At 45.6% G+C, this 144179-nt stretch overlaps 2 protein-coding genes and 1 long non-coding RNA gene across 4 annotated transcripts; 2 read left to right on the top strand and 1 right to left on the bottom strand.

The window, feature by feature from the left end:
• The first annotated feature begins 12106 nt into the window (after positions 1-12106).
• On the top strand, positions 12107-18690 carry LOC137562373 (protein FAM186A-like). The gene is made up of 7 exons (XM_068273711.1): positions 12107-12175; positions 12404-12716; positions 13564-13833; positions 15624-16269; positions 16572-16949; positions 17041-17388; positions 17691-18690. The coding sequence occupies exons 1-7, from the start codon at positions 12107-12109 to the stop codon at positions 18688-18690; spliced, it is 3024 nt and encodes a 1007-aa protein (XP_068129812.1).
• Positions 18691-62265: 43575 nt separating this feature from the next.
• On the bottom strand, positions 62266-143416 carry LOC137561633 (uncharacterized). Of its 2 annotated transcripts, none has more exons than XR_011030077.1 (4): positions 143292-143416; positions 135697-135817; positions 74200-74430; positions 62266-62382 (listed from the first exon to the last, which is right to left on the bottom strand). It is a non-coding gene; the product is annotated as an uncharacterized lncRNA (long non-coding RNA). The 2 variants fall into 2 exon arrangements; XR_011030076.1 differs by having other exon boundaries at positions 135703-135817.
• Positions 109129-118999, top strand: BHLHE41 (basic helix-loop-helix family member e41). Its single transcript, XM_068277590.1, has 5 exons — positions 109129-109318; positions 109408-109471; positions 110801-110908; positions 111168-111279; positions 113063-118999. Exons 1-5 carry the CDS (start codon positions 109263-109265, stop codon positions 113980-113982), a joined length of 1260 nt encoding a protein of 419 aa, XP_068133691.1. The 5' UTR covers positions 109129-109262; the 3' UTR covers positions 113983-118999.
• Positions 143417-144179: the final 763 nt, after the last annotated feature.

The raw sequence follows: 144179 nt of genomic DNA, 5'->3' as shown, positions 1-144179 counted from the left end.
GAGGCCCCCAACAAGACAAATTCAGCGATCTTGAGGCCCCCAACAAATCATGAGGCCCCCAACAAGACAAATTCAGTAACCATGAGGCCCCCAACAAGACAAATTCAGCAGTCATGAGTCACATAAATAGACAGCATTTCACATAAATAGGTAGAATGCCCCCTTAATATGGTAGACACCTCTCACCTGGCAGCAGTTCTCCAAAATACACTCAATCTGACGTGGTTCCCCAAAAATAGGTAGCCCCAGGTCTATAGTTGTCCCCAGAATAGGTGGCCAGCAGTATAGATGTCCCCAGAATAGGTGGCCAGCGGTATAGATGTCCCCAGAATAGGTGGCCAGCGGTATAGATGTCCCCAGAACAGGTAGCCAGGGGTAGAGATGTCCACAGAACAGGTAGCCAGGGGTATATGTGCCCAGTATATGTAGGCAGGGATATGTGTGCCCAGTATATGTAGCCAGAGGTATATGTGCCCAGTATATGTAGCCAGGGGTATATATGCCCAGTATATGTAGCCAGGAGAATAATATGTGCCCAGTATATATAGTCAGGCGTATATGTGCCCAGTATATGTAGCCAGGGGTATATATGCCCAGTCCATGTAGCCAGGGGGTATATATGCCCAGTATATGTAGCCAGGGGGTATATAGGCCCAGTATATGTAGCCAGGGGGTATATATGCCCAGTATATGTAGCCAGGGGGTATATATGCCCAGTATATGTAGCCAGGGGTATATATGCCCAGAGTAGGTAGCCAGGGGTATATATGCCCAGTATATGTAGCCAGGGGGTATATATGCCCAGTATATGTAGCCAGGGGGTATATATGCCCAGTATATGTAGCCAGGGGGTATATATGCCCAGTATATGTAGCCAGGGGTATATATGCCCAGTATATGTAGCCAGGGGGTATATATGCCCAGTCCATGTAGCCAGGGGGTATATATGCCCAGTATATGTAGCCAGGGGTATATATGCCCAGTATATGTAGCCAGGGGGTATATATGCCCAGTCCATGTAGCCAGGGGGTATATATGCCCAGTATATGTAGCATGGGGTATATATGCCCAGTATATGTAGCCAGGGGTATATATGCCCAGAGTAGGTAGCCAGGGGTATATATGCCCAGTATATGTAGCCAGGGGGTATATATGCCCAGTCCATGTAGCCAGGGGGTATATATGCCCAGTCCATGTAGCCAGGGGGTATATATGCCCAGTATATGTAGCCAGGGGTATATATGCCCAGTATATGTAGCCAGGGGGTATATGTGCCCAGTCCATGTAGCCAGGGGGTATATATGCCCAGTCCATGTAGCCAGGGGGTATATATGCCCAGTATATGTAGCCAGGGGGTATATATATGCCCAGCATATGTAGCCAGGGGGTATATATGCCCAGTATATGTAGCCAGGGGGTATATATGCCCAGTATATGTAGCCAGGGGGTATATATGCCCAGTAGATGTAGCCAGGGGGTATATATGCCCAGTAGATGTAGCCAGGGGTATATATGCCCAGTAGATGTAGCCAGGGGTATATATGCCCAGTAGATGTAGCCAGGGGTATATATGCCCAGTAGATGTAGCCAGGGGGTATATATGCCCAGTATATGTAGCCAGGGGGTATATATGCCCAGTATATGTAGCCAGGGGGTATATATGCCCAGTATATGTAGCCAGGGGGTATATATGCCCAGTATATGTAGCCAGGGGGTATATATGCCCAGTAGATGTAGCCAGGGGTATATATGCCCAGTAGATGTAGCCAGGGGTATATATGCCCAGTAGATGTAGCCAGGGGTATATATGCCCAGTAGATGTAGCCAGGGGGTATATATGCCCAGTAGATGTAGCCAGGGGGTATATATGCCCAGTAGATGTAGCCAGGGGTATATATGCCCAGTAGATGTAGCCAGGGGTATATATGCCCAGTAGATGTAGCCAGGGGTATATATGCCCAGTAGATGTAGCCAGGGGTATATATGCCCAGTAGATGTAGCCAGGGGTATATATGCCCAGTAGATGTAGCCAGGGGTATATATGCCCAGTAGATGTAGCCAGGGGGTATATATGCCCAGTATATGTAGCCAGGGGTATATATGCCCAGTAGATGTAGCCAGGGGTATATATGCCCAGTAGATGTAGCCAGGGGTATATATGCCCAGTATGTGGAGCCAGGGGTATATGTGCCCAGTAGATGTAGCCAGGGGTATATGTGCCCAGTAGATGTAGCCAGGGGTATATATGCCCAGTAGATGTAGCCAGGGGTATATATGCCCAGTAGATGTAGCCAGGGGGTATATATGCCCAGTAGATGTAGCCAGGGGTATATATGCCCAGAGTAGGTAGCCAGGTGTCCCCCTCCCTGCCTCCCCAGCAGGAGGGGAGCAGCGCAGAGAAGAGGGAGAGCTGCTCTCTCTCCCTCGCTGTCCCCTCCATTAATGTCCGGGTGCTGGCAGCGGCGGCGGGCGGAACTTACCTCCGTCTCGTCGCAGCGCGGATGGATCTGCCGCTACTCTGGTCTAGTCCAGACCAGAGCAGCGGCTGCGGGATTCGAACTTCCGGCCGGCGCTGGAGCGAGACGGAGGTGAGTCCCGCCCGCTGCGCCAGCACCCGGACAATAACGGAGGGGACAGCGATGGAGGGAGGGAGAGCCCTAAGGTGAGAGAAGGGGGGGAGATGGCCCCCTTCTCCACCGTCCGCATAGCTCTCCCTCTTCTCTTCTCTGCGCTGCTCCCCTCCGCAGAAAAAAAAAAAAATCAGCTCAGCTGGGCGCCCTTAGGGACCCGGCGCCCGGGGGCACTTGACCTACCCCGACCCCCCCTAGCTCCGCGCCTGGTTCCCAGGTGTTGAGACCAAGGACCTCACACTTAAGACTAGGAGATTGCTGTGTTACTACTGTTATTCTCTAGACTAGTTCCCAGATGTTGAGACCAAGGACCTCACACCTCAGACTAGGATTGTGCTATACTGTTACCTGTTATGATCTCTGGCTTTGTTGACCACTCTCCTGCTTACTGATTCGGTACCGTGCCTATCTGTCTACCCGTTGCCAACTTCGCCTGTACCGTATCAGTCTTCTGTCTTTGTACTTTATCTGCTCGTGTGTTGCCGACCTGGCCTGTATGACACTTCTGGCTGTCACTCGTCCCTTGGGTGAACAGCCTCACTGTACTCCTTGTGACACCAACTCTCTAGGTGTCCATTAGCTGTAAAGGCTGCCTGCTCCGCAGGAAGATCTTCTTACAGTCCAGTCAGGGGACTTTACCCCATAGGAGTCCACTGGCTGCAGTACAGTCTGATTCCCAGCCCATCAGGGAATCCTTGGCTGCAATACAGTCTGATTCCCGATCCATCAGGGAATCCCTGGCTGCAGTACAATCTCCACCTCCTCCTCTTAAGGAGGTTCGTGTCTACACAGTCAGAGGCCACCTGCACCTCAGGTGTCCACTGGCTGCAGTGCAGTCCAATTCCCTGCTCTTCAGGGAATCCTTGGCTGCAGTAGTGTCTGTATCTCTCGCTCCTCGGGAGATAACCTTTTTACTGTTGCACCAAACACTCACACTACATTAGGTGTCCTGTGTCAAGCTATACTTGCATTATTGGTGATTCTGCAGATCACCATATAATCAGGTATAACATCTGTATTATTGGTGATACTGCAGATCATCAATAATCAGATACACTCTGTGTGCTGACACCATTCGTTACAGTTTATCTCTAATTTAGCCAATAAATTGTATCATCCTGGTTGAAAACGACTTGCTTTTACTGATGGCTAACATGTTACAACACTCTACTGCTTCATGAATTAGCAAGAGACCACATGTTAGTTTATCCCGGGCAGATGGCTGAACCTTCAGATTGCAGGATCCCGCAGTCACTTGAATTCATTTACATGAGAAGGTGGAGCATTATACAAAATCATCACGTGATACAAGAATTACAACCGGAGTTAAAGAGGTACTTTAACCAAGGATTGAACTTCCTTCCAATTAGTAGCTAATACACCCTTTTTCCACAAGAAATCTTTATGTTTCTTGAATAGATCATTAGGGGTGTGTATATGGCTGAGATTGTGGTGAAACCCCTCCCACAGTGTGATGTCATGGCCATGGTCCTGACAGTTTCCTGTATGTGATCATTGTTGCATTGTGGGAAATAATGGCTTTTTCCAACTGCCAAGCAAGCAATAGCTCCCTCTGTGCATAGAACTCTCAGTAATGAACATTCCACACAGATCACCTGGATAAACTAAAAACGTCACCAGCAGTGATACATTTCAGAATGTAAAGCCTGGCACACACTGACCAATTTTATCACCTCCATGTAGTATGAGGGTCAACAGATATTGAATACTATGAGCAGCTTGTGCAGGTGGTAAAATTGGTCAGTGACTGGCCAATCATAATTGAAAGTGTGTACCAGGCTTAAATCATTAACCCTCCTGGCGGTAAGCCACGCAGGAGTATTTCTCAGGCCCCGCTGGGCCGATTTGCAGATTTTTTTTTTTTTGCTACACGCAGCTAGCACTTTGCTAGCTGCGTGTGCACACCGATCGCCGCCGCTCCGCGCCGATTCGCCGCTGCCCGCGGCAGCGCTGAGGGGTGGATCGGGACTCCCTTTGACGTCACGATGTCGATGACGTCATCCCACCCGTCACCATGGCGACGGGGGAAGCCCTCCAGGAAATCCCGTTCTTTGAACGGGATTTCCTGATCGCAGATTGCCGGGGGCGATCGAAGCGGGTGTGGGGGTGCCGCTGCACAGCGGCTATCATGTAGCGAGCCCCAGGCTCGCTACATGATTTAAAAAAAAAACAAAAAAAACTGCTGCGTTGCCCCCTGGCGGTTATTAATAGACCGCCAGGAGGGTTAAAGGGAAATATTTTACAATGAGCAAACACTGGCTAAATAATCTATGAATGAATAATGTAAAAATAGGCAATTGTATTCATTGTTAATGTTACTACATTTTGCAAAAAGGGTGTGTGCATCAACCAAGTGAACCCTTATATACCTAGCTTAGCAGATGAAGCCTAATTAGCTTATTCATGAGGCACTGCTCAAGCAAATCTGCATTCGCTTTCGCATGCCAGGATATGCAGGGTTTTGCCAACTAATGCACCGCAACATTTTTGCCCTGTGGGGGATTAGTTTGCGCAGCATTTAGCACTTATCCAGGATCGCCACTTGGAGGCCGCCCCTGGATTCCAGGAAAAGGGGGGCCAACAGAGCACTCCAAGCACTTCACTGCTCAGAGACCCTGTAGCCGCCCCCCCAAGCACTGCCACCGCCAGAGAGAGCTGCCCCCACCCACCTCCTAAAGGATAGGACCTACCTTATTTTGTATTGCGTCCAAGTGCATTATTAGGCCAGGCCAAATGTGCGCAACTTGAGAGCAATACGAAAGGGGGGGGGGGTGGAACAGAGGTCACCCCAAGCCTGATAAAGCCCAAGGGTGACTCTACAGCTCCACAGCCTGGGGAAACAGGCTGCAGACAGCCCATATAGAGGGTCATCCACCACCTGCTTCCAGAATTTTACTACAGTTCCTCTTTAAGCCACATATTTTTAATGTGTATTAGAACATTATTTTAAATTAAGTACGCGTTAAAAGTTTTGTAAAAAGACTATAGTTTTGGAAAAATAAGAAAAATAAAATTTGTTTGGACTTGCTTGTAGATCATCAGCGCCCTTTAGCTGCCTGAATACAGCCAATCAGTCTAAAGGTAGCCATGCATACATGCCAACCTTACACTGATTGGCTGTATTCATTCAAATCAATCAATTTTGCGCTTATTTCAAGAAAGACAAATTATTGTATAAGAAATAGATTTTTTTGTTGATTGAGAAAAAATGATTTTTTATTATTTTTTTCGATTGTATGTGTTGGAAAAAATCATAGAAAAATATAAAAACTGAGATTTTGATTATTAACCACTTCAGGACTGCAGTCTTAAAACCCCTTAATGACCAGACACTTTTTTCCATTCAGATCACTGCAGCTTTAACGGTTTATTGCTCGGTCATACAACCTACCACCTAAATGAATTTTACCTCCTTTTGTTGTCACTAATACAGATTTCTTTTGGCGCTATTTGATTGCTGCTGTGATTTTTAGTTTTTATTATATTCATCAAAAAAGACATGAATTTTGTCAAAAAAATTATTTTTTTTAACTTTCTGTGCTGACATTTTTCAAATAAAGTAAAATTTCTATATACATTTTTGTCCATATTTATTGTGCTACATGTCTTTGATAAAAAAAAATCCAATAAGTGTATATGGGTAAAAGTTATAGCATTTACAAACTATGGGGCAAAAAGTGAATTTTCCCATTTTGAAGCATCTCTGACTTTTCTGAGCACCTGTCATATTTCACGAGGTGCTAGAATCCCAGGATAGTATAAATACCCCCCAAATTACCCCATTTTGGAAAGAAGATATCCTAAAGTATTTTTTGTCACAAGTTAGCGGAAAACGACACTACAAAAAAGTTTCCCTTTCTGCTAACTTGTGACAAATAAAAAAAATGAAATCTGCCACGGACTCACCATGCCTCTCTCTGAATACTTCGTGGTGTCTTATTTCCAAAATGGGGTCATTTGTGGGGTGTGTTTACTGTCCTGGCATTTTGAGGGTGCTAAATTGTAAGCACCCCTGTAAAGCCTAAAGGTGCTCATAGGACTTGGGGCCCCTTAGCACACCTAGGCTGCAAAAAAGTGTCACACATGTGGTATCGCCGTACTCAGAAGAAATAGTATAATGTGTTTTGGGGTGTATTTTTACACATACCCATGCTGGGTGGGAGAAAAATCTCTGTAAATGAGATTTTTTTGATTTTCTTTACACACAATTGTCCATTTACAGAGATATTTCTCCCACCCAGCATGGGTATGTGTAAAAATACACCCCAAAACACATTATACTACTTCTCCTGAGTACGGCGATACGACATGTGTGACACTTTTTGCAGCCTAGGTGCGCTAAGGGGCCCAACGTCCTATTCACAGGTCATTTTGAGGCATTTGTTTTCTAGACTACTCCTCACAGTTTAGGGCCCCCTAAAATGCCAGGGCAGTATAGGAACCCCACAAGTGACCCCATTTTAGAAAGAAGACACCCCAAGGTATTTCGTTAGGTGTATGGTGAGTTCATAGAAGATTTTATTTTTTGTCACAAGTTAGTGAAAAATTAAACTTTGTGAAAAAACAATAAAAATCAATTTCCGCTAACTTGTGACACAAAATAAAATCTTCTATGAAGTCTTCATACACCTAACAGAATACCTTGGGGTGTCTTCTTTCTAAAAAGGGGTCACTTGTGGAGTTCCTATACTGCCCAGGCATCAAATGCCTCAAAATGACTGTTCAGGGGTATAAGCACCTGCAAATTTTGATGACAGGTGGTCTATGAGGGGCCGAATTTTGTGGAACCGGTCATAAGCAGGGTGGCCTCTTGGATGGCAGGTTGTATTGGCATTGAAGTGCAGGAAGCATAGGATGTTCTCAAATCGTGACCTGGACATGGCAGCAGAGAACATGGGCATATGATGTATTGGGTGCGTAGACCAATAAGACCGCAATACATTCTTGTTGACTAGACCCATGTTAAGGAGAAGGCCCCAAAAAATGTTACGTTCGGTAACTTGGAGTGGTTTCCACCAAATAGGCTGGACATGGTAGCTTTTTGGATTTGCGGTTGCGTATTGTGTGGCATAACAGTTGGTCTCAGCCACAATTCAGTCGTAGAGACCAGCAGTGATCAGAGAAAAAAAATTCTGTCACTGCGGTGGGGCGGGTGAGGGTTTGGCCAGGTGATCAGAAGCCCGCAGGGGGCAGATTAGGGCCTGATCTGATGGATAGAAGTGCTAGGGGGTGACAGGTGATGACAGGAGGTGATTGATGGGTGTCTCAGGAAATGATTAGAGGGGAGAATAGAGGCACTCAATGCACTGGGGAGGTGATCAGAAGGGGGTTTGAGGGGGATCTGAGGGTTTGGCCGAGTGATCAGCAACCCACACGGGGCAAATTAGGGCCTAATCTGATGGGTAGGTGTGCTAGTGGGTGACAGGTGGTGACAGAAGGTGATTGATGGGTGTCTCAGGGTGTGATTAGAGGGGGAAATAGATGCAATCAATGCACTGGGGAGATGATCAGGGGGGGTCTGAGGGTGATCTGAGGGTGTGGGCGGTTGATTGGGTGCCCGCAAGGGGCAGATGAGGGTCTGATCTGATGGGTATGATGGGTAGCAGTGACAGGGGGTGATTGATGGGTGATCAGTGGGTGATTAGAGGGGAGAACAGATGTAAATAATGCACTGGGGAGGTGATCAGGGGGGGTTTGAGGGCGATCTGAGGGTGTGGGCGGGTGTTTGGGTGCCTACAAGGGGCAGATTAGGGTCTGATCTGATGGGTAGCAGTGACAGGGGGTGACGGGGTGATTGATAGGTGATCAGGGTGTGATTAGAGGGGAGAATAGATGCAAGCAATGCACTGGCGAGGTGATCGGGGGGGTCTGAGGGTGGTCTGAGGGTGTGGGCGGGTGATTGGGTGCCCGCAAGGGGCAGATGAGGGTCTGATCTGATGGGTATGATGGGTAGCAGGCAGTGACAGGTGGTGACAGAGGGTGATTGATGGGTGATCAGTGGGTGATTAGAGGGGAGAACAGAAGTAAATAATGAATTGAGGTGATCAGGGGGGTCTGAGGGTGATCTGAGGGTGTAGGTGGGTGTTTGTGTGCCTGCAAGGGACAGATTAGGGTCTGATCTGATGGGTAACAGTGACAGGTGGTGACAGGGTGATTGATAGGTGATCAGGGTGTGATTAGATGGGAGAATAGATGCAAGCAATGCACTGGCAAGGTGATCAGGGGGGTTCTGCGGGCGATCTGAGGGTGTGGGTGGGTGTTTGGGCAGATTAGGGTCTGATCTGATTTGCTGCATGCTTGTTTCAGCTTTACTGCTGGACAGAAAGCACAACATCTAAAAATCCGCATCTGCGTATATCGCACCGCACACTTGCCAAAAATTCAGCACAATAATGTGCGCATTACCATTGACTTCCATTGTTACTGGTGCTGCGCATGGTGCACGATAGCGCTCTGCAGATTCTGCATCAGCTAGCGTACATCCGGCACATTGCAGGAAGTGTAACAAGTTCCATTGACTTTAATAGCCATTGCAATGAGACTTGCAGTAGGTGGAAGCAACGCAACATGGTAAGTTCCCTCTCTTTAGATAAGTAACTGATTTTGTGTACCCGAGCTTCGGCTCGGATACACTGTAAGCGGCCAACCTGGGACATCTGAAGACCCACCTGGAACATTGACAGGGACATATTTGTGCCTGGGATAGGGGACCCTAATTCTAGGACGTCTCAGGTAAACTTGGACATCTGGTCACTGTAATTAAGGCCCCTTTTATTCTCGGGATACACAGCTCGATTTTGCCGCTCGATCATTTTGCCGCTCGATTCCACAGGCAATTCTCTTATCTTCCTCTCGTTTTTTAAAATCGAGCCATGTATGCCCAGCATTACAATTACTGTGTTGCATCACTTCCATTGTGTAAAGCTGAATTCAAAGCACACCTAAATTACCGTAAGTTAAAAAAAGACACCTCAGTAGCTAGAATCCTCTGGATAGATCCTCCCGGATTCCATCATTTCAGTGCATCGTCCCCCCCCCCCCCCCCCATTGCAGTGACAGTATTGTAGGAAACACAAAAGTTACATTATCCAGAGATAAATTACTGCTACATACAAGCTGTCTAGTGCAAGCATTGCTATTTGCATTGACTGTGTGTAAAATTCAAGACTTGGGACTAGGGCGATTAACGCAAATCGACCAAGTGAGAACGGGCCCTAAGGCCAAGAGTGTGGGAAGTTGCCTCCGGAGGGTCTCATCAAGTTTCAGCAAATAACAATGAAATGCCCTCAGTGCAGGGTCCATTTTTTGGAGCATGAAACTTAGGTACCTGCAGCTAATAGACAATTTGGGCCCCCTAGGCGGTAATACAAATATCAGCTGTAAGGCGCATGTAGCAGAAAATTGGGCGTGTGATAATTATCGTTTTGAAAATTACAACCTTATAGTTTTTGAAATGTTTTATTGTTTTAAAAAAAAAAATCGAGCATTATAGCTTTTGACACTTTTAATGTTTAGTATTTAAAAAGTATTCATTTTTGAAAGTTATTGTTTTGAAATTTATCGTTATTAGAAGGATAGGAAGGGGGGTTTTAGAGTTAGGCATGAGGAAGGGGGGTTTTAGGGTTAGGCAAGAGGAAGGTGGGTTTAAAAAAAAACTGTACCTGTACTGGGATGTAAATATTTACCTTCCTGGTTCCAGCACAGGCGCAGTATCGGCTCTCCGCTGGGTGATGGGCGGAAATAGCTGATCTCTGTCGGCCCGCTCGACTGTGCAGGCGCAAGTCTACTGCGCCTGCACAGTAGAGAGGACCCGACAGAGATCGTCTATTTTCGCCCATCTCCATGCACAACAGCGCCCACACTGGAGCCAGGAAAGAAAATCAGCCCAGGATCAAAGCACACTGGAAATATCTAAGGGTCTGAGCACTAACACCAAGTACTCGCAACAGCAGACAAGTTGCGAGTGATTCAGCTAGGCTTATGAAGCAGAGGAGACCCCTCTGGCACGCCCACTCCTATCAGCCAATGAGGAGCGGCGAGCGTCTCCTCTGACGTCAGCCGACCGGCCGGTCAGCTGACGCGCCTCCTCCCCGCATAAAGGTCCTGTCTGTGCGCACGCGCACACGACAAAGCAACCCTATGTGCAGCTGACAGACCCGTCCTCGGCGTGCTAGACGCCTGAGACACGGAAATATTTCTAGACAGGGAGCTGGAGGCAGCTGCGGTGGTAGTGCTGTTCACCGCAGCTGCCTCTCCAACGTTTGTTACACTGTGCTGTTTGTCTCTATAATTGTTGATTTTAATGATTTTCTGTATATGTTTATTATTTATATTGCATTTAATAAACGATGCTAACGTCATTTGTTTGTTCAGCTACCTTGCTATTCAGCCGCACAAACTGAACCCTGACTTCTGAAGAGTCGCTACTATTGTTGCTAGCTAGACAGAATAGAGTGTGTTTAACCGTTTTTATTTGCAGGTCTAGAATTAGCCAGTCAGTGGGCTCCTCTGTTCCATGGTAACAGAGGTGGTGGCAGTTATACCCTGAAATAGTGTGTAATATGTAATTACCGTAACTCACAGGCTCCCTTCTAGTCGGTCTGCTGCCAAAATTCCAGTGGTTTCTGCGCACCGATTGCGACCACAGCTTGCATGGTCTGTGTGCTGAAACCGATTGGAAAGCATTGTGCGGTCCTAGGGGTCCTGTGACAGTGTTTGGCAGCGTTTGGGATCTGTGTTGTGCTGAAAGTATCTAAGATAGCGCTATCAAATTAGCCCTATCGAGAAACGAACTAATTCGTTGGTAGTAACTGAATGCAATATATTTTTTATATATACAGAGAGACTGTGTAGCTAGTACCCTCCCCAAAAGTTTTATTTTATTTGGCTTGGAAATGTCCGTGAACTACAAGCTCATGTGCTTAGCAGACCCGCAAAATCTTTGTGAAGCGAGAGGCATTGACATCCGCCGCACAACAGGACCTGATAACGGACTTGTATCAATGGGATATCCAGCAACTGCGGGAGCGGGATGTGTCTGCTGAGGTGGACGCCAGCCCATCTGACTCAAGTCAAGGGGAACCAGAGACTGAGGATCCTATGCGTACAGAGGTTGAGCATCCTGCAGGCCCTGCTGCAACAATTACGCAAGAGACTGTCAGTGTGGACCCCGATCTCAGAGTTTCTCTGAGTACTCACCTGGAACCGGCCAGTACTGGACTGTCCATTTGTGCTGATCCGCTACCGATCTCAGAGTTTCTCCGAGTACTCGCCTGGAACCGGCCAGTACTGGACGGTCCATTTGTGCTGATCCGCTAATGCAGCAGGCATTACAAAAGCTGATGGACACTGACCTGGAAAAGTACCTGCAGTACATGGCAGAGCAAAAGCGGGAAGAACGCTAGGCTGCTGCTGCTGCTACAGAACGGGAGCGCCCACGACAGCATGAACTGAACATGGCCAAGGTTCAACAGGCCAACCGGAGTTCACCGCCCAGCCTCCCTGCTGAAGGAGCCGCATCACCTGTAGGTGCAAACTTTAAATTTGCTACTATTGAAAAAGACACTGACATTGACTTGTTTTTGCGGTCTTTTGAAAAAGCATGCCTTCAGTATCGTCTGTCCCAAGACCAGTGGGCCAAACATTTGACACCTTTGCTGCGCTACAAAGCGCTTGATGCTTTCGCAGAGTTACCTGCGGAAAAAGATAATGATTATGCAGCTATAAAAGACGCTATCATTACTAAATACCAGGTGACGCCGGAAGCCTATCGCAAAAAGTTCAGGTCCTGGCAGAAAAAATCTTCTGACTCTTATCGAGATGTGGTCAACAGTCTACTCACCACACTTCGCCAGTGGACTCTAGGCCTCACCAAAGGGTCTTATGATGTCCTGGAAGACTTGATAGTCCTCGAACAGTTTTTGAACATTTGCTCTGCTGATGTACGACAGTTTGTGCTGGAGAGCAAGCCTGCGTTAGCAACTGTCGCTGCAGACCTCGCTGAAACCTTTGTGACTACCCGGGTGTCTGATACACACAGAACTGTCCCATCCAGCTGGAGAGGAGGTCAGCCCAATACCCTGGCAGACTCTGCTGCCCCTGTGAGCCGTCCGCTACAGAGGCCACCCAGCGCCGCTGCTGCGCCCCGGCCTGCAGCACCTGAGGGGGTCACCTGTCACTACTGCTGCCAGCCTGGACACATGAAATTCGACTGTCCGGAGCGGAGGCAGACACCACCATCACCCGTATCACCTGTACCTCACCCACAGCAGATGCAACCAGCCAGCGAACCACAGCCTGGATCATCAGATTTTGTTCTGTTTGCCCGCGGGAAGGAAATCCGCGACAGACCAGCAGCAGTCTGTTAGAGTGAACGACAAGGTTGTCACCGGATTCTGAGATACCGGAACCGACATCACGTTAGTTCACTCACACCTGGTTCCAAAGGAGAGCATCAGCTCCAGCCGATCTCTTGCCCTTACTGGAGTAGAGGGCACCCTTTTACACATAGCCCAAGCGAGAGTAAAGCTCGACTGGGGGGTGGGGGTTCAAGAAAGGGTTGTTGGGGTTGTGAATGATCTCCCAGTCCCTGTGTTGCTGGGGACTGATTTGGGCAAGCTTGTGTCCTATTACGAACCTGCCACAACCGCCTTGTCGCTCATGGAAGGAGACGGACTCTCCGCCCACCACCAAGTACTTTACACATTTGGGGGAGCACCAGGGGGAGGTGGGTTGAATGTGCCCAGTTCAAGGGTACCGGGTTCAATAGTGCCTGCTTCAAAGGTACCTGTGTTTGATGTACAAACTGTCTGTAGTGAAAATGTTTCTGTACCTGTCACTGTCATTAATGCATGTGTCAATGATGTGAAGAATGTCAATTATTGTAATGCTAATGCTGTGCCTGTACTATCAGTCACCCAGGGTGCTGCAAGGGTTGTGGGCTCAGTGCCGGACTCTTCATTCAGTGCTGACCCCAGAAGTGAGAACCGTCAGCAGCTGACTTCATGTGACATGAGCCAGCTGGCTGGAACTGACAGCGCTGGATTCACAGCAGCGCTACAAAGTGACCCAAGCCTGGAGGCGCTCAGGCAGCAAGCCTCTGAGCCCCTCGCAGACAGGGCCGATTTCAATCTGTACTGGGAAGGTGGGAGACTCTACAGCAAGACTGTGCAGCCCACTACAGGTAGATCACACGCCCACAATCATGGCAAGAAGAAACTGACTGGCATGAGTCAAATAAGTATGGAGGGACCCAGCGCTGGAACGATGGGCTGTAGGAGGATTTGTGGACTATCCAGAGGCTTCACACTACTAAGTTCCAGTTATATAGCAGACAGAAGCAGAACGCTGGAAGGAGCCCAGGGGATTAGGATAGGGCCTCGTCCCTCATCCTAATCAGTAGTTGAAGATGAAGGCTGGTATACTACATGGAGTTTGAGGTGTTTTGACCCAGCCTGGTGTTAATGATGCTGCCCTGTACTTGCACGTTACTCGCATGAATAACTCGGAGGAGGGGTGGAGGCAGCGGGGAGCACTCTGCAGAGACTGCTAATGCCTTCTCATTCCCAACACAGACTCCATGAGCTTGCATGGGAGTGTATAGTCCTCTTACCTGGCCATCGGGTGCTTGTGGTGGGGCTGGCTATCAGCATTACAAGTGTGCTATAACTGGTTTCAGAGGTCCTTTAGCACCCTGATCTTTTTTCATCTCACATAACTAGCATGGGTACAGGCGCCGGATTACACGAATGACATTTGTCGAGGCGCATTGACAACGATCGGTTCTTTAAGATCCCCGACAACTCCCACGCAAAGTACCGTGATCGCTTGAACTCTCGTTTATGGCCGTCACATCTACTCATCAGCAGGAGGATGGATCAGGGAATGCTCGTTGTCATGGGGGCGTTGCTGTGACCCATCCTCCTGCATCGTTAGGTGAGTATCCAGAATAAGCCTTCATTCTATTCTGAAATTGTGAGCGTCAGGTTGCTGTGAGAGTGTGCGCTCTCCTCCTGCATGACATCGGTTACTGCTCTTGCCCACAGCCCATGTACAGAATGCAGACGGAGTCTCGGGTTATGTAACCACTTTCTGTAATATATAAGATCTGCCAGTGATGTTTTCTGTCAGGTGTCTCAGCTCCTCTGCTTCCTGTCCAATGATATCAGAGAACAGAGCTCTTATTACATGTACCCGTACACACGTGTCGCCTCCTCCCGCCCCCGTGATTCAGGTGGTTTTACTTCATGGAATAAACGAAAGCCAATTACTCTTCAGTAACAGTGATTATGTCATAAAACTCCACTGTGCTTCTCTGTGCAATGACATGCTATACACATAGGATTATCGCGCTACAAGCTCACAGTCCCAAATGGATGCAACACAGCTCACTTGAAGAGAACGATATGTTCAATCCAAACACCACCAGGAACAAATTCTTAAAAAGAAGAGAAAAACTTCATGGGGTAATATTGTAGGTTTCAATGATCCCTTCACCATATCCACGTGTGGGGCTTATAACCTTCTCCCGCAATTCCACACAACACCTAGTGAGTGACAGGCACCCCCCCCCCCACACACACACACACACTCAGCTCACACTCACCCAGGCGTCCTCTAGGACAAGAGGTATATGAATCGCTTTTGGGGGGCTGTATAGTCACAGACAGCACAAGTTTCCCAGTTTCTTGTCAGCAGCACATAGATCACCTCACGGACCTCAGATCACCCAAACACAAGGACTCAAAGTGAGCGACCATAGTGAGTACTATTTATTAACAAGTATTAAATACAGATATTGCACTCACAATGTTCCAGAAGTTACAAGCGTGTGGTATATGGTGTTCCCGGGACACCGCTCTCACCGCATCAGCCTCTGAAACCATAAGAGACGCCAGTCCGCACCGCCATTTAAAACCCTGTCGCTTGCACCGCCGTAGCGACTCAGACTCTGGGTGCCTCCATCACTCACAGCCAGCAGACTGGGTGCCTCCATCACTCACAGCCAGCAGACTCTGGGTGCCTCAATCACTCACAGCCAGCAGACTCAGACTCTGTGTGCCTCCATCACTCACAGCCAGGAGACTCAGACTCTGGGTGCCTCCATTACTCACAACCAGCAGACTCAGACTCTGGGTGGCTTCATCACTCACATCCAGCAGACTCAGACTCTGGGTGGCTTCATCACTCACATCCAACAGACTCAGACTCTGGGTGGCTCAATCACTCACAGCCAGGAGACTCAGACTCTGGGTGCCTCCATCACTCACAGCCAGCAGACTCAGACTCTGGGTGCCTCCATCACTCACAGCCAGCAGACTCAGACTCTGGGTGCCTCCATCACTCACAACCAGCAGACTCAGACTCTGGGTGCTTCCATCACTCACAGCCAGGAGACTCAGACTCTGGGTGCTTCCATCACTCACAGCCAGCAGACTCTGACTCTGTGTGGCTCCATCACTCACAGCCAGCAGACTCCAGGTGCCTCCATCACTCACAGCCAGCAGACTCAGATTCTGGGTGTTTCCATCACTCACAGCCAGGAGACTCAGACTCTGGGTGCCTCCATCACTCACAGCCAGCAGATTCAGACTCTGGGTGGCTCCATCACTCATAGCCGGTACCCAGGAAACTCAGACTGTGTGGCTCCATCACTCACAGCCAGCAGACTCAGACTCTGTGTGCCTCCATTACTCACAGCCAGCAGACTCCAGGTGCCTCCATCACTCACAGCCAGGAGACTCAGGCTCTGGGTGCCTCCATCACTCACAGCCAGCAGACTCAGACTCTGGGTGCCTCCATCACTCACAGCCAGCAAACTCAGACTCTGGGTGCTTCCATTACTCACAGCCAGTAGACTCCAGGCGCCTCCATCACTCACAGCCAGCAGACTCAGACTGTGGGTGCTTCCATCACTCACAGCCAGGAGACTCAGACTCTGGGTGCCTCCATTACTCACAACCAGCAGACTCAGACTCTGGGTGGCTTCATCACTCACATCCAGCAGACTCAGACTCTGGGTGGCTTCATCACTCACATCCAACAGACTCAGACTCTGGGTGGCTCAATCACTCACAGCCAGGAGACTCAGACTCTGGGTGCCTCCACTACTCACAGCCAGCAGATTCAGACTCTGGGTAACTCCATCACTCATAGCCAGTACCCAGGAGACTCAGACTCTGTGTGGCTCCATCACTCACAGCCAGCAGACTCAGACTCTGTGTGGCTCCATCACTCACAGCCAGCAGACTCAGACTCTGTGTGCCTCCATTACTCACAGCCAGCAGACTCAGACTCTGGGTGCTTCCATTACTCACAGCCAGTAGACTCCAGGCGCCTCCATCACTCACAGCCAGGAGACTCAGACTCTGGGTGCCTCCATCACTCACAGCCAGCAGACTCAGACTCTGGGTGCCTCCATCACTCACAGCCAGCAGACTCAGACTCTGGGTGCCTCCATCACTCACAACCAGCAGACTCAGACTCTGGGTGCTTCCATCACTCACAGCCAGGAAACTCAGACTCTGGGTGCTTCCATCACTCACAGCCAGCAGACTCTGACTCTGTGTGGCTCCATCACTCACAGCCAGCAGACTCCAGGTGCCTCCATCACTCACAGCCAGCAGACTCAGATTCTGGGTGTTTCCATCACTCACAGCCAGGAGACTCAGACTCTGGGTGCCTCCATCACTCACAGCCAGCAGATTCAGACTCTGGGTGGCTCCATCACTCATAGCCGGTACCCAGGAAACTCAGACTGTGTGGCTCCATCACTCACAGCCAGCAGACTCAGACTCTGTGTGCCTCCATTACTCACAGCCAGCAGACTCCAGGTGCCTCCATCACTCACAGCCAGGAGACTCAGGCTCTGGGTGCCTCCATCACTCACAGCCAGCAGACTCAGACTCTGGGTGCCTCCATCACTCACAGCCAGCAAACTCAGACTCTGGGTGCTTCCATTACTCACAGCCAGTAGACTCCAGGCGCCTCCATCACTCACAGCCAGCAGACTCAGACTGTGGGTGCTTCCATCACTCACAGCCAGGAGACTCAGACTCTGGGTGCCTCCATCACTCACAGCCGGCAGACTCAGACTCTGGGTGCTTCCATCACTCACAGCCAGGAGACTCAGACTCTGGGTGCCTCCATCACTCACAACCAGCAGACTCAGACTCTGGGTGCTTCAATCACTCACAGCCAGGAGACTCAGACTCTGGATGCCTCCATCACTCACAACCAGCAGACTCAGACTCTGGGTGCCTCCATCACTCACAGCCAGGAGACTCAGACTCTGGGTGCCTCCATCACTCACAGGCAGCATACTCAGACTCTGTGTGGCTCCATCACTCACAGCCAGCAGACTCAGACTCTGTGTGCCTCCATTACTCACAGCCAGCAGACTCCAGGTGCCTCCATCACTCACAGCCAGCAGACTCAGACTCTGGGTGCCTCCATCACTCACAGCCAGCAGACTCAGACTCTGGGTGCTTCCATCACTCACAGCCAGGAGACTCAGACTCTGGGTGCCTCCATCACTCACAACCAGCAGACTCAGACTCTGGGTGCTTCCATCACTCACAGCCAGCAGACTCAGACTCTGGGTGCTTCTATCACTCACAGCCAGGAGACTCAGACTCTGGGTGCCTCCATCATTTACAGCCAGCAGAATCAGACTCTGGGTGCTTCCATCACTCACAGCCAGCAGAATCAGACTCTGGGTGCTTCCATCACTCACAGCCAGGAGTCTCAGACTCTGGGTGCTTCTATCACTCACAGCCAGGAGACTCAGACTCTGGGTGCCTCCATCACTCACAGCCAGCAGAATCAGACTCTGGGTGCCTCCATCACTCACAGCCAGGAGACTCAGACTCTGGGTGCCTCCATAACTCACAGCCAGCAGAATCAGACTCTGGGTGCCTCCATCACTCACAGCCAGGAGACTCAGACTCTGGGTGCCACCATCACTCACAGCCAGCAGACTCAGAATGCTTCCATCACTCACAGCCAGCAGACTCAGACTCTGGGGCCCAAATGCAATTAACTTTTTCTCCTGAGTTTTCTCCTCGGAGATACATTTTCATCTTCTATTTAGAATAAATATATAGAATAAAAAGTAGGTAAAAAAGTACTATCAAAACTATTTTAAGTATTTTCTTGCTTGGGTTAGCATCCCAGCCAGGCCAACATCTGCACGGAGTATGTATGTTCTCCCCGTGTCTGTGTGGGTTTCCTCCGGGCACCCTGCTTTCCTCTCACATCCCAAAAACATTGGCTTCCCCCTAAAATTGTCTCTAGACAATGGGCTCTATTCACAAAACTTCTCATAAATTACTTATTTATCACCTAATTGATAAAATAACCTTTCAGCACATTTACAAGCAAAATAATCACTCAAAGTAAGTTGTTCCTGATTAACTTCCTGTCAATATGACTTTTTTTTTTACCTTAATTATATTATATTTTTTCTCTTTGGGAGTTTAAAAATGTAATGTAGATAAGGTGAAAACAGGTGAAAACCTTTGTGAATCATGCCCTATGATAAATACATTACACAATATAGACATATGACTATGGTAGGGACTACATTGTGAGCCCCTCTGAGGGAGAGTTAGTGACAAGACTCTGTACAGCACTACGTAATATGTTGGCGCTATATAAATACATAAAGGCTGTTATATAAATACATAAAGGCGCTATATAAATACATAAAGGCTGTTATATAAAGCCACAAGGCTGTTAACGAGCCAACCCCGCCATTGCCACATAACACCAACCCTGTGCTCACTCCACTGGCTACCGATAAAATGGAGAACTCTGTTTAACCCATTCGCGTTCCGTCGTTTTCAAGTGAGAAATGTTCACCTCCCATTCATTATCCTATTACTTTATCACTACTTATCACAATGCACTGATCTATATATTGTTTTTTCCGCCACCAATTAGGCTTTCTTTGGGGGGTACATTTTGCTAAGAGCCACTTTACTGTAAATGCATTTTAACAGGAAGAATAAGAAAAAAATGGAAAAAGTCATTATTTCTCAGTTTTCAGCCATTATAGTTTTAAAATAATACATGCCTCCATAATTAAAACTCACGTATTGTATTTGCCCATATGTCCCGGTTATTTCACCGTTAAAATTATGTCCCTATCACAATGTATGGCGACAATATTTTATTTGGAAATAAAGGTGCATTTTTTCCATTTTGCATCTATCACTATTTACAAGTTTAGAATAAAAAAAATATAGAAATATTTCATCTTTACATTGATATTTAAAAAGTTTAGACCCTTGGGTAAATATTTACATGTTTTTTTTTTTTTATTGTAATGTTTTTTTTTTTTTTTATAGTAAACATTTTATTTGGGTAGTTTTGGGAGGGTGGGAGGTAAACAATAGATTTATAATGTAAATGTGTGTTAATTATTTTTTTTTCAGGTGTAGTATTACTTTTTGGCCACAAGATGGCGGCCATGAGTTTGTTTACATGACGTCACTCTAAGCGTAGCACACGCTTAGAGTGACGCATCGGGGAGGGAACAGCCAGAAAAAGCACAGCTTCCGAGAGAAGCTGTCGCTTTTTCAGCGGGGGAGAGGAATCAGTGATCGGGCACCATAGCCCGATACATTGATTCCGTGGCTACCGAATCCGCGGCCGGGAGTGCGCGTGCACGCGCGCCATCGGCCGCAGGAGCGCGTGGTAGCGCGCATGGTTCCTGGACGTAGAAACTACGTCCAGGAACCAAAATAGGTTAAGATTGGCTTACTGACATTCAAATCCTTGCACAATCTGGGCCCTGGATACCTGAAGGACTTGCTGCAACTGCATCACACCCCCCACAATCTTAGATCAAAAGGACGTAACACCTTGGTCACCCCCAGAGTCCACCTCAAAACCTTTGCAGACAAAGCCTTTTGTCATGCTGCCCCTACACTTTGGAACTCCCTGCCACACCCAATCAGGACAGCTCCATCCCTAGAAGCATTTAAAGGGACACTTAAGTCATCCCAAAAAAAAAATTAGTTTTACTCACCTGGGGCTTCCAGCAGCCACCTGCAGCTGTCCGGTGCCCACGCAGTCTCCATCAGATCCTTCCGGCCCCGCCAGCAGCCACTTCCGGTTTCGGCGGCAGGAGCTGACAGGCAGGGAACGCGAGTGATTCTTCGCGTTCCTGGCCACAATAGCGCCATCTATGCTGCTATATGATATATACTCTATGCTATAGCAGCATAGAAGGCACTATTGTGGCTGGGAACGCGAAGAATAACTCGCCTTCCCTGCCTGTCGGCTCCTGTCGCCGAAACCAGAAGTGGCTGCCAGCGGGGACAGGAGGCTCAGAGGTAGTCTGCGTGGGCACAATACAGCTGCAGGGGGCTGCTGGAAGCCCCAGGTGAGTAAAACTCATTTTTTGGGGGGATGACCTAAGTGTCCCTTTAAGTCTAAACTGAAAACCTACCTCTTCAGTCTGGCATTCATGAACATCTGACTATCTCCTCGGTAACACAACCCAGCCTGCAAGTTGCTGTAACCCTGTATTAATCTGAGACACAACTATGCACTTTGAGTCCTATGGGAGAAAAGCTCTTTACAAATGTTATTTTATTGTATTATTGTAAATAAATAAAAACATTGATACATTTGAAAATATCTCCTAGGAGAAATCTCAGGAGAAAAAGTGAATTGCATATGGGCCTGGGTGTCTCCACCACTCACAGCCAGGAGACTCAGACTTAAAAATGCAAAAACAAAATGCAATTTGAAATACCCCTTTTATAATTGCATTTCTGTGAGGTCTAGTTATAAAACATGATGCTGAACTTTAGCTTTCATGCCCAAGTCCAGGGATTTAGGGAGAGTATGTTTAAAATATGCTTTCATTTGCTCATCATATTAAATTACATGCTAAAAAAGTATTAAAGAATAAAAAAAGGAAATGACTGCTGAGCCCAGTTCATACTGTAGATCCTCATTTATTCCTCAGCACCCTACAGCTGCCTGCTTATTGCCATTCAGCCCGAATCACTCCCCTCTATGCCACACTTCTTTAAGATATGCACATACATACCTTTTCTCTGTCACTCGGAATAACCCATCAAGCCATCGCTGAGGTGAAGATTTTTGGAATGAGTGCTGTGCCGACAAGCTGAACTGTTGCATCCAGTTCTATGTAGAGAGGAGAAGGGCCAACAAGCAAGCAGCAGGCAAGCAAGAGGCACATCCAGTTCTGTACTATGTAGAGGCAAGCAAGAGGCGCATCCAGTTCTGTACTATGTAGAGGCAAGCAAGAGGCGCATCCAGTTCTGTACTATGTAGAGGCAAGCAAGAGGCGCATCCAGTTCTGTACTATGTAGAGGCAAGCAAGAGGCGCATCCAGTTCTGTACTATGTAGAGGCAAGCAAGAGGCGCATCCAGTTCTGTACTATGTAGAGGCAAGCAAGAGGCGCATCCAGTTCTGTACTATGTAGAGGCAAGCAAGAGGCGCATCCAGTTCTGTACTATGTAGAGGCAAGCAAGAGGCGCATCCAGTTCTGTACTATGTAGAGGCAAGCAAGAGGCGCATCCAGTTCTGTACTATGTAGAGGCAAGCAAGAGGCGCATCCAGTTCTGTACTATGTAGAGGCAAGCAAGAGGCGCATCCAGTTCTGTACTATGTAGAGGCAAGCAAGAGGCGCATCCAGTTCTGTACTATGTAGAGGCAAGCAAGAGGCGCATCCAGTTCTGTACTATGTAGAGGCAAGCAAGAGGCGCATGCAGTTCTGTACTATGTAGAGAGAAAAAAATCCAACAAGCAAGCAGCAGGCAAGCAAGAGGCACATCCAGTTCTGTACTATGGAGAGAGGAGAAAAGCCAACAAGCAAGCAGCAGGCAAGCAAGAGGCACATCCAGTTCTGTACTATGTAAAGGCAAGCAAGAGGCGCATCCAGTTCTGTACTATGGAGAGAGGAGAAGGGCCAACAAGCAAGCAGCAGGCAAGCAAGAGGCACTTGTTTGTTAGCGCTCATTTAGTGATCTGGGAGCGATTGCTAATTGCCACTGTGGGCCAATTGTACTGGCACTAGCATTAATTTTAGGTGAACAGCCATTTCTAAAATCAAAATCATGGGTCATACTGCATGACCATAAGGCAGGAGTCACACTTGAGTCTGGGAAACTGCTGCATTTTTCCACAGAGGATTCATCCCAGTTTGGCACACTTGGCTGACAGACAGCTGACTGTTGACAAAAGGGGATTACTCTTGTGTACAATAAAAAGAAACCAAGTGTCTGTGTGTCTTCCCATTGTGGGAAAATGCATGAACCCTGCCTTATGGTGTGTCCATTCACAATCCAATTTCTGAATGATCGACCCCTGCAATCAATGGGAAACAATTGTTTGGGCCCAGAAACGGAGGGGAACATGATATGTAATCCAATCAAACTAAAAGAAAATGAAATTCGGATAGTAGTTCGTGTCAATCAGTACCATTAACGGCACCAGAATCGATCGATCGTACGTTCGGAGATTGATTAGTTAGTGGGTACCTTAAAGCACACTGGAGCTGACAGGGATATGAAGGCTGACCTATTTATTTCCTTATAAACAATGCAAATTACCTGGCTATCCTGCTGGCCCTCTACTAATACATTTAGCCATAGACCCTGAACAAGCATGCAAATCATGTATTGGACTGGATTAACCACACGCTTGTTTTAGGTGTGTGTTTCAGACATTACTGCAGCCAAAGATCAGCAGGACAGCCAGGCAACTAGTATAGTTTAAAAGAAAATATATAGGACAGCCTCCATATCCCTCTCACTTCAGGTATACTTTAAGTGTATTGCCATCTGCTACTGGCAACTGTCTGGCAGTGAACCGGCTCTAGGTTTCTAGTGGAGAGGCGAAACTTCATGCCGACCAGGGAAGGGGGAGATATCTGTGTGTAGCGGGAAGGGAGGAGGCAGGGCGATAGGTGTGGGGGCAGAAAAAGCATGTTGGAGGATTTTTTTTTATGAGAAAGAATTCTTTAATTAATTTGAAATAATATTTTATTAAATGCATGTAAATGAACAGTGACTGAACCAAAGTCATTCCAGATTTTGAATGCCATCAAGCCAGGAGTTGGTCCTGGACATATGGAGAGGTCCTATAAGGATGGCCCGGAAACATGTCTGATTCATTGTTTGCTTATACTTGGGCAACCCACAGATGGCCTAATATAGCATTCCCACTTGTGAGAGGTCCCATCCCTGACCTGCCAGCAGGAGATGAGTCATGATTCACAGAAAACTGAGGCACGCTGGTGGGTGGGTGACCATGAGATAACGAGCACATGGACTGTGTGTCCCATGATCATGAAGGATTCACCGCAGTCACAGCAAACCTATTACCCTGCACAGACAACAATGTATCCTATTTAGTCTATCTGACACTAAGTTTACAATTATTACAATTACAATTTATACAATGCTGACATTTCCTGTAGCTCTATACAGAGAATGTAAAGCAATCAATGACGCTGACTTTTCGCCAGTGAGGCTCAACACCTCAAGTCTCTACCACACACTAGGCCAGGGTGTATTTTGGGGGAGCCATTTAAGCTACCAATATGTTTTGGGTCGTGGGAGGAAAACAGAGTACATGGAGGAAACCCACACAAAACAAGGGGAACTTACAAACTCCATGCAGATAATGCCCTGGTGATTCTCACTGATGGCAGATTTACCAGCCAGATCGATTATTTCCAACATGTCCAATCTGAATCTCGATCGATCCGTCGATCATTTTTTAATCGTTTTTTTTTAATGATTATCGTTCAGTTCTATGAAAATCTATAAACAACTAGATCGAAAAAACGAATCAGATCGATCATGTTGTAAATAAATCGATCTGGCAAGTAAAGGTATCTATCACTCTATATATGGTGGGATGCGAAAACTTGGGCAACTTTGTTAATCGTCATGATTTTCCTGTATAAATCGTTGGTTGTTACGATAAAAAATGTCAGTTAAATATATTATATAGGAGACACACACAGTGATATTTGAGAAGTGAAATGAAGTTTATTGGATTTACAAAAAGTGTGCAAGAACTGTTTAAACAAAATTAGGCAGGTGCATAAATTTGGTCACCACAAAAATAAATGAAATCAATATTTAGTAGATCCTCCTTTTGCAGAAATTACAGCCACAAAACGCTTCCTGTAGGTTCCAAGGAGATGAGAGTCTGGATTCTGGTTGAAGGTATTTTGGACCATTCCTCTTTACAAAACATCTCTAGTTCATTCAGGTTTGATGGCTTCAGAGCATGGGCAGCTCTCTTTAACTCACACCACAGATTTGTAATGATATTCAGGTCTGGGGACTGAGATGGCCATTCCAGAATGTTGTACTTTTTCCTAGGCCTGAATGGATTTTGAGCAGTGTTTAGGGCAGTTGTCTTGTTCAAAGATCCAGCCCCGGCGCAGCTTCAGCTTTGTCACTGATTCCTGGACATTGGTCTCCAGAACCTGCTGATACTGAGTGGAATCCATGTGTCCCTCAACTTTGACAATTGTAAAACAATATAACAGAGGAGCCAACAAGAGTAAAAAGGATTAAAAGCAGTTTGAAAAGAAGGAAGTTGGTGGACTCACCGCCCTCGTACAAAAACGGACAATGGGACGTTACTCACATACAAAGTAACTTTTAATAAAAGCTCCAAGATTTGCGCGTTTCACGGGTCATTATCCCGCTTCATCAGGCAATAGTTTGGAGGGTACACAGTCGGGTCACTATCCTTGCTAAGCACCTCTGTCTGTCTCAAAGGCACTTAGCCAGGATATTGGCTATTGCCTGATGAAGCGGGATAGTGACCCATGAACCGCGTTGCAAATCTTCCATGAACCACGTTGCAAATCTTGGAGCTTTTAATAAAAGTTACTTTGTATGTGAGTAACGTCCCATTGTCCGTTTTTTTTCCTACGAGGGAAGCGAGTCCACCAACTTCCCTCTTTTCAAACGGCTTTTAATCGTTTTTACTCTTGTTGGCGCCTCTGTTATATTGTTTTACAAATCTACGAGTCCACCCTTGGTGGAGGGGTGTATTTCCTTTTCTTCCTATCTACAAAGAGCGACTTCTTATACCTGAGTGGGGTCAGGTTATAATTCTCCCCACCTGCCTATCCAGTGGTTGCATTTTGTGGCATCCTACACTTGTGAGTATAACCTTTGCTTTGTTGTGCACTATACCATCTGCTACTAAGATACTACACTATATTGGGCTCTCGATTTTGTTTTTCAATCCTCAACTTTGACAAGATGCCCAATCCTTGCACTGGCCACACAGCATGATGGAACCACCACTATATTTTACTGTAGGTAGCAGGTGTTTTTCTTGGAATGCTGTGTTTTTCCTCCTTGCATAATGCCCCTTGTTATGCTCAAATAATTCAATTTTAGTTTCATCAGTCCACAGCACCTTATTCTAAAATGAAGCTGGCTTGTCTAAATGTGCTTTAGCATACTTCCAGTGGCTCTGTTTGTGCGGTGGGCGGAGAAAAGGCTTCCTCTGCATCACTCTCGCACAGGGGCATCTCTAGCCCTATTTTAGGGGGGCCCGTGCCCCCCATGTCCTGGGGTGCCCCCAATCTACTTCTAGTGATGCCCTGCTGTCTACCCTGGCCGCCCGCTGCCAGACAGCCAGCAGCGGCAGACCTCGATCAGCGGGCGACCACTAGTGCGGGCGCTAGGACCTAGCGGACACTGCACTGATATGCGGCACTCGGCCTCAAAAAGGTTCGCCACCACTGTCCTAATCTAATGTCCCACCATTGCTAAGTTCATGTGAATTTGTCACCACCTGTGACCACACCAACATTCTGGTCCATGGCCACAGCTGCAGTGTGCTGATCTCTGCTGCCTACAGTATGTACAGTATAAGCTGTTCTCTAGTGCCTGCACTGTGTGCTTATCTACCTCCAGTGTGTACTGTGCCTTTACTGATTGCAAACCAGCTGCATTGTATGCTGATCCCTGCTACTTTTAGTACGTACAGTATTAGCTGTAAAGCCTGGTACACACATACAATTTTGATTAGCCAATTTTAGCTCTGTACATCAAATTCATTGTCTGTTCGCCCACTTACTGCATGGGGTGGTAAAATTGGTCAGTGATTGACCAATAAAAATTGTATGTGTGTATACATCTTTGATCTATGCCTATACTGATTGTAAATTATCTAAAAGGACAGGGGTCTCCATCCAATATTTCGATGGGCAGGCCTGTTATCTGTAGCTTACACCGCTGCTAAGTTCATGTACATTTGGCCCCACCCATGGCCATGCCCACTCACTGCATGGCTATGCCCATTTTTGCCGCGGTGCGCCACGCGCGCCGTATATACCCCCCACCTAGTGCCCACAGGTGCCCCCAAACACCAAGGACCCTAGGAACGCCCCTGCTCTCGCATACAGCATCTCCTTGTGTAACGTGTGGCGAATGGTTGAACGATGCACAGTGACTCCATCTGCAGCAAGATAATATTGTAAGTCTTTGGTGCTGGTCTTTGGGTTGACTCTGACTGTTCTCACCATTCGTCGCTTCTGTTTATCCGAGATTTTTCTTGGTCTGCCATTTCAAGGCTTAACTTGAACCGAGCCTGTGATCTTCCATTTCCTCAATATGTTCCTACCTGTGGAAACAGACAGCTGAAATGTCTGAGACAGCTTTCTGTATCCTTCCCCTAAACCATGATGGTGAACAATCTTTGTCTTCAGGTCATTTGAGACCCCATGTTGCTACTCTTCAGAGAAAATTAAAAGGGAGGGAAACTTACAATTGACCCGCTTAAATAGTTTTTCTCATAATTGCATTCGCCTGAGTATGTAGGTCAGGGGTCACTGAGCTTACCAAACCAATTTGAGTTCCAATAATTAAGCAGGCCATACACTGGCTCGATTCACGGCCGTTTCGACAGCAGATCCGATCCTGGGATCGGATCTGCTGCCAATCGCTTGCGCTAAACGCACCCGCCGATCCGATTCCCTCCCGAAATCGGATCGGACCGTCGATCGCGCCGTGCGGGAAATTACCCTCGATCGCCCGGCGGTAGGAGCGCGTCGCTTGCGGCGTACGATTCGGGCCCGATCCGAGCATGTATACATTACCTGAAGCTGGCTCCGGGGTCCTCTTCTCCTCGCTGCACCGCATTTCCGCATGTCCCAGTGTACGCTTATACTTCCTGTGTCACTCCGGTGACCAGGAAGTTGAAATAGAGGGCGCTCTATTTGAACTTCCTGGTCACGGAGTAACACAGGAAGCGCCGGGATGGAGCAAGAACAGCGGTGCGGTGCAGTGCGGAGAAGATGCCCGGGAGCCAGCCTCAGGTAATGTATACGGGGGGGGGGGGACAGGCGGCAGGAGCAGCTGAACAGATTGTGATCGGTTTCAGGCTGAAATCGATTCACAATCTGTTTGCAGTAAAGGCAGCCATACGATCCCTATCTGATCAGATTCGATCAGATAGGGATCTGTCAGCTGGTCGATCTAATGGCACATCGACCAGTGTATGGCCACCTTTAGTTCTAAAGGTTTTGGAATCAATAAGATGACAACAGCGCCCACATTTATGCACCTGCCTAATTTTATTTAAACAATTATTGCACACTTTCTGTAAATCCAATAAACTTAATTTCACTTCTCAAATATCACTGAGTGTATCTCCTATATGATATATTTAACTGACATTTTTTATCATAACAACCATCGTTTATTCCCCTCCGCCCCCTCCCCCCATTTTCTATATGCTACTCCTCCTACAGTTTTAGGGGTAAAACTTAAAGTTAAAGTGTAATTTTCATGTGCAAATGTATGTTACTGTCATGACTAAAATCCAATAAAAATTTTGAAACAAAAACAAACATTCAAGAAAATACTCTAGATTCCCTATGCAATAATTTTAAAATAAAAATTTTAACAAGACTCCTTTAACCACTTGCCGACCGCCCACAGCCTATGGGCAGCGGCAAAGTGGACGCCGAAAGGATCGCAATACGCCCAAGGGCGTTGCGTCCTTTCGGCATGCCGGGGGAGCGATTGCGTCATTGATGACGCGCGCTTCCCCCGGCAACTGGCTCCGCCCACCCGCGACGACAACCCGCCGGCCGTTCGGAAGCGCCGGCGGGTTGTTAACCCCACGATCGCCGCATACAAAGTGTATAATACACTTTGTAATGTATACAAAGTGTATTATACAGGCTGCCTCCTGCCCTGGTGGTCCCAGTGTCCGAGGGACCACCAGGGCAGGCTGCAGCCACCCTAGTCTGCACCCAAACACACTGATCTGCCCCCTGATCGCCCACAGCACCCCTCAGACCCCCACCCTGCCTACCCCCCAGACCACTGTTTGCACACAATCACCCCCCTAATCACCCATCAATCACTCCATCACTATCTGTCAACGCTATTTTTTTTAACCCTAAACTGACCCTGGGGACTCCTGATCACCCCCCCCCACCCCTCAGATTCTCCCCAGACCCCCCCCCCCCCCTGTGTACTGTATGCATCTATCCCCCCTGATCACCTGTCAATCACCCATTAATCACCCCCTGTCACTGCCACCCATCAATCAGCCCCTAACCTGCCCTTGGCGGGCAATCTGATCACCCACCCACACCATCAGATCGCCCGCAAACCCACCGTCAGATCTCCTCCCAAGTGCATTGTTTACATCTGTTCTCTCCTCTAAACGGGTCTACATGAAAGGGGCGCCGGTAAAAAAGGGCGCCTGGTGGAGCCCATATATATACGAACTTCGGCTACAACAAAGGCGCCTGGTGTAGCCCATATAAACTTCGGCTACAAAAAAGACGCTTGGTGTAGCCCATATAAAAACTTCGGCTACAAAAAAAAAAGGCGCCTGGTGTAGCCCATATAAAAACTTCGGCTACAAAAAAACTCCGGGATGTGTTAATTACTATTCCCCCTCCAGGCCGCCATGGATAGTGGGGGAATGAAATAATTCGGCTTCCAGCGCTTGTAGCCCATATACAAACTTCGGCTAGAAAAAAACTCCGGGATGTGTTAATTACTATTCCCCCTCCAGGCCGCCATGGATAGTGGGGTAATGAAATAATTCGGCTTACAGTGCTTGTAGCCCATATAAAAACTTCGGCTACAAAAAAAAAGTCAATAATATGGGCTACAGAGGGGCACCTTACTGTAGCCGAAAAAATATGGGCTACAAAGGGGAGCCCGCTTGTAGCCGAAAACCTTGTAGCCAAAAAAATATGGGCTACAAAGGGGAGCCCGCTTGTAGCCTATATCAAAACTCGGGCGCCCTTTTCTACACCTTGTAGCCCATATTTCCAGAAATAACATTGATGTCTATGGCGGCGCCCTTTTCATACAGGCAGCTCGGGCGCCCTTTTCAACCGATCCCCTCTAAACACCCACTAATTACCCATCAATCACCCCCTATCACCACCTGTCACTTTTACCTATCAGATCAGACCCTAATCTGCCCCTTGCGGGCACTCAATCACCCGCCCACACGCTCAGATAGCCCTCAGATTTCCCCCCCCCCCTTATCAATTCGCCAGTGCATTATTTACATCTGTTCTTCCCTGTAATAACCCACTGATCACCTGTCAATCACCTATCAGCCATCAATCACCCCCTGTCACTGCCACCCATCAATCAGCCCCTAACCTGCCCCTTGCGGGCAATCTGATCACCCACCCACACCTTCAGATCGCCCACAGACCTGCCGTCAGATCACCTCCCAAGTGCATTGTTTACATCTGTTCTCTCCTCTAAACACCCACTAATTACCCATCAATCATGTCAGGAACCGGCCCGCGGCACGCCTGCGTATACGGTTCCCAACTGCGGGTTTGATCAGATTAAGCGGGGAACAGCCTTATTTAAGCTACAAACAAGGCTGGAACCCCTCAAACACTTCCCACTGCCACCACTAGCATTGCTAGACACGTCCCCTCAGCTGTCGAGGGCTAAACACGCAATCTGCATTTTCGTATTTGGGTCAGCTTTGCGCTTAGGCCGAATACGAGAACGCCACGCACCCACACACACAGTACAGTTGTACAGTAGCACAGCACAATCAGACAATGATTTGTAATGCAAGTTACACTGTCGTGCAGCAAAACCACTAACAGTCGTTCCGAACGATACTGTTAGACTTCCCACTCGGAGCGCAGAAGTGCCCCATACACACAATGCAATTACAATTTCATATGGTAGTGTTGCTCAAACATATAATTAGGCACGGACTTATACACAGCTACACTGCAGTCTCCTCTAGGCTGTGAGTGTTAGTTTAGTACGGCAGAAGTCAAGCTTATTAAATAATAATTTAATATTCCAAAAAAACATAGAACAATGCAGAACAGAATATATACAAAAGATTACAAAAAAATAAAGTAAAAAAGTTACAAAATTAAGAGTTACAAAGATACACACAAAAGCGATTTTGCTTACCAAAATAAACAGGGATCCAGATAGAAGAATCTTGGACTTTTTTGGATGGACACAGTTCTGGCTTTGACCAGGAGTCCACTAGCTTGGGCCAGGAGACCGGCTGCCACTACCGTCAGAAGAGAACTGATTTGAGGTAGCTGTCCCCTGGTTTTTATAATGAAATATTCGCCTCGAGGCTGTACGCCTGTGTGGACGGGGGGGACCTAGATTTAATTACATCCTCAGTCATAATTGGATTTCCAGAGATCTAACATCCACATACATGAAAAGATTTCCCTAGTCCAAGTTACAGGTGACAACCCCATTGTTGACAGTATTTCCTAGCTGATCAAAGATAAGGATATAGTTTGCACCTCCACCAATAATTCAATTTCCACAGGTAGAAAATGGTATCAAAAGGACTTCACCCCTTCAATAATTTCCAGTAGGCTGTGAAATACATTTCAAACATTCAGGTGTCAGCTTCCCCCTGCCCCCAAGACTCTAGCAGGCTTGCCTTGTATAATGGGACAATGGCTGACACCAGACTCAAAAGCCATGCCGACCAGCCTATTCTTCCTCAATTGGCAGCTAATTAGCAGTCCACACAGTTTCCCCTGCTGGACAATGGGGCAGAGGTAATGGACATCTACATACAGAATTACATTAGACTTCAGTTTACTCTGGCCAGGTGACCAATTACTCCCAAGCCCAATACACATCTGAGGTTTTACCCAGTAGACAGAAACAGGAGAGAAATATGTTCTGTTATCATTAACAGCATCAGCACCCCAATATATCACCACAAATCACCCCCTGTCACCACCTGTCACCCATCAGATTGGACCCTAATCTGCCCCTTGCAGGCCCCCAATCAACCGCCCACACGCTCAGATTGCCCTCAGACCCCCCCTTATCAATTCGCCAGTGCATTATTTACATCTGTTCTTCCCTGAAATAACCCATTTATCACCTGTTAATCACCTATCACCCATCAATCACCCCCTGTCACTGCCACCCATCAATCAGCCCCTAACCTGCCCCTTGCGGGCAATCTGATCACCCACCCACACCTTCAGATCGCCCACAGACCTGCTGTCAGATCACCTCCCAAGTGCATTGTTTACATCTGTTCTCTCCTCTAAACACCCACTAATCACCCATCAATCACCCCCTATCACCACCAGTCACTGTTACCCATCAGATTAGACCCTCATCTGCCCCTTGCGGGCACCCAATCAGCCGCACACACACTCAGATTGCCCTCAGACCCCCCCCCCCCCTTATCAATTCGCCAGTGCATTATTTACATCTGTTCTTCCCTGTAATAACCCACTGATCACCTGTCAATCACCCATCAATTACCCCGTCACTGCCACCCATCAATCAGCTCCTAACCTGCCCCTTGCGGGCAATCTGATCACCCACCCACACCATCAGATCGCCCGCAAACCCGCCGTCAGATCACCTCCCAAGTGCATTGTTTACATCTGTTCTCTCCTCTAAACACCCACTAATTACCTATCAATCACCCCCTGTCACTGCTACCCATCAGATCAGACCCCTATCTGCCCCTAGGGCACCCAATCACCTGCCCACACCCTCAGAACGCCCTCAGACCCTAGCCCTGATCACCGTGGCAGTGCATTGCTTGCATCTACCCCCCCCTCGATTCACACCTTGAGACACCCATCAATCACCTCCTGTCACCACCTCGCACACCTACTCATCAGATCAGGCCCTAATTTGCCCCGTGTGGGCTCATGATCACTCGGCCAAACCCTCAGATCACCTCCCCAGTGCATTGATTGCATCTATTGTCCCCTCTAATCACCCCCTGAGACACCCATCAATCACCTCCTGTCACTCCTATCCATCAGATCAGGCCCAATACAACCTGTCATCTAAGAGGCCACCCTGCTTATGACCGGTTCCACAAAATTCGCCCCCTCATAGACCACCTGTCATCAAAATTTGCAGATGCTTATACCCCTGAAGTCATTTTGAGACATTTGGTTTCCAGACTACTCACGGTTTTGGGCCCGTAAAATGCCAGGGCAGTATAGGAACCCCACAAGTGACCCCATTTTAGAAAAAAAAGACACCCCAAGGTATTCCGTTAGGTGTTTTGGGGTGTATTTTTACACATACCCATGGTGGGTGGGAGAAATATCTCTGTAAATGACAATTTTTTTAATTGTTTTACACACAATTGTCCATTTACAGAGATATTTCTCCCACCTAGCATGGGTATGTGTAAAAATACACCCCAAAACACATTATACTACTTCTCCTGAGTACGGCGATACCACATGTGTGACACTTTTTTGCAGTCTAGGTGCGCTAAGGGGCCCAACGTTCTATTCACAGGTCATTTTGAGGCATTTGCTTTCCAGACTACTCCTCACGTTTAGGGCCCCTAAAATGCCAGGGCAGTGTAGGAACCCCACAAGTGACCCCATTTTAGAAAGAAGACACCCCAAGGTATTCCATTAGTAGTATGGTGAGTTCATAGAAGATTTTATTTTTTGGCACAAGTTAGTGGAAAATGACACTTTGTGAAAAAAAGAAAATCAATTTCCGCTAACTTGTGACAAAAAATAAAATCTTCTATAAACTCACCATACTACTAATGGAATACCTTGGGGTGTCTTCTTTCTAAAATGGGGTCACTTGTGGGGTTCCTATACTGCCCTGGCATTTTAGGGGCCCTAAACCGTGAGGAGTAGTCTAGAAACCAAATGCCTCAAAATGACCTGTGAAATCCTAAAGGTACTCATAGGATGTTGGGCCCCTTAGCGCAGTTAGGGTGCAAAAAAGTGCCACACATGTGGTATCGCCGTACTCAGGAGAAGTAGTATAATGTGTTTTGTGGTGTATTTTTACACATACCCATGCTGGGTGGGAGAAATATCTCTGTAAATAGACAATTGTGTGTAAAAAAAAATCAAAAAATTGTCATTTACAGAGATATTTCTCCCATCCAGCATGGGTATGTGTAAAAATACACCCCGAAACACATTATACTACTTCTCCTTAGTATGGCAATACCACATGTGTGGCACTTTTTTGCAGCCTAACTGCGCTAAGGGGCCCAAAGTCCAAAGTCCAACCTTTAGGCTTTACAGGGGTGTGTAATGATCTGCTCAGCTGCCTGTGCAGGCAGGCAGCTTTTTGACCATTGTTTAGGTTTGCATGCTGCAGGACTCTGGAAAGAAGAGCTTCTGTCAGTTTTGCAGCTTGTGCTTGCTGAGGAATTTGCATACGTTGTCATGCAAATTGCCTGGCCACATTCATTGGAGGCGTGTACTATAAGTACTATGTGTTTCCCACAATGCTTGGCTGGTCATAAGGATTCCTTCCTGTGAAACACTCCTGGAGGAGTGTCAGCCTACTCTTTGTTTGAAGTTCAGCTTAGAGTAATTTCTGAAACTGCGCTAGGCAGGTTCCCCTAGTGCAGTTAGGATTGCTTATCTGTTTTGTTTGTTCTGTTGCGATTGTCCTGTCCCAGCGGTGGTCGACAGAAAATCGTTCTGATCTCTGTTCTTGGAGTATAGCTGGTGCAGCGGTTGCTACCAGCTATCTCTTCTGATCTGTCTCACTTGGATTGCACTAGCATCTTGCGCTAGCGCTGTGGATCCTTCTGTTCTGTCTCCTTGGATCGTGCTAGCCACTTTCCGCTAGTGCTGTGGATCCTTCTGTTCTGCTACTCTGTCTGCCTGGATCGCACTCGCCTAGCGCTAGTGCTGTGGATTCTTCTGTTCTGCTACTCTGTACCTGGATCGCACTAGCATCCTGCGCTAGTACTGTGGATCCTTCTGTTCTGTCTTCCTGGATCGCGCTAGCCACTTTCGCTAGTGCTGTGGATCCTATCTCTCGCTTGTCCCTGTTTTCGTGTGTCTGTCTTGTCTGCTACGAACGCTTTCTGGAGGCTCGGTGAGGTAACCGTTAAGCAAGTGCTCGCGTCCTCTGTTACATGTTTGTCTGTCGATGGTTAGTTAGGCGCGCTTGTCTCTATTGTGCTTAACACGTGGAGACCGCGCATGAACGCCTGCACTGTTGCGAATGAGTGCGGTGTTCGCGTTCAGTTAGCGTTTGTTATTTTCCGTATCTCCTCATTGTATGATTTGCTGTGCCTTTGCTACCCTCGTATTCTGTTCTGATCTGCCTTGTGTCACTTTTGGCAATCGCCTTTCTTGCGGTTGCATTTCTGTTTCATATCTGCTGTTGTGTGTGCGCTGTCGTGGAGTGGCGACTAGATTGGCGCACACACCTACAACCTGTCCCTTTGCTCGTTCTCATTCGCAATCGCTTCTCTTGCGATTGCGTTCTGCGCTTCGTACAATTCCTGTCTGGCATTTGTGGAGGTACAGAGGATTGGTTCCTCTGCACTCCTCAGCGCCATCTGCCGACAGGGATTTCCCTCTACAGGTGCGTAGCACCTTTTGCTGGGTTCCTGCAATTATACGCTTGTGGAGGATTTCCGCCGTGTCAGCGCACGCGTTGTGCGCTGATCACGGAGAAAGTTCCACAATCGTTACAGTATGACCACCCCAACCAAAATTCCCAGTGTAGAGGGAATTTCCGATTTGTACGATTTTGTCGAGTATGGCTCTTGTACCTTTAAGAGGTTTAAAAATCTTGAACCTGAATCAGCAGACGAGTTTTTGTCTGAGTGCACTAAAATTTTAGTGAACCCTGAATTCCAATGCACCCCAGTGTCTACCTGGGCCTCCCAAATGGTCTACATGCTGTTGGGGGGCGAAATGTCAATGTGGGCTTATGATGTGTTAGATCAGGGGTCTCAAACTCAATTTACCTGGGGGCCGCAGGAGGCAAAGTCAGGATGAGGCTGGGCCGCATAAGGAATTTCACAATCGCGGCGCATCGCCGCCTCTGCCCGCCCCTCTCACTCTTCCTTCACAGAGAGGGGCAGGGAGAGGCGGCGATCCGTGCGGCGACTGACGTCAGGAGGGGCAGAGCTGAAGCTGAAAGCTCTGCCCCTTCCAGGAAATGCCAGCGGATTGCCCCCCGGGCGATTTGGGGGCTCTGCAGCCCTCGTTTAGTGGCGGGGATGCGGCGGATTACTTAGGAGCACTGTAGCGCACTATAAGGTAGCTTTTGCCGGCGAGGGCCACAAAATATTGTATCGAGGGCCGCAAATGGCCCGCAGGCCGCGAGTTTGAGACCCCTGTGTTAGATCATACCACCCTGAGTCAAAGACCCCTGGAATTCTTGGCCTTTTTAATTCACAATTGGCTGAGATTACCTCAATTACCATACCCCCTTAATGAGTTGTTGTCAGCAGCTCAATCAGCTGTTCCATCTACTCTTTCATCCAAAAAGCAGCCATCCAGAGCTGCTAAGTCTAAACGTAAAAGATCTAGGAAGACTTCCCAGCGGAAAAATCCGTTGCCCATAGCAACTACAAATAGAGAAATTAGTTCTGTAAACTCTGAAGTAGGGGAAGCACTTAAATGTGATGATTTCAGAGAGACTTCTCAGTCTCAGGTTTCGTTGCCCCAATCCAAAGCTTATGTGGATCCTATTATAGGTAGGATCGCACACTATATTACAGCAGTTAAAAAATCTGTTCTTGTTCCTGAACTCCACCCATATGGAGATTACCTGGATACTGGCCTGTTTGAACCCCCATTTGCTTCCTGGGATGTTGGGGCCTTGCTGGAGGAATTTGATTTTGATTGGAAAGCCTTTTGCGATTTTTACATCGCAAAAAGCGAAGATATCTTGAATGCTTGTCTTGATTCTATGTACCTTCTGATTGATTCCGATGAATGTGACAAGGATGATGTGGATCTGGTAATCTATGTATGGCAAACCATTTTGGATGAGTTGCACACACACCAACCGATTGATTCCAATAAAAAGACATCGTTCTCGGATGATTGTTCCTGCCTTTCTGGGGTAAAGCATGTGAGTCTTGACTTTGTGCAATCTGAAATGAATGAGTGTGCCGCTGTGGTTGATTCCTGTGCGAATCCTGAAGGATTCGTTCCTGACAGTGTGCAGTTTGAATCTGTGCGATCTGATGCCTGTTTCTCGGATGTTCCTGCAGATTGTGATCGGCATGAGTCTGCCGGTTTCCTCAAGGATGTATGGGATCCTTTGTCCTTCTTGGCCTTGTTCAGAGACGCTTTCTTTGAACCTGCCCTGTACCATGAATGAAAACATGTTTTCCTTTCACACTGACGTTTGTGAGCCCCTTTCTTGCTCTGAGGGAAGTGCTGATTCTGCACCCTGTACTCTGGATGAGTCAATGTGGCCTTGCTTAGAATCCCCTGCAGTGTCCCTAGAAGCTCGTCTAGGTATTGCCACTATACTCACCTGTTTTTCTGCAGTTTTGGAGTTACAAGCTAGTTTGGCTGCCACACAGAATTCTGAGTATAGTGAGAATGAAGTTAGGGAGTCAGTGTGTGTTCCAGTAAATATTCCTGTACATCCCGCTAATTATGATGAAGTTCAGTCTCAGGTTATGGTGGAACCATTCCTGGGACATCTGCCCTGCCTGCAGGAGGTATTTAATGTTCAGCCCTGTAACATGGATAGTTCAGAATCCTTCTTAGAAAACCTGGAAAATGATGTTCTTGAGGTCTTGTTTGATGTTCTGAAGGTCTCCGAGTTCCTCCCAAAGGGTGCAGAACTGGTAGGAGATGTCTCCTGCCCCCCAAGTCCTTCTGAGGTGTTGCCCTCTTCCGTGGGCATTGCTGCCTTGCTGGCTACCTTTTCAGCTCTGGTGGAGCTTCAGTCATGGGTAGTCAATGATGAATTTCTGTCAGATACCATTACAGTCATGGAGATCTCTAAGCCTGAGACCGAGTCTTCTTTTGAAATACCAGTACCTGTGACCTCTACTCGTGATGATTTTCTGCCCGGTCCTGGTTTTGGTCTGGTCATGCCGGACTCTGAGGTTAGCAGTTCCCCGACATGTCCTGAGGTTTCTCCTGTGCTGGTGTACCCCAGTGTGCTCTGTGAGCCAGAAAGCCCAAGTGTGCCTCGGTTACCAGCGTACTCAGATGCTTCCTCGGTGGAGACATGTTCTGATTTAGCCTGCCTACTTGCATGCCCAGAAGTGGTCCCTGAAAGTCCTGATCTTGATGGGTGTCCTGCTAATTCTGAATCTGGAACTGTCATAGGTTCCATGGGGGTGCTTGGTAGCTCTCCATGTGAGCCTGGTGAGCGTTCTGGCTTCTTGGAATCTCTGCGGAGCTTCAAGGCGTTCTGGGAGATTCCGAGAGAAGTTTTGCTTGGTACCCTGAATACGATCAACAGCGGCTTTTGTTTTGAAAGAGACACTTCGAACAGGTTTTCGGACGCTCCTTGGAAGGTGGTGGGTATTGTCTGGAGTGTGTCGATGGCTTCTTCTCTGGTATCCACGGTCCTGATGGGTGTTACGCTGAGACTTGTAATGCTGACAGGCATGTTTCAGTGGCTTCTGTTTCCGATGAGGTCGGTTTCGGGTGGACTGACTCTGGAATTGGACCTTGTCGGGCTGTCCCGACCTTCATGAGTCTTCGGTTGGAGTCTTTTGCTAATAGCAGTTTTGAGGGTCGTCTGGAATTCGACCCTGGAGGGGGGGGGGGGGGGGGGGTACTGTAATGATCTGCTCAGCTGCCTATGCAGGCAGGCAGCTTTTTGACCATTGTTTAGGTTTGCATGCTGCAGGACTCTGGAAAGAAGAGCTTCTGTCAGTTTTGCAGCTTGTGCTTGCTGAGGAATTTGCATACGTTATCATGCAAATTGCCTGGCCACATTCATTGGAGGCGTGTACTATAAGTACTATGTGTTTCCCACAATGCTTGGCTGGTCATAAGGATTCCTTCCTGTGAAACACTCCTGGAGGAGTGTCAGCCTACTCTTTGTTTGAAGTTCAGCTTAGAGTAATTTCTGAAACTGCGCTAGGCAGGTTCCCCTAGTGCAGTTAGGATTGCTTATCTGTTTTGTTTGTTCTGTTGTGATTGTCCTGTCCCAGCGGTGGTCGACAGGAAATCGTTCTGATCTCTGTTCTTGGAGTATAGCTGGTGCAGCGGTTGCTACCAGCTATCTCTTCTGATCTGTCTCACTTGGATCGCACTAGCATCTTGCGCTAGCGCTGTGGATCCTTCTGTTCTGTCTCCTTGGATCGCGCTAGCCACTTTCCGCTAGTGCTGTGGATCCTTCTGTTCTGCCTTCCTGGATCGCACTAGCATCCTGCGTTAGTGCTGTGGATCCTTCTGTTCTGCTACTCTGTCTGCCTGGATCGCACTCGCCTAGCGCTAGTGCTGTGGATCCTTCTGTTCTGCTACTCTGTACCTGGATCGCACTAGCATCCTGCGCTAGTACTGTGGATCCTTCTGTTCTGTCTTCCTGGATCGCGCTAGCCACTTTCGCTAGTGCTGTGGATACTATCTCTCGCTTGTCCCTGTTTTCGTGTGTCTGTCTTGTCTGCTACGAACCCTTGCTGGAGGCTCGGTGAGGTAACCGTTAAGCAAGCGCTCGCGTCCTCTGTTACATGTTTGTCTGTCGATGGTTAGTTAGGCGCGCTTGTCTCTATTGTGCTTATCACGTGGAGACCGCGCATGAACGCGTGCACTGTTGCGAATGAGTGCGGTGTTCGCGTTCAGTTAGAGTTTGTTATTTTCCGTATCTCCTCATTGTATGATTTGCTGTGCCTTTGCTACCCTCGTATTCTGTTCTGATCTGCCTTGTGTCACTTTTGGCAATCGCCTTTCTTGCGGTTGCGTTTCTGTTTCGTATCTGCTGTTGTGTGTGCGCTGTCGCGGGGTGGCGACTAGATTGGCGCACACACCTACAACCTGTCCCTTTGCTCGTTCTCATTCACAATAGCTTCTCTTGCGATTGCGTTCTGCGCTTCGTACAATTCCTGTCTGGCATTTGTGGAGGTACAGAGGATTGGTTCCTCTGCACTCCTCAGCGCCATCTGCCGACAGGGATTTCCCTCTACGGGTGCGTAGCACCTTTTGCTGGGTTCCTGCAATTATACGCTTGTGGAGGATTTCCGCCGTGTCAGCGCATGCGTTGTGTGCTGATCACGGAGAAAGTTCCACAATTGTTACAGGGTGCTTACAATTTAGCACCCCCTAAAATGCCAGGACAGTAAACACACCCCACAAATGACCCCATTTTGGAAAGTAGACACTTCAAGGTATTCAGAGAGGGGCATGGTGAGTCCGTGGCAGATTTCATTTTTTTTGTCACAAGTTAGCAGAAATGGAAACTTTTTTTTTGTTTTATTTTTGTTTCAAAGTGTCATTTTCTGCTAACTTGTGACAAAAAATAAAATCTTCTATGAACTCACCATGCCTCTCGGTGAATACTTTGGGATTTCTTCTTTCCAAAATGAGGTCATTTGGGGGGTATTTATACTATCCTGGAATTTTAGCACCTCATGAAACCTGACAGGTGGTCAGAAAAGTCGGAGATGCTTCAAAATGGGAAAATTCACTTTTGACACCATAGTTTGTAAACGCTATAACTTTTACCCAAACCAATAAATATACGCTGAATGGTTTTTATCAAAGACATGTAGCACAATAAATTTGGACAAAAATGTACGCAGAAATTTTACTTTATTTGACAAATTTTATCAGAGAAAATTAAAAAAAAAATCTTTTTTTTTTTTTACAAAATTCATGTCTTTTTTGATGAATATAATAAAAACTAAAAATCGCAGCAGCAATCAAATAGCACCAAAAGAAAGCTGTATTAGTGACAAGAAAAGGAGGGAAAATTAATTTAGATAGTAGATTGCATAACCGAGCAATAAACCGTGAAAGTTGCAGTGGTCTGAATGGAAAAAAAGGCTCTGGTCCTTAAAGAGAATCTGTACTCTAATATTCTTACACTAAAAAGCATACCATTCTATTCCTTATTTTCTCCTGTGCCCCTCTGTGCTGTTTCTGCCACTCTCTGCTGCAATCCTGGCTTGTAATTAACAGTTTTAGGCAATGTTTATAAACAAACTAACCAGCTTCTAATAGGCTCAGCTAAGCATAGTGTGTGAGTATGCAGGGGGCCTGCAGAGGGTGTGTATCGCTTCTACCAATCACAAGCAGCCCTGCACATTCCACACAATCAAAGCCTTAGCCCGACAAACAGGACAGAGGAAAGATACATTGATTTATTACAGAGACAGTGCAGTTAGGAAAGACTGCAGTAAGCCAGAGCAGATTAGAACAGGCATAGGAACTTATAGGATAGAAGAACTAAGGCTGAAAAATTTGTTACAGAGTCTCTTTAAGGGGTAGAAAGACTGTGGTCCTCAAGTGGTTAAAATCTATACGTGCACCCCCCCCTCTCTGCATTTGTAACTTATAACGGCTCTCAAAAACTATGTGTAAAGCAATGTAATACTACAAATGAAACTTTTTTGCAGTTTGTACAGCACGGCACATCAATGAAAGGAGAGCGGTAACTGATCGTTATCTCACTTTGAACATTTTTTTTTTAGGGTGAATCCATTTTCTATCCAGTCTCATTGAGCCCCCCTCATGCGAGTCTCTCTGGAAGGCGGCCGGAGTCTATCCAGGCACTCAGCGGGCAGCCTGATGCTACATCAGCTGGATAATGAAGCAGATCCTCTGTAATAGTACCATCCACATGCATGGATAGACTCTATCCTTCTGTCCTCTATTCAGTGCTGCTGAGGACTGGCTTTGTGGGGCAGATTAAAGCATTACATTTCGGGCACATAAAGGAAGACATCAATCCACTCCCCACCTCTGGACTCTGAGTGATACCATCATTAAAGCAGCAGACACTGTTGTGAGGGAAGCGTGCTGATTGCTGTAGCTCTGACCAGAGCCATAATGTCAGCTAATCAGCTACTGGAAACAGGACAGCAAGGGACATGATCTGTTTCTAGGAAAAGAAGAAGCTGATTGGCTAGGCATTTGCAGAAATGACACAACAGAGAGGTTCTGACATTTTCCTGTGTGTGTGGGCACTGTATCAGAGACGGCTATAATTAAAGGTTTTATACTTACCCGGGGCTTGCTCCAGCCCCTTAAGTACGTCTGAGTCCCACGCCGTGCTCCCTGTTATAAATCACCTTTTTGCTTCGACACCAGCCACTTCCTAGAGTGGCACCTCACAGACTGTGAGATAACTTGACTCTCCACCCAGCAAGCGTTATTAGAGATAGACCGTTCTCAGGCTTCTTCAATGTATAAGTTATTTATTCAGGAAACAGATATACAGATACAGTTCGTCATATCTTAGCCAAGCAGATTATTGCCTTGCGTTACAGCTGTGTGATTACCTTCCTGTTGAAGATAATCAGGTCATCTTCTATCCTATGTTACATCTAGACTACCTATGTACAGCATACACTATATCAGATTACATAAATGAAGGAAAATAATTAGGTTCCAGTCAGCAGATAGAAGAGCATGAAAGTAGGAATCAGAGTGAGCTCCGTCAGCCCATCCGGCCCTTTAATACTGACTAGGAAAGAGTTAAATGTGACCTCATCTTAGCCATCCCCCAGACCCGACTATTGGCTTAGACCCATCGTGGTGTCATAATACCCACCTACTCGATTAATATTTAACCACCTGAGCGGTCTGGACGAGCTCAGCTCGTCCAACACCGCCGGAGGCTGCCGCTCAGGCCCTGCTGGGCCGATTTACATCAAATAAAAAGCAGCACACGCAGCCGGCACTTTGCCAGCCGCGTGTGCTGCCTGATCACCGCCGCTCTGCGGCGAGCAGCGGCGAAAGAGGGTCCCCCCAGCCGCCTGAGCCCAGCGTAGCCGGAACAAAAAGTTCCGGCCAGCGCTAAGGGCTGGATCGGAGGCGGCTGACGTCAGGACGTCGGCTGACGTCGATGACGTCACTCCGCTCGTCGCTATGGCGACGATATAAGCAAAACAAGGAAGGCCGCTCATTGCGGCCTTCCTTGTTTATTCTGGGCGCCGGAGGCGATCGGAAGATCGCCTCCGGAGCGCCCTCTAGTGGGCTTTCATGCAGCCAACTTTCAGTTGGCTGCATGAAATAGGTTTTTTTTTATTTAAAAAAAACCCTCCCGCAGCCACCCTGGCGATTTAATCAGAACGCCAGGGTGGTTAATGACCACTTTTCACTTACTTACAAGAATGTGATATTTTGTAAACATGGCCTATGTTGATTGTTCTCGTAGTCCATTTGTCTGGGACAGTGTAGGCCTGTGGCCTTCCTTCAGGAACATGTTCTCAGTATCTGCTTGTTATTCATCTGCTTCAAGCAGACACTGAGATGCTTCTGCCTGCATCACAAGAAACTCTATTTTAAAGGGATACTGTAGGGGGGTCGGGGGAAAATGAGCTGAACTTACCCGGGGCTTCTAATGGTCCCCCGCAGACATCCTGTGCCAGTGCAGCCGCTCACCGATGCTCCGGCCCCGCCTCCAGTTCACTTCTGGAATTTCTGACTTTAAAGTCAGAAAACCACTGCGCCCGCGTTGCCGTGTCCTCGATCCCGCTGATGTCATCAAGAGCGCACAGCGCAGGCCCAGTATGGTCTGTGTCTGCGCAGTACACTCCTGGTGACATCAGGACAAGGCAACGCAGGCGCAGTGGTTTTCTGACTTTAAAGTCAGAAATTCCAGAAGTGAACCGGAGGCGGGGCCGGAGCATTGGGGAGTAGCTGCGCCAACACAGGATGTCTGCGGGGGACCATTAGAAGCCCCGGGTAAGTTCAGCTCATTTTCCCCCGACCCCCCTACAGTATCCCTTTAAAAAGGTATATTCTGCGAACAAGCCTTTTACCTAAACTCAGTCCAAATTACTGAGGCCTACTTAAATTATAACACTCCCGCGGTCTGCTGTTCAGCCATGATCAGCCCCGGTAACTGGCTCGCGTCAGTGACAACAATATAGCATGTCTTTGTAACATAAGGCAAAGCAAAATGTAACACAAGGTATTTGCAAAAATTCATCTTTAACCACTTCACCCCAAGGCGGTTTTTACCCTAACGGACAAGAGCGATTTTCACCTTTCAGTGCTCATCCCTTTAATTTGCCAATAGCTTAATCACTACTAATCACAATGAAATGATCTATATCTTGTTTTATTCACCACAAATTGGGCTTTTTGGGGTTGATATTTGTTTTCAGTAATTACTTTATTTTCTATGCATTTTAAAGGGAAATACAAGGAAAAAATAAAAAAGAGTACTATTTCTCCAATTTCATCCCCTATGGATTCAATATAAACACTGCTACTGTACATAAACCCCACACATTTTATCTGCCCATTTGTCCTGGTTATCACAAGATTTTAATTTTGTCCCTAGTACAAAATATGGCGACAATATATCGTTTGAAAATAAAGGTGTAATTTTTTTTTGGTGTTTTTTTTTCCCCACAATTTTCACGTGCATGGGGATGCACATGCACCCGCGGGAGCAAGCACGCGCACAGTGGCAGCAGCACTGTCTGACTTATAAAAACGTCCTGGAGCCATTAAGAGGCTCTAGCAGGACGTTTTTATAAGTCAGCATGTCATTAAGTGGTTAAGTGAGCAACGGTGGTTTCCCATGATGCATCACTCCTGAATATGCAAATTATCTCTTTATTAGAGATGGCCCGAACCGTTCGCCGGGCAAACATCTCTGGGCCTTCTACTACTTTTGGGTCGCTATGACCCGGAGTAGTACGCCTGTGCTGCCCGGCGGAGCGCGTCCTAGATCGCGCTCCTGTTGCCGGGCACTCTCTGCGCATGAGCGTGACGTCGTTCATGACGTCACGCACATGTGCAGAAAGTGCCCGGCAACAGGAGCGCGATCTAGGACGCGCTCCGCCGGGCAGCGCAGGCGTACTACTCCGGGTCATAGCGACCCGGAAGTAGTAGAAGGCCCAGGGATGCAGAGATGTTCGCCGGCGAACGGTTCGACAACCGTTTGCGACATCTCTGCTCTTTATGCCTCTGAAAGCCAGTCATACATCCAGAACCGCTGGTGTATAGTGAGCCTGTAGCTAACAAATTTTACACAGCTAAACCGAGCGGACATGTATACGGCCAGTTACAGACTTCTGGTCATCATCAGTGCATGGTATAGATCAATAGGACCATAGGTCACCATGAGTTGTCTGAGTATTCCTTAGTACTGAAGCCCTATCCCATAGTGTCATATTAATCCATGCCATGCACTGATAGAGACCAAAAGTCTGACCAAACGCTCACTATATACACTAGCAGTTCTGGATGTGCATCTTGCTTTCAGAAGCATAAAGAGATGATTTGGATATTCAGGAGTGATGCATCATGGGAAACCTCAGTTGCTCACAAAAATATCACAAATACCTTCTGTTTCAAGAAGGCAAAATTACATTTAACATAAGGTCGCTGTACATATGTACAAAGCAGGCTGAAAAAAACCTGTGAAGACAAGACAAAACAAGACAAATAACATGAGTGAACCCTGCTCTGTGCAGACATCGCCAGCTCATCGACATCGCCAGCTCTCATGCAAAATAAAAAAATAAAATAAAAAAAAAACACACAACAGGCAGAAAAGACAAGTATTGGAAATACAGTACCTCACAAAAGTAAGTACACCTCACATATTCGCAAATATTGTATAATATCTTTTCACGGGACAATACTGAAGATATGACACTGATACAATGTACAGTAGTCTGTAGCCAGTGTACATTTGTGGTGGCTGTAATGGTTAAGGGCTCTGCCTCTGACACAGGAGACCTGGGTTCGAATCTCGGCTCTGCCTGTTCAGTAAGCCAGCACCTATTCAGTAGGAGACCTTTGGCAAGTCTCCCTAACACTGCTACTGCCTAGGAAGCGCGTCCTAGTGGCTGCAGCTCTGGCGCTTTGAGTCCGCTAGGAGAAAATCTATTAAATGTTATCGGTCTTGTCTTATTTGTCTACATTTGCTGTCCCATGAACTCAGTCATTAATGTCTAAATCGATGGTTACAAAAGTGAGTACACCCCTGTGACGGATTCACCTGCGCCGAATGCGTGCCTCGCATGAAAGTATACGCACAAAGGCGTGTTGCAAAATTACCTTTTATGTTTTAGTTTTGCTCAAAAAGAAAAATGTGTGTAGAAGGTGTTTACACTTTCCATAGGCAGGGGTGTAAAACTCCCCTCACAGGGGAAAGCTGTAAAACCATTACTTCTTCCTAGCAGGCCTGTTCTCCCCACATAATGACTCCTCAGACATTCTCTGATACCTACTACACAAGACTATTGATAAGAAAGTCAGGGAACCAGAAACCAGATTCCCCCATGTCCTGTCAGGGGGAGATGACATCAAATGTCCTATAATTAACCTAGTAATACATAATATTAATTTTTACTATATTCTTACCTTTTTATAAATGCCAGTCATATAAAAATTAGCTAGATGTTCGCTGGGGACAACCTGAAGGTGTCCAAGCAAGAAGCGTTTGTCTAACACCTTCTGTCACAAATATATGGTTTTCTCTGAAACGCAACAGAATAATGAACTCATGTTTGATATCTGTAAAAACCAGAGAACATAAGGAATCCACAGTTCAATCCTCTGTATGATCTGATGAATTGCCACAGAGATATAATTTCAGATATTTCATAATGCTTTCCACCCCCAGCAGAGAAAGGGTTAAATTGTTGGACACACACACAGACTGTCTGGGTCCTTCAATGCCAATCCATATCATCATGGATTTCTAGCCCAACTGGAATTTCTACCAACATTCTTGGTAATTTTATTGACTGCGCAGACTGTATCCAGTTATTTTACCACGTTTTATTCCTATTATTTTACTATATCAATCTGTTCAATGTTACATAAATTTTGTCATTTTTGTGTGATCTTTTATGCATTTATTTTATTATAAAATAAAATTAAAAATGTTTGTCGAAGTGCTTGTTCTGATTATCCTCTGCAAAGAATCCTGCCTTTCAGAGATAATGTTACCATAACTGTTTTATTAATATAGTGTACATTGTTATATCCTAGCGAGGTTGTTGAACTAACCCTTTTTACCCACAGAACTAGATAGGGTTAGAATTGCGTGTCCGCACGCTAATGCGACTTGGTGGCAGCTTACCTAATCTTTAAATGAGATCGCAGATTGTATCGATTGTACATACAATCAAAATTGTATTGTGTGTGGACTCACCAACCAATCCAAAAGGTTACTTTGCCTGCAGTGCTGAATGCCTTCAAAATTGACTCAAAATTCACTCAGTGTCTGAAGGCTGAAAGGTATCTGCGGCAAAGGGAACAGGAATCGGAGGGCGACATCACAACCCCTAAGTGAAAAATGACAAAATTCTGCCCATTAGACATTTTCCCTCCCCGGGGTCATGTTACTCATTAGCGTTACAATGTCTCAAGTGTGAATTTGGAGCAGGTGTGTTAAATTTGGCATTATCGCTTTCACACTCTCTCATACCGGTCACTGGAAGTTCAACTGGAAGTGCCATACCTCATGGCAGAGAACTCTCTGAGAGTCTTACAAAAAGAATAGTTGCTGTACATAAAGCTAGCCTAGGCTATAATAAGATTGCCAACACCCTGAAACTGAGCTGCAGCACAGTGGCCAAGACCAAAGAGCCATTTAACAGGACAGGTTTCACTCAGAAACTGGCCTTGCCATGGGCGGCCAAAGTTGAATACACGGGCTCAGTGTCATATCCAGAGGTTGTGTTTTGAAAATAAACGTATTAGTAGTATAAGATAGCGATAAAATCAGTATACAAGTATATGGATTAGAGCCTCATTTTAGCTACTGTTAATTATAAGTATTTATTTATTTTAAGTATTTGTATAGCGCCGACATATTACACAGCGCTGTACAGAGTATATTGTCTTATCACCAACTGTCCCTAGGGGGCTCACAATCTAGTCCCTACCATAGTCATATGTCTATGTATGTATCGTGTGGTGCATGTATCATAGTCTAGGGCCAATTTAGGGGGAAGCAAATTAACTTATCTGTATGGGTTTTTTGAGAGAATGTGAGAGGAAACCGGAGTGCCCAGAGGAAACTCACGCAGACACAGGGAGAACATACAAACTCCTTGCAGATACTGGCTGGGATTCTAACCGGGGACCCAGCGCTGCAAGGCGAGAGCGCTAACCACACCACCGTGCTGCTAAGTACACTAAAGATGCCCATACATAAGGCGATGGATGTGCAGATCGACCATGAGATAGATATCTCTCGATTGAATCTGATCAGAGAGGATCTGTTGCCTGCCCGTACACCGCAGACTGATCAGCAATAGATTTCAGCATGAAATCTATCAGAAATTGCCCGAGCACCTCCATGCCTGCCTGGCCGACCCCCAAGTTTAAAAATGTTCCCTTGGTGCCTGTTCCCCCTAATATGTCACTTGTCCGTCTCTGTGATTCCCGGCCTTCACTGGCGTTTCCACTGTCACCACGATAGCCTGTACCATGTGGCATGTGTGTGTGTGGATATGGCGGATGCGGTGGTGGGGTCGGGAATCGCGTTAGCAGACAGGTGATGTTTTAAAACACTGCACATTTTACACTTGGGGGGACACCGACCGGGGTCTGTCGGGTAAGCTGGTCTTTGCGATATTGAAAACTGTGCACCCAATCAAGCACTTGCAGCCAGGATTTTCCAGCATGTTCCGATTTTGTTTAAAACATTCATTGGTGGCAGCAGCGATTTTCCTACGATTCGATAAAATTATCAAATCGGAAGGTCGATTGGCTGCAAAATTGCCTGATGTATAATAGGCACTTTAACTCTGTAATTATTACGTCTGGCGTAAGATTTATTTTTATTAGATGCATAGTTGGGCTTTGCTTGCTGATCACATGGAAAACATGGAAACAATGCTAGATTTCCTCCAGTAGTACTGAACACAGGCAGGCTCTTATCTGCACTCAGGTATCAGGTGTAAATAGCCGCTAGGGATGTTTCTCTGCAGTGAAGGCCAGAGCCACACAAAACACCTCGGCTGCACGCTGTAAATACGTGAACTATTAAAGAAGAGATTTTGTTTGCAAAACTGAGGCTGTAGCACGTGTCCTTGCTGGTGAGACGGACCATGTCAGATCACATTGCCGGCCCTGTGCTGCCTTCTCCAGTTTGAACAGGGATTAGAAGGAGGTGTAAGGTGACAAGGCGCAGGAACGTGTCTGCAAACACTGGCTGCATTCATTATCAGACATCGAGTGAAATCACGTTCTGCCAAAACGGGAGGATTTACTGACCGGGAGGGTACTGATTAGCAGAAGACGTCTTCCAGGCCTGGTCACGGCAGGGGGGCCCGGCTGCTGGTGTTCGCCAATCATTATCCCGGGGAGAAAAAAAATCAGCGTAGATGGCTGGAGATGACGGAACATTCATTTGCAGAAGTGTGCCTCTGTAAATCGACGTTTCCACAGCGGCGATCTGGGGTCTCAAAAACAACGGTGATATTGCTTGTTAAAGCTGAAGTTGGACTCAGCAAGAGGTCTGGGGTGTAGTAGACAAAATGTCTCAATTCAGCATCGTTCATTTACGTGCCAGCTACTGCATAGCCAATGCCAGCGAATGGGGGATTATCAGCCGTGAGCGTTACCTTAAATACACATAAAGTTAAAGAGGAGCTGTCAGCCATACTATCTCAGGAAAAAAAAAATGTATAAGTAGATAAATACTTGCTCTACTTACATAACATATGTATTGCACTGCCCACCTTATGATTCCTGTGAATTTTATAAAGGAAAAGCCAGAAAATTTGTACTTACCTCTGTAATTTTCCTTTCCTGATACAACTCCATGTCGTCATACTTAATGGGTTAGCTCCGCCCCCCTGACCGCTATAGGACCCGGTACAAGATTATAAATAAGGTCATGACCCCTAACCCCCCATTCTCGTTACCAGTACTCAGACACTAGCAACAAGAGGGTGGGTCGTATGACGACATGGAGTTGTATCAGGAAAGGAAAATTACAGAGGTAAGTACAAATTTTCTGGCTTTCCTGATACCTCCATGTCGTCATACTTAATGGGATATAACTAGCAAAAAAGACAAGACGGGTGGGAATTAAATGCAAAAAAACCTTATTTATGTTTAGCCTTAAGTACACTCTTTCCAAAATTTACAGAAGTTAATACTGCAGGATCAATTCTATAATGTTTAATAAATGTGTTTGGAGTGGACCAGTTTGCTGCTTTACATATGGTTGATAGTGAAACCCCAGCAGAAGCTGCCCAGGATGCGGACATACTTCTTGTAGAATGTGCTGAGGATGAGGAAGGTTGATCTGTTCCACTGGAATTATAGGCAGCCTTGATTAACCTAACTATCCAGGTTGCAATTGTCCTTGATGAAACTCCATTACCCTTCCTGGGACCAGAAGGACAAATAAATAGATTTTCAGAATTCCGAAAGGAATCTGTCATTGCCAGGTAATGTCTAAGGATTCTTGCAATGTCCAATGGATGAACTGTCTCTGACTCTGGATCTTCAGTGAAGCATGGTAAAGTCCATTCCTGGTTTAAGTGCTTAACCGATACCACTTTTGGTAGAAAACCAGCCCTTGGTCTTAACACTACTCTGTCTGGGAAAAAGGTGATGTAGGGTTCTGAGTGACCTAATGCCTGTATTTCTGAAACTCTTCTACCTGAAGAGATGGCCACCAGGAATGTAGCTTTTAGAGTGATGTTCCAGATCGAGGCCGAGTCTATAGGTTCAAATGGTGATGAGGAAAGATATTCCAAAACTAATGGCAAATCCCAACTAGGTAAGATCTTCTTTATTGGTGGCCTTATTTTTAAGAGCGCTTGGAAGAATTGTTGTACCGTTCTCTCCGAAGCAAACTGCCTTCCCGTTAATGCTGATACTGCCGATATTTGAACCCTAAGGGTGCCCACACTTAGACCTAAGTCGACTCCTGTCTGAATGAAGTCCAATACTTGGGGAATGGAAGGATTTAGGAAATCCAGATTTCTAAGCGTTGAGAATTCAATAAACTTTTTCCATGTTCGGTGGTAAGTTTTATTTGTGGATATCTTTCTTGCTTTTAACAAGGTTTCCACCACTGGATCAGAGAATCCCGCGTTCTTTAAGATATTTCTTTCAACCTCCATGCCGTTAATGAGAGAATCTGTGGATTCTGATGTTTTATGCTGTTCTGTGACAGTAAGTTCTCTGAGAGGGGTAATCTGATTGGAGGCGACGTTGACATTTTCATCAGAAGAGGAAACCAAGGCCTCTTGGGCCAAAATGGTGCGATTACTATCGCTTCCACCTTCTCCATCTGTAGTCTCTTTAGAAATCTCAACAGGAGTGGTACTGGTGGGAAAGCGTATACTAGTGAAGCCTGCCATGGAATCATAAGAGCATCTACACCCGCTGCCCCCTGAGTCGGGTGTCTGGAGAAAAATCTCGGTACTTGGTTGTTTCTGTTGGAGGCAAATAAGTCTACCTGAGGAAGACCCCACAGGTGTACCAGTTGTTTGAAAACTGATCGATTCAGCATCCATTCGTTGTTCCGTATCTTCATTCGGGAGAGTACATCTGCTTGGACATTCTGTATTCCTGGAATATATGTTGCTCTGATTGCTGTCAGATTCCTTTCTGCCCAAGACATCAATGGAAGCAATTCCTCCATCAAGGCTAAACTTCTTGTACCTCCCTGCTTCTGGATATAGGCCACAGCTGCTCTGTTGTCCATCTGTATACATACAGCTGATCCCTTGATCATCGGGGCAAAGGCCTGCGTGGCCTTGTAAGCTGCTCTCAATTCCAGTATATTTGATACCTGATTCCTCTGTGATGGATGCCATACTCCTTGTGCCCATGCTTGGTGGTAATGGGCTCCCCATCCCATCTGACTGGCATCTGAAGTAATCATGTTCCATGAATATGGCATCAATGAATGTCCCTGCTGTAGGTTTTCCTCGTTTGTCCACCATCTGAGCGAAAGTCTGGTTTTGATTGATAATTTGATCGTCTGTCTCATGGACCAGTGATTCCACTGCTTGAGGAACTCCATCTGTAATGGTCTCATGTGCCACCTGCTCCATTTTACCATAGGGATTACTGATGACATTGTTCCCAGAACCTGCAGGCATTGTCTGGACTGAATCCTCTGGCATTGTAATAATGTTGACATGATCCTTGTTACATAGGAGACCTTTTCCTGTGGTAATGATACTATATTCCTGTAAGTGTTGAATTGGGCCCCCAGGTAGATGAGAGTTCTTGAGGGTTCCAATTGGCTCTTTCTCCAATTGATCAACCAGCCTAAATCTGTCAGGAAACTGATCGCTTGATTTCTGTGTAATATTAATTTTTCTCTCGAGTCTGCCAAGATCAGTATATCGTCCAAGTAATGGTGGATTCGTATTCCTTGTACTCTGAGTATTGCTATTGCAGATACGAGAACTTTCGTAAAGGTACGTGGTGCTGTAGAAAGCCCGAAGGGCAGTGAACAGAACTGGAGATGTTTGTTGTCGACACAAAACCTGAGGAACTTTTGGAACTTTGGGTGGATTGGTATGTGTAGGTATGCATCTTGGAGGTCTATTGAGAGTAGCCAGTCGTTTGGCAGTATGGCTAAAATTATGGATTGCAAGGACTCCATCTTGAATTTTGGTAATCGAATTGTCTTGTTCAGAAATTTTAAGTCTATTACAGGCCTGTAGTCTCCTGTTTTTTTCTGCACCAGGAAAAGTTGAGAATACATTCCTTGTCCCTTCTCTGCTGGAGGAACAAACGTTACTGCCCGTTGCGTGATCAAAGATTGTACATATTCCCTCAAGGCTGTCTTTTTCACCGAGTTTCTTGATAACCTGGTCCTTAGGAATCTGTTTCCTGGTTGTCTCTTGAATTGCCACCTGTGTCCCTTGGATACTGTTGATTTGACCCAAGGTTCGTCTATCTTCTCCACCCAAACGTCCTTGAATGCCTGAAGTCTGGCTCCTACCATGGTCGCTTGGGTGGACGTAACTTCAAAAGGACTGCTTCTGTTGTCCTGACGTTTGGGTGTTAGATTTTATTGATCTTGCTAATGTAGACTGTGAACTCTTCCAGTTCCTTTTAAACTGTTTTCCTGGACGGTACGATCTTGCGTCTCTATATCTGTTAGGTTGGGATGGTTTGTAGTTTGTGAAGTTCCTTCTCTGCGGTCTATCCTGGGGTATAAGCCCTGATCTTCCACCAGTGACTCTTGCAATGGCTTTGTCCATCTCTGGCCCGAATAGATTGGTACCGTCAAAAGGAATCTTTATCCAGTTTTGTTTAGAACTGATGTCCGCCTTCCAAGGCCTTAGCCACATGGCTCTCTTTGCAGTAACTGAGCTTGACATGGTTCTCGCGGATGTTCTCAGAATGTCCATTGACGCTTCTCCTACAAAATCCGCGGTCACTTTTATATCTTCTAGTGCTGAAATGATCTCTCCTGTGTCAGTTCCGCTGAGTATCGCTTGCTCTATGTTTGCAGTCCATACTCTTAGAGCCTTTGCGACTGAAGTAAGAGCTATAGCTGGTTTACAGGTCGCTCCTGCAGAGAGGTACATCTTTCTAAGCTCATTATCTACTTTTCTCTCTAGGACATCTTTGAATATTACCGCATTGTCAGTTGGTAGAGTGACGTGTTTAACTAGTCTGGACAAAGATGCATCTACCGCTGGCGGATTCTGAAGAAAAGGAATTTCCTCCTCCTTCAAAGGATAAAGTTTAGCGAATCGATTTTGAATTGAGGATTTGCTTTCGATCTTCTTCCACTCCTCCATTAATATATTTTTTATTTCGCTCATTAAAGGGAATGTGGGAGACTTTTTATTAAGATGCGCATAATATTCTTTATTCTGTCCTTGATCCTCTACTGGATCCGACCAATCCAGAGCTTCCTTTACAGCTGTTATGAAAGGTGCAGTGAGCTTGAAATCAAATAGTCCTGGTATTTCATCAATTTCTTCTGCTGCAGGAGCGTCTGAATCCTGCTCCTGTGGTTGAGATGTACTAGGAGCGTTAGCCAGCACCTCCTCTCTTACAACTCTTCGGATAACATCCTCAATATCCTCTGATTTTTCTCCTTGTCCTTTCGCTAGTTGTGAGAAACATGATTCGCACACAGTCTTGCCCGGTATTGCCTGACTGGGGCATGCCCAACATTGTCCATCCACCGGCATCTGTTTGCGTCGCGGTGATCTTGATCTGCGTCGATCTCTCGATCTGCTGCGCCTGCTGCGCTTAGATGAATGCTTTCTCCTTGATCTGGATCTAGACCTTGATGAAGATTTATGATGTCGCTTTTTTTGACTTCGACTTTCGTTTCCTGGTCTTTGACCTGGATCTTGATCGGCTGTCACGCTGCTGTGAGCTACAAGACATAACACAATAATTTATATTGTTTAGTCTTTTATGCAAAAAACTTTTTTTTTTTTTTTTTTTTTTTTCAGTCCCCTTTAAATAATAACCTTACCCCGAGGGACCACTTTCGGCTGCCCGCTCGGCTCCCTGGTTCGCTGTGGGAACATGAATAGAAAGATTCTTATTTAGAATCCTACCTCTGGATATACAGCTGCATATAAGCACTTATAGAAAATAACCATTATTTTGCAAAGATTGACCTACCATCTACTACTACAACTGTGCTTTCCATGCTTGAGCGGCTTGAGAGGCGTCCTTCCAGCAAGACAGAGATCGTATACTGATCCCTGCTCGCTTTAAGTAGCGTGTCTCTGCGTCCCTACGCCTCCTATGACAAAAGGGCACGCTTGCCCTAAATCAAGATGGCCGCCGCGACCACGGAGGAGAGCAGACGAGGTCGCGCATGCGCAGACCTTACTTCCGGACGCCGTCTCCGCCGGAGCGGAAGTCGGTGCGATGCCACCATCAATGCTCCTTCCCGGAGGATAGGGTACCGCCTCTTTTTGCCCGGAGCTTGCCTCCGCATAGCTCACCTGAGAAACCGGACTCTAGGCCTTCCAGGATTCCTCTTCTGCCGTCAGGGCCGGATTTCCGCACAGGCCACCTAGGCCGGTTCCTAGGGCGGAAACCAGCCGACAGGAGAGCTGGGGCGGCTGTCGCACACTGTACACAAGGCTGCAGATCAGCTGTCCCGTCTCTGCTATGAACAGCACGGAGGAAAGCGCCCCTCCCCTCCTTTCCTCTCCACTCTGACACTGAGGGAGGAGGGGCTGAGCAGAGAAGCCAAGCCGGGAGATTCAGTTTCAGGAAGAAGACGGGCGGCTACTCAGCACAGCAAAGGTATCTGTGCATGGTGGCAGCGCTGCTGTGAGAGGGAAGGGAGGGAGTAGAAGTGTCTGCAGGACATTAGATTAGAATCACGATGTGCCTGCCTGATCCTGGGGAATGAGTGACCAGCTGGGATCCCTCTCTCTCCCCCCTCCCTCCCTCTTCCCGGGAGCCTGTGACTTCCGAAGCTACTAACACAGGGCTGCCTGGTGGTCCCCTCTGTCCTGTAGCCTGGCTTTATCTCTTCTCTCCATGCCGCCGTCATTCCTTTTATCATTTTCATCAGGTAGAATTGTTTCCCTTCTCCTCCCCCCACAGTCATTTGTTTTTGCATTCCCTAGCACAGCTATTCACACTTGCTCCTTTTTTTATTGCACTTTTAGTCTTCTGAGATCACTGGTTCACCCTATTTTTTAAAGGATATTGGAGGTTGATTCATGACATGTTAGTGCGCTAAGCCACATGGGTTAAATCGGTGAGCGCACGCTATCAGCGTAGCGAGCGCTCTTGGCTAAGCGTGCTTCTTTGAAGTACAGTGCGATGGTGTGTAGCACGACCGTCATACTTTACTAACGCAGCTGCTGTTACATTTAATGTAGCAGCGGCCGCACTAGTAAAGTATGACGGTGGTGCTACAAACCATCGCACTGTACTTCAAAGAAGCACGCTTAGCCAAGAGCGCTCGCTACGCTGATAGCGTGCGCTCACCGGTTTAACCCATGCGGCTTAGTGCACTAACGTCATGAATCAACCTAATTAGATCTATGTTTGAGCACCAGCACTTTCTCCCTGCAGCTACATTATATGGTTAACAGCACTTTTGAAAGTTGACTACAAATGTATTACACTTGTTTTTATCTAATTGAACCTGCCTGATTAGTTTGTACCACTCTTAGTACTTATGGGTCGTTGTTAAGGTGCGTACACACCTGCGACTGATGTCACTTGTCCGGGATAAAGACCCAATCCCCTTGGGTGACAATGCTGGACTGTACAGATGTGTCTCAGCTGTGTGAGGCCCAGTGCACACCAAAACCGCTAGTAGATTGTCAAAACGCTAGCGGTTTTGGGTGCACACCGAGCGGATTTTGTATGTGATCCGCCGGCCGCATCCGCATCAGCATCTGCGCGGCTAATGTATCTCTATGGGCTGGTGCACACCGGCGATTTGAGGTTTTAAGCAAACCGCAAGCGTGCAGCAGGAGGCACGTTTGCGGCTTGCTAAAAACCTCAAACCGCCGGTGTGCACGAGCCCATAGAGATACATTAGCCATGCGAATTTTCAAGCGGATGCGGCCGGCGGATCCACCCAGTGTGCACTGGGCCTAACTGACAAGGCATTCTGTTGTTATGCTGGGAGGGAGAGGGACGTCACGCTGCAGGTGGGGAAGTGGCATACATATAATCCTACCATAGTCGTAGTCTAATGTCCTACATTATTATTATTATTATTATTATTATTATTATGTATTTATATAGCACTGGTATCTTCTGCAGCACTTTACAGAGTACATAGTCATGTCACTGACTGTCCTCAGAGGAGCTCACACTCTAATCCTAACATAGTCATAGACTAATGTCCTACCATATTATTATTATGTATTTATATAGCACTGGTATCTTCTGCAGCACTGTACAGAGTACATAGTCATGCCACTGACTGTCCCCAGAGGAGCTCACACTCTAATCCTACCATAGTCATAGTCTAATGACCTACATTATTATTATTATTATGTATTTATATAGTGCTAACATCTTCTGCAGCACTTTAAAGGACCGCTATCGTGAAAAAAGTAGGCAGTTAATATCTGACTGAACAACAGGTTTTGGGCCAGTCCATCTCCTCGTGGGGGATTCTCAGCGTTTTCTATGTTTTCAACAGCATTTCCTGAACAGCAGTTGCAAAGTGTAACTGACAAAATAGGGTGCAAGTGAGTAGGGAGGCTGGCTGGTAGATTACTATTTTGGCAGTTAAACTGCTGTTCAGGAAATACTGTTGAAAACAAAGAAAACCCTGAGAATACTCCATGTGGAGATGGACTGGCCCAAAACCTGTCAGATTGTAACTGCCTACTTTTTTCGCGATAGTGGTCCTTTATTCACCTTAGTATTGTGATCAGCAAAGGTCCCCATACACACACATTACATTTCTAATTGGATTCCCTGCAGATTCGTTCACTCTGATCAAATCAAATGGAAATCAATTCCTTTATATTTCATTGATTTTGACCAAAAATGTATCTAAAGTATCGATCAAACAAGACGTCTTGGTCAATTGGGGGTGGAGCAGGAGTGGTAGATGATTGATAGGCCATAGCGTTGCATTATATCAAACAGTGCAACGTTGGGGTTCGATCAGTTTTCAATAGATTCCCTGCTGGAATCTATTAAAAATGAATGTGCTGTGTGTGGTAGGAATCAATTCCTTCTGAACAGATTCCTTTCAGAAAGGGGCCGATCGCTTTGGAAAATTGGGTAGAAATCTATAATTGTATGGCCAGCTGCATTTTAACCTGATACTCAATTTTAATCCTTTTCCCATAATGCTATTCTCAAATTCCTAGCCTCAACCTAAATTGCCAAAAGCCCTATTTTTTAATCTTTCCTAAGCCCTTTTTTTTTTTTTTTTGTTTTTTTGTTTTGTAAGTACTTAAACCTAATAACCTGATCTATTAGTATTTCTAACCTCCCCCCCTTTTCTATGACCGATAACCCTATCCTAACCACGTTGTTGTCATGGGGTGGCTGGAGGTAATGGGCCTAGGGCGGTAAAAAGTACAAATCCGGCCCTGTCTGCCGTTAAGCGAAAAATAAAGGCAAAGGATAGATCTCCCAACGGGAACCACAGCGAACCTCTAAGGTATTTAACCTTTTTAGCCAGTGCGGGTATGCTATAGTGTCCTTATGTGGCACATTTAGTAGCCTAAGGAACACTATGGGTACAGGAAAAGATATGTTTAGAAAAACCTGTACCCGGGTAAGGTGCTCAATGAGCCATTATAAATTACAGGAATAGAAATAGGAATATAAGAAGAATGTAAGAATAAGACCTGACTAATAAGCCCTCACTACCTAGGATCCTATAGTGTCTGAGGACAAAAAAGAGAATGGGGGGTTAGGGGTCATGACCTTATTTATAATCTTGTACCGGGTCCTATAGGGGTCAGGGGGGCGGAGCTAACCCATTAAGTATGACGACATGGAGGTATCAGGAAAGTAGATAATTCTATTCTAGACAGTTTCCATATTTACTGTGGCTATTTTGAAGCCAGTCGTGATGTAATATCCGCCCTTAGTCTCCTCTGCCTGATTTGCCCGCCCTTCACTATAGAAAGTGCATTGTTTCAGCCTGAGAAATGTTGGCCAATCAGAGAGAAACAGAGGTGTGGGAGGGGAAAACAGGAGGGAAAGAGGCTTTAACCAATCAGGCTGCATTAGTTAAGTCTGAGGGGAAGTAGGAAAGCAAAAAAAGACAACCCAGCATGCCCTGCAACTTCTCTTTTGTGTACCAAATTTTCTGTGTACTAAATAAGAGTCATGTAAACTGGGGAATGATAATTTATCAACAAGAAAAGTAAAAGTGATTTTAACTTTTGGATTGCCTGATTAGCATTCTTATTACTTGTTTTACAGATAAAAATAAAGAATTGATTTTTGATTTTATGCCCGACAGTTACTCTTTAAAGGACCACTATCAAGGCAGGTGATGTGTCTGATCGCGCTGCCTGTAAATTTGCGCTGCCCCGCATGCGCAGTAGGAGCCTGTGCTGCCACATTACCTGTTTTATTGTGCTCCTGGCAGTAAACACATCAAATATCACCGCTTCCATACCACCTACACTACCCAAATTTTCAGGGTAGGGAGGGCCAAATTGCAGGCCCGAGCTGCGCTGGTTACCAAGATGGATAACAGAAACCTATCTCAGAAATTAGTGGGGCTCGGGGGGCTGCAATTAGGCACAGAGGTAGTTTGTGGGGTCCACTCCCTACCCTGAACATTTGGAGAGTGTAGGAGTTGTGGAAGCATAGATATTTCAGGGGCATTATACTTCACTTTCCACTGAGCATGCATGATACTCAGTGTGGAAGGGAGCTTCCGGGCAGCACAATCAGACATAACACCGGATTTATACCTTTTGTGCCCAAGTATGTTGTGGCTCCCCTTTCTAGTTCAGCAGTGCCCCTCCCATTCCATGTGCAGCCCCCTCTTCCATGTGCATCATCCATGTACAGCACCCTCTTTCTTTCATGAACAGCTCCCTTCAGCATCAGTTTCCCCTTTTTTTTAAAATATATATTGCTCTCCATTTTCAGCCACCTCTTTCATACGTAGAAACCAGCCTTTCATGTCCATGTGTCCCCTTGGGCAGCTGCCCAAGGCCCGGGCCTTTGTGGCCTTTCCAGAAATCTGGCCCTGACCGCTATTTAAATTGTAAAATACATACATATAATATGCACCTTTCTCCCAGAGTAAAATGCACAATAATTACTTCAATGTTGCCCACAGTAGGCAGTAAAAATCTGACAGATTTGACTAGTCTTGGCCTAGTCCATCTCCTCATGAGGGATTCTGAGGGTTTTCTTTATTTTTAAGGGGATTTACTGAATGACAATTGCTCAGTCCAACTGTAAAATAGTGTGCACGCTGTGACGGATTCGCCTGCGCCAGATGCACGCCTCACATGAAAGTACTCGCCGCAGTGTGGAATTCCCCTTTTACATTTTAGTCCAGACCCTTTCAATAGGAAGTAACTGTTTACTAGAGGGGCAGCTCTAATTAACAAAGATGTGTTTACACTTCCGTTGTATAGTGGTGCTATATACCATCCTCTCCAGCAGAACTACCTTTCTAGAGACATACTTCACAAGAATACTGATAAGGAAGTCAGGGAACCAGAAACCACATTCCTGTCATAAACCACTAATTGTCAAACCAACATTCCCCCATGTCCTGTCAGGGGGCGATGGAATCAAATGTCCTCTAATTCAGCGGTCCCCAACCTGAGGTCCGCGGCCAGTTTTCTGGGGGGCGCGGCGGATCTGGCCTTTCTCCCTCTTCCCCTCCCGCGGCCGCCGCTCCTTATGAGCGGGCAGCCGCTTCCTTATATTCCCCATAGCCGCTCTCCTTTTTGCAGCAGCTTCAACAGCATTGCGTCACTCGGCTGCTGAAAGGAGGAAGGAAACGGCAGCGGTTCCCATGGTAACGGCGATGCCTATCACCGCTACAGGAACCGGCTGCCCTGCTTCCTTCCTCCTTGCAGCAGCCGTGTGACGCGCTGCTGTAATAGGAGATGCGGCTAAGAGGAGAGCGGATACGGACAAGCGGCCGGCAGCCCATAAGGTAACCGGGACGGCGGCCGTCGGTGGTGGGTGGGCACTACCTACCCATACTAGGGCGTATTACTGGGTACTATACTAGCTATATATTGGGCGCTATACTGGGCACTATACTAGCTATATACTGGGCACTATACTGGTTATATACTGGCCACTATACTAGCTATATACTGGGCACTATACTGGCTATATACTGGCATTATACTAGCTATACTGGGCACTATACTGGCTATATACTGGGCACTATACTGGTTATATACTGGGCACTATACTAGCTATATACTGGGCACTATACTGGTGATATACTGGCCACTATACTAGCTATATACTGGGCACTATACTGGCTATATACTGGCATTATACTAGCTATACTGGGCACTATACTGGCTATATACTGGGCACTATACTAGCTCTATACTGGGCACTATACTAGCTCTATACTGGGCACTATACTAGCTCTATACTGGGCACTATACTAGCTATACTGGGCACTATACTAGCTATATACTGGGCACTATACTAGCTATATACTGGGCACTATACTGGCTATATACTGGCCACTATACTAGCTATATATGGGCACTATACTGGCTATATACTGGGCACTATACTGGCTATATACTGGGCACTATACTAGCTATATACTGGGCACTATACTAGCTATATACTGGGCACTATACTAAATATACTAGGGAACTAAACTCCCTATACTGGGGCAACTATGCTAGCTATGCCGCCGCACCCCTGTCCCCTCCCCCCCTCCGGTCCCCGGGTTCCCCGGGGGAAAATTGGGTCGAAAGTGGTCCCCGGGCCGGAAAAGGTTGGGGACCCCTGCTCTAATTCGCTTAAAAATATATACAATTCATTTTTTCTATATTTCCATCTTTCTATAAATGCCAGTCATATCAAAATTAGCTAGATGGTCGCTGGACACAACCTGAAGGTGTCCAAGCAAGAATTGTCCATTTCCCACGTTCTCTCACAAAGAAAGGGTTTTCTCTGAAATGAAACATAATAATTAACCCATGTTTGATATCTATGAACACCAGAGAACATGAGTAATCCACAGTTATCATGATCTTATAAATTGACGCAGAGATATGATAATTCCAGATATTTCATATTGCTTTCCCCGCTAACCAGAGGGGTGGGACTGGATCATATGGCAGAGTCTGCCCATCTTTCATTACAATCTCCACCCTCAGCAGAGAGAAAGTTAAATTGCTGGACACGCAGACCATCAGGATCATTAAATGCTAATCCATCATGGGTTTGCTAGCCCAAGTGGACCTGGGCTTTTATCTTTGGACTATTACCCATGGAACTTTCTATCTTCTTTTTGGACTTACAATTCCCAAAGGAACTGACAATTTTACAGACTATTCAGACTGTGTCCAGTTATCATTTTCACTTTTTTAAATCCTATTATTTTACTATATCAATCTGTTCAATGTTACATACATTTTGTAATTTCTAAAAATTGTATGTCTAAGTGCTTGTTCTGATTATCCTCAGCAAAGAATTCTGCCTTTCGGAGATATAACTGTTTTATTAATATACATTGTTATATTTAGAGAGGTTGTCGAACTAACCACTTTTCCCACAGGACTAGCTAGGGTTAGAATTGCGTATTTGCACCCTAATGCAAATTGGTGGCATCTTACCTTATCTCTACACGAGATTGCAGATTGTATTGTGCGAGGACTCACCAACCAATCCAAAAGGTTATTTTGCCTGCAGTCCTGAATGCCTTCAGAATTTCCTCTGTCTGAGGGCTGAATAGTAATCTGTGACAAAGGGAACAGGAATCGGAGGGTGATGTCACACATACCATTAGGGAGGCTAGCCAGTACCCTTGTATTGTCAGGGAGTGCTTATGTGAAGAATAGATGGAATACAGAAGTGTGTCAACTGTAAACACTGAATTTTCCTCAACAAAACTGTAAATGGTGGCTGGATGGTGTGATGGTTAAGGGCTCTGCCTCTGACGCAGGAGACCAGGGTTCGAATCTCGGCTCTGCCTGTTCAGTAAGCCAGCACCTATTCAGTAGGAGACCTTAGGCAAGTCTCCCTAACACTGCTACTGCCTATAGAGTGCGTCCTAGTGGCTGCAGCTCTGGCGCTTTGAGTCCGCCAGGAGAAAAGCGCGATATAAATGTTATTTGTCTTGTCTTGTAAATCCCCTGTGAAGCAATTCTGAAGTGGGAAAAAACTATAAGGCCTGGAACCCAGTTGGGATTGCAAAACACCCTTAAAAATGCAGAGCAATTTCTGGAGCGATTTCATGGAGAGCGATTTTGGACCGTGCTTTGCCCTAAGAAATGACTCAGAAAACGTTGCAGGCACCGGGATTGCGACTTCACCAAAATTACATTCGCTCCCGTAGGATCACCCCCACTGACTTTTATTAGCCTAGCACCTTTGGATTCGGCAACAATTCCAATGTGTGGCTAAAAGCGCTCTAGTGGGTCTCAGGCCTTACAGTTGCCTCATTAGTAGGAAGCCACTGGATAGTCCAGAAGTTTCCAAGATCCTTCTACACCCCACAAATCTGGCGCTGGGTCCCTCTTCATCTTCTGGCCAGAAGCGTGGCCATGAATGAGCGTCTGCACTAGACACCACTGAGTAAGGCTTGCGCATACCCAGTAGAAGGAAGTGCTTGTGAACAGGTTTTTTGCCTCACAGGTAGACAGCTCTGCAACCACCAGGTAATAACAAATGAATTATGCAAAAAAAGCTTTATGTACAATGCTCAATTCAGATTATGATATATTATGCACAATAAGCACAAAAAAGACTTGAATTAAGAATTTAACCACTTCATGTCACGGGCTGAAGAGTTTACATGCACGTGTGCATTGTAAAATAAACATTCCTCCCATCCTCTTTCCATATAAAGTTAAAATTACTTCCCAGGTCTGTTTCCTCTTACTCACTCTCCACGCCGGCTTCTGGCGTTAGACTCGCCCCCTTTGAGACGAGTGCCATGCCACTCTATATGAGATAGAGAGTGCCACGGAAACACTTTTTTTTCTGAAAGGGGGTGGGACCACGCATTGGAAGCCGGCACACACAAGGCTCAGGGGGTGAGTAAAGGTGCCCATACATCAGACAATATATGGGCAGATTGACCAAGAGACAGATCTCTGTAATTGAAGAGATATCTGTCAGCTGTCCATACATCGAAGGCAGATTCCGATAGATTTCAGCATGAAACCTCTTGGGAATCGGCCTTGTGACACCGCTTCAGCTGCACAAGTGCTGCACCCCTAAGTGTAAAATATGCCCTCCGTGCCCTGTGCATTATACTTTACCTGTCGGTGTCCGCCACTGGCTCCCTGCTTTCTCTTCCATGCACAAATACGCGCTTCACATAGTTGCTGGCGTAAGGTGGGCACGTGTGTGCGCGGAGCCAGCGGTAAACACTGACAGGTAAAGTAATATGCATGGGGGGCACATTTTACACTCTTTTTGTTTTACATTTCCCACTAAGGGGGGCAACACCAGGGGTTCAGTTGCATTTGTCACGTGTCCCGATATCTTACGCAGTTACCGCCACGCACCCAAGCAAGCATGTCGGCCCTACATCTTGCAGCATGTTCGATCGATACATGCGACCTTTATTGGTCCGAAATTGCTCACATCATTGAACGGACATGCTCTTGGCAGTACCGATTTTCATCTGATCTGATTATATGACCCAGCTAAGGGTCACAAGCTTTTATAACCTTATTGTAGTTTAAAAAAAATAGTAAATGGTTCTTAGATAATCAACTTCTGTTTTCCCAAAATGAACCTGCCAGAATGCCTGCCAATCAGATGACATTGCCTAAATCCGCTGTATACTGACACATCTGCCCTTCCTGCAGGATACTATTTGACTCTCTTCTGATTTCCGATTGGCCAGCACTAGTTAGTGAACGTGGTCTTTTGTTGGGTAATCCTAGTTGTTTTCCTGGACCCCAAACCTTTCAGCCACGGATATTTTGTAGCGGAGGCTCTTGTGTGTGAGCTTTTCAGCTCGCAGATGTTTGAGGAGTCTTCCCCGCCGTGTGCTGTGCAGCGTTACAAGGCTGCCCGAGGCCATGTCAGCAAATATGTCCTAAATTAGCAATTGTGTACCCCTGACACGCTCTCCTCCCCTCCTCCTGCCTTGCTCTCCATTATTTATCATTTTCAGACCTGCATCCGCTACGGGGCAAAACAGTCCGTACAAACCGAAGACACGAAAAGTTAAAGCAGCACTCCAGTGTCAAAACAAGTCAGCCATTGAACTCCTTTACAGGAAGCTTGAACTGAGAGGAACAGGGGACAACCATCTTTATTTTATTAAAAAAATGTATATTTCCGTATGTATGTATGAAAGGCTCTACAATGTGTTTGATTCTCAGTGGGGACTATGAATTAGAGGAGGATCACAAAGGCAACTGCTGGTGGTTTGCTGAGGATGTCAAATGTTTTTCTGCTACTGAACAGAAAAGCACTGGGCATCGTTTTCCATCAGTTTGTCATTGCGTTTTGAGGCCCGAGGGGGGTACTAAACTGTAAACGCAGCTAAAGCTACATGCAGCATCTTGGATAATCCGAGGCACTGCGGTGCTTGCGCAATCAACAGTAAATGCAATGAGATGAACATTCCCGTTCATCTTAATGCAGGACGTGGTGGATCATGGCAGTAAACCCCGTGCACAAACGCCAGCAGCCGTCCGTCTTAAGTGGCCCTAAGAATGTTATCCCCATGTTTGTGTAGGTTCCCTCAAGACACTCCCAAAAACTTACTTACTGATAAATAGCATCCCCAAATTGGCCTTAAGGTGGTAATACACTTATAGATGGCCACCTGATCGAACATTAGATAGATCTCTCTGATCGGATCTGATCAGAGAGTGATCTATTGGCTGCCCACACAGTGAACATAGATTTTAAATCGATTCCAACATGAAATCGATTCAAAGTCTGTGAAGTCTGCCACTGCCTGCATTGCTACCCCCCCAACTTCCCCCATCTGTGCTGCAGCAGTGTTCTCACCTGTCCGCTGACACATGTCCTCCTGGGTCCAGCAGGTCTTCTTCTCATTGTGTCCCTCTTCTGTTCCGGTCATGTGACAAGCTGAAGTTCAAACACTAGAGTGCCCTCGGCTTCGGCTTGTCACATGACTGGAAGAGAAGAGCACACACGGAGGAGGAGACCCACCGGAAGAAGTGAAAGCACCGAACCCAGGAGGACACACGTCAGCAGACAGGTGAGAACACTGTCGCTATTCTACATCGGTCATCACTGAATCAAATGGCGCTAGTGAAGCGCTCCTGAACTGTCGGCGATTGAGCAAAATTTCCATCTGATCCGATCGACCGAATCAATCGATTTTGGAAGGAAATCAATAGATGTAATAAATGTATTGCATTACCGATTTCACAGCAGATTCGATCATTAAAAGCATATAAAAATTGATGCGTTTTCAACTGATAAGTTTTCCATAGTAGCGCACTATGAGAAAACTTTCAGTTAAAATGCATATGTGAACTGATCCATAGGGAAACATGGATATTACCTTCACCTGGACTGCACACCAGTTGTCCATTCAATTACAACTGACAGCAACTGAGTATGAAAGGACATTGCCACAGTAATGCCATAGAAGAGTGTCACTGTTTCTCTGCTTCTAGGACAGGCAGTGCAGAGTGACAGGCTCTGTGGAGGATCTGTACAGCTCCGCAGACATGTCCACACATATCTGTGTACTGACAGCTCTGCAATTGTGTCAGTGTTTGGCTTTCTGCAGTCAGTCAGAGGGCCAATCACTCAGAGGAACACCACTGGCTGTCTGTTACATTTGGAACAAGTCCTCATCCAGGAACGTGAGGAGCCATGCTGCCTCCCCAAGCAGTGGTGGGGTATGGCATGAAGCTCACTCTGCTCATCTGTAACACATGCTGATCCCTACCAGAAGTCAGTTCAGTCTCTCTCTCCCAGCACTGTAACATAAAAGCCAAAATAATCATAATCGGCTAGGAGGGGGTATTGTAATATAAGAAGCACAAATTATAGGCACTATACTGAAGATGGTGACTTTATGAAGACATCACTAATGAGAGAGAACTAATACATGTGACACCAGTGGGGGCATTATCATAAGGAAAGGCACTAATGGGGAACTATAACGAAGAGGTTTATTTAGCGAGGGGGCATTATTGGCATGTGGTGATATGTTCTTTGCCTGAATATTTTGCACTGCAAAACATCCCATTTCAGACAGTTGGGGAGTCCAGTTAGTTAGTTAGTCTTTTTAGGAATAGGCAACCAGGCTAATGCCTGGAGTGACCAATGTACAAGGGGCACCACAGACCTATTCTTAGCACACTGTACTTATGGAATTCTTATAGCCAACTGCTAGTTCCATTAAGAAAGATCGATGGTAATTTTAACCCCTAAATGAGCACTGCTGTGTCGATTGCTTCAACTCTGTACAATATTCCTCATATATCAGCTTTTGCGAGGATGCCTGCATACCTACCAAGTCCTTCAGAGTCTACCCTAATAATAAACCGTGGTTCTCCAACAAACTACGGCAGGGGTGCCCACACTTTTTCGGCTCGCGAGCTACTTTAAAATTCGTCAAGGCCAGGAGATCTACCAACGTCTCAAATGCTAAGCACGCCCTCCCCGCGTAGGTTAGCCAGGTACATGTGCCTGCAGCATAGGTTACGTGCCCTCAGTATAGGTTAGCCAGGTATATGGGCCCTCAGTGTAGTTAGCCAGGTATATGGGCCCTCAGTGTAGATTAGCCAGGTATATGGGCCCTCAGTGTAGGTTAGCCAGGTATATGGGCCCCCAGTGTAGGTTAGCCAGGTATATGGGCCCCCAGTGTAGGTTAGCAAGGTATATGGGCCCCCAGTGTAGGTTAGCCAGGTATATGGGCCCCCAGTGTAGGTTAGCCAGGTATATGGGCCCTCAGTGTAGGTTAGCCAGGTATATGGGCCCTCAGTGTAGTTAGCCAGGTATATGGGCCCTCAGTGTAGGTTAGCCAGGTATATGGGCCCTCAGTGTAGGTTAGCCAGGTATATGGGCCCTCAGTGTAGGTTAGCCAGGTATATGGGCCCTCAGTTTAGGTTAGCCAGGTATATGGGCCCTCAGTGTAGTTAGCCAGGTATATGGGGCCTCAGTGTAGGTTAGCCAGGTATATGGGGCCTCAGTGTAGGTTAGCCAGGTATATGGGGCCTCAGTGTAGGTTAGCCAGGTATATGGGCCCCCAGTGTAGGTTAGCCGGGTATATGGGCCCCCAGTGTAAGTTAGCCAGGTATATGGGCCCCCAGTGTAGGTTAGCCAGGTATATGGGCCCCCAGTGTAGGTTAGCCAGGTATATGGGCCCTCAGTGTAGGTTAGCCAGAATATGGGCCCTCAGTGTAGGTTAGCCAGGTATATGGGCCCTCAGTTTAGGTTAGCCAGGTATATGGGCCCTCAGTGTAGTTAGCCCGGTATATGGGGCCTCAGTGTAGTTAGCCAGGTATATGGGCCCTCAGTGTAGTTAGCCAGGTATATGGGCCCCCAGTGTAGGTTAGCCAGGTATATGGGCCCCCAGTGTAGGTTAGCCAGGTATATGGGCCCTCAGTGTAGTTAGCCAGGTATATGGGCCCCCAGTGTAGGTTAGCCAGGTATATGGGCCCTCCAGGTATATGTACCTGCAGCGTAGGTTAGCAGGCAGGCAGAGGAGAAGAGGCGGCGATGAGAGACTCTGGCAGGCCAATGGGATGCAGGAGAGAAGCGGCGGCGAAGAGAGAGGCAGCGCGGCCGCTACGTCATGGCTGGGGGTGGCGCCGGGCACGTTACAAGCATGCACCTTGCAGGCTGCCCGTCGCCGCCCCCAGCCATGACGTAGCGGCCGCGCCGCCTCTCTCCTCGCCTGCATCCTTATTGGCCAGCAGCTAAACACGATGAGCTGCTGGCCGCAAAAAACTTTTACGAGACGCGGCCGAGAGGCCGCGATCTACCAAGAAGGCGGTCGCGATCTACCGGTAGATCGCGATCGACCTATTGGGCAGCCCTGAACTACGGCAACTGAGGAGAAGCAAGGAAGCAGCGCACAAGGCCGGAAATCAGGTGAACTATAAGACAGCAAGGAACAACCTGAAGCGAGAACTAAGAGCCGCCAAAAAGGAGTACGCGGAAAGGTTGAGACGCAACCTCCTTTCAAATGACCCACGAGCTGTCTGGAAAGGGCTCCAAGTTGTCACGAACTACAAGCCCTCCCTCAAGCAGGTAACGCCAAGTGCCAAGCTAGCAGAGGATCTAAGCAGCTTCTACAGCCGGTTTGAAAACCAAGAGGCAGCAGCGGAGCCTGAGACAGCTACCACCCACTCCACAGCAAAAGACGATGATGTCCCAGACCTGACCCCACCACCTCCAGCTGTGTGTGAAGCTGACGTCCTCTTCCACCTGTCAAAACTGAATGCGAGGAAAGCCTCGGGGCCTGATGGGGTGTCACCAGCCTGCCTGAAAACATGCTCACAGCAGCTGGCTCCCATCTTCACCAAATCCCTTCAGGAAGGCAAGGTCCCCGTGTGCTTCAAACAGTCCACTATCATTCCGGTCCCCAAAAAGCAGGGAAACTCCGAATTCAACAATTTCAGACCGGTGGCCCTCACCTCCAACATCATGAAAACCTTTGAAAGATTAGTTCTGTCCCACATTAAGCTTGGCACCACCCCCCTACTAGACCCATTCCAGTTTGCATACAGAGCAAACAGATCCACTGATGACGCTATCAACATCTGTTTAGAGCTTGTAAACAACCACTTGGACAAATCGAACACGTACGCCAGGATCCTTGTACTAGACTTCAGCTCGGCTTTTAACACCATCTGCTCCCGCATAATGCAGAGCAATCTGGAAGAACTAAATGTCCATCCCACCCTTCGCCTGTGGATCACTGACTTCCTGACCAACAGGTCTCAAGTCGTGAAGCTGGGGGATGTCATCTCTCAACCAAGGGTAACAAACACGGAGGCCCCACAAGGCTGTGTCTTATCACCGATCCTGTTCTCCCTCTACACAAACAACTGTAGATCCAGGGCAAACTCTGTCAAGGTCATCAAATTTGCGGACGACACCACCATCGTTGGCCTGGTGACCAACAGCGACGAACAGGACTAACGCCGGGAGGTCGATAGAATATGACAGTGGTGCAGGGATAACAGACTGGTCCTTAACACAGCCAAAAATGTTGAGGTGATAGTAGATTTTAGGAGGCATGATCCCGCCCCCCCACCAATCTACATTGATGGCATCGAAGCTGAGCGTGTGGCCTGCGTTCGCCTCCTGGGTACCACCATCTCAAATGACCTGACCAGGAAGGAAAACCCCACCTTAACTCAGAGGAAAGCCCAGCAGAGGCTGTTCTTCCTCCGACAACTGAAGAAGTTCGGCATGGCCCAGGAACTGTTGATGAACTTCTACACTGCCACCATAGAGTCCGTCCTCTGCTCTTCGATCCTTGTATGGTACGCTGGATCGTCCAACAGGGATAGATATAAACTTCAGAGGATCATTAGATCGGCGGAAAAGATCATTGGGAGACCACTCCCCTCACTCGACTGCCTCCATCTCTCCAGACTACGCTCCAGAGCACTAAGGATTGCCGGTGACCCCTCACACCATGGTCACCGTTTTTTCATCCGGCTACCGTCAGGCCGCAGGTTCCGAGCCATCTATGCAAAAACTTCGAGGCACAGTAACTCCTTTTTCCCCTCCGCTGTCAACCTCCTGAACTCACTTGACTGAACTAGCGAACATAACTCTATGTTTAATCTGGACACTGAACACTTTACTGAATTCTATTGCCCATTGTGCTCCCCTGTTTTTGTATTCACATTGCACTATGGATTTGCACTTTTATCTCTGCATGTTTTTCTGTCATTTTGTACTTCCTGTGTTTAATATGAGCACGTGTAAGGTGCCAAACCCAATTCCGGGCATGACCCAGTCGTGCTTGGCGAATAAACTGATTCCGATATTCTGACCTGTAAAGACCCAGGCTGTTCATAAACAGTATAATGTTTAAAAGTGGATACACATGCATTATTGGAAGGGTTTGTTATGTGGGTTCAATTAATTTAGGCCAGTGAGATGTATATGGCTTGGTATTGATATGCATACCCTTTACAAATTTATTTTTTAGAAAAAAAAAGATTTTTATGTAAACTATCAATTTCTTACTGGTGCCCACAAAACAAATTGATGCAGGTTATGATCTTCCTATTCACCAGATTGGGGTAGGGAGACAAAAGATGCCTTGCCTGGGGCACCAAAATGACCAGAAACAGCCCTGAGTGTGGGAATGTAGAAGTGTGTGTAAATAACAGGCAGCCAAGGGGGCCCTCAGATCTCTTCAGTAATCAGACATAATTGTACTGATAATCACAAGGACAGTTTAGGCTGGATCTGGTATACTTATGCTGCAACTTCGTGTGTCCTTTATAACTCTTCTATTTCGGAGGATTGTAAACTGGCTTTTCATGCTTTTTTCTTCTTCTTGTCTGAAAGTTCTGGTTTAATCTCCCCGCCTGTCTGCCAGGGAACGCGCGGCTTGCTTGACCTGATCACACAATAATCTGTCTCTCCCCAGGCTCTCCCCTCGCACGCTCAGCTGCCTCTCACCATGGCGCTCTCGCTGTTCCAGGCAAGGCACTTCCTGGCGCAGTAGGGCGACGCATGAACAGCTATAACAAAGCCTGCACAGGGGAAAGAAAGCCTACTGAAGGGAAGCCACTGTCTATTGGTAACGGCTATGCGGCATTCCAGTATAACTATACAGAATAAACAGAACACAACGCTGTTGTTGCTAGCGACCAAATCATCAGACAGGTGTTTTTTTTTTCTTTTTTAAATAAGAAATATGCACTTATAAAAGTAGTCCTGAACCATACTAATTAGGACTCATTTCCACTTAGGCCCCGTTCACACTGCACGCGTTTCCAGCCGCGTTTTGGAAACGCGTGCAGGTGGCCGACACGCACGACATCAGACATTGCATAGAGTGCAATGTCTGATGTTCACACTGCATGCGTTCCGGACCTGTGCGGTCCAGGAACGCATGCTGCATGCATTTTTTGTAAAAACGCATGGCTGTCCCATTCGCTTTTCAGTGATGGGATCAGCCACGCAACGCACACAAACGCGGATGGCGTGCGTTCGTACGTGTTGCGGTCCGCACGCGTTCCGCACGCATAGCCATCCGCGTTTGTGATGTGAACGGGGCCATAGTGCGCTTCTGTCTGCTTTTTATCAGCACATCAATGTTACAGATTGATACATGTTGCAGAAAAGCTGACAGAAGTGCACAGATGGAAAAGAGGCCTTAACCTGTGTAGAAAAAACAAAAACATCCCAGCATTACTTACCTACTCCTGTTTCCATCGCTGTGCTATCGGTCCTCTCTCTGTTCTCCCTTTGCCCCCACAATTATCTTTTGTAAATGGCGACTCATGTACAGCAATGGTGATAATCTTGTAAGTACATTCGGGTCAGCAAAAATTCCAGTAACAGAGGGTTGGAGAGGTAGTGACCGTCGACTTACAAGTCATCGGTATTTCAAGCGAGCCGCGACGGGAGACCGGAGTATTTTTAATGTACCGGCACGGGACAGGATGCCTGCAGGGGCTAGGAGAAGTACCGGGTAAGTGAAACTCTGTTTTGAGGGGAACAATACATGTTTCCTTTTAAAAAAAACAACAGAAAAATATTTTATTTTTATTTCACTTTTTTTAAACATACTTCACTCAAAGGTGTTATATCTCCAGAAAAAGTACAATATTTTGTTTCAGTGTTCTAGCCCAATTCATTGCGGAAAAAACAAATGTATAATATAAAAATATAAACCTAATGAGAGCAAAATGTCTAAAAACTGCTTGGCAGTAGATGTTTGTGTTTAGGGTAAATCAGCTGGCAGGGAAAGGGTTAATGCGAGGCAAGTTATTATTTTTGTGTTTACGCACATAAAAACATAACACTGAAATTACTGCATAAGTGAAAAGTAACACAATATTACCATGCTAGTTATAAATACATTAACACTAATTACACTTGCCTGTAACTGGGTTAGTCCAATGGTTACGCGGATAACTAGTTAATGCATGAAAGAGTGTAATGATTTGCATACAATAAAATCTGTGATTTGTGCATGATATGTATGACTGACATATCTAGCATTTGTGTAAGTGCAACAGGAGGTGAAGAGGCGCCCAGTCGGTGTATAAAACACTTTAAAAACAATAAAATTTGAAAGAAAGAAGAGGCTTACCTCATAGATGACAAATCCCTTTAGAAAAAGGAATTTAATAGTAATACACAAGCACAGGCAACGCGTTTCGTGGGACCCAGCCCACTTCCTCAGGCCAAATAAAGTGCTGCTCTATCTGTCAAGCTTGACAGATAGAGCAGCACTTTAGTTGGCCTGAGGAAGTGGGCTGGGTCGCATGAAACGCGTTGTCTGTGCTTGTGTATTACTATTAAATTCCTTTTCTAAAGTGATTTGTCATCTATGAGGTAAGCCTCTTCTTTCTTTCAAATTTTATTGTTTTTAAAGTGTTTTATACACCGACTGGGCGCCTCTTCACCTCCTGTTGTACTGTACTCCCCCCGCTTTTAGTGAGGGGAGTTCCACACACCTAACCCAAGGTGGAACCCCACCACTTCATAGGTCTAGAGTGTATGGGATTTTTCCAAGAGTGCGACCGCAGGATTGCTGGTGTACCTAAGTGGAGTCGGGTCAAGATACTCCACCTGCTTAACCACTTAGCGACCAGCTAATGGCGATAGGCGGCGGCTGGTCGTTTGTGGTTTTGCATGGAACCTTTCCATGCCAGTTCACGGAGACTGTCTCCGTGAACAGCGTGCGAGCCGCCGATCGCGGCTCGCACGCATAATGTAAACACGGGGGAAGAAATCCCCGCTGTTTACATCAATACGGCGCTGCTGCGCAGCAGCGTCATGATGGAGATCGGCGATCCCCGGCCTCTGATTGGCCGGGGATCGCCGTCTTTTGATAGGCTGAAGCCTATCCAGCGCAGGACGGATATCCGTCCTGCGCAGCTCATAGGGGAAGAGAGGGGGTAAGGGGAGGGAGCACACAATATCGCTGCGGAGGGGGGCTTTGAGGAGCCCCCCGCTCGGCCACACGGAGCGGCGGCGATCAGACCCCCCCAGCAGGTCATCCCCTAGTGGGGAAAAAAGGGGGGGAAGTCTGATCGCCCTGCTGTAATGACGATCTGTGCTGCGGACTGGAAAGCCCACGCAGCACAGATACTCTGCAGACAGCCCGGTCCTTAAGTGGTTAAAGTGGTCGGTTGCCCCTTGTGCAACCCTTTGTGAGTATTCCTTTGTCGAACCCCCCTTTACCCTATTTTCTCATCCTTTCGTGAACATACTGCACCATTTGGGCCCCCGTTGTCTTTGTGTTTTTTTCTCCAGTACTCCACTTTCACAGGATAACTTGCTTCTTCAGAGGCAGCAGATACAAAGTTGTGAAATACAAAACACGATATATATATATATATATATATATATATATATATATATATATATATATATAAACAGTAAAGAGGTCTTACCCACCGCTGTGGTTGTCCCGCACTGCGGAGCGCGCGCCAGAACGTAGCTCTGCCCCGAGCCGGTCAGTCCGCCTGCTGGGAGCGTGCAATGGGTTTTCCCCAAGCGTCACGTGACTGAAGTCACGTGAACCGCAAATGTCACATCCTCCGCTATCGGATTGCCTGCCGGTATCAGTGAGGAAAACAGCGTTGCACAGCGTAGCCTAGCAACGAGGCACGCTATGGGGAGACCTGAAATAGAGACAATAAGGATAAAAACATAGAGTTAAAAGGCAAATACAGTGGTACTTCAATAAAAATAACAGTTACAATTCGATAAATAGTACAAATGGAAATTAGGTAGCAGCATGGGCAGCTAACTGAGTACAATCGCATGGTCGCATAGCAACACAATACAAAACCAACAAAGCTCCGTTGTTTTTCTGAAGCATCAGAACAGGGAAAGAGAACTCTTAACAACTACATTGAGGGTGATTAAAGCAAGACGAGGTAAACAAGAGCTACAACTAACATTCATGGTAATCACCTTAAAGTTAAGGGGCAACAGTACTCCAAACCGCCGCCACTAATGCTTATCCAAAAATCACCAAATTTGTGGATTCAGTCGTCCCACCTCTAATTTATAGTTATGCCTCTGCAGTTATACAACGCTTTTTCAACAAAAGCCCCCAAAAAACAAACATTCCTCGTAACAGAGCCCTAATCGAGACTGCGAGACTGAAAAGCTGCTGTCATTCAGATAGCGCAGGTGTGGAAAATAACTAACTACTGTCCTGGTCTGAGCAGTTAATTAAGTGGGAAGAGGAGAATATCTGAGCTGTCTGTATTGCAAACAGAGTACAGATTGAGGCTGGTTTCACACTACAAATTGGCGTTAGCATTGCGGTTTGGCACACCCATCGCAATGCCAAAAGCAGGCCTTCAGGGAACACCACATTAATACACAGGTGTTCGCTGTCTGTCATCCGTCCAAACAGGAAGTGACGCGCGCTTGCGGTCATTTTTTGTTTTGTGTATGCAGAAGTGCACGGAAGCGTAGTGTAAAAATACACTTCCACGCCACGACATTGCAACGCCAATGTGTTTAAACAACCCTGCGTCACCATAGATTAACATGATTTCAGAGCCAACGCAGATCGCCGCAGGAGACCCACGTTAGGTGTCCGCTAGCGCTAAACCGGCCACTTCCAGCGCAGCGTACTGTAGCGTGGGAAGTATGAACCTCCCCATAGACTTTCATTAGGCTGCGGTAGCAGTGCGGCAATGTGCTGCACCGCACTGCCACAGTGTAAAAGGGTCCTAAAGGGTTAAAGGGAACCTAAACCGAGAAGGATATGGATTTTCCCTATTAAATACTACCAGTTGCCTGACTCTCCAGCTGATCCTGTGTTTCTAATTCTTTTAGCCACAGCCCCTCAACAAGCATGCAGATCAGGTGCTCTGACTGAAGTCAGACTGTATTAGCTGCATGCTTGTTTCAGGTGTGAGATCCAGATACTACTGCAGCCATAGAGATCAGCAAGAGAGTCAGGCAACTGGTATTGTTTAAAAGGAAACATCCATATCACTCTCAGTTTAGGTTCCCTTTAAAGGTGTCCATAGAGAGAAATGTAGTGCCCGCCTGCACACCGATTTTCAATAGATCTCAGCACTGAAAATCATCCTAGTGCTGCTGCCCCCCACTGTCCCCCCACCCCGCCCATGGTGAACGTTGAAGGCTCACCTGTCATGTCTAATCCTTGTCTCGTTTGGTGTCTGGGATCTTTTTCACTTGTGATCTTCGTATAGATCTATAACTGGTTGCACTAGATATTAGAAATCAATGAAATAAATTCCCCTCCTCCCGCTTGTTATTATTTAGAATCAACTTGATCAGGCCTTGCACATGATCGAGGACTTGCGACAGAGATTTTCCAGCATGGCCGATCTATCTTTTCAGTCTACTGGAAATCGATTGAAAGATAAGTTGGGCGGCCATGTTGCGGCAGCCAATTCGATACAATTATCAGATTAAAAGGTTGGTCGGCACTTAAAGAGAACCAGAGACGAAGCACCCTCATGTATTTTATTACATTTATCAGTGGGAACATGACAGTAAACACCTACCCTGCTTTTAGTTTTATTCTTCTCAGTCTAATCTATCTGTTATCAACTGTGATAAGAATCCACCGACTATTCAGTCGAGGTTTGACCTGGAATCATTATAGCTGAGTCACTCTTCTGTGGAGTCTTTTCAAGCCCAAGTCTGCCCCCTCCTGGCTCAAATTTCATGCTTTACATACTGAGAGCTGTGATAACATGAGAGGGGCTGCTGCTGCAGGAAAAATCTCTGTCTAACAGACAAGTGTGGCTGTGTGATCTGTGTGCTCTGTCTGTGCAGCCTGTCATTATTATCTACTGTATGCAGTTTCATTACTATGAGAGACACTTCCTACAGGCAGCCACAAAGCATACCAGAATATGAAGTTGAAAGCACACAGATGAAAGCCTACAGCAGCCCTCAGGGGCGTAGCAATAGGGGTTGCAGAGGTAGCGACCGCATCGGGGCCCTTGAGCCAGAGGGGCCCTGAAGGGCCCTCCCTCAACTACAGCATTAGCTCTCTATTGGTCCTGTGCTCATAATAATCACTTCTATAGATACCTTGAATAGTGGTAATCCTTAACAAACTGTTTCCCATCCTTTTCTTGCACCTCTGACACTGTTGTTGCCCTTGGCAGATCTTGGTGTGCCATATCAATTGTTACGTATAGAGTGCTTGGGGGGGCCCCATTGTAAAACTTGCATTGGGGCCCACTGTTCCTTAGCTACGCCACTGGCAGCCCTGCTTGTCTATAGTCTCACAGAGGCTAGACAGCACATCCAGAACACCTCATAACCTGGAAGCAGAAGGAATATGAGCCGGCGGCCATATTGGATATTTCCTGGAGCAATAATGGATAAAAAGCACTCAAAAAGGCACACCAGAGTGGCGAAATTATCGGGTAGAGCATTTATTCTTTACAAGCTATCAACTGATATGTTTATTTTGTGTGAATCGTTCATCTCTGGTTCCCTTTAAAGTCGAGTAATGTATGGGCACCCTAGGAAGCAGTGCAATTTGTGCTTACAGTCAGAAGGCCAACTGCAAAATGAAATGGAAAGGCCATACCGGTAATAATTGATCTAATTTATATATTAATGAATATTTGTGCACCACTAACACATATTTTGTTTTCACCAAAAGTGGAATTTCACTATAAAAGTTCAGGTCTCCTAATTGGTCGCTTTCTGGCACACTGACACGCTCGGCGCAGCGTCATGAGAGGAGCACTTTAAGTGAAGACTGTGCCTCTTTAGGAACTGCAATCTCTGTAATGACAGTCAGTCAATGAGCTGTCTGGGAAATGAAGCATAATCAGCATCAGCTGTGCATTTAGCTGGGAACGCAGATCAGCGACTCCTCAGGATTGTCACACGAATGTCAGTGAATGAAAGATGCCAAGCATGCTGGGAAGTTTTCTCGCCCGGCAGCCAAATGAGGGCTTTTTTTTTAGTTGAGAATTTGGAGCTGTGTGTGAGCTTATGTTTTCCTAAAAGCAAAGCCTTTGAGGGCTGACTCCAATAGCTGTTCTTCTCCTCGGTTCATGAGAAAGACGTGAGGGCTGCTTTATTAATAGCAAGAGGACCTGTTTTCCTTCTTCTAGTGTAGTCCTAATCCAATGCCAAAGACATAATTTACACAAATACACTTCGGAAGTATTTCCAGTTCTTGTCTTGCCCTGTGAAGGATTACAGATACTGAAGTGATGATGTCATAAAGTGCGGACCTTTAGACCCCACCCACATTCATAAGTGAAGTGGCCTCAATTCACTAAGCTTATCTCCTGTCTTTAATAACTCTTCTAGAGTTGTTACCATGGTGATAAGGCATGTAGTATTCAGGAAACATTTTACCTCAGGCAAACCTAAAGTTAACTCTTCTGTCTTTAAGTTAACTCTTTAATCCTTAAAATAACTCCAGAGTTAATGACAGGCTTTTCATTAACTGCGCGTGAAAATAACTACAGAGGAGGTAAATTAACTACAGAGGAGGTAAATTAACTACAGAAGAGGTAACGTAAGGAATGAAGAGATAAGATAACTCTCTCACTATGTGGAGGTAAGTTTTCTCTTGCCTTATTATCTCCTGCATGATCTTAGTGAATTGAGGCCTTTAATCCGTATAGCTGGCACACCCTATTCCCAATGGAATTCTCTCTCCCAAATAATCAACATCATCATCCTCTCTCCCGCCTATGGCTGCACTCACATTCCCCATACAAAGTACACTTCAAGGCCCAGAAAAGTCTGGACTATCAACTTTGGACCTGGCATTGGCTTATGTCTTGTAACCATGTGGGTGATGGTTACGCTCCCATGTGCTGAACACCTAACTTTTCTCCTACCATCTCTGTAGCTTCGCTTTTGCCAGAATCCTACTGCCCTCTTAGACTTCCCTAGCGCCCAGTACTTTGCATGACACCCAGAACATTTATAGCTTATCTGCCTGTTATATCCCATCAGCCTGACTCCCAGTCATCTTATACCCACCCAGTCTTATTACATCCCATTTGTCCAACACCCAGCCCTAATGACAAGATTCAGAACATTTTCTCCTGGAGGACTCAAAGCACCAGAGCTGCAGCCCCTATGGCGCACTCATTAGGCAGTAGCAGTGTTAGGGAGTCTTTCCCAAGGCAAGAGGTGCTGGCTTACTGAACAGGAAGAGTAAAGATTTGAACCCTGGTCTCCTGTGTCAGAGGCCGAGCCCTTTACCAGTCCACTATCCAGTCACTAAAGTACACTATAAAGACACCTCACTGGAATAAAAAAAAGATGGGAGAGCTTCCTTTTACTTGGCATGCACGATTGTGAACTCACGCATGCCCAGTTCTAAAGGTACCCATACATTACTCTATTTTCCATTGAACAATTAAGCGCTTGAATTTACTGAGGGATCAACTACAGTGTGGTTGATTGAAAGTTGATCAACTGGTGGCCCACAGGAAGCTGTTAGCTCGGGCATGGCGATGCAGTACTGTGTCTCCCATCCCTGAGGGTGGCCAGAAGGAATGTGCTATCGCTGATCATGAAGAAGGAGCTTCTCAAGCCTGTCACTGAAGCTCCTTCTGCTTGTCATTCATTCTGTCATTTGCTAATCCTCTTCTTTCCTGCATTGTTAGAAAGTACCCAGTCCAGCAGCCATGGGCCAGCGAGAGTGAGTGAATATGCAAAGCACTCTTTTATGTCCCTGAAATGTCAGGCATACATCCAGAACTGCTGGTTTATTGCCCACCTATAGCCTATTAATCTCCCAGAGCCGTATAGTCTAGCTTGCGGACAGTTGTCTCAGGATATTTTTGGCTTTCTTTAGTACAAGGTATTGATTGATACGGTTCTAATGTGGGACTTGTGAAGTGTTACATAAAAACCCAAATATTAGGAAAATAGAACCACTACGGTTTTCACAGTGGACCAAAAGGAACCAAAAAGGCCACCAAGTGAAAAGTTAAGCCAAGTAAAACTTTGCCTTCCTAAGGCTGTATCCACACTATTCGGCCCCTTGAAGTTTTCCACATTTTGTCATATTACTGCCACAAACATGAATCAATTTTATTGGAATTCCATGTGAAAGACCAATACAAAGTGGTGTACACGTGAAAAGTGGACCGAAAATCATACATGATTCCAAACATTTTTTTTTACAAATAAATAACTGCAAAGTGGGGTGTGCGTAATTATTCAGCCCCCTTTGGTCTGAATGCAGTGAGTTGCCCATAGACATTACCTGATGAGTGCTAATGACTAAATAGAGTGCACCTGTGTGTAATCTAATGTCAGTACAAATACAGCTGTTCTGTGACGGCCTCAGAGGTTGTCTAAGAAAATATTGGGAGCAATAACACCATGAAGTCCAAAGAACACACCAGACAGGTCAAGGATAAAGTTATTGAGAAATTTAAAGCAGGCTTAGGCTACAAAAAGATTTCCAAAGCCTTGAACATCCCATGGAGCACTGTTCAAGCGATCATTCAGAAATAGAAGGAGTATGGCATAACTGTAAACCTACCAAGACAAGGCCGTCCACCTAAACTCACAGGCCAAACAAGGAGAGCGCTGACCAGAAATGCAGTCAAGAGGCCCATGGTGACTCTGGACGAGCTGCAGAGATCTACAGCTCAGGTGGGAGACTCTGTCCATAGGACAACTATTAGCCATGCACTGCACAAAGTTGGCCTTTATGGCAGAGTGAAAGCCATTGTTAACAAAAAAGCATAAGAAGTCCCGTTTGCAGTTTGCCACAAGCCATGTGGGGGACACAGTAAACATGTGGAAGAAGGTGTTCTGGTCAAATGAGACCAAAATGGAACTTTTTGGCCAAAATGCAAAACGCTGTGTGTGGCGGAAATCTAACACTGCACATCACTCTGAACACACCATCCCCACTGTCAAATATGGTGGTGGCCGCATCATGCTCAGGGCTTGCTTCTCTTCAGCAGGGACAGGGAAGCTGGTCAGAGTTGATGGGAAGATGGATGGAGCCAAATACAGGGCAATCTTGGAAGAAAACCTCTTGGAGTCTGCAAAAGACTTGAGACTGGGGCGGAGGTTCACCTTCCAGCAGCACAACGACCCTAAAAAAAAAAAGAAGAAAAAAGGCACACACTAACGTTATTTATCAATAGTGCCGTTCATTTGCGAAACAGCAGACGTTATTGCGCACAGTAACGTTATTTATCAATAGCGCCCTACATAAGCCAAACTGCAGACGTTATTTAACTGCAAAACGGTGAATGGATTTAATGTAACACTGTCAAGGTTAGGCACCACTGGGGGGGTCTTAGGGTTAGGCACCATCAGGGGGGTCTTAGGGTTAGGCACCACCAGGGGGGTGGTTAGGGTTAGGCACCACCCGGGGGGGTCTTAGGGTTAGACACCACCAGTGGGGTCTTAGGGTTAGGCACCACCAGGGGGGGGGGGAGTTTAGGGGTTAGGGATCGGTACAGAGAGGGTTCTGTGTGTTAACACTAAATAACAATGAGGCTTTAATGCTAAAAAACAATAAGGCTTTAACGTTAAATAGCGATAAGCGGCAAACGGATTAGCGGCAACACCGTGCGCCATTATTCGCAGGCGCCATTTTCAGATGGATCCGTTAGAATGGCCCAGTCAAAGTCCAGATCTAAATCTAATCGAGAATCTGTGGCAAGATCTGAAAACTGCTGTTCACAAACGCTGTCCATCTAATCTGACAGAGCATCATGCTCTGGGGGTGCTTCTTTTCAGCAGGGACAGGGAAGCTGGGCAGAGTTGATGGGAAGATGAAGTGAGCCAAATACAGGGCAATCTTGGAAGAAAACTTCTTGGAGTCTGCAAAAGACTTGAGACAGGGGCGGAGGTTCACCTTCCAGCAGGACGACGACCCTAAACATAAAGCCAGGGCAACAATGGAATGGTTTAAAACAAAACATATCCATGTGTTAGAATGGCCCAAAGTCCAGCTCTACATCCAATCGAGAATCTGTGGCAAGATCTGAAAACTGCTGTTCACAAACACTAATCTGACTGAGCTGGAGCTGTTTTGCAAAGATGCGGTGACTGATATTACAAATGTGCAGCTGTCACACACACAGGTACCCTGAACAGGTATGCAACTAATATTACAAATGTGCAGCTGTCACACACACAGGCACCGTGAACAGGTATGCAGTGACTGGTATATAATATAACACTGCGTGCGGTCACGTAGGTGCACTGAACAGGTATGCAGTGATTGGTATTACAAATGTGCAGCTGTCACACACACAGGTACCGTGAACAGGTGCAGTGACTGGTATATAACACTGCGTGCTTCTGTCACGCAGGTGCAGTAAACATGAACAGGTATGCAGTGATTGGTATTACAAATGTGCAGCTGCCTGTCACACACGTGCAGTGAAAAGGTAGGCACTGAATGCGAATTAGCAAGAGGCCAAGGGCCAGCTGCGACTGACTGACAGGGCTGTATATGCAAGTGTCAGTGGGACATAAAAAAAAAAAAATAGATCACAAGAACAACATTAGATCTCAAAAGAGCTGTTGAGGGGTGCTTTTTAGCAATAAGTATCAGCAAGGAGCAAACTAACAAGAGCCTAACTAAGCTCTCCCTATGTCTACAGCAGGTTCCTCTCCCTTCTTTAATTACTGCAGCTAAATGAGTGAGGGAAATGGCTGATGCTGCCTGCCTTTTATAAGGGGGGGGGGGGGGGGGGCTCCAGGAGGGAGTGTAGCCTGATTGGCTACCATGTGTCTGCTGACTGTGATGTAGAGGGTCATTGTTGAGCCTAATGATGTAGTATAGGGGGGGGGGGGATCAAACTCGCATATATGTTCGCGGGTCACCGCTAACGCGAACCAACGAAGTTCGCGTGAATCGGATCGTGGTCGAACAGTTCGGGCCATCTCTAAATGTCATGTGTGTAGTTTCTGCATAGCGCACCTGTAACTTATTAGAGACACAACGTACACGCACATTATTCACCTCACACCCCTCTGCAGATGTATACACTGATCTGTTTTAATTTTTTTTAAATATCTCATAACTACAATGGGCTATTGAATGTCATCATGGCCACGTGGAAAGAGTGCTGTCCTATTTCTGTGATTGGAGATGCTGTTTATTTAATAGGATTAGCTACAAGAAGCTCATCTCTGTATATAAACTTCTATAGAATAATAATTGAAAAAAGGATTTAATTATTGCTTAGGTCCATTGTCCTGGTATCCGACACATACCAATGTACTGTTCCAATATAAGCACAGTGTAGTTTTGTCACATCATCACACCTCTTCCTGACTAATCACTGTCCGTGTGGTGGGAGGCGGGAACACGTGTGTGCGGGTACACACAATCTCACACGTTGCCATGAAGGTGATGTAAATGATCTGTTCTCAGATTTCATTGGACGAGAAAGCAGAGCAGCTGAGAAACCTGACAGAAAGCATCAATGAGATCTCATTTATTATGGAAAGGGGTTACATAACCAGGACACAGTCTGCGTTCCGTACTATGGGCGTAGGCCGCTCTTGTCAAGTCTGCCCTAGGATTAATTATGTAGTCAGGATGGTGTGATTATGTCACAGCTGCTGAACTCTGCCCTGCACATTAAAATGTAAGCGTAATTATAATTAAAGTGAACCCGAGTTGAAAATAAACTGATGAGACAAGTAATTATATTTATCCTCCTCAAAATGACTTCTTTTTTTTTTAGGTATCCCAGGGTTTTCTTTTATATTTAAACATTCACAAAGTAGGTTGAATGTTTTACTGTGTCTACTCAGTAGCAGTCTATTAAGTGTCCCAGAGTGAAAATACATGAGCTATTGACCTTGTCCTATCTCTCTCCTGTCCTCAGAAGTTGTATTCTGACTGAAAAAACTTTTATGGCTGTAATTCACTTATCTGTGATGTTTACTATATTCCTTACAAGCTACTGACAAGACAGAAACTGTCACTTGCATGCATGGAAATGAACTCTTTCAGGCATCAAAATAAAACAATGAAAATAGCCTGGTTATTATTGTTTGGCACTGTATATACACATATTTATCTCATCATGTCACATATCGCCTTGGGTGCACTTTAAAGGGAAATTGTACTTTTGTCATAAAAATATTGCCATAGTCTTAGATCAACACTGCATGAGAGTTTTTTGTAACTTAAAGAGGAACTCTAGTGAAATAATGATTAAACTTGATTTTTTTTCTTTTTCTACAATATTCATTAGTAAATTAGTCAGTGTTTGCCCACTGTAAAATATTTCTTTACCCCGATTTGCATTCTGACATTTATCACAGGTGGCAACATCTTTATTCCTACCCGGTGATCTGTACGGAATGTTTGTTTACTGAGAGTTCTATGCACAGAGGGAGATACTTCTTGCTTGGCAGTTGGAAAAAAAACGATTAATGCAACTTCACAGACAGCAAAGTGTCAGGACCATGGTCATGACATCACACTGTGGGAGGGGTTTCACCACAATATCAGCCATACAGGCGTACCTGATGATCTATCTGAGAAAAGGTAAAGATTTCTCCTGGGAAAGGGGGTATCAGCTACTCATTGGAATCAATTCAATCCTGGGTTAAAGTTCCTCTTTAAAGTGTACCAGAGCTGATAAATTAAAAAGATTTTATACATACCTGGGGCTTCCTCCAGCCCCATCCGCTCCGATCGCTCCCACGCTGCCGTCCTCCGCTGCCCGCAGCTTCAGGAACCGGTTCGCCACACTTCCGTCAGTTGGATCCTGTCTAACGCAAGAGAAGTGCGCTGTTTGCGTATCTCTCTAGCAGCCGCTGGAGAGATACGTAGATGGCGCACTTCTTCTGTGTAGCTGGCCGCGAATGACGTCAGTGACGGGACCCGGTTTCCGAAGCTGCAGGCAGCGGAGGACAGCGGCGTGGGATCGATCGGAGCGGATGGGGCTGGAGGAAGCCCCAGGTATGTATAAAATCTTTTTAATTTGTCAGCTCTGAGTACCTTTAAGAGGCCTATTTATAAAAAGTGTGAAACTTTTATGTTGTTTTCAAAACTGGACCGCCCCTTTTAGAACATCAAATTTACAAATAAGGAAAATAAATAGGTGTACCCTGTATCTATTATTCTTCATTAGAGGAACGCTCCCACTAAAGAGCCGCTCACCTGAAGTGTTGGCTGATAAGGTCAGGAATCAGTAATTGAACGTGTATTGATTGGTGGCCTGAAACTGTCTCATTTTTGTCAGGTCTGGATCGTCCGCTGGTGACCGCTGTGTCTGTCTGCAGGATGAATGGCCTCCTGGTGAAAAGCTGGATGCTGTTTATCGATAAACCTTACATGGGATTACTTAGACTTGTGTAAAAGTATTAAATTGTTTTTATTCCAGGTTGCATGCAGTAAAAGCCAATGCACTACACAGGGTTCTCCCTCGCTTCATCAGAGTTAAATGCAGTGGCATTGCATTTAACTCTGATGAAGCAAGGAAGTACCTCATGAAACGCGTTGGTTTTTAGTGATGGAAGAACAAAAAAAAATGTAGAATCGTGATAAACTAACAATGAACGATCATTCCGATCTATAATATGTAAATTGCACCGATTTGACTTGACCTATGTTAGATGACTGCACCCGCAATGCCAGATGATTATTTCTAATGTGATTGCTAAACGATGTGTGACAAGCATCGAACACTTCATGGATACATAATTTAATAATTGTTCATAGCTCTGTACACATGGCTGACTATGAACGATTATCTGCCTTTGTGATCCATCTTGATGGTCTTCTGAAATGTCTGAGCATCATCATGGATTGTCCATTTAACCTGTTATTTGTTTCCTGAATTTCGAACAATGTCTGAAAGAGGAACTGTTCATCAATCGTTTTAAATGATTTGTTGTTCCCGTCAGTAGAAGGCTTTAGTCTCCAGCAACAGAAGTGGCAAGTATAGTGGACACAGCGATGGTAGTGAGGATGTAATCCTTATGATCAACCATGTGATCATAGTAACTACATGATCAGGAGCCAATCAGCATGGCTCCTGATCTCTGCTGGAAGATGTCACCTGAACAGCAGAGAGAAGAATGGTGGTGCATCCTTCTCCAGCATCAGGTCCAGAATCATGATCATCTTCTTCCCTTCCACCATCAGCCGGAGAGGGTTGCAATCCAGATTCTGAACCCCTGGTAGTTCCACTAGTGGCGTAGCTAAAGGATACCCGAACTGACATGTGACATGATAAGATAAACATCTGTATGTACAGTGCCTAGCACACAAATAACTATGCTGTGTTCCTTTTTTTTTTATTTCTCTACCTGAAAGAGTTAAATATCAGGTATGTAAGTGGCTGACTCAGTCCTGACTCAGACAGGAAGTGACTATAGTGTGACCCTCACTGATAAGAAATTCCAACAATAACACACTTTCCTAGCTAGTGCCTAGCAGAAAATGGCTTCTGAGAACAAGAAAGATAAAAAGGGGAAAATCTTATCAGTGAGGGTCACACTGTAGTCACTTCCTGTCTGAGTCAGGACTGATTCAGCCACTTACATACCTGATATTTAAGTCTTTCAGGCAGAGAAAGAAAAAAAAAGGAACACAGCATAGTTATGTGTGTGCTAGGCACTGTACATACAAATGTCTATCTCATGTCACATGTCAGTTCGGGTATCCTTAAGGAGCTGTGGGCCCCGATGCAAGTTTTACAATGGGGCCACCCAAGCACTCTTTACATAACAATTGATTCAGCGCACCAAAACCTGCCAATGGCAACTACAGTGTCAGAGGTGCAAGAAGGGGATGGGGAACAGTTTGTTAATGATGACTATTCAAAGTATCTATAGAAGTGATTATTATGAGCATAGGACCAATAGAGAGCTAATACTGCAGTTGAGGGAGGGCCTTTTGGGGCCCCTCTGGCCCAAGGGCCCTGATTTGGTCGCAACCTCTGCAACCCCTATTGCTCCGCCCCAGAGTTCCACCGTTGGAATACAAAAAAGGCATCCACTTGAACAAAGGTGGCAAACCTATGGCACATGTGCCAGAGGGAGCACTCAAAGCCCTCTCTGTGGGCACGTGCAGGGGCGTAGCAATAGGGGTTGCAGAGGTAGCGGCCGCATCGGGGCCCCGAAGGGCCCTCCCTCAACTACAGTATTAGCTCTCTATTAGTCCTGTGCTCATAATAATCACTTCTATAGATACTTTAAATAGTGGTAATCATTAACAAACTGTTTCCCATCCCCTTTTTGCACCTCTGACACTGTAGTTGCCATTGGCAGGTTTTGGTGCGCTGTATCAATTGTTATGTATAGAGTACTTGGGGGGGCCCCATTGTAAAACTTTCATCGGGGCCCACAGCTCTTTAGCTACGCCACTGGGCACGTGCCATCTCTCCAGCCAGTGGGGAGGCTACTTATACTCTTGGGCTACCTATATGGGGGGAAGGCCACTTGCTCGCTATACTGGAGGGCAACTTCTGACTAACCTACCCTTGGGAGGCACATCTGCCTACCTAATACTGCGGTTCCATCTGGCTGCCCTTACTGGAGGGCTACCTGGGGCTTCCTTATAATCGGGGGCGGTAACTCTGCTGGGGGCTGCTTCTAGCTACCTTTACATCAGTATTCAGGTTGCATTTCGGAGTTGGCACTTTAAAACCACCAGAAAGCAAGAAAATACTTGAAATAATTTTGATAGTACTTTTTCATGTACTTTTTCAATTGCAAAGTGCTGGAAAGTTAGTTTAAAAGAGAAATTGAAAAATGGTCTGGGTCGAAAAAGTTAATTGCATATGGACCTCAATCTCTAAAAGGTTTGTCATCACTGCACTAGAATTATAATACTTTTTTCTTCAGATGTACCATGGCCTGGTTACTTGAGACTCGTCACAGAAATACATGGGTAGTCATTATCCAGAACAAGCATGCAGCAGGACTTTATGGCAAAACTGTCAAAAAGTTGCGAGGACAACTCCTGTCACAGATTTGCCATACCAGGAAGTGGTGGCAGCAGACTGGGAGCTGACATTGCTGCAGATTACAGAAACACCCATCACCGGCCGCCACAAGGGTTCACGCCACTTATGCAGATCTGGGATGAAGGGCAAGGGCAATTATTCTAGATGCTGCTGACTTTTTGGTCTGGGTGGTGAGAGGAGCTGAAATAATGTGGAAGCTTCTCCGCTGATTGGTGCCAGACAATTAACCTTCTGATTAATTGAGGGCTAATGGGCCTCATGCTAATTCACGTAATTGAATGTCCAGGAACTGGAGTCTGGCATGAGGAGGGGGGAGGCAAAAATTAACGACGTGAACAGAGCACATCCTGCGCTGAATTACACATTAAACTCTGACCTAAAATTGGGATGCTTTGGGGGCGTCCCAGAGATCTAAGGCAAAAAAATTAAAATAGGTCCTTAAATAAGAATTTCATGAAGTCTCCTTGGATTGTATGCTGCGGAAAAGTAACATTTGTAATTTATAAATGTTTTTGCCCTTTGAAGGTTATCAGCTGCAAACTGTTTTACAAACCAGTATGTTTTCCTAGATAAAAGCCACGTTCAGTGTTACAGCTGGTTTTTATCAGTTTAAATGTTTTTTTCATTACTTAGCTTATGTGTTAAGGTGGGTACACACACACACTACCGCCGGCAACGACGGGTCCGTCAGACCCGCCCGCTGGGTGGGCGTTCCAGCGACAGTAGTGCGTGTGTACAGTCTATCATGCAGACTGATAAGGCTGTTTCTGAACGTTCAGAAACAGCCTTATCAGTCCGCCGACAGCGCGTACACACATGCTACTGTTGGCTGAACGTCTGCCCAGCGGGAGGGTCCGGCGGACCCGTCGTTGCCGGTGGTAGTGCGTGTGTACGCACCTTTAAAGTGTACCTAAGGAAAACATCAGGACAAAAACACATACTTGACCACTTCGCATCCAGACCTTGTTTCCCCCTTATGGACCAGAGCAGTTTTGACATTTTAGCTATGTCCCTATTTAATTAACAATAACTTTATCCCTACTTATGACACCTAAATGAAATATGTATTGTTTTTTCAAGACAAACTTGGCTTTCATTGTATGACATGTTTTCTCACAAATAATTTTTGGTTTCTATGCATTTCAGTGGGAAAAAGAGGAAAATATTAGAAAAATCACATTATTTCTCAGTTCTACCATTTCCAGTTTAAAATTGAAAGTGCTACTGTAGATAAAAAAAGATTACGTTCCTGTCACAATTTGTGGTGAGGATATTTGATTCTGAAATAATGCTACAGTGTGTAATTTTCACTATGAACTGAGAAAATAATAAAAGTATTTTAATGGTAAAAATCAATCCTATTGGCTCAGGGAACATATATTCTCTATCACCAATTAGAACTGCAGCAGATAGTGCCAGAGGATTGCACTGGAGCAAGCCCAATCCTGCACAGCAGTGTCTAATATACAAGACGTATATCTATGTCCTTGTGGCTTAGATGAAGTCACAGAGGACGTAGCAAGAGGGAAGCCTCTGGTGGATCCTACAGACTTCAAACACCGTCTTCCGGTCCCCTTATCAGAGCGAGTGCAGCCATACTGCGCCTGCATGAGCCGCTCATGCACAGAAGAGGAATGCGTCCCTAATGTCTGGGGAGGGGGGGAAGTTAGTGTGGGAAGAATCCAGAGGCTTCTCTCTCCTTGGGTAAGTATTTGATTTTTTTTACCCAAGGTTCACTGGTGACCTGTCCTGCTGATCATTCTGGTATCAGTAGTGTCTAAATCATACACCTTTGTAATCTCAGCCTCCATATCCCTCTCACTTCAGGTTCCTTTTAAGCTATGGTGTATTTATATCTATGGCTGGAATTGGCACTTGATAGATTCTTCTTTCTCTTATGCTGGATACACACTATGCGTTTCCGCGTGCGACGCGGCCGTCGATACGCGTCGATTCGATTATTTCCGACATGTCCGATTCAAGCTTCGATGGATCATTAGGTCGATTTGCCATACTTTACATGGCATTCGACCTAAAAATCATCGAAATTCGTTCGGAAATGTTCGGAAATAATCGAATCGACGCGTATCGACGGCCGCGTCGCACGCGGAAACGCATAGTGTGTATCCAGCATAAGTGACTGCTGTGATAAGATCTCTGACATCTTGATTTCCCAGCTCTACACATCCGCTGCAAGGTGCACCCCCTCCTCCTGTAGAGTGCTTTATTCATTTTTATATTGTAGAGTGTAGCAGCAGAGGGAAATTCACTCCATGGAGGGCAGGAACTACCAGCCACCAGAACTCAAAAGTGTAGCAGGGAGAGGTTAAAAAATATCCAAGAAGTGAGCATGGAACTTTTCTCTTCAGAAAACTCCTGTAAGTGACATTTTGTGTGACATATCCCTTTAACCTGGCAGTTTTCATCACACACTGGAGTCATTGCTGGCCTTCAGCAAAAAGGAAATGCTTGCAATTCTTCCATGGTGATAATGGCCTCATTTACACACTTGCCATTTAATAAGTAACCTGCAGTTACTGACCACTGCATTGAGTTATAAAGAGTTCAGAGCCGGGGCTGGCTGCTCCCTGACTGACCTGGAATAGGTAAAAAGCAAGTGGAAGCCCTTCAGCGTTAGTGCTCAGTCACAGAACTACGTCATACAGCTTTCCCTATGGCCAAGCTGAAATCCAGTGACCTGAAAGTAGGGAATCAGGGTGCGACCGGCCCTGAGCCCACCTTCTTCAGGCACTGAACTAGCTCTTCATTGGTGCTGGAGCTGTAATTAGCACCTCTATACGTGCTTTGAATAGTGGTATTCTCCTGTTGAAATTCAATACCCAGTTATTACAAGTGATTGTTTTAATCAGATCCTGCCTTCTTTTTCTGAAAAGTGTGCAAAGGAAGATTTATGCGTGTGCGAAATAACATACAAAAAAACGTTAGGACAAATGTGACTGGCAACTAAAACAACTTTCTCTTATCTAATGTGCCTGTGTAAGAATGCCCATTCATTACTCAATATTGCGTCCGATCGACCTTTTGATTCGGAAGGGATTCAGAGCTGCAGTGTGGCTGCCCAGTTGAGCTCTTGCTTGATTTCTGGCTGAAATGGGTTGAATGGACCGATCAGGAATGGTGGAAAATCTCAGTCACAAGGGCTTGATCAGGTGTACAGTGGTAATGGCATTCAATATCACAACGACCGACGGGGCCCCCTGCCAATGTTCTCCCAAGTGTATGTGTTCCTCCCCTTGTTACAGGCTCACCTCTCTGCAGGCATGACACCTGGTCCCCTGGCAGCGTCACCTGTACAATAAGACATTGGCATATTTAGTGATAGAACAGATGCTCATGGTGCGGACACTAGAGAAAGCCAGAAGTCCAGCTGGCAGAGGGGTGAGACTTTAACATTGAGCATGGCGGGGGGTGGGGGGGGCATACACTTGGGGAGATGACCCAGTAGGCAGCAGCACAAGGATGATTTCCAACAGATTTCTATTGTAAATGGTTGTGCATTGTGTTGACAGACAATAGATCCCACTCTGATCAGATTATGCTAGATACACACCATACAATTTTCTGGCACATTTACCTGCCAGATCGATTATATCTGAATTTCGATTGATTTTTTTAATTTCTTTCTTTTTTTTTTTTTCCGATCGTTTTTGTTTTATCGATTTTCATAGAACTGAATGAAAATCGATCGAAAAAACGATTGAAAAATACAATTTAAAAAAATGATTGTAAAATCAAATAAAAAGAAAAAAAAATCGATCGACATTCAGATCGGACATGTTGCAAATAATCGATCTGGCAGGTACATCTGCCAGAAAATTGTATGGTGTGCACTAGAGAGGGATCTATCTCATGGTCGATCTGCCCATACATCGAGTGATGTATGGCCACCTTAAAGAGGAACTCCAGTGAAAATAATGTAATAAAAAAAGTGTTTCATTTTTACAATAATTATGTATAAATGATTTAGTCAGTGTTTGCCCATTGTAAAATATAAAATCCCTGATTTACATTCTGACATTTATCCCATGGTGACATTTTTACTGTTGGCAAGTGATGTTGCTGCTGTATGCTGTTTTGCCAGTTGGAAACAGCTGTAATCAGCCATTTCCCACAGTGCAACAGGGTTCACAGACAGGAAACTGCCAGAAGTACCTCGGTACTCAGAGCTTCTTGTGGGAGGGGTTTTACCACAATATAAGTCATACAGCGCCCCCTGATGGTCTGTTTGTGAAACGGAATAGATTTCTCATGTAAAAGGGGGTATCAGCTACTGATTGGAATAAAGTTCAATTCTTGGTCGGAGTTTCTCTAAGTCTTTTGACCTTACAGAAAAACGCAACAGTCATCAGTGAGGAGAATAGAGGATAGTACACTGCCACACAGAAGTGTCCTAAAGGCTCATTCACACAAACATTTTAAAGCGGTCCTAAAGAACGTCCTCTCTGCTCTAAAAGATACGCAATAGCATAATATCCTTTAAACAAAAAACATTTCTTTGTTACAGCTGATACAAATCCTAAACTAAATCTGCACTGTTTCTACTTCCTGATTCATGGAAGCAGACATATTGTTAACAGCCTGTAATTTCAAATGGCCTTATCTGCCTTATCTCTGCCGTGGCAGTCAGGTGACACTGGAGAGATCAGATTACAACTTGTGATTAGACACAAATATATAATATTTAATGGGTGGCTGCTGCCCGCTCAGTTATACACACAGCCCAAGAGCCGTAGCACTGCCTGTTCTGATTGCTTACACCAGTAAGACTGGCATAACTTCATGCACAGACCTCAATATACCATCTTAGTTAGCAGAGAATGAAAGTGCCACCTTTCAATACTGAGTGAGTCTTCTGCAACTAAAAGACCAATTTTAAAATTGGTTATGTGGTCTAGAGCAACCCAACTGAAGGAGTTAATAACTGTATGGGCGGCATACATGCATAAAGGGGTCCTGGAAATTTGGGCTCCTGAAATGGCCGCTAACAGAATAAAATTCCTGATATTCTACTATTGTGCATTGCTAATTCCAAGTAAAAATGTTACTGATATTTTACTTCAGCTAAACCTATGCTTATTCTCATACATAGCCTTCCCTCTACTGATGCGTAACACCCCTCCTCCCCCCAATTGGCTTACCCTAACCAGCCCTCCTTCGATGCCCAACCCAAATCACCCCCCACTGACATCTAACCTTAATAGACCCCCCACCAATGCCTAAACTTAAAAAACACCGCACCCCATGCCTAACCTTAAACCCCCCACAAACTGCAAACCTGCTAATATACACACCGCATAGAAACTACAAATATTGGGCACTGAGAGAGTTTGGGGACCACCATAGGCACCCTTAGAAATTATGGCTATAAATGATAAAATAGCAGGCGCTGGGGTCATCAGCTATGCAAACTGCAGCTACAAATAGTGGCGCATTTTGTAGCTGCAGTTTGCATAGCAGGCCGATGCAGTGTCCACTATTTTATTGAGTGCCTCTGCTGTCCAAATTTCCCCTATAGCTGTAAGTTCTATGGGCGCCTAATCTTTTTCAGTGCCTCCAACATCCAAATTTCTGGCTTCCATATGGGCGGGCTTATGCAGCATCATGCTGCTGTTCAGAATGGAAAGGGGAGTGGCACAGACAGCGATATGTGAAAAGATCACACCCTGCCTGGATTTCTGTGCTACAGGAAGTGGCTGCTGAAAGGTTTTCTGACCAAGCATTTAAAAGGAATTATTTTTTTCATCAAGAAATCAAATCTATACCGATGTTACAAAAAGTATCTGTGCTTTAGACTGGGCTTTAAATTCGTATTTGTGAAGAAATGCGGAAAAGCCGCAGCAAGTACTCAGAATGAGGCGGCTGTTTCCGCGTCCAACAGGGTGGCACAACGCGAAGAAACCGCCGCATGCCGCATGGGCAGAGCGGTGGAGTCCGCGTTGGACGTGGCGGATTGTACGCATGACAATACTACTGACATGGTGCTTGGACGCGGGTAACCCGCCGCTTGCTTAGAGAGCGGTGCGGCGGCCCCTGCGCCCGATTCAGCTGATACATTGCAAAACATGTCTGGTGTGGCTGGGACTGCCAGTCCACACAGGTTCAGAAGGACGCGCGCGCGCTGAGAGGCAGAGCTTATATGACAGCCAGAGAAGAGTCAGCTGACCAAGCTGGTCAGCTGACATTTTCACCACATTCCATTGGTCCAGCACTTAGGGGTGGCGCTAGAAAGCGCTATAGTATATATACTGGGTGCTGGTCATTTCTCTGGTGTCTGGCGTTGCGATCACTACGTGGTAGCACTCAGACCTTGTCTGTATCTGTGTTCTAGCATAGTTTCCAAAGGTGTTGACGATCAAGGAACTCACAGGAATATTGAACTGTATTATTTGTTATGACCTTCTGCCTGCCTGACTATTCCTCTGAACTCTGATTCTGTACCCTGCTATTTCTGATATCCTGTTGCCAAACTCTGCTCGTTCCTGGACTCTGTATTTGCCTCCTGATTCTGTACCTTATCTGTCTGTGTGTATACGACCCGGCTTCCCCGACCTTGAGAACTGGCCTTACTGTTAGAGGCAGTTCCCAGACCTGTTAGTGACACCCTCTCATTGGTGTCACTCACGCTCTGCCCTTCCTACTTTCCGCCTAGCTCCTCCCTCGGGAGAGTCTAGGCCAACGGAAGGTACATACGTCTGTGTTATACTCAAAGTATTCCTGTTGCACTTAAAGGGACTCCGAGCAGTGCAGAAACTATGGAAAGATGCATATCATTTTAAAGCTCTCTTTCTCCTCTTTCCAATGAAGTATAAACCGCCGCCCTACGCCTTTTAGTTTTCGCTATTTTCGCGATTGAAATTGCAGCGGCCACGATTTCAATCGCGAAAATAGAGAAAACTAAAAGGCGTAGGGCGACGATTTAGGTGTCGCCAGAAAGAGGAGAAAGAGAGCTTTAAAATGATACCCATCTTTCCATAGTTACTTGTATTACACAGGACGACACTTTCCCCAGTGCCAGCAGCTCCATTCAGCAGAATGAAGCTGCTGACTTTAGGAAAAAGTCGCCCTGTGTAATACAATGTAACTATGGAAAGATGGGTATCATTTTAAAGCTCTCTTTCTCCTCTTTCTGGCGACACCTAAATCGTCGCCCTACACCTTTTAGTTTTCTCTATTTTCGCGATTGAAATCGCGGCCACGGCAAATTCAATAGCGAAAATAGCGAAAACTAAAAGGCATAGGGCGGCGGTTTATACATCATTGGAAAGAGGAGAAAGAGAGCTTTAAAATGATATGCATCTTTCCATAGTTTCTGCACTGCTCGGAGTCCCTTTAACACTCACTTGTTACTCAGGTGTCCAGAGGTTAGAATATATATCTGATTATCGGTGATACTGCAGATCATCAATAATCTGGTATATTCTGCATTCTCGGTGATACTGCAGCTCACCGGTAATCAGACCCTCTCTGTGTTACACCGATCGTTACAGTATTCTGTTTTTTTAACATCTTTACATCTGTCCAGCCTTCTGATCTGTCCCTATAACATCACCCCATCTCCCCGTCTCGCAGGCTGGCTGCTGGGTCAGCTGACTGTCTCACTCCTGAAACGTATTGTTCTTCACGTGAGAAGAAAGAGGGCTTCACGCTGCGTTTATTTCTGTGTAAGCGATTCATCAGGGACTCAATGATCTGGCTGGCTGGTGGTAAAGAGGAGCGCACCGCGTGCCAAGATTGTCATGTGAGGAGTCCTCAACGTGATTGCGCCTCTCTCCAACTCGAGAGGATGTTTTCTATACGAAGGTGCTGTAGAGAGCGCGTGACGCTGCATCACACGCAGTTATATCGTATCGTGATTCGGTTTCTGTAGAGACAGGATGTAATGAATGTTGTTTTAAAGTGAATCGATAATCTTGGTAAAGAATACTTCTTTCATAATGTGTACTGTAAACCCTTTAATGCAAAGCTCTATCTCCCCCCCTGCACAGATGGGGTGTCAGCAAGAGTAACTTACCTGCCACCAGTAAATCATCAGAGCACTAAAACTCCAGCCCCCTCCAGCAGCAAGACACCTGTGACCATCTTTATCTGAAGTGTTCCGGCCACAGAGCTACGGAACACTTTAGGAAAAAAGGCACAGTGGTTCTGCTGAAGGGGTGGGCCAGAGCTTCAGTGCTGTAAAGATTTCCAGGCGGCAGGTGAGTGGGTAAGTTACTGCTGCTGACACCCGCCAATCTGTGCAGGGGAAGACAGAGTTTCTCATTAACCACTTCCTGTCCCTATGACGAGAATATAAGTCTCTGTACTCTCCTCCCCACAAAATCTTAGATAACACTGTTTATTTATCTCTGAGCTGTTTATTTATCTCAGAGCCCCTGAATGAGTCACGGAGTGTGACGAAACGCGTAGGGCGGAGTCGGAGACGCGCTGACGTCAGAGAAGGAAGCTGAAGGCAGGAGGAACGGGTGTCCGTGCTGCTCTATAATATCCGCGGTAGGAGCGGTGATGGAAAACCTGTAAGCCTGCATTTTAAACGAAAAGTGTTTTAAATAAATGGATTTTATTGCTATATGGTAATCCTACTCCCGGGCTGGCTGGATTGATAGCGGATGTGGATGTGATATGCAATATAACAAGACGCGCTTCTGGGTGCAAGTAAGCACACTGATTTTTGTGGCTAAAGTTCTATTAAGGGTGGAGTGACCCTTTTCCATTGCTGCGATCCCCTGATAAGTGTGAATTAATTTTGTTCCAGTGGAGCGCAGTATCTCATATATATTTGGTAAATATCAGCCACAAAAAGCCTAATTTGATCTTAAAGAACAATATATAGATCATTTAGTTGTGATAATTATTGATAAAGTTATTGTCAAAGTAATCAGAGCTGAGCTGAACTGTGAAAAAGACCAGAGTGGGGAAGTGGTTAAAGGGTTTACAAATTGTAAAATAAGTACTCTTTAATGTGTTTCGATTGACTATTTAACCTCCTTGGCGGTAGTAAGCCGCGCAGGAGGTTTTCTCAGGCCCTGCTGGGCCGATTTCCGTAATTTTTTTTTTTGCTGGACGCCAGCACACCGATCGCCGCCGCCCCGCGCTCGATCGCCGCTGTCCGCGCCGCCGTAGAGCCCCCCCCCCCAGACCCCTGCGCTGCCTGGCCTATCAGCGCCAGGCAGTGCTAAGGGGTGGATCGGGACTCCCTTAGACGTCACGACGTCCATGGCGACGGGGGAAGCCCTCCAGGAAATCCCGTTCTTTGAACGGGATTTCCTGATCGCCTATTGCCGGAGGCGATAGGGATGCCGCTGAGCAGCGGCCATCATGTAGCGAGCCCTGGGCTCGCTACATGATTTAAAAAAAAAAAAAAACACAAAAAAACGGCAGCGCTGCCCCCTGGCGGTTTTTAATATACAAGGTTAAACAATTACGGTAAGTATATATGCTCGATTACCTAACCTACAAAAATAGAGCTAACATTTCGCATAATCGTAATTTTGCATAAAAAATTTCAATTACAATGCAAAATCGTAATACGAAATTTCTGGAAAATTTGTAAATAACTATGACCCTTAATAACCATAACTATGACTGTTAATTTCACAAAAATACAATATGTGATTCTTTGGGATTTGATGTAAAAAATGTTTATTTTCAAAAAGACCTAGTAGTTTTTGAGAAAATTGATTTTAAAAAAATATTTTTTTTTTTAAACTTGGTAAAATTACATTTTGCTGTGGTACATTTTAATAAATACAGAGTTCCAAACTGAATAGTGGAGGGAGAGCATTAGGGAGAGGGAGTTGCAATGCAGCAGACACTTGAGATTTGGGGCACTGTCCTGAACATTCAGGGCACATGCCTTAAATTTCCACCCCTAATGACACTATTGGGAACAATCCTGAAAAAGCAGATCCAGTGCTAAACTGCGCATTCGAATTTTAGCTGTGGATACTGGAAAGCAATACTTTTGGCTGGAGTTATGCTTATACAAGTACAGGCTCATAGTGCTGCTGTGGTGGCACCTTTGCTCTAGGCGACAGCAGGTCTTGCACGGGCGTGGCACACCTGTGTGACTGCTGGCTGCTGCACACACTGGCACAGCTTTTAGGAGCATAAGTAGATCATAGTTCCGCTGAAGTGTTATGTAACTCGTTGGTGACTCAGAGGCGACATGGGAGATTATGCAGAGATAACGTAATAACTTAATGATCTTTCTTCAGAACTCTGCTGCTTGTTTACTACAAATCCCTTCCCTTTCACCCCAGACATTCCACGCTCCCTGCACCCAGGAACTGACGTCACTCAGGAGGGTCAGCTGGGGGCATTTCAAATAGGCTGGGGGTGGGGCAACGTCGCTCAAGGCTGTACACCCCTTAGAAAGCAAATAAAAGCTTAACTCCCAAAAGCAATGTGTGGATATTACTTCCTTAGCAAAGTAATTCAGTTTGTTTAAGCAAATCTAACATTTCCCAACAACCTAGTGCTGCAAACAGGCATCCCTACCTTTCGTGTTAAACCACACGTATATTCTTTACTTGCAGCATAACTTTTTTTTGCAAGGTAAAGTCGATGTTTTTATCTAGCGTGTTGTCTTTATTATGAAGCCTTGAGCAGCACTTATGCTATAGGGAGTGTTTGGGAGGTGGAGCAATATTTTTTGCTTCATCCAATGCACATCTCCTAGAACTGAGTTGCAGTCTGTGCCCATTGTCCTCAATGGCTGTCCTCATGTGGTAACAGATTTAGGAAAGGCACACCTTGCCGTTAATAGTTGGGTGCACAACCTTGATGTAGAAGCAACATCAGTTCAGTACGATTAATTCAAGGTCGGTCGGCACACCAATTCAAGTTCCCAAGCACATTTATTGAATGCACAGCATGACAATTGTTTCGGGGCCACGGAGGGTCCCCTTCATCAGATAAGTGCAGACATGTCTTGGGAACTTGAATTGGTGTGCCGACCGACCTTGAATTAATCAATGGCTGTCCTGAGAGATGGGTCATTTACAAGGCAGTTGCCTAGTGCCCTACGGTCTGGGGAGAGTCTAGGGACCTGGTGGATGCTACCCCCTCAATCTTATTTAAAAAAACCAAGGTGATCAACAGTAGTGGCCAAAAACTGCTATCTTGCCTAGGACCCCACTTCACCTTAATCGGCTGTACTGACAGCACTCAGCACAGTATGAGAAAATAAATACAAATCTGTCACTCTTGTAGCTTAGCATTTTGAATCTAGACTTATGCTGGGAATACACCATACTTTTTTTTGGCAGATAGATGGTTCGATAGATAATTTCCGAAACGTCCGATCTTATTTACCAATGTTCTTCTGATTTATTTCTATTACAAGTGAATGGAAATAGATAAGAAAAGATAAGAGAATCAAGCGGGAAATCAAGCTGAAAAAATGAATCGAAAATAGTTCGGACGGAAAATCAACCGAAAAAACGCATCATGTATTCCCAGCATTAGATTCTAGACTTTAGCGTCAGGACATCAGCATTTCTGTGATAATCAGTGAGGCGTGGCATAGTGGCTTGTACTCCCAGCTTGCAGCATTGGGGTACAGAGTCTGGATCTCAGGCAGGAACATTTTGCATGGAGTCTATTTTCTCCTCATGTCTGCGTGGGTTTCCTCTTACATTATATAAAATATTGTAACTTGTTTTCTCCAAACTGGTTTTAAGGCTGGTACACACAATGCAACTTCCCATCAGATCGATCAGCTAATTTCTGACATGTCCAATCTGCTCACGATCAATAGTGGACTATTTTGTTTAGTAACGATCTGAAAATGTATCCCATATTGATCAGGAACAGATTGGACATGTCAAAAGTTATTGATAATTTGATCGATAACAGGATCGATTTTGTGCAGTACTGATCTGAAAATCGATCCTGGTATCGATCGGGAGCAGATCAGACATGTCAAACATTATCAATTAGACCCGTGGATTTGCTGAGAAGTTGCATCCTGTGTATCAGGCATTAGATTATGGTGGAGACAGATGAGTATAGCAGACATCAGACGAGTACATATTGTTACGGCGCCGGGCAGTGCGGCGCGTGGCCAGCTGAATGACGGCTCTGCCCGCTGCCGTTAAATACTATATACTAAAGTTGCCACAACTCGGAGGGAGATGTAATTTCGGGAGTCTGGCAATGCTGGCGCCCCGAATAACCGCTACGTGCCCCGCACAGCATTACATTGCTGCTATGGGGTGCCCAGTCTCGGCACATCAGACTGAGAGCTCCTCCGAGGAACAGTTAGCAGTGACTAGGGATGCTCAAGGAGATGCAAATAATACTGAGCTGATGTAGGATTGCACAAGTTCTGCATGCAAATTATGCAGCTTAACCACTTGCCGACCGCACACTCATAACGTGCGTCGGCAAAGTGGCAGCTGCAGGACCAGCGACGCAGTACTGCGTCGCCAGCTGCAGCCTAATTAATCAGGAAGCAGCCGCTCGTACGAGCGGCTGCTTCCTGTCAATTCACGGCGGGGGGCTCCGTGAATAGCCTGCGGGCCGCCGATGGCGGCTCGCAGGCTAGATGTAAACACAAGCGGAAATAATCCGCTTTGTTTACAAGGCAGATCGGCGATCCCCGGCCAATCAGCGGCCGGGGATCGCCTCCATGTGACAGGGGACGTCCTGTCACTGGCTGCACAGGACGGATAGCGTCCTGTGCAGCCCAGATCTCCCGGGGGAGCAGGTAGGAGAGGGAGGGGGAGGATTTCGCCGCGGAGGGGGGCTTTGAGGTGCCCCCCCCCCGCAAAATGCCAGCCAGGAGGAGCGATCAGACCCCCCCTGCACATCATCCCCCTAGTGGGGAAAAAAGGGGGGCGATCTGATCGCTCTGAGTGCCCTTTGATCTGTGCTGGGGGCTGCACAGCCCACCCAGCACAGATCACCTAAAACAGCGCTGGTCCTTAAGGGGGGGTAAAGGGTGGGTCCTCAAGTGGTTAAAGTGGACCCCTTGACTTCCACCTTGGCAGGATTTGATTCGTCCATTTTCAAGCTGCATAAATTTGCATACAGAATTTGCATAATCATGTATCAACAGGGATTTGGATTTCATAGACCATCCCTATTAGTGACGCAACTGGTTTCATGTACTCTGTGAAAGATGTCAGCGTTATGTAAACACATAATAATGACATGACTATATACTCAGTGCTATATAAATACTAAATAATACATAATAAGAATAATAATAATCATCTTTTCCTTTCTAGTGTATCTTGGGTACAGAAATAGGACAGCACTATTTTCCATGTGACCAGACTGAGATCCAGAAACCCAATATTATTAGAACTAATTTACATTTGATTTGCCAAAAGCTGAATGAGTGTCCTGTTTCCTCCTGCCTGACACCAATTTCTGGCCTTCCTCCTTTCTAATGTTTCAAGTCAGAGGGATGCACTGCTGGATTTTATCTCTTGCCTAAGCATTCTTCTCTGGCTGTGCCAGTTGTGCGAGCTTACAGATAACAGCAGCAGTTAATTAGAAAGAAGAGTGAGGAAACAGTACATGCCCAAACAGATGTTTTCAGAATCTTGCTGAGATCATCGAGTTGAGTTTTGGGGCACTAGAATAGAAATCTCTTTCCCCCCTTAAAAATCTGGGAGCCATCCTTACACTTTAAACATAAGCAAAGGCCAGTGGTCACACACAGCTCTCATGCTGGGAATACACAATTAATTTTTTCGGCAGATTTACTGGCCAGTTTCCATTCACTTCTATGAGAAAAGCAATCAGAAAACCGATCAAAATCAGATCGGACCTGTTGGAAATTATCTATCGAGCATCAGTTCCTGTTAAATCCTTGCACACATCTATAGCTGTTAATGCCCGCCCACCCCACATACAGTAGGTGATGCTATCAGTTTGGATATAGAGGCAACACAAAATGCTGATTCATACTGACAGGATGGAGGGTAATAAGGGAAGTGTTTACTGAGAACATGTGGGAGTCCAGCCACTGACCACATCACCGTCATACACATCGGGTGATCTGTGGATTGTTATCTGTGATGTTACACCTCACACAACGGTCCCAGAGTCACACAACACAACTCATGTCTGCTTGTGCAACAGCCTCAGCATCACCAGCATGAGGGCACTGTGAGTGGGAGTTCCGCCTCTGCGCAGTCACGCACATTCCCACCAGAGGACACTCATTTTTTCTTCTAATTCTCTGTAGTAATAGTGTTTAACCACTTCACTATCATGAGTACAACCACCTCTCAGTACTGGGTCTCTTTCCTGCTATTTGTAGCATGATGCTTTCTCCAATTGTAGCTCAAGTCAGAGAACATGTATTATGAAGAAGGAGTTCCGGTGAATGACATTCAGGTGTTGAACTTCAGGGAATGGCAAAAAAGAAACAGAGAAGCCAGGAGCGTCAGTATAGTGAAGTATTTGGAGACAGTGGGATACAATTGAGGATGATTACTACTTACAAAAGGTGGGTTGCTAATGAGCAATCACAATATTAAGTATGTGGAGAATTCTGTCACTGCGTGGATATGTTGTGCACACTCGGGGTCCGTGCATGCTACAGCCGCAGACACTGTTTTCATTGACCTGAAGAAGCGGGCAGGTCCCAGGAAACGCACCGCCTTCTTTTTTGTTATTTCTCACCTCCAGTTTGAGGTAAGATGTCTCCTCCCTCCTCATAAGGTTGGTATTAAGCTGGATTCACAGTGGTCAGTTGCATAACACGCGTTATAATGTGTGAACTGCAATGAAGACTGAAATAAAGCCTACATGCAACGAGTTAGACTAACGCAATCAGTTACAATGCAGCACTGTGAACAGGCCCATACAATTGTATGGGCAGAGAGATGACATGAAGAATTACTGTATTCTGCAATGCAATTGAGCACTGTGAACTAACCCCAAAGGTGCGTACACACATGCGACTATAGTCGTTTGTAACGATCGTTCCCCGATCTTTACCAACGACGATCGTTACAAAAAACGAAGCACCGACTATTAAGGCAAACGACGAACGAGCCAAATCGCTACAAAAGAAAGTTCTGTCTCGGCGGATTTTAACCAACGACGATCGTTTGCAAAAGTAGTACATCGTTGGAAACGATCGTTCGTACTAGGCTTGACATGCGCATTTCACTATTGCTCCCTGAAACTTCTCATTTTTATGCGCAGGCGCAATAGTTGCTTTCTGTGATGTAACGTTCGTTCTAACGATCAGATCGTTGCACACCTTTTAAAACTATCTTTACATAGGTCGTTCTTTCAACAATTAAAAGTTCGTTCGTCGTTCTCAACGAACGATCGTTGTCGCATGTGTGTACGTAGCATTAGGCTCAGTTCACACTTGGTCCATTGCCGGATATAGTACCACTCCGGCAATTGTGAGCCAAGCCTTGTTGTTTTTGAGGACAGACAGGGATTTGACCTGACAAGTGCACATGTGCTGAAAAAGAGCGTCTGCCAATTTGGGTGCCAGCTAATACCGATAGTAGAATATAGGTAATTTTACTAATATTGTATTATCACTTTACTGAACCCTCTTCTCAAACTAACCCTCCCTCTACTACCGACTCCACAACTAACTTACCCCTAGACCTAATTCCTCCAATAGCTCAGGTAGTCTGTGTGCCTCCCCCCCCATAGCTCAGGTAGCGTGTGTAAGCTGTCCCCCCCCCCCATAGCTCAGATAACGTATGTGCGCTGCCCCAATAGCTCAGGTAGCCTGTGTGCGCTCACCCCCAAAAGGGCAGGTGGACTGTGTGCACTGCCCTCCCACCAATAGCATAGGCAGCATTTGAGCGCTGCCCCCCCAACAGCTCAGGTGGCCTGTGTGTGCTGCCCCCCCATCTAGTGGCTCAGATACCCTGTGTGCTCTGCCCCCCAAATAGATCAGGTAGCCTGTGTGTGCTGCCCCATGAATTGTTCAGGTAGCCTGTGTTTGCTGCCCTCCCAAATGTTCAGGTACCCTGTGTGCATCCCCCCCCCAATATGAGCGCTTCCCTCCCAGTAGCTCAGGTAGCCTGTTGTGTGTGCTATCCCACACCCGGCACCTAATATAGTAGAGCAGTGGCAGAGGAGCACAATACTTTACCTCTTCCAGAACATGTTCTCACTTTCATCAGCATAACAGGTCATCTGCTTGTGGATCCAATCTCTGCATGTCATGTGACATGCATCAGGAGTAAGGAGGCTTTATGGAGCGTGGCTGTACTGAAGAGAGGATCTGTCCTACTGCTGGAAGCAGAAAAATATCACGCTCCGATGCCGCTACTCTGCAGGTCTCCACAGGAGAGCCCCCCTCAGCCTCTTGTGATGGCAGTGCTTGCGGGAGCAATTGTTATGCCACTGTCATTTACTATCTGTACCTCAAAAGTGATGCATTAAAATGTATGTTTGGAGATGTAGCGAGCAGCTTAGCACAGATTACATCTCTGCACAGACACCAGTATCACATGTGATGCTGGAGCTACAGTCTGATCCAGAGGGCTGCCCATCTGGCTCCCTACACCTGACTCTCCCCCTGTTCTCATACAGACGGGTATGGCTGAATGGACTGTGCAAAGCAGCACTCTCAGGTCTCATCGCTGTGCGCTCTCCTCCTCCTATAACGCATATCAGAGTGTTGCTCCTCCGTCTGCCAGTCTATGCACTCCTGTGCAGAGGATATCATTGGAAAGATAGAGGCACCAATCCTAATGGTAAATGCCACAATAATGATTGCTCTTCAGCAAACGGAGAACTAGAAGGATTACAATAACAGTCTTTTAGAGGGACAGTTATGTGTAGCGAGTATGTGTGTGTATGCAGGGCTGGATTTACATCGTCGGAGTCTATAGGCACAAAAGTTCTGTCACCTTAAACGCCTGTATGGTCTGCCCATCCAGCTCCAAATAGAGCGGTGACATCAGCACAGCTCAAGGATGGTGAATGCGGCTTCGGAATCCTGTAACAGTCACCGCTCAGCACACTGGTGCGTCTAGGCTTGTGCCTGGTGCTAAGTCCATCCCTGAGTGTGTGTGCTAAGCTTGCACAGACGCTAGAAAAAACTGCATGCAACTCGGCTGTAGCTGAACGGTGTGTCTGTACAGCACTTGTGCCCCCAAATGTCACCCTATCAAGCAATGATCAATAAAGGCAACATTTCTTTCATGAGGTTTAAAGGATCCAGATTCCTCATTGTATTCTGTAAATGTAAAAACACACACAAAAAATGTTGCCCACGGGGAACAGGAAGTAAATGTTTGGGGCTGAGTGCTGTACAGACATGTTGTGAGGCTGTAGGGGGGAAAAGGGGCAACAGCGCAATGCATGATAGAGCGGAGGAGGAGAACAATGCACTCACTGAAGATGATCCAGCACTCCGGACACTATACACTTGGGGGGACACTGGCTGGGGGTCCATCAGTCATGATGATATCAAACGCAATTACTGCCGCACACTCAATCAAACCTTCGCGCCCAAGATTTTTCCAACATTCCCAATCAATCCATTCGACCAATTTCAGCCAGAAAATCAATCGAAAGATCAATTGGGCGGCCATGTGCAGCACTGACTCTCTTCCAATTCAATGAAATGATTGAATCAGATTGTCAATTGGGCCGCAATATTGTGTCATGTATGGGCATCCTTACAGAGCAGGAATCCACATACACCAATCCAGGATAAAGCTGACCATATACATATATTGATTGATTCAGAAGGAATTGATTGCTACCACACACGGCACATTGATTTTTAATAGATTCCAGCAGGGAACCTATTGAAAATTGATCTAACTGCAGCGTTGCACTGTTCTTCAAAGTTATCAGACAATTAAAGGAAAAGATTTCCATCTGATTTGATCACAGTGATTAAATCTGCAGGGAATTGAATATGAAAATAGATAAGTGTATGGGCACCTTGCCATCTGCTTTTTGGAACACTGTGTAATGGCTGTATTTTGTATGCATGAAAAGGAAATACAAAAGAAATGTTTGCCATTAATCCTTGCAACGCACACAACTGAACTGAAGGCACTGGCAGTTTTATTCTAAAAGAGGAACGGTCGCGAAAATCTTCACATTTAAAACGCATACAAATAAGAAATACATTTCTTCCAGATTAAATGGGCCATACATTACTTTTCTCCTATGTTGCTGTCACTTACAGTAGGTGGTAGAAATCTGACATTACCGACAGCTTTTGGGCCAGTCCATCCATCTATAGGGGACTCTCAGCATGGCCTTTATTCTTTACTAGTGGGCCTAAGCCTAGGTCTCTCTCTCACCGCCACCACCACGTGTCAGTGCGCATGCTGCACGCACACCTGTCTGCCCCCGTCCTCCTCCTGTTCCAACGGCTACACATGCGTGCGTAGTAGCCAAAAACCACGGACACAGGGACAGGAGGATGACACAGGGACAGTTAGGTTTTATTATATAGGATAAGGACACTCCCTCAAAAAGATTTATACAAAGATGCTGGACAGCCTCCCTACTCGCTGCACACTTTTTTTTTGCAGTTCGTAATTCACTAAGTGCTTTTAAAAATAAAGAAAACCCTAAGAAACCCCCATAAGAAGATGGACTGGCCCAAAATCTGTTGGTAATGTTAGATTTCTACTACTTACTGTAAGTGACAGCAACATAGGAGAAAAGTAATTTATGGCTCATTTTACTCTGGAAGAAACATACTTCTTATTTGTATATGTTAACATGTATTTTAAATTTTAAGATTTTCACAGCAGAGGTCCTTTAACATACGTGGAGTTTCACTTTAAGACGAGGGGCATGTCTCTGCGGTTGTTGTAGTTTATAGTATACAAGGCCAATATTGATTTGTATTTGTTTATCCTGCAAGATGTATTGCACATGATACAAGCAAGAGCTGCGGACGAGACCCGTGAGTGTGTGTGTGTTTCGGTCTCTTGCAGCCATAAACAGGTTGGCAGCCTGTAATTGGCTGTATTCAGACATCATGCTGTGTACACGTGAATGATATCTCCCTTCCTTCTAGCTCCACCCTTCTGTCATATGATACGTTTTTGCAGAAGCTGAGGGTGACATGTGCTACTGGAGACAAGCCGTCTGTTATACGCAGAACAACTTAATTAAAGCAAAACTCCCAGCAACAATCAAACAAAAAACATACACACATTTCCCCATCAACAGTTTATGCACTGCGATGTATACTTAGCAAGTACAACCCCATTTCCAAAAATTCGTGGACACAGTGTGCCATGCGGATGTACCAGCTAAGCATACTGTACATCGCAATGCATAAACTGTTGATAGGGAAATGGGTGTATGTAAATAAGAACAGAGTGTGCTGATTTGTAACCGTTTAAAGGACCACTCCAGTAAAAAAAAGCAAGCAGTTAAAATCTGACACAACGGACAGGTTTTGGACTACATCATCACCTCATGGGAGATTCTCAGTGATTTCAAAAGCATTTCCTGAATGGCAGTATAACAGCCAAAACGAATAGATAACAGCCAGCCTCCTTCCTCACTTGCACACTATTTTGTCAGTTAGACTTGGCAACTGCCGTTCAGGAAAGCATTTTGAAAACTAAGGAAAACCCTGAGAATTCCCCATGAGGAAATGGACTAGTTCAAAACCTGTCGGTTCTGTCAGGTTTTAACTGCTTACATTTTTCACTGGTGTGGTCCTTTAACCTCCCTGGCGGTAAATCCGACACAGTGTCGAGCTAGCCGCCGCAGGGGATCGCATGGCCCCGGGAGGATTTTTTTAAAAATAAAACTTGTTCTATATTGTTAAGCTAGCACTTGGCTAGCTAACGATGCCCCCCAAGTGCCTCCAGTCTCCCCCCGATCCCCGCCACAATACATACCCCCCCAGGGATCCCGCGTTCCAGGCGTCGCTATGGGGAGGATTGGGACTGCGCATGATGTCATGACGTCATGTCCGATCGTCGCCATAGCGACAGTGAAGCTCATTGCTGAAGCTGCGGCTCTCGCAGGATCGCGGACGGTTGAGTGTTGATGGCGGTGATCGGGCTGGGGGGGGAGGTAGTCGGAGAGCAGCCGTGGGACTTGCCGCAACTAGTTAGCTAGTCTAGTGCTAGCTAACTAATAGAAATCATTTTTTCTTAAAAAAAAACCTCCCGCGGACGCAGCCACTGCATCTGCGTACCGCCAGGGAGGTTAAACCCTGTAATTAACTGAACTCTGCACAGAGACAACATGTCACATGCTGAAATGTACTGATTTATCAGAAATATATGCTCATTTTGAATTTTGAATCTCACGTGGCCTGGAGCATTCTGCACAGGTAACTACTGTGTCTGCACAGAACGCTCCTGGCTGCTGGAGTGCGACCAAGAGCAGGCACAGAAGATTCCAACCTGGCGAGGTCGGCATCTGCAACCGAGGGGATCCCGGGACACCAGAGCAGTGGCGAGGGACATATCGGCTGCAAAATTCTATTTCCGATCGCTTTTATCTGATCACTTGGACGATTCTTCGCTGGAAACTGTACTGTTAGTAGGCGTCCTCTCCAAAGATTATCTGCAGACGATCTTTGCTTTTCCAGAGACTTTTATCTCACGTGTGTACCCAGCTTAAAGTAGCCTGCTTACAGTCCAGACATGCCACTCACTGAAAAGGGAGACCCCCAGAATGATAAGAATCTGAAATTCTATATCTGGCAAGAGTGCTGCAAGATTTCACTTTCAGACCTACAGAAGGTAATCACAGTGTTGTAAATAAAAAACAAAAAACATTGATAAAACACAGTGGTTAACATGCCCGATCACAACTTTTTATGAATGTCTGGGACAGGACACTATCTGCATGGAGTTTGTATGTTCTCCCGATGTTTGTGTGGGATTTTGGTTTCCTCCTACAACCCAAAAACATAGATATTATAATTTGTTCCCTGCCCCAAAACTGGTCTCAGTCTATGTTAGGGGGACATAAGACTATGCTAACTATGGTAGGGATCAGATTGTAAGCTTCTCTGCGGAACAGTTAGTAACATGACAGTGCACCTTGTATATCACTGTGAAACATGTCAGTGCTATATAAATAATAATAATAATACAAAAGGAGATACCAATTATACAAAGCTGTTTTTTAAATCAAGGATACTGGTACAAAATGTCTCAAATAAGCTAAAGAGTTTGCTTACGCACTAGAATTATGTTGTTGATAAACAGCTGCGTGGGGGTTAAATATATATAAAAAAACCAAACAATCATTCAGTACTCTCTTTGCCATGTGAGCGTTATTACATCCCAGCCGTGACGTGTCCAAAGTCATAGACAGATAAAGATGACTTGTGTCCCCCCTCCTTTCCCCCGGGGAAGTACATCATGCACTACCCCGTTGTGTCCAGCAGGGGGCCCTACTGTGTCACGCCTGACTTTTTTTGCAGCCATCTTCTGTCTGCAAAGCAGAAGCAGCAGTGTCAGGCAGAGAGAGAGCAGGGGAGAGAGAGAGCTCCGCTGCCTCTCAGTACTGAACACGGCTGGATGTCTTCTTGCTCTGCAGAGAATAATTCCCCTACAAGACTGGCTGTGTGAGGAGCAGTGATGGAGGAAGGCATCCACAGCTTGCAGGAGAGGCAGCTGCCTAGGGAATTCTTAGGGTAAGGCTCCAGGACTTGTTAGTCTCCGCTTGGCTGGGAAGAAGTGAGTTGCAGACAGTCGAGGCTGATAACCTGTCACTTCTTTGCAGGATGGACTACCCCCCCTTGTACCTGTGCAAGCCCAAGAGAGGCATCAAGAGGGATGACAGCAAGGTAAGGGGGCTTTATTTTGGGCAGAAGGTGGCATGTTTAAAGGGGGTGGGAGGTGATTGTACTATTCCTGGTGCAGACTGGACTAAACTTGCCAGGAATTTTAATGACACCCAGGTAAGTGGCAGAGTCCACCTGGCAGCTGAGGCTGGGGGATCCAGGCTTGCTATTTTAGGAGGAGAGTTCCCTTGATCACACCAGACAGGGACTCTGGGTTACACTTGCTGAGAATCTTAATAGCACCAACTTGCAGTATAGTTGCAAACATGATAAGACAAGCTGGGTATGTGATTTAGGAAGGGGGTTAGGGTTGCCTTTCTACCCATCAGCTGGGCACTCTGAACTAACCTCCATGGGAATCCTGACAGCAAGGGAAGTATCATAGCTGCCTACATTATAATTTTGAGGGGAACTATCACTACGTTGAACTATTGCAGAATTGATTTTCTGTATTTTTATATTTGCCAGTATGTTAAACCAACATTTTTTTTTTAAATAAGAGAAATTGAAAAAAAAAAAAATCACATCACTAACAGTCCTTAGAGGGGCTTCCAGTCTAATGCCCCTACCTCAGTCTAGCACCAAATTGGGCAGAGGGGGTAGGGAAACTACCAGTTGGTTTTTGGGATGTGGAGGAAATTTGAGCACCCAGAGGAAACCCGCGCACACACAGACAGAAAAGTGCAAACACCCTGCATCTGGTATGTCTGCTGGGAATCAAAACCAGGACTCCAGAGCTGCAGGAGAGTGCTAACAAATAATTCACTGTGATACCCTGTAGTTTTTATAAGTATGGGAATAGTCATGGTTACACTTATTCTAACAGGTATAAGTCCCAGGGCTGTGTGATCTTGCCTCCGATCTCTCATGAGTCACAGATCTGAAGCAAGCAGGACCAGAGTTTTGACTTTCAATTATTAGACTGCCTGCCTATTCAAGTGATTCATGAGGTTGTGAAGCAAGATGTTTAGGTGTCCTGGAATTTGCACCTTTTAGAGGCAGTTTTAGCAATGGCTTGTCCTATAGATCTGTCACTTTATTTACTATACTAGAAGCCTATTGCTTCTAAACTCTGAAAGCATCTGTCCTGTAAGAAGTGAAGTGGGGGAATTCATTCAGGCGTGGGTCTTCTGGGAGCAGCCCGTTTGTTATGGAGACAGAAACACCTGTGTTGGAATAAACTTGTTGGGAATCTTTGACACTTGTGCCATTATTCTACACCTTCATTTACACCTATCAGCAGCAGCACTGACTGTATGTGATGTGCCCACGTGCCTTGGAAAAAAATAATTCCCTTGCAACCTTTTTTTTCTTTTCCTTGTTTCACCCCAGGAGACCTACAAACTGCCCCACCGGCTGATCGAGAAGAAACGTAGAGACAGAATCAACGAGTGTATAGCCCAGCTGAAAGATCTGCTGCCGGAACATCTCAAGCTCACGGTAAGAGCTTTTGTTTTCATATATAATTAATAGACATTAATATTTGACGAAAGCCCATTGATCTCTGTTTGGCGTGTCACTTAAGGATACAAAACGATCGCTGTTGCTTTTTTTGGTGCCACGTTTGGTAACGTGGAAAGCTGCCTGGCTGTTCCAGACGGACGCGCTAGATGAAAAAGAAAGAGGCAGTGTGTGTTCTCCATTGACTCATAGATGTTGGTGCTAATCCCGAATTGATTTTTCCTCTCTCCGCTTGCAGACGCTGGGCCACTTGGAAAAGGCGGTCGTGTTGGAGTTAACTTTGAAGCACTTGAAAGGTCTGACGTCCCTGACGGAGCAGCAGCATCAGAAAATTATCTCTTTGCAGAATGGTGAGTCCCAAAATGAATATTATTACTGCTATAACTGTGTTCTAGAAAAGTTTTAGAACTTTTTAGGTGTTTTACTTTTCTATAAACTTTTTTTTTTTGTTTTTGTTTTGCTAAATCCTGCATCTGTTTAATCTCGTTTCACATCCCATAATATAATCCACCACGCTCACACTGGGAGACATGTTTAAAGTGGACCCAAATTAAAAATACAAGATTTCAGAAATAAAATCTATTTTCTAAATTGTAATAATAAATAGCAGCCTTTTTTCAGCTGCATGATGACAAATATAAAATATTTTACATTTATTGGAGGAACCCCTCCCTTCCTTTCAAATTGCCGGGATTTTTCCGGCAAACTGGTGGAGTAGATGGTGTCCGGCAATGGAGGAATTGCTAATGGCTGCCCCCAGTATAACCCTAGCTATGAAAAGAGACGGGTGAAAAGCATGCATTGAAATGCTCATAGGTTTGAAGGAGTGTTTATTTATCTTTGTATGTGTCAGAGTGGTGCAACTAAATATTTTTAATTAAAAAAATGTTTGGTTTGGGTCCGCTTTAACTAAACTTGCCAAATCAAGTGGTTCTCCAGACAGTTTGTCCCTCATTAGGACAGACTGTGAAATAATGAAAAAAAAGAGTCTGCTGGGATCTATTACATTCTCAGCAGCTAGCAGTTGAGGCTGTAGTGGAAGAGATTTATGGGGTGGGACTGGAGACAACATACTTTAAAATGAGTAGTTCAGAGAGAGATCTTGGGTACCACCACAGTACAGAGATATCAGTGATTATTCTCTTGAACCACAGAAAAAAAAAATACTGAGCCAACCCATCAGACAGGTCCAAAAGCAAGCGACAAGGACCGCAATAGGCATTCCCACCAATAGATTTATTGACCGCATCTTCAATCTAGCGTTATTATAAAAGACAGGGCTTTGGATAGTGTGACTGTGCCACAGGCTTGCCCAGCATGCCTGATTGATCCTTTCGATCCATTTCAGTCAGAAATCGATTGGAAGATCAATCTGGTGGCCATGTTGTGACATATATTCTCCTCCGATTTGATAAAATTATCAAATTGGCCCACCATATTGAGTAATATATGGGCTTCCTAAGTTGCTTTTTAAAATAAATAAAGGGAGTTTAGCTCTGCTTGCGCTCCAGTTTAACAATCAAAAAAGACATTATCAGACATGACAATAAGCGAATGAAACTTTCAACAGCACCCATGATCTGATTTGTGCTCTCATGGCTGTGTAGGGTTTTGAAGTACCTCTTTGTGAACATTGTTGAAAGGTGCCTACAGCATGCTTGCCTGAGCACAAACTTCCAAGTCTATAGAGGCAAGATAGATGATAGTTATTCCTGCAAGGAATTACTCGCCAGCCCTGTATCTGTACTGAATATCACCAGACTTGCCAGAAAGCTTAGAGAGAGTATAAGAAAACTTTGTAGGAGTTCTGATTCCATTGTCGTTGGAAATGTGCAAATATCTCTGTTAAAAATATTTCATAACTTAGAAGTCTTCAGAAAACAAGGGGAGCTGCAGAAAGCAGACATGTTATTGGATTTTCTTTGTCTTGGTTAATCAGTTATCGTCTGATGTGAAATTAGTTGGTTTCAAATGGTCTCCCTTTCTTTGTGTGGTTCTTGTACGCTGGAAGGTGGTGGCTGGCGTTGTGTGTGATCTTGAATACATTGTAGTGCAGAGATTTAATAGTACACGAGGATGAGATAAGCAGATGGCTTGTGTTGACGCCTTTGCTTCTTTGTTTATTATGAACAGGAGAGCGATCCATGAAAACTCCCATCCAGTCAGATCTGGACGCCTTCAACACTGGCTTTCAGACGTGTGCCAAAGAGGTCCTGCAGTACCTGTCGAGATTTGAAAGCTGGAGTTCCCGGGATCAGAGATGCGCCCAGCTCCTCAACCACCTGCACACGGTGTCCAGCCAGATCCTGCCCAGTTCTCAGCTCCTGTTACAACAGATGCCCGCTGGTAAAGCCTCTGCTCAGTCACCCAGCCGAGGGCCGTCTAAAGTGGAGAACCAGACGAACTGTGTGCCCGTCATCCAGAGGACACAAAACTTGGAGCTGAGCGAGAATGACACTGATACCGACAGCGGTTATGGAGGCGAAGGGGACAAGGTGGAGTTGAAAGCAGAGGGACAGGGAAACCTGGGAGCTAAAAGTCAGGGGGTCAATGGTGTGACGGTCAAACAGGAGCCATTGGATGAACCTTCGTCCAAGAGGTTTAAGCCGGACTGTTCTGGAATTGGTGGTGCGGCTGCTGGGACTGAGCCAGCCATGCGGCCTGACGCCAATCTTCTGAACTCTCTCATGGGATTTGGAAGTAACCCTTTTGGTCAGCAGGCCCCTTTCTGTTTACCCTTCTATTTCATCTCACCCTCGGCCGCTGCAACTGCGGCAGCCTACATGCCCTTCTTAGACAAGGGAGGCTTGGAGAAGTACCTCTACCCAACAGCTGCTGCCACTGCTCCCTTCCCATTCATCTACCCTGGGTTACCCACCCAGGGGGCCAGCACTTTCCCATGTATCCCCTCAGTCCTGTCCCCAGAGAAAATGGCCAGCTGCTCAACTGCCCTCCTCCCTGATCTCCCATCTTCGCCCTTCCAGGCTGCCTCTGCTGTGGACGATCTACGGGATCCTTTACAAGATCTCCGGCAAACGCCCCAGAAAATCTAAGACACTGGGGATTGACACAAAAAATCCTCACAAACTTTTATATATATATATATATATATATAAGGAGCCTCTCATTTTTTGTAGCAAGTCCTGAATCGTTTTACTGGATCAACATTAGGCTTTTGCTTTGGTGGAATAAGGCTGCTTTGACTTTAACTCACAAAGTGCTGGACAAAACGAGCGGAGAAAGTGGACCTCCATAATGGGAAGTGCTCAACTATGCATCAGATTTAAAAGCGTGAGATTAACCCATGGTGACGGGCTTATTTTGCAAATTGAATTTGGGGACTGGAGAAAAAAATGGAGCCGTTGCCCATTGTAACCAATCAGATTCCATGTCTCAGTAGAACAGTGTCTGGTCATTATGGGCAACAGCTCTATGGCTTCAGTCCACTTTTTTGGACACTTCATGAACCAAACTGACATAGGTAAAGCTCTAGTTAACAAGGGGTTAATGTCATACTAATCAGTGTTCAAAGGAAATGCATAGTGTTTTTTTTTCATTTTCAATGTATATATTTATTAAACTTTATAGCACCACCTGCTGGATTGGATGGCAACACTTGTAAGTTCTAGAAAGATCATGCTTTACTGCTATGATGTTAATATAATATTGTTCCATAGAACAATTATCACCTATGAAGTCTGTCTCCGCTTTTACAATGTTCCTATGCTCACTGCACCAGTAATTCTTGATTTTTCTACTCACAAACAGTTTCTAGTCAAACCAGCAGGTGGCGCTCTAACGGAGAAAAAAGGATGACACAAAATGTGTAATATTTTCTATATTCCTAAAAAAATAGTGCTAAATATAATGAAAAATATTTTTAGTACTAAGTTCAATAAATTAAAACAAATAGGCGAATGATAAAAAAAAACACTATACATTTGCTGTAAAAATCTTCTGCATAGAGGACCTTCTGTGTGTTAAAATGTGAATATAGTTCAGTATGTATATTTTTTTTTACAGTAAAATAACTGAAGATAGTGGTAAAATTAATTCTAAGATTAAACTAACACTATTGAATTTTAACTTAAAAAAATGAGAGATGGAGAAGCGCACAAGTTCTGTATATTTGAGATCAGAAAACATAACACCAGTACAATCGAGCAGTGTGTCCCAGCTTGTCGCATAATGAGGTGCCTGGAGGTGACCGTTTATACGGTGCTCTAAACTCTACAAAATAATGAAATCTTGTGATCTTACACCTACCAAAAATAATTGCCCACAACTTTAGAAAACTTTTAAAGGCCTTCCTGAAACTTTTGTAGGCTTGTTTGATACAATAGAGAGTGCAGTAGACCTGTACTAAACAATCAGAAAGCTTTCGCCTATATAGTGCAGTCACATTATTGGCCGCTGAAGAAGCTTGCTGTAGTTATGCAAATGACAATCCTGAAAGTTCTTGCTTGTTCCTGGCAGGGATCTACAAGGGCTGTGGATCTCTATGCAAACATTTTATGTAATTTTAGATTTGATAAGATCCCCCCATGCTTCTTAGTCAGCAGAACATGCACATGTTTGAATGTTTGCTTCACCGCAACAGGCCCCTGCTGCTTTGGTTTGCTTAATACTATATTATAAGAAAAAAAGAAACAGCTCCAGGATGTAATCTGAGAATAAGCATCCCTGTGAACAAGCGTGGGACGTATTAGCGTTGTAGATGGCTCCCAGGAAACAATGCCTCCTGGTATGAAGTCATGAGACTGACAAGTGAAATTTAATCAGATATCATCAGTTGTCTTAAAGTGGACCTGAACTATTGCACAGGACAGAAGGAAAACAGAAAAATTATCCATGTGTGTATTTAGAGAGTTTAGCTCAGGCATGGGCAAACTTGGCCCTCCAGCTGTTAAGGAACTACAACTCCCACAATGCATTTGCATTTATGAGTCATGACTGTGGCTGTCAGACTCCTGCAATGCATTGTGGGACTTGTAGTTCCTCAACAGCTGGAGATCCAAGTTTGCCCATGCCTGGTTTAGCCTATCTAATTCCCCATCATCTGTGATTAATCCCAAATTGTAATTTGATCCCTCAGCTTCAGCTGACTGCCACGGCAGAGAGGCTAATTTGAAAGCACAGAATGTTAACAATATGTCTGCTTCCATGAAAGCAGGAAGTAGACAAACTGCAGATTTATTGCAGGATTTCTATCAGCTGTAACAACATGTTTTTCTTTAAGGGTTATTATGCTGTTGCTTATCTTTTAGAGCAGAGAGGAAGTTCTGAGTTCAGGTCCACTTTAATAGTGTGAAAGGGGTAAATCGGGGAAGCCAGCTTTTCTTGCGATTGCCCTGCTCTCTCCCTGTGCTGCCGCCATTCAGCTCAAGTAATGGATAATAACACCATAGACTTGTCAGGTTTTTTTGGTGGGGGATAAGATAACAATATGCTTATTAGATGTTCTAATGCACAAAAAATGGCTGTATAAGTAAAAGCTCTGGAATCGCGATCTAAATATAGATTGTTATTTAGACCGGAGCCTGTTCCAGCAGTACACTGGCTTTGTTGCTAAACAGGATTTTCCTTCACAATTTACAACAGACAAGAGGCTAACAGCCTGTACATAATGGGTAATTATTTCATGCACTGTTTCCATAACCGGTTATATAACCGAGGTATAATTATGCCTTGTTTGGCTCCTAGAATTCCGAGTCCTGAGGTTTTCACCCGAAATTAGTTCAGCCAACAGAATTATGTAAGAGCTTCTCTTACGTAGGCACTTAATTGGGCAAAACAAAGCCTCGCCCATGTCACAATCAAGCTAGTTTACACACCGCCTGCCTAATCTCGGTTGCACATCCACAATTCACAATACAGGAATGTGTGACCTGAATATCTCCATCTTTCTGAAGAGTTGAAGTTGGTCTTGTACTTTTGCCTATTTGATGAAAAAAATATAATTCATGTGTTTATATTGCTGTTTAAAAAAAAAAGAAAATTCTGAATTGTGTTACAAGATTCGGAGGTGCCAGAAGTTCCCCCAAACTTTCCGCTAAGTGTATGAAAAATGTTTAAGCGATATATTTCAATTTTTTTTCTTTATGTTGGGTTTTAAAGTGGACCTACTCCTCAAATCATACTATGCAAGGGCCAGTGAGGTACAGCCAGGGTAGGGACAGCCACATTTAGCCATGGAATGAAAGATTCTGTATTACAATTGTGGCTTTAAGGGAACCTGAAGCGAAAGGTATATGAAGGCTGCCATTGCCTTTTAAACAATACCACTTGCCTGGCAGTCCTGCTGTTCTCTTGGGCTGCAGTAGTGTCTGAATCACACACCTGAAACAAGCATGCAGCTTATCCTGATCTGTATGCTTGTTCAGGGTCTGTGGCTTAAAGTATTAGAGGCAGAGGATGAGCAGGACTGCCAGGCAACTAGAATTGTATTAAATAAATATGTCAGCCTCCATATTCTTCTCATTTCAGGTTCCCTTCAAGCTACATACACAAATAATGTCCCATGAAATGAATGCTTGTGATCACTTCGGGTGATATTTTACACAGTGTAACAATGAAGTCTCCTGAATAGCTCATTTTACATTGTGTTTTTGGATAACAATTTTAAAAACGCCCACATTACATAGTCATTCTTGATGCTATGACATGATGTGCAATGCAGTTTGTCACCAACCCTTACTATATACATGACATGCCTGTCAATAGAGTTTGTTCAGTAATCTCTAAATGGCATTGTGGGACAGCTGTACTGGTGATAGATCACCCCTGACAGCAAAAATCTAGTGTGTTTACACAGCTTGACTAAAATAACCCCCTGTGTGTTTGTATCATATACTGTGATAAAGTTCTTACCGCTTTCTATTCCCCCAACTCTCACTTCCTCCTTAGCAATGGAAGAATTGCAGGAGGTAGAAATATGATAGGAATGTTTTGCTTTTCACAGCAAGAAAGAGAGCTGATGATGATGTAAATTGGCAATACTGACTTGCACCCAACTGATTCACATATAGTATTATTTCTGACAGTAGATCCATTTTAAAGGGAAAACATAAGTTAAAAAACAAAAACGATGTAGACTCTGACCTTGGTCCTTTTTTTTTTTTTGTCGCACTTTAATTTTACCTGTTCTTGTTGGCTCTATAAGTTCCACTTTTAGAATTGCACTCGGACTTGAAATTCTATTTCTTCTTGAATACTTGAAAGCGAAGCGGGAGGGGGGGGGGGGGGGGATTTGAAAATATTGGCGTATATGTGGACGCAGTGGTAGCACTTTAACGCTTGACTGACGGTGAATGAGTCTTTTTTTTTTTTTTTTAAGTGTCTCTTGAATTCAACTTTAAATAGTACTTGTCGTGTCATGGGGGAGGCAGCTGGCTTCTGGTCTTGACTAATATTGAAAAAGAAGCAGCCTATCAGCTTGCAGGACTCATGACTGGATGGTGGCATACAGTAACCTGTGCCTTATCCCGTCTGTTGGTTCCTGATCGATGAATAGGCTGGTTACACAAAACAGCTCCTCTGTTGTCTAGTGACAAGTACTTTTGGTAGTAAAAGTGCATTTTATTCCAATAAATACTTTAATATTTTATATTCAAAAGAAGAAAGTTTGTGCACTGAAGTAAGAAAATAATAATTTATTTGTAGTTTTATTTTTATGTAGTTATGAATAGGTTGATAAACAGAGATGGTATGGTCCAAACTTTTGCTCTGTAGCTATTGTGGGGCTACAGGTCTCAGCATGCCAACAAGGCAGTGTGGGATTTGTAGTTTCACACGGAGGCTTGTTGGTCTCTGAACTGACCTGTTGACCTCTGAAGTTGAAAGGAACTGTTTCGCTGCTTGATAGCGGATTGTACCAAAGCGATGGGTAGCAAAAGTTTGCCAAACTTTTTTGGATAAAGGGCTCAATCGCTGCCCTTAGGCCTCTTCCTCCACACCCTCTTCCCCCCTCCTTTGCGCTTATTTTGAAATGTATATGCCAAATGTTGAAATGGTGTTGAGCGCCGAATGTCTGTTTCTTTAAATAAAGTTTTGGGCGTTTGTTGAAACCAATTCTGTGTCTGGTGTTGCCAAACCTCTTCCCACAGGGTGACTATGAAACCACTGACCTTGCTTGCTGCCGTTGACAAGCACATGATGCTTTATGTGCGTTCCTCCTATGGCATTCAACCAGAGATGGAAGACTCTCTCCAGTTACCTGCTGATAGTTCACAATTTGCTCATACACACGGAACCTGCCATTTAGTTAGAGGCAGCTTTAGTTATCGCGTGTGCTTGCATTTCGCAGAACACATGAATTTATGGATCACTAATAGTATCCCGATCTCTGGAGGGGTCTTTATCAGTCACTGACCCAGAAGCAGTATGCAGATCAGGTGTTCTGACGCAACAGTCTGCATGCTTGTTCCAGGTCAGACACTGCTGAGGTCAAATCGGTACAACAGCCAGATAATGGGCATTTTTAAAAGGGAATAAAGATATCAGCCTCCATATTCCCCTCACTACAGGTTTCCTTTTAGAGAGAGTTTATATACCCCTTTTTTTTAAATCGCCTTTACCTAATTAGAGTAAAAGCAAGATAGAAGGCGCCCAGAAAAAGAAGCAATACATATAATAGGACTAGAAAATGTTGTTTTAAAAGTGCTCAATAAAGTTTTGTTTTAACTACCATGCACAAGAGAGGTCCTCATTTAAGGTAGGACCTCCTCTTTCTACATATCTGTTTTGTAGAATTATGTTTCTTTTGGGTGCCTCCTACTTTGATTTTACTAAGATCTAGTCAGCCCTAGATAGGGGTGACGGCTAACCCTGTTGCTGCTCAAATCCCCAGCGACGTTAAAGGACCACTATCGTGAAAAAATTTAAAATGTAAAATACATGTTAACATACAAATAAGAAGTATGTTTCTCCCAGAGTAAAATGAGCCAGAAATTACTTTTCTTTTATGTTAATATCACTTACAATAGGTAGTAGAAATCTGACAGAACCAACAGGTTTTGGACTAATCCATCTCTTCATGGGTGATTCTCATGCAAGGGTTTTATTCTTTATAAAGACATTTCCTGAAAAGGATTTATACAAAGATGCTGGCCAGCTTCCCTGCTCGCTGCACACTTTCTTGGCAGTTGGACAGAGCAACTGCCATTCCCTAAGTGTTTTTGAGAATAAACAAGACCCTGAGAATCCCCCATGAGGAGATGTGCTACTCCAAAACCTGTCGGTTCTGTCAGATTTCTACTACCTACTGTAAGTGACAGCAACATAGGAGAAAAGTAATTTATAGCTCATTTTACTCTGGAAGAAACATACTTTTTATTTTTACGTGTTTACATGTATTTTACATTTTATGATTTTCCGCAATAGTGATCCTTTAAATACTATTCCCCTTCCGAGTTAAAGCAACAGGTAACTTGGTGTCTAGCGATTGCCAGATCCCCTAATTACTCTTGCGTGTGTGCTAGTGTGCATTGCACTAGTGCTATGATGGCGCCCAGCTTCGGAACAGAGCGCCGGGATGACCTGCTTAGATGTTGAGGCTTGTGGCTTCACACCTGCAAGAGAACCATTGCGGCTTATAAAGTATAACTAAACTAAAGTGGGTGTTTTTTTAGCCTTAGAGTGGTGAACAGTTCCAACATTTATTTAGCCCTATTTTACAAACAGGAAGTGGAGGGGGGGGGGGGGGAGCTCTCTAGGGACACAAAAAGGAATGAAAACAGAAGTTTTAAACAGGAAGTGGCTGCAGGTTTAGCAGGAGTAGAGTGGAGCAGAAGCAGTTCTGGAGCCGGAAGTGGCTGGCCAAACATATGAAAGTGGAGTCAGAGTGTGGCAGGAGTAGAGTGGAGCAGCAGCAATAGCGGAGCAGGAAGTGGCTGGGGAGACATATAAGGGTGGAGGCAGAGTGTAGCAGGAGTAGAGCAGAGCAGGACACCAGGAAGGAGTTGGTCAGCAGAAATGTGGTTTCTCTGCAGCCTGCTGCAAATAAGCTATGGAAAGTGCTGTTCTCATATCCACCTCCAAAAGTAAAATGTAATATGTATGAGCAGTAAGGAAGGGATTTTAAATACGTATCAGCAAAATAATTTTTTTGCTGCAGTTACACCTTAAGAGAGTTGTTCCTGAGAATCCCCGTGTGTCGTGCTGCACAGCTCCATCCCGGAGGCCACCAGACAGAGACTGATGACAGCGGAAGCGTCTTAACAAGACTTCAGAAGACCTTGTCTGGATATTCTTAGTGTGTTTCCAAGGTAGCACTGGGAGAGATCGCACTTCAGCCTTACGTACGAGTAGAGACGCGACAAAGCCATGGCAGAGTGAAGAAAGAATCGAAAGTTTCATTTTTTCTCCTATCGGCGCTGTTTTCCTCAGACGCTCTGTTTAATAGCATCCCAAAAAACAGGTACCCATCACCTGTACAACACCTTGTTGTGAAACAGAGCAATGACACCATCTCACACATGCAGTTTTTGTTAGGGGGATGAACTATGAAGTCATAGGCCAAGTACTTTACTTTCAATGCTTTGGTAGCAGATGGCTTTGGTCTGAAATGATTTGAATATGGATACAATGCCAAGACAGAAACTAGCATGTGCGTTGCATCCTTTCCTTTCACCCCTCCTCTTCCCACCCCCCTGGTTTATAATCCTCTCCCCACCTTCTTCCTTCTTTCCTTTCATTCCCCGCTCCCCTCTTTATAACCTTCTCAACTTTTTTCCTTCGATCCTTCCTCCCCTCTTTTTCACCCTTTAGTTAAATCCTTCTCTTCCTTTTTTAATATCCACAGTATGTTGGTACTTAATAAATCAATAAAAATAATAATATACTTTCTCTGTTTCATTCCTTCCTTCCCTCCACCCTTCAGTCCTTTCCTTATATCCTTCCATCCCTTCCTTATATAAGTCTTCCCTTCCATATATCCTTCCTTTCATTCTATTCCTTCCTTGGATCCTTCCTGTTTTCCTCCCATTCCTTCTATATATCTTTCTCCCATCTACCCTTCCTCATCTCCTTACTTCCTCCCATTCTTTCCTTTCATCCTTCCTGTCCTCTATCCCTTCCTTCTTTCCTTCATTTCATCCCTTCCTTATATAGTTTCTTCAAGTTATCCTTTCATCCCTCCTGTCCTCTTACCTCTCCCTTCATCCCTCCAGATTTCCTTTTCTTCTTTCTCCCCTCTTCCCCTCCTACCCAGTACAGGAGTCCTCTGGCAGAGGCTCCTAAGGCAATATGAATATAGAGAGCTCACAGGTCAATGACTGTCAGTGCCAGTGTCTGAGAAACGGCAGGAGGAGAGAGATCTTGGCCTCCTTTCCATTTCACACACTTTTGTACACAAAAACAGCCATGCTGTGGGTTTCTGGAAACAGCTCTTCCCATTATAGATTATAAAGGGCAGAAAGTCCCTTCTGTAAACCTGACAGTACACTGATCAATTTTCACTTTAGGGTGGAGCTGGGAAGACGAGCAGCGCATGAAACTCCAGCAGCGAATGAAATAAAAATAGATACTGCAGATAAACAGAAAAGGTTGCTTCCGTCTCCATCAGCATGAACTGGAATCTGTGACACCAAATTCCTCACATTCCAGCCTCCTAACATGTCACCTGTAACCATTTCCTCCTACAGAACATCCCCAGGTGAAGCAGCAATGTGCTGGACAATACAGCACATCTCCAGTCACACAAATGAGACTACAGCTTACGCTATGTTCAGGTTAAAATACAACAGCTGTTGCCAGTGACTTATCCGGAGGGGGGCAGGCATGACTCATGCTATAGGTGTCATGGGTGCCATGCCTGCCCCGTGCTGCGCTGCCACTACTGCCTCTTCGCCACTGCTGCCTCCCCGTCACTCAGCCCTCAGATCAGAGTCGACCAAAGAAAAGAGAGAGGGCGCACAGTGGCGGCAGATGCGGACCTCATTTAAATACACTGCCGGCTTCCTGTTTAATGAATGAACGTGGCCGATGATCGCGGTCACGTCCACTCATTCCAGGCATTGCGATTGGGTAGAGCACGGGAGCGGCACGCACATGTGCAGAGCGGCGGCGGGAACGAGCAAAGTATTCAAACGTCATGTTGCCGTTAACAGGCTCACGCATGACGTTTTAACACAATACAATGTCATTAAATGGTTAAAGATATATTTGTTGCTTTGTAAAGGCCTGATGAAGGGTTATCAGCCTGAAACGGACTAGTGTCGTTGCCTGAAATGTACTGTTTCATCAAACAAAGCATATTGTGTCTACTATCTATCAAAACTGAATAATCTTCTACTTTCATGTTCTGAAGAATTTTTATTGATAAATTCAGTGTTTACCTTTTGATAACCTTTTTGATACAATAAAGTGTGATTTTGAATTTTTTAACTCAAGAACTGCATTGTGGTTACATCACTCAAACAGATCCTCCTATATAAAAACCTGGTGTTGCTTTGAGCGTGGTGGCTTGCTCAAGTGTAGATCTTTCTAATATCTACTTCATGTTGAGAGTCTTTTTTTCATGACTCACTCACAATAAATACTGAAATATGCAGCTAAATTCTCCAGCAGTGTTCAATACTATTCCCCCTCCGAGTTGTCGCAAGGAGGGAGGTATAATTCGGGCCGCGGCGATCGCTGGGAGCCCCGAATACTCTTACGTGACCCGCGCAGCATAACACTGCTGCTACACAGTGACGGGTGCCCAACCCACCTGCTTCATACCAGAGAAAGACTGGGGACTATGTCAGCACCACCCATGTTCTCTGCTAAGGCGGTCAGGAGACTGAGAGACGATTCTCCAGGAAGCACAGGAAGAAGGCCCCAGCTTGGGAGACAAGGAAAATGTTGGGGCCCCCTTTCCCATCAGGAACCATGTGAAGGGTGGCAAGGGGGGCAGGGTTGGATCAATTTGGTTGGGAAAGTAGCCAGGTGTTATTGGGGAAGAGAGAAGTTTAACTTGCTACACATGCTTGTTATGGGGGTTTGGGAGGTATGCTGACCAAATTTGTGGTGTGGGGTGGGGATTAGTGGAAGCACTTGATTTTGTTTTTAAAGGGGGCAGAGGGGGGGGGGGGGAGGGGGGGTGTCTACACTTGTTATACTGAGTAGGTGAAATGTAGTTCCACCTGTGGTCGAGGGGGGTGTAAGCAAACTTGTTAGGGGGTGGAAGTAGGAGTCTATGGTGCCCACATAAACTTTTCTGCCTGAGGTAAATGCAAGTGTGTGCCGCACAGGGTTAAGAAAACCAGTCCAGAAATGTGCTTTAACTTGCCTTGCATTTAGACTGATGTGTGTGTGTTGGAAACTATACAAGAACAGAGGAGAGAGCTGGAGTTACCAGTGCAGGAAGTGGCCAGAGCACAGACCAGCACAGAAGAAGATGTCCTATAGAACATGACAGGCTAGTCGCAGTGCTGCTGGATGACTGACAGGAGGGATCACATGACAGGACAAAGCTGACAGGTACCTGAATGTCCAGGGGGATATGAACATACTGTAAGATATGGCGGAGGTGCACAGGGACTACAGACAGATTCTGCAATGTGCAGCTACTCTGAAACTGCCATGTGATCTTATTAAGTGTTAGGAGAGTTTCTCAGGCGTTCCAAACTTGCTGTCCCTCCCCCACTGCAGCAGCCCCCGACTCCCCTTGATGAGTCGACGGCCAATCTTACCTTGGAGTATGGGGGGTGTCAATCTGCCTGGCGCATCAACTCTGACAAGCACTTGCTGATGGTATTGTTCTTGTTCTGCCCCAGATGGCAGTCTTTATACGTGTCTATAAGGCTTAAGAGTTGCCACTGTGTGCATAAATCTGCAAGAACTTTTTTAAAGGACACCTGAACTGAAAGGGATATGGAGGCTGCCATATTTATTTCCTTTTAAACAGTACCAGTTGCCTGAGAGTCCCACTGTTCTCTTTGGCTGCAGTAGCATCTGGACCACAAACCTGAAACAAGCATGCAACCAATCCAGTCAGACTTCAGTCAGAAACATCTACTCTTCATGCTTGGGTCTATGGCTAAATTTATTATTATTGATTTGTAAAGTGCCAACTTATTCCGGTACTAGAAGAAGAGGATCAACAAGACAGCCTTGCAACTAGTATTGTTTAAAAGGAAATGAATATGGCAGATATCCTTCTCAGTTCAGGTGTGCTTTAAGAGCCATCCTGGATGTCCAACATTTACTTAAAGTAAACCTGTAGGTAAAAAAAAAGTGTCCCTGGGGGGTAATTACCTCGGGAGGGGGAACCCTTTTGATCCTAATGAGGCTTCCCCGCTCTCCTCAGCCAGCCGGATCCAGCGCTGGCTCCCACGAACAGTCTCTGACAATAATATTTACAACTGCCACTGTGAGCTTGGGCACAAGCAGCTCTCCACTCTGGCTCCAGCGGAAATAGCCGAGCCCGATCGGGTCACGCCTGCGCTGTAGAGCGGACCCAATCGGGCGTGACTTTTTCCACCAGAGCCTGAGGGGAAAGTGATACTGCCCCTGCGCAAGTCTCCCTACAAGCAGCAACACAGGGATTTTTGGGGGAGCCAATGCTGGCTCCCCTCTGCTGAGGAGGAAGAGGGAAGCCTCTTTAGGAACCAGAGCCTTCCCCTAAGTACCCCCAGGGGCACTTTTTTGCACTACAGGTACGTATTAAAGAACATTTCTTGCTGCAGATGCTTCATACAGCTGTAGTCACACTACTGCAAATTACTTTCAGCAACCTTCGCTACAGGGGCGTAGCAATAGGGGTTGCAGAGGTTGCGACCGCATCAGGGCCCTTGGGCCTAAGGTGCCCCGAAGGGCCCTCCCTCAACTACAGTATTAGCTCTCTATTGGTCCTGTGATAATAATTACTTCTATAGATACTTTGAATAGTGGTAATCCTTAACAAACTGTTCCCCATCCCCTTCTTGCACCTCTGACACTGTGGTTGTCCTTGGCAGGTTGTGGTGCGTCGCATCAATGGTTATGTATAGAGTGCTTGGGGGGCCCAATGTAAAACCTGCATCAGGGCCCACAGCTTCTTAGCTACGCCACTGCTTCGCTATGTTCTCATATGACGCAGGAAAAGGCTGAAAACGTCAAAAACTAGTAGCAGATAGTGAGGTTCATAAAATGTAAAAGCAAATTTTAGGTTCTGTAGAACCAATATTTGCCATTTAAGAGAATTTTATGCTAATCTCTAATAGGTGACACTTGCTGGATCCCTTATGATTTTCAGGGGTCTCAAACGCAGGGAAACCATAAATCATCTATCTGTCTTTATTCTAGGAGCTGCCAGACTAGTGCTGGACTGGTCACATCTCCCAGAATCTTCAGTGCTGGGCCTGAAGTGGTTAAGCCACTGGCCGGCTGGCCTTCCGCTGAGCCCTCTATTTTTGGGTGAGGGTGAAATCAGGTTGCACACAGCAGAGACGTGACCTGGGCTGCTTTTACACAGCTCCTAAATGTCACCTCACGCGCTGGAAACACTATGCCGGCATCAATCAAACATACCTTTCATTGCACCTAAACATAGAGTGCCGACGGGGGCTGCTCACCCTTGCCCTTATCTGTCTCTCTCTGGACCGTGCAAACAATGGTTTGTGGAGCCAGGTGTGTGCAGTATACTTCTTATCCTCATCAGTTTGGACTATCACAGGCCAGGATTACCCAATGGGACCCTGCTATCTCCCTCTGCATTGTTCTAGCTGCCACAAACCACTCACCCATTTCATTTTTCTCTCAGCGTACTACCAATGTCTGGAGCCATGGTACAGCCGCCGTAATATCGATTCTCTCCAGAATGGCGTAAAAATGCATTTTTTGTGGGGGGGCAAAAAAAATCAGTGTGAACTTATCCTAAATGCAACTAGATGTTCTATCTGACAAACCCATAAAGAACCCTGTGTGGTGTCGTTCTGTGGCACCCTCTCCAGTAGGCGGTATCCTCGGCATATGCCTAGTTGTCCATGCCAAACAAACGGCCCATCTAATAGTCATAATACAGTATTTTGACCAGGCAATTACATGTGGTCACAATGCAGTCACTGGTGCGCAATGCAGTGTGCGGTTACATTGCAGCTGTATCATCTGCGTTCTCACACAGGCTCACGCACACCATTACACCGATCAGCATTCTAAATCCAGCTCCTGTGTTATTTATAGACAGAGTACATTGCCAGGACCACACTTGCTGTATAATATTCCCCCCCCCCCCCCCTTTTCCCCTTGCACACTGAGCAGATTATGACCCGTATGACAGCAGCAGTGCAGTCAGGCATTGCGGAACATAGCCTGAATTGTTCCTGGGCACAGGGGCATTCCGAGATCAACAATTATGTACCAGACACAATACAGGGAATTTCCTAAGGCTGACAATTACATTTGCAGGGTTTTAGTGCCCCCTGTTGATCAAATGGTGTTAAATATTTTAAAAACATGGTCTAAGATTACCATCTAGTGGTGAAAAAACATATTACAGAAGCAAAGAACTATTTTAGATTGCCAGGAAAATTATTAGGAAACTTTCAGTTACTTACCAGATTCAGGAGCTGTTGATAAATAAATTGGCAGCTTTATTGGTTAGCTCTTATATCATTTTTTTTGACGGCTTCTGAATTTGATTAGCCCTTGCAGAACTTTGGTTTAGCTCTTTAAATTCCAGTTTATGTGTCATTTTAATTTGCATATCAGTTGATCTTTATAATTATCGAAGGTTCTCAAATCGATAAGCGAGTAATTAGAAAAACCTTATAATATAGCGGTCATCTGGTATGCATTAAAATTCAACCCTACAGAGAATGTTTCTTCTCTAGCTTTACATTGAGGGCTTGTTCACACTTGGAGCGCTTTCAATTTTTTTAAAGCGCTGGCGATTTTTAAAATAGCCTTAAGGCCTCTTGCACACTGCACGCGATTCCGATTCAGATTCCGCTTTTTAATACGTTTTTACATCCGATTCAGATTCCGATTTGCAGTGTGCAGGGAGCAAACTGCAAATCGGAATCTGAATCTGATGTAAAAACTGATTAAAAAGCGGAATCTGAATCGGAATCACTTGCAGTGTGCAGGAGGCCTCACAGCGCTTCTGCAATGTTGATCTATGTGAGTGTTCTCACATGAGTGATGAGCTTTCTATCCAATCACAAACATGGCTCCTACACCATTTTCTGACAGTTTTGTGATTTAATAGAAAGGATAGGGAAATCGCAAAGCACATGAAAAAGTGCTTTGAAAAGCGATTTCCCGAGCGCTTTCAATGAATAAATACATTGCATTTATTCATTTCCGGGGCAAAGAGTTCACTTCCTGTCTGACATCCGGAAGTGAAAAAACCATCGCTACACAAAAGCGCTTAGAAAAGTGAACGTTGCTCGGATGCATACAATTTTCGACACTGTAGGCTTAAGTGGTTAACCACTTCAGCCTTCAGTCGTTTTCACTTTATGCATCCGAGCAATCTTCACCTCCCATTCATTAGCCTATAACGTTATCTCTATTTATCACAGTGAACTGATCTATATCTTGTTTTTTCCGCCACCAATTAGGCTTTCTTTGGGTGGTAAATTTTGCTAAGAGCTCCCTTACTGCAAATGCATTTTAACAGGAAGAATAAGAAAAAAACTGGAAAAATTCATTATTTCTCAGTTTTCGGCCATTATAGTTTTAAAATAATACATGCCTCCATAATTAAAACACATGTATTGTATTTGCCCATTTGTCCCGGTTATTACACCGTTTAGGCCTCTTTCACAGTGGGACGTTGCGTTTGATGCAACGTTAAAGTCGCACAACGTGCCCCTAACGCAGCGCATGTAGGTTATGAAATTGAACGTTATTTTGCACTGTGTTATGTGTCTCTTGGTGCGCCGTTTTCGTTGCATACTGATGGAACGAAAACGGTGCATGCGTTACATTAAAAAAAAAAAAAAAACATTACTGATCATGTGCAACACACATAATGCAGCAAATTTATAGTTAAACACACAGCATGCAGCACTTTCTAAATATTGCTACACGTTACACACAACGCAACGTGTGCACTGTGAATGTCGCACAGACTTTGTATTGCTGTGCGTTAGTCTGTGTTATAAATTTTTATAACGTGCGACTTTAACCACTTCGGGACCAGCACCCTCTGCCCCCTTAATGACCAGAGGGTGCTGGTCCAGTAAACCGCCGCTTCCCGACGAATCGCCGCAATAATCCGTCGCTCCCGCCGGTCACATCGCTCTGTCCCCGCCGCAGGCTGCTCTCTCTGCCATCGCTATGACGGCAGAGTGCTGTGCGCTGGTCAGGAGCCGCTTTCATTGGCTCCTGACCCCGTCACTCAATGTAAGCCAATGGGAACGGCTTACATGAATGACAGGGCCAGGAGCCAATGAAAACGGCTCCTGCCCGGCTCACATTGCTCTGCCGTCATAGAGGCAGCAGGGCAGCACATTGCGGCGGAGACCGAGCGGTGACAACTTGGGGGGCGAGCGGTGAATGGGACGTACAGTTTACGTCCGGTCAGAACCGCAGCGCCCCCTGCCCGCCGTAGATTTATACTGCGGCGGTCCGCAGGTAGTTAACGTCCCATTGTGAAAGAGGCCTTAAATTATGTCCCTATCACAATGTATGGCGATAATATTTTATTTGGAAATAAAAGTGCATTTTTTCCATTTTGCACCCATCACTATTTACAAGCTTATAATAAAAAGAAACAATAGAGAGAAATATTTCATCTTTACATAGATATTTAAAAAGTTTAGACCCTTAGGTAAATATTTACGTGTTTGTTTTTTTTTATTGTAATTTTTTTTTATTATTATTAAACATTTTATTTGGGTATTTTTGGGAGGGTGGGATGTAAATAGTCATTTTTTTTAGGTAAATATATGTTGTTGTTTTTTTATGTAGATGTAGTTTTACTTTTTAGCCACAAGATGGCAACCTTAGGTTTGTTTACATGACGTCACTCTATGCGTAACATGTACGCTTAGTGGGACGTAGGGGGACGTAGGAGGCAGAAAAAGCGAGGCTTCCGAGAGAAGCAGTCGGTTTTCTGCGGGGGAGAATAATCAGTGATCGGGCACCATGGCCCGATTCATTAATTCCTGGGCTAACGATCCACGGCCAGGAGCACGCGTGCACGCGCGTGATCGGCTGTGGGAGCGCACATGGCCTTCTGGACGTAGCTACTACGTCCAGAAAGCTTAAATGGTTCAAGAGGAACGCCAGTGAAAATAATGTAATAAATTAACAGGAAAGCATAAGAAGTCCTGTTTGCAGTTTGTCACAAGCCATGTGGGGGACACAGCAAACATGTGGAAGAAGGTGCTCTGGTCAGATGAGACCAAAATGGAACTTTTTGGCCAAAATGCAAAACGCTATGTGTGGCGGAAAACTAACACTGCACATCACTCTGAACACACCATCCCCACTGTCAAATATGGTGGTGGCAGCATCATGCCCTGGGGGGTGCTTCTCTTCAGCAGGGATAGGGAAGCTGGTCAGAGTTGATGGGAAGATGGATGGAGCCAAATACAGGGCAATCTTGGAAGAAAACCTCTTGGAGTCTGCAAAAGACTTGAGACTGGGGCGGAGGTTCACCTTCCAGCAGGACAACGACCCTAAACATAAAGCCAGGGCAACAATGGAATGGTTTAAAACAAAACATATCCATGTGTTAGAATGGTCCAGTCAAAGTCCAGATCTAAATCCAATCGAGAATCTGTGGCAAGATATGAAAACTGCTGTTCACAAATGCTGTCCATCTAATCTGACTGAGCTGGAGCTGTTTTGCAAAGAAGAATGGGCAAGGATTTCAGTCTCTAGATGTGCAAAGCTGGTAGAGACATACCCTAAAAGACTGGCAGCTGTAATTGCAGCAAAATGTGGTTCTACAAAGTATTGACTCAGGGGGCTGAATAATTACGCACACCCCACTTTGCAGTTATTTATTTGTAATAAAATGTTTGGAATGATGTATGATTTTCGTTCCACTTCTCACGTATACACCACTTTGTATTGGTCTTTCACGTGGAATTCCAATACAATTGATTCATGTTTGTGGCAGTAATATGACAAATGTGGAAAACTTCAAAGGGGCCGAATACTTTTGCAAGCCACTGTAGCGCTTAGGAAAAACGGTTTAGCTGCGTCTGATAGGACTCATTTACGCAGTTTAGCTTTACAGGAAAGCAAAGTAGCAATGAACGCATAACTGAGACAACCTTGCATAATTCTGATAATACATTACAAAGAATCTTATACATCCTAGCTAAGAAAAGCCCAGGAATCTGCATCCATAGGCTGCATCCATGTCAAGTGATAAACTAGCAGACATCGCACGCTGCGCACTTAACGCTCATTTATTGACTAGTCAACAACAAAACACATTAAGCTGTTCACAGGCGATTTTTCCATCAGTCCCTTACCAGGTAGAACACTTTTTATAGCACCCCTATGCACATATACCATCTTTTTATAAGGTAGAAAGTTGTCCACTCTTTTAATCCAGTTATCAAATGTCAGAGACAAGGGTGCAAGACATCTACAAGCCATCCCTCGTTTTGCCATAAACAACACCTCAGTCAGGAACGTTTTGACCAGTTATGATCCAGCGTGTGCCCCGCTCGCTCAAACAAGACATACAGTCACGTCCTGTCAATCAGTGGCGGGAGCCCGCTGCTAATTCATGGCGGGACTTACACGTGGGTGATTGGTGAACAGAAACATGTGTTCCCTGAGCCAATCGAAGTGTGCCTGTGTACAAATGAACATTACTTCAAATCAGAAACCATGTCCATTCATAAAAAATGAAGGTAACAATGATAGTAAAAAAAGGGATCAAAAACTTGCTGGTAACACAGGATACTGTGTAGTGCCATCTTGTGGCCAGAAAGTAAAATTAAAATACATCAAAAAATACATTTCCTTTAGTTATCAACCCCTTCTAACCCCCCATGCCTGTACTTACCAAAGTAACATTTGTAAAAATAAATAAATAAAATTGACATTCTGATTTGTGGGTGCTTGCCCGCTTCCTCAGCTCAGTGAAAAACACTCATGCTCACTACACAGCCATAGAAGTTAAGGCACCTTTTTTTTCTTACCCGAGGAAGCAGGCAAGCACCTGTGAAATGTGTTGTCTCAAATGTATGTGTCCAAATCAAAGACATTTTTTCAATAGACTGGTCCAAATTCTTCAAGAGAGGTAAGATTACCTCTCTGTTTATAAGATCATCAGTTTATTAGCCTTTCTTTTAAGCATTGGGCACCTCCACCCCTGTTTTAGTGTCTAAGGCACTGCTATAGTAGGACAGGCCAGTTCCTGTTACAGACCTGGAAAACGAAGCAGGGGCAGTTAATTTTCCGCCTGCTCTGACAGTGGTTGCAAGGATTTGCAACCCACCCTTGTGAGTATATACATCCTTAGCAATTTGCTTTTCTGAATTACACGATTTTGAACCATTGGGTTCCTGGTCTCCTTTTGTCATTTAGATGAGTTTGGGGTTGTTAAAATCACAGGAACCTTCATCATAAGCCATCTATAGTGTCGCCTTGTTTGTCAGGAATCGTGTGGCGGAGATCGTCCAGGGCAGTACTATCTAAATGTGGGTCTTGACCGTACCCAAGGGTCTCAACATTAGTGGAAGGTGGTACAGTGAACCACGCTGCTATATGCTGTAACTGGGCCATGAAGTAGTATTTGTGTAACATTGGTTGCGCTATACCTCCAGTCCAGTGTGATTTTGTAGTAGAGAACATTTCAGTTTAGACCATCCCTTCCCCCACACAAAGCTCAACCGCATTGACCTAAGCTTCTTAGGACTTTTGGTAGTAAACCCATTTCAATTAGGTTGTTTCTACCTATCACGCATAAAGGTAACTTTGCCCATGCCCTGCATCGGGATTGTATGTGATGGATTGAACTTCCCGACTGAGATAATGCCTAGGGTCTGTGCGAAATTGTACTCCAAGGTACTTGAAAATGGGTACCGAGTGTAGAGGCAGTGATCCATTCGAAATGGGTTGTAAGCTGGAGGTCAAGGTGCAGCAAGATCGATTTTGAGTGGGTTACACAGAGCCCAGAATAGTAGCTGGATTCATCAATGACCAAGTGCATGCACCATGGCAGCCCCCCCCCCCTCCCACAAGGTATAATATAGTACTGTCCGCATACATGCTAATTATGTCTTCTGTATGTAGACTAGAGTCTTAAAACCAATAACACTGGATCATGTTCTGATCCTGCATGCTAACGGTTCTGCCAAAAGTGCATAGAGCAGGAGAGAGAGGGGACGCCAAGCAAAATTTATAACGTACCTTTGTACTCCTCCCCCCACACACCAGTTTTAGGTAGCCAGAGGTACCCACCAATAATAAGTAGGCCACCCCTCCCAGTATAGATAACCCACGCCAGTATAGATAGACAGAGAAGCCCCCAGTATTAGGTAGCATCCCCCAGTATAGGTAGCCATAAGTGACCACTAGTAACGGTAGCCAGGGTACGCCCCTGGATTAGGTAGCCCCCAGTATGGGTAGCGAGATAGGTCACCAGTATTAAATACCTCTCAATAGTTGGTAACCATAGGGGTCCCAAGTATGATATAGCCCCATTATAGGATACCAGGAGTAGCCCCCCTCAGTATAGGTAGCCCTTAGTTTAGGTAGCCAGACAAACCTCAGTATTAGGTAGCATACCCTAGTATAGGTAGACAAAGGTAGACTGCTAGTATAGGTAGCCAGAACTAGCCCCCCCCCATACAGGTAGCCCCCTCAGTATAGGTAGCCAGAGGGACCCCTAATACGGGTAGCCAGAAGTAGCCCCCACAGTATGAGTAGCTTGATGTGACCCCCTCCCCTGCAGAGGTGAGAAATAACTTACCGCTCCAAACCCTCCATACCAGCAGGTCACATGACCTGAGATGGCACGCCTGGAGAAAGTAGATCGAAGATGGAGACTAGAGAGGAGACTTCTCTTCTCTGTTCACCTTGCATTACTTTGAACCTCAGGGGGCCCAACACTGGACTCCGTGATGCCTGCCTTGGGCATTCTTATTGCTGCCAGTCATGACACTGGGCTCCTGTATTGGGTACCATGTAGCAGCGAGTCCTTAGCAATGTAAGGTGCAAAAATGCAATGTATGCTAAGCAGTTTTGGGTGCCAAGCTAAAGTGAGTGCTAAGTAGAAGTAAAAAAGCAATGGGTGCTGAGCAGAATTGGGTGCTATGTTGCAGAGGGTGCTAAGAACAGCTGGGTGCAAAGTTGCAGTGGGTGATTAGCAGTACAAGGTATAATATTCAGAGCTAAATAATTTTCCTCAGAAGATTCATAAAATGAAGCAAGTTGCCCTTACAATTAAGGCATGACATTATTCAGGTGCAGTGTTTTCCCCACAGTTTTTTCCCCAGCCGTGTGGCATGAAAAGTAGCCGGGTGAGGCGCAACCAGGGCCGGCGCTACCATAGAGGCAAAGGAGGCAGCTGCCCCAGGGCCCCAGAGCTTGTAGGGGCCCCCAGTGGCTACAAGAGGGAAAAAAAGAATTCAAATCGGCCTTATAGTTTTTGAGAAACTCGATTTTAAAGTTTCAAAGGAAAAAAAATACACATTTAAAAACCTGCCGACTTTAATGGTTAATAGCAAATCCACCTTAAATGCTAGAAACCTAAATTTGCAGGATATGTTAAAGAGATCATTAGGAATAAGAGGAAAAAACTATTTTTCAAAAAGACGTTATGGTTCTTGAGAAAATCGATTTTAAAGTTTCGAAGGAAAAAAGTATACTTTTAAATGCGGTACATGTAACTTTTAGTAGCAAACCTAACGGTAGTGTAATTTTACATGCATCAAAGGAAAGCGCAATAAATTTCCTGACGGGGTTTCCAGGGGGTCTATACGCAGCCGCAGCGCTTTGGCCAGGGATCGCTATACAGCCGCAATATGGCTGTATGAAGATCCCTGGCATTTTTTCCTATTTTCCCCAATTTTTTTTTTTATGTTTAGAGTGTGGGAATTAAAAAAAAAAAATTATGTGGGGTCCCCCCTCCTGAAACTTTTTAACCCCTTGTCCCCCATGCAGGCTGGGATAGCCAGAATGTGGAGCTCCGACCGATTGGGGCTTCACACCCTGACTATACCAGCTGCAAAAAAGGTCCCCTAATGCCGATTTTTGTTCCGGGGTATATGTTGGGGGGGGGGCCCAGGTTTATTTTGCCCTGGGGCCCCATTGTTGCTTAAACCAGCCCTGGGCGCAACCGAGTGAATGCATGGCTGGGGCAATTCTGCTTACAGCATAGGAGGAGGAGGAGGAGAAGGTGAGCTGATGACAGCCAGGTGCTCACCAAAATTAGCCAGGTGGAGCACCAGGCTAAAAGAGCCCGGGGAGAACTCTGAGGCACAATAACAGAGTTACTGCAGCACACATGTGGCTTGGATTGTAATGAACATATGTAACACATACAGGCAACAAGATGATTGAAATTTCACAGGAAATATTACTTGTAAAGCAGTTGGCGAGATAACAGTACATGCAAACTGCAAGTAGAGTAAAAATGCTGTTGGCTATATGACATTCAGATTTGGACACCAGTTCTCAAAAAGTTAATAATATCTAACAAGTGTTATTTGCAGTGAGGGAAACATGTTATCCAAGGGGCGATATAATCAATTGTAAGGCAATTGTCCTTGTGCCCCATATATTGTAGCCTTCGCATTCCTCTGACATCAGGGTTCCCTTTAAATATGTGTTATTTAGGCATAGGAAAAACATTGAAAAAGGAATTCTATAGCACAGAAACTCACGAGCACCTTGCAGATGATATTCTCGGTGTCACAGCTTTTGGAACCCGGTATGTAGACCTCATTTAAGTAATAGGACTCCCTTCTCCAGGTCAAACAGTAAGTTATTTCAGCCAATTCCCACCTACAGAAAGAAAAGGGAAATAGCTGGGAACTCAGTACAAAAGAGGAAGCTGTCAAACACCCCCTAGTGGCTGGACTGCTCAATGCCTTCCAATCTATTTCAACCCACAGACTATTCAACCACGTGGATGCAATCAATGCGCTGAAACCGCCGGAACTGGGCAGCAGACAGGCTAGGAGGGAGCATGTGAGCGACACAAACACTTTACTATGCAATATTTTGGGTACAGGGCGGCCACCACCTCTGTATGAGGACAGAGGAACCTGCTCTGACTATTCTAAACCTGCGAATGAAAATTGTTAAACACTCTGCTCTGGCTAAAAAATACAACTTCAGGGTAGCGAATCTCCGGAAAGGCTAGGATTCTTTCTGCGTGGCTTAAAGCAGGTATGCATTTATTATAAATGCAATATTAATCATTAATATATATAAAAAATTATTAAAAATAACTACATAGAGGGAGTATTCCAGATAAAATAAAAAAGGTACAAATAAAGAAATGAATACTTAAAAATGTGTCCTTTGTTTCAGAAGGTGAACAGCAGGGAGACCAGTCTCATGATTCTCTCACTGGCTCTGGTCAGGTGGTAAAAATGGAGCACTTTTTGCTGAAAATGACCTGTTCTTTTTATACATATCTGCTCTGAGGCGCATACTCAGGCTCTGCCCCTACTGCTGGAGGATGGGTGTTCTATTATTTTCGGCGGGAATCTTAAGTCATATAATAGTCACAATAATGTGGTCTAAATTATGAAAATGTCAAGTAATATATGACATTTTCATATCTCAGTCCACGTTCATTGCACATAAATAGTAATAGCTAATTCACAATCCCCAAAGACTAGTGATCGCATTGATGCTAGACATGAATATTGTAGGATTTTCTGTTACTGAGAAGTTTAATAACCCAGCCACTGGGTATGCCAGATTCATGAATTAAATATGAGAATACTCAACGGGACTTTACCAATCAAATTATATACTTTTCATACTTATCATAAGTATGGTATCTCTTAACAAAAGCAAAAATCATACAGTACAGCCATTTTAAATATGCCCAGAGCGGTGCCTACAAGTATGCCCCCCATGCTGAGTTGAAAGCTTGCTGGCTGTGCTCAGACTCCCTCTGCCGTGAAAGGGGACCATTTGGCAGAATTCACACTTACCGTACTCTCCGCCATATAAGATGCTCCAGAAGACACACCCAGGTTTAGAGGGCAAAAACCAGGGAAAAAAATATATATGCTAAAACTGGTGTGTCCATGTTCCAGGAGCATCTTGTACATGTTCTCCCCAAATGGTGTCCTCATGTGTGCTCCTGTGTCCTCAATGTCTCCTCCTGTATCCCATGTGCCCTCCTGTATGCCCCATGTGTCCTCCTGTTTCCCCTAGGTCTACCCAACGTGTCCAATATGCCTTCCCATGTGTCCTCATGTATCCCCCGTGTCCTTCTGTTTGCCCCATGTTTATCCCATGTGTCCTTCTGTGTCCCCCATACGTCCCTCTATCTCCCCCTTCTGTCCTTCCCCTACTCCCCGCGTGTCTCCTCTCCCTCCCCCTTGTGTCTCCTGGAACTCCCTGTGCGGTAATGTTTAGCGGCAGCTTACCTTCCATGCGTCCGCGATGAATACAGACATCTGTCTCCACTCTACTTCTCGCTCTTGTGGGCGGCTTGTACGGATGACGCGATCGCTTCAAGCCGGACACTAGAGGGAGAAGTGAAGAGAGACGGATGTCTGTATTCATTGCGGGAGCATGGAAGGTAAGCTGTCGTTATACATTACAGCACAGGGTGTTCCAGGAGACACAAATGGGGAGGGAGAGGAGGCTAGAGCGGAGGAGCGCAGAGGTCTGACATCGCCGCGGGAGAATTGATTAGGTAAGTTGCTGCTATACACTGTTTACACTGCAGCACGGGGGGAGGGGAGGCAGGAGACACAAGAAGGAAGCTGAAACAAAGGCAGGGAATCCATAACATGGCGAAGGGTTGGCGGTTCATATCAGCGGGAGTTCAGAAGGGATTCCCTGCCTTTGTTGTATAAGACACAGGGACTTTTTCCCCCCATTTTGTGCGTCGTATATGTCCTTAAATACGGTAGCCAGTGGCCTGCTAAAGGGCGATTCTTTTGTTCCCTGTAATTAAAGAAAACATTGTAATCTCCAGAGAAACAGTTGTATCCAGCTGGAAAAGACCAGACTCCAGGTTTCTGCTGTCCCTAGACAATAGTGAAACACAATCAGAAAACCGATTGATTGCGTTTCTTCACAGTTCATCCATGACAGGGGGTACCTAACTCACCATACCTGAGAAAAAAAAGGAAAAATCTGTTTCAAATTAGTTACATCCATTGGAGGTAGAGTTGATACAAATTATTTCACAAATATGGCTGCTGTATATGCTGAAGAAGTAGTCAGCAAGTGATGCAAAGGAGGCCTCTGATGGCGACTTCCCAAACATGGGGTGGAGGAGAAGATATGGAGTCAGAAAGTCGGAGCAATTTTTGGGTACCTGTAGTCAGAGTTGGGAAAAAAATGCACAGACTCACTCTTAACCTCCTTGGCGGTTAAATTTTTTTACCAAGGAGGCTGCATTGCACTTTTTTAGATTTTTTTTTTTTGTTTCATGTAGCTACCTGAGTGGTAGATACATAAAACACCACTATAGGGCGCATGTGTCCCTCTAGTCCGATCGCCGCCGGCAACAAAAGTAAACAGGAGATTGCGTATAGAATGTGATCTCCTGTTTGCCTTCTCCTGTCGCCATGGCTACGATCGGAATGACGTCATGGACGTCAGCCGACGTCCTGACGTCAGACCCATCCGATCCAGCCCTTTGCGCTGCCCGGGACTGATTGATCCGGGCTGCGCAGGGCTCTGGCGGGGGGGCCCTCTTCCGCCGCTGCGTGCGGATGATCGCTGCAGAGCGGCGGCAATCGAGCTGGACGCGCAGCTAGCAAAGTGCTGGCTGCGCGTACAGCAATTTACAGAACAGAAATCGCCCCACTAGGGGCTGAGATATCCTCCGCGGCGGCTTACCCCGAGCTCGGGGTTACCGCTAAGGAGGTTAATAAATGTAAAGGAAATCTGTGAAAAAAACAAAAAACAACCCGGGGGATTCTCAGATCGGACATGCTGGAAATAGTCGATTTGGCAGGTAAATCTGCCGAAAAATGGTATGGTGTGGATCCAGCATTAGAGTTACACCATTACATTACAGTTAACTCCACCCCATCAATACATGGCCACACCCATTTTTCCTGGTGTGCTTTGCCGCCGCACTCACTTGGGGGGGGGGGGGGGGGGGAGTTGGTGTCTGTAAGTAATCAGCACAGGGTGTAAAATACCCTAGCTATGCCACTGGTTCTTAGAGCTCTCCCAAATGCCAGGTGATCCCTGCTTCCTGAGGCCTGCTAAAGTACCCCCTGGGGTACGCGTACAAGTTGTTGAGAACCTAATGTCTAATATTCTCTGTAGACAATCCACGGCAAATACCACGCTTTACCTCGTAAAAAGGGGCATCTGCTGTACTAATACTGGGCAAAAAACGACTGTTGGGCATTAAAGCGGACCTGAACTCAGGACTTTCTCTCTGCTCTAAAAGATAAGCAACAGCAAAATGTGCTTTAAAGAAAAACTTTTCTTTGTTACAGCAGATACAAATCCTGCAATATATCTGCAGTGTGTCTACTTCCTGCTTTCATGGAAGCAGAAAAGGGGTTAACTTCCTGTGTTTACAAATTAGCTGCTCTGTCGAGGCAGCCAGCTGAGACAGCTGAAAGATCACATTACAGTTGTGATCAGTCACCGATAAGGGTGAATTAGACAAGCTAAACCCTCTCAATACATACAGGATGCATTACTCTAGGTTTTCCATTTGTCCTGAGCAAGAGTTCAGGTCCACTTTAATTCAGAACAGTGTTTTCAGGATCTCCACTCGTAGATGTGTGGGAAATACAGCGAGGGCCCGTTTCCACTACAGCGAATCTGCATGCGTTTTCTGCATGCAGATCCGCATAACCAATTACAAATAATGGGACTGTTTCCACTTGTGCGGGATTCTGTGCGGTTTGTCGTGCAGAAAAATGTGCACGGCAGAACCATCAGGATTTGCACGCCGCACACCCGCATGCGATTCACCGGTAATGTAACTAAATAGGAAAACCGCAAGCGTTTTAGTCGTTCGGTTTTCCTGGCGTTTTGCTTAAAAACCTATGTCAATGCTTACCGGCATTGACATGGTAAAAATCGCGTTGTCAAAACCGCGAACGATTCCGCGTGAAAATCCGCAAAGAAACAGCAACGAAACCGCATGAAGATTCGTTGCAGCGATTTTCCTGTCTAAATCGCACCGCACAAGTGGAAACGTACCCTGAGTGTGTGAAATGTGGACCTAACACCACTGCACACGTTACATAAGCAGCTTGGAATGGGCCAAATGCACTTCCTCCTAATTTTCATTGGACTAATTCAAAGATGCATACAATCTGCTTGCCAGCTGGGACTATTTGCATCTCAATGACCTTCTGTAAACCTGACTAGACTATAGGTCTCTTTCACATCAAATATCGCAAAACGTAATCGCAAACACGTTTTGCATTTCATGCTATGTGCTTTTACTATGTTGGCCTCAATCGAAATGCAGGAAAAATGCAGTAGAACTGATCGCCTTTTTACTAGGGCTGTGGAGTCGGTACAAAAATCTTCCGACTCCGACTCCTCAGTTTATGAAACCACGACTCCAACTCCGACTTCGGGTACCCAAAATGGCCCCGACTCCGACTCTAATACTTACCAGGGCTGTGGATTTTGTACAAAAATCATCCGACTCCGACTCCTCAGTTTATGAAATCAACGACTCCAACTCCGACTCCACAGCCCTGCTTTTTACAAAACTGGAAAAGCACTTATTATGAATGCATTCCTGCGATTCCAATTGTAACTTTACTGTACTTGTAAAATCGCAAGCCTTTTCAAAAACAAAACAGAACGCAGATGGTGTGAAAAGGCTCTATGCTCCTCCTATCACTGTTACAACTTTGTAAATCGAATTGTCCATTTTAGTAGCATTTTTTCTGTAAAGAAAATATTGTGTATCACGGCAAAGCATTAAAGTGGCTCTGAAATGAAAAAGTGCCCCTAGGGCAGCGCTGGTCAAACTTCGGCCGGATTCCTCTCCCTCCCCCCTCCCTACAGAGTTACGTGATGCCCTGTTGCCATGGAGACATGAAGCAGGAATCGGTGAACGAGGAGAGTTCCAAATACCCCGCCGCTGCTTACAACTCTGCAGGGAGGGTGGGAGGTTGGAATATAAAGAATGTGTCCCGCGGTCCGCAGCATGCGGCCCAGGATGCTTAAAGTTTGCCTAGCTCTGCCCTAGGGGGTACTTACGGCACCTTGGGTGGGGGGGGAAGGTGAAAAGCTTCTGGATTCTAAACAGACTCCCCCTGTCCAGCTCTGTTCTAGCGGTGGGATCACCGAAAGTCCAGCAACAAGGGCATGTCAACGCTGCACGCAGACGCACTAGCGGCTTTCTGCTCATGCGGATATGGCCTAACCTGATCGGGTCTGTTCTACTGCGCAGATGTGAACCGTCCGTTTCTGCGCAGTAGAGCAGACCTGAGCGTGCTCGGCTTTTTCCACAGAGCGGAAAAACGCTAATGTGCCTGTGCAGGCAGGCCACTGTTGTTATTAAAGAAAACCTGAACTTAAAATAAAAAGTCAAAATAAACATACACAGGTCATACTTGCCTCCCGTGTAGTCTACTACTCAATCTCTTTCTCCTCTCCTGCGTCCTGTTTGTCCACTGTGATCAATGGAATTCTCCGTCCTCCATTTTAAAAACGGCAATTACCCCCTAACAGCTTCCTGGTCAGCACACTGTTAATCTGTAATATTACGCACTTGAGCCATAGGGAAACATAGACATTACCTTGCACATTCAGTTGTAACTGACAGCTGCTGATATATAACTGACAGCAACTGGTACATTTCAGTTCTGACAAAATATTGTCAGAACTGGAGGGGATCACTGTAAAGGTGACCACACACTTTCCAATAAAATGATCTGATTTTACGACACTTCTATAACAACGATCGGATCTCCCGAAAAAATCAAAAGCTTTTTTTTTCATTCGACTGAAAAATCCGATCGGATTTCCCGTTTTTTTTTCATTTATATATATATCCGGAATGCCAGATATTTTTCTTCAATTTCTCTAAAGATTGTATGGTGTGTGTTAGATTGTCAATTTATTAATATACACACCCTAGCAATTTTCTCAGAGTTTCCAATCATTTTTATCATAATTGGGGAAAAATTGAACATAGGTGTGTGGTACATTGGTCATATTTCTGAAATGTTACAATCAGTCAGAAAATTTGATTGCAATTCTTAAATTGAACAGATATTTAAAAAATTGTATGGTATGTGGCTACCTACGTAGCATGGATCGGGGGGTGGCCCTAGAGCTGCGCGGCCGCACTCGCGGCCAGGCGGACTGCGCAGCCGCGGCCAGAGGAAGCGGCCATGTTGCGAGAGGCAGGAGAGCCCGACCCGGGCCGTGGGGTCTGCAGCCGGCCCGGGGGGCTAGTGAGCGGGGGGACCCGGCGGATCGGCACGGACGGCGTCCTCCGTGCCTTTAGGCTGGTTTCACAGTGGGACGTTACAGGCGCACGTTAAAGCAGCCTGTAACGCACCCCACCGCACAACAATGAAAAATCAATGGGCTGTTCATAGTGCCCAAGTTGCATTACATAGTAACGCTGTGCCACCAGACAACGTACTGCATGCAGTACTTTCTAAGCGGCAGAGCCGCGTTAGACTGCTTGCACATGCTCAGTAACGTTGGGGAGGAGCGGAGAGCGGCCAGGCACATGGCTAATTAATATTCACTGCACTCAGTGACGTGCAGTGTTTACTTCCTGGAGCGGCCGCTCTGTGCAGCGATTGGCCGGCGGGACCACGTGATGCCGCATGCGCACAAGAGTACGCATCACGGACGCCAGAGTGAGCTGCACAATGCGGCTCACTCTGACGTCCAAAGCAGGGAGCACCAGGCGTTGCGTTAGGGGCACGTTATGCGACCATAACGTCCCCTAAAACGCAACGTCCTGGTGTGAAACCAGCCTTAAAGATGAGGAAGGTAATTTTTTTAGTAATTTCGCCTCGTAAGTCCTTTAAGAAGAAAATGGTGAGCCTCTGAGAGGAACTGATGGTGAGGTTAGTATGTAATATTCATTTGCAGCTACATCATGTGTTTATTTTAAATGATTTTCCTGGCTTCAGATTCCCTTGAATGTGTACTGTTCAGAGGTGCCAGTGCTGGGTCAGCTGGCTGTAGAGAACAGGGGAAGCCTCATTATAGTACCTCTCTTGATGGGTAAGCTGAAATGTTGGAACACCTCCTCCAATGAGGCCTAAAGCAAACCTAAACTGTAAATTCCAAAATGAAAATGACCCAGAGTTGCACTCACCATGTCTATTCCCCTTCTTGTTCACCCAGTACTGCAATGACTGGAATCACAGGGGAGCACTGTGGCAGCTCTGGAAGGCCTCATTCAGTGGCTGCCTGGCACTCCACTTCCTCTCCTCACAGTGATAGGCTCAGGCTGGCTCAGACCTCAGGCAGAAACACAGTACCACCTCACAGACCACACCTACCAGGCTACTCTGAGAGACTCCTCCCACCCACAAATGACAGGCTATCTCAGGCTCAGCAGTTCTGTATTTGAAAGGGCCTGAACCCACTAACGCAGTTGTAGTTGCTTCTGTCCGCTTTTCAGCATCTGTAACATTAAGGCAGGGGTCACACTTGTCGGCTTTCATGCGCGTTTTCTGCACAGAAAAACTGTTTTCAACTGAGAACTCATGTTAATCAATGAGCTAGGTCACACTTGAATGCAGATTTCGCACGCAGAAAAAAAACTGACATATTGCACAATTTGTCAGTTTTCTCTATAAATTACATTAGCTGTTGGAAGGTAGAGGTTTTCTGAAAAGTGTAGAAACTGAAAGACAAATGTGACCCCTGCCTAAGGGTCACATTTGTCTTTCAGTTTCTACACTTTTCAGAAAACTGAAAGACAAGTGTGACCTCTACCTTACAGCAGCTAATGTAATTTATAGAGAAAACTGACAAATTGCGCAAGATGTCAGTTTTTTTTCTGTGTGCGAAATCTGCATTCAAGTGTGACCTAGCTCATTGATTAACATGAGTTCTCAGTTGAAAACAGTTTTTCTGTGCAGAAAACGCGTACGAAAGCCGGTAAGTGTGACCCCTGCCTGATGTGTAACTGAAATGCGGACACAACTGCGTTAGTGGGCTCAGGCCCTAAGGGCAGAAAAGTGCTGTAGCAGTTTTT

Source organism: Hyperolius riggenbachi, chromosome 3, assembly GCF_040937935.1.
Source record: "Hyperolius riggenbachi isolate aHypRig1 chromosome 3, aHypRig1.pri, whole genome shotgun sequence".
Classification (NCBI taxonomy): Eukaryota; Metazoa; Chordata; class Amphibia; order Anura; family Hyperoliidae; genus Hyperolius; species Hyperolius riggenbachi.
The sequence above is the reverse complement of the archived record's forward strand: the minus strand, read 5'-3'. Positions and strand labels throughout refer to the sequence as shown.

Excerpts from the sequence above, each read along its gene's own strand:
- LOC137562373 (XM_068273711.1), top strand. The coding sequence starts at position 12,107 with ATGGCCAAGGTTCAACAGGCCAACCGGAGTTCACCGCCCAGCCTCCCT. Across the intron at positions 12,176-12,403 it reads CTGAAGGAGCCGCATCACCT|GTGACGCCGGAAGCCTATCG; the intron begins GTAGGTGCAAAC and ends ACTAAATACCAG. Across the intron at positions 17,389-17,690 it reads GGCTCCATCACTCATAGCCG|CCAGGAGACTCAGACTCTGG; the intron begins GTACCCAGGAAA and ends CATCACTCACAG.
- BHLHE41 (XM_068277590.1), top strand. The coding sequence starts at position 109,263 with ATGGAGGAAGGCATCCACAGCTTGCAGGAGAGGCAGCTGCCTAGGGAA. Across the intron at positions 109,472-110,800 it reads TCAAGAGGGATGACAGCAAG|GAGACCTACAAACTGCCCCA; the intron begins GTAAGGGGGCTT and ends GTTTCACCCCAG. Across the intron at positions 110,909-111,167 it reads CGGAACATCTCAAGCTCACG|ACGCTGGGCCACTTGGAAAA; the intron begins GTAAGAGCTTTT and ends CTCCGCTTGCAG.